The sequence below is a fragment of the Schistocerca gregaria genome, chromosome 3, assembly GCF_023897955.1.
Source record: "Schistocerca gregaria isolate iqSchGreg1 chromosome 3, iqSchGreg1.2, whole genome shotgun sequence".
Taxonomy (NCBI): Eukaryota; Metazoa; Arthropoda; class Insecta; order Orthoptera; family Acrididae; genus Schistocerca; species Schistocerca gregaria.
The window spans coordinates 328,663,108-328,790,212 of record NC_064922.1 but is presented as its reverse complement, the minus strand read 5'-3'; the positions used below and the strand labels follow the sequence as shown (position 1 = coordinate 328,790,212).

The 127,105-nt window shown below is 43.8% G+C and overlaps 1 protein-coding gene and 1 non-coding gene across 2 annotated transcripts; one reads left to right on the top strand and one right to left on the bottom strand.

The window, feature by feature from the left end:
- Nucleotides 1-57,803: 57,803 nt before the first annotated feature.
- LOC126354619 (uncharacterized) lies at nucleotides 57,804-107,517 on the bottom strand. The gene is made up of 4 exons (XM_050004383.1): nucleotides 107,367-107,517; nucleotides 96,918-97,197; nucleotides 71,409-71,511; nucleotides 57,804-59,485 (listed from the first exon to the last, which is right to left on the bottom strand). Exons 2-4 carry the CDS (start codon nucleotides 97,121-97,123, stop codon nucleotides 59,267-59,269), a joined length of 528 nt encoding a protein of 175 aa, XP_049860340.1. The 5' UTR covers nucleotides 97,124-97,197; nucleotides 107,367-107,517; the 3' UTR covers nucleotides 57,804-59,266.
- Nucleotides 107,518-119,616: 12,099 nt separating this feature from the next.
- Trnas-cga (transfer RNA serine (anticodon CGA)) lies at nucleotides 119,617-119,691 on the top strand. Its single transcript has one exon. It is a non-coding gene; the product is annotated as a tRNA-Ser (tRNA).
- Nucleotides 119,692-127,105: the final 7,414 nt, after the last annotated feature.

The window sequence follows — 127,105 nt, the reverse complement described above, 5'->3', positions numbered from 1 at the left end:
TTAATTGTTATGAATTATTGAACCTATTCAGCAGCCCAAACGTAAAACTGAAGATCGGATGGAAATGTTTACATAAGGTGTCTATCGTAATTTTGCTAAGTGCATGGAGCCGTATCTGTCAAACACAGTTCCACAAATATTCCTTTGGCGTGAAATACTACTATAAAACAAATTGCAATATTACTACCTACAGCTGAATCGGATAAGATTGCAGTACATACATAAAATCTAATACATTCTGATTTACACTGATCAGCCAGAACATTGTGACAACCCACCTACTATCGATATAAAACCGTCCAGACGATAGCATTATCTTGTTGAAAAATGCCACTGCCGTCGGCAAACATGATTGCCATGAGGGGGTGAACGTAGTCTGCAACCAGTGTATGATACTGCTTGGTCGTTATGGTCCCTTGCACGAGCTCCACTGGACCCATGGTTGCCCATGTGAATGTCCACCACAGCACAATGAAAGCCGCCGCCAGCTTGTCTCCGTTCCGCAGTGCAGGTATAAGGGAGCTGTTACCCTGGAAGACGACGAATTCGCACTCCCCCGTCGACATGAGGAAGAAGGTACAGGGTTCCATCAGATCAGGCAGCACTCTGCCACTGCCCCAACGACCAGTGCCGATGGTCACGTGCCCATTTCAGTCGTAGTTGCCGATGTCGTGGTGTTAACATTGCCAAAGCATGTGTCGTCGACAGTGGAGGCCCGTCGTTATGAGTGTTCGGTGCACTGTTTGTTGAGACACACTTGTTCTCTGCCCAGCATTAAAGTCTGATCTTAGTTCCAGCACAGTTCGCCGCTTGTCCCGTTTTACCAGTCTGCCCAGCCTACGACGTGCGACAACTGTAATGATAGGGAGTGACCGCCCAAACCCACCTCCCGCCACGTGTTGAAAACACTCACCACAGCACTCCTCAAACACCCGACAAGTCGCGCAGTTTCCGAAATGCTCGTGCCGAGCACCCGGGCCATCACAGTCAGCCATCTGTCAAATTCAGTTAGATCGTGCACCGTGCATGTGTCTGGCTAACAGTCATTTCGTCATCTTGCAAATAAACATATTAATGTACGAAAATTATCTAATTCCATCCCCATTTTTATTTTGTATACGTCATAGATAAACCTTTTATAGCTTTTTAGAAAGGTAACTGGAGTCTGGTGTGCTGGGGTGATATACCAGTACAGTTTTGAAGCACAATAAATGACACTCATGTAACGATGTACACTCCTGGAAATGGAAAAAAGAACACATTGACACCGGTGTGTCAGACCCACCATACTTGCTCCGGACAGTGCGAGAGGGCTGTACAAGCAATGATCACACGCACGGCACAGCGGACACACTAGGAACCGCGGTGTTGGCCGTCGAATGGCGCTAGCTGCGCAGCATTTGTGCACCGCCGCCGTCAGTGTCAGCCAGTTTGCCGTGGCATACGGATCTACATCGCAGTCTTTAACACTGGTAGCATGCCGCGACAGCGTCGACGTGAACCGTATGTGCAGTTGACGGACTTTGAGCGAGGGCGTATAGTGTGCATGCGGGAGGCCGGGTGGACGTACCGGCGAATTGCTCAACACGTGGGGCGTGAGGTCTCCACAGTACATCGATGTTGTCGCTAGTGTCGGCGGAAGGTGCACGTGCCCGTCGACCTGGGACCGGACCGCAGCGACGCACGGATGCACAACAAGAACGTAGGATCCTACGCAGTGCCGTAGGGGACCGCACCACCACTTCCCAGCAAATTTGGGACACTGTTGCTCCTGGTGTATCGGCGAGGACCATTCGCAACCGTCTCCATGAAGCTGGGCTACGGTCCCGCACACCGTTAGGCCGTCTTCCGCTCACGCCCCAACATCGTGCAGCCCGCCTCCAGTGGTGTCGCGACAGGCGTGAATGGAGGGACGAATGGAGACGTGTCGTCTTCAGCGATGAGAGTCACTTCTGCCTTGGTGCCAATGATGGTCGTATGCGTGTTTGGCGCCGTGCAGGTGAGCGCCACAATCAGGACTGCATACGACCGAGGCACACAGGGCCAACACCCGGCATCATGGTGTGGGGAGCGATCTCGTACACTGGCTGTACACCTCTGGTGATCGTCGAGGGGACACTGAATAGTGCACGGTACATCCAAACCGTCATCAAACCCATCGTTCTACCATTCCTAGACCGGCAAGGGAACTTGCTGTTCCAACAGGACAATGCACGTCCGCATGTATCCCGTGCCACCCAACGTGCTCTAGAAGGTGTAAGTCAACTACCCTGGCCAGCAAGATCTCCGGATCTGTCCCCCATTGAGCATGTTTGGGACTGGATGAAGCGTCGTCTCACGCGGTCTGCACGTCCAGCACGAACGCTGGTCCAACTGAGGCGCCAGGTGGAAATGGCATGGCAAGCCGTTCCACAGGACTACATCCAGCATCTCTACGATCGTCTCCATGGGAGAATAGCAGCCTGCATTGCTGCGAAAGGTGGATATACACTGTACTAGTGCCGACATTGTGCATGCTCTGTTGCCTGTGTCTATGTGCCTGTGGTTCTGTCAGTGTGATCATTTGACGTATATGACCCCAGGAATGTGTCAATAAAGTTTCCCCTTCCTGGGACAATGAATTCACGGTGTTCTTATTTCAATTTCTAGGAGTGTATTTGAGTGGCATGACGTTCCTTCATTAATATTTCACAGACGCGTTTGGAGCCTACTTTGGTCCTCACATTAAATACCTTTTGGCATTAATCGATCAATGTGCTGTCCCCTCTCTCAAACAGGAAAGTCAATACATTATCACTTTTCATAACACAGTCCACTCTATCACTGTAATTCAAGGTCTTTCCTGTTTTCTAATTAAAAATAACGTTTTAATCAAATCACCGCTCAGTCTCCGTTACTGCAGCATATACGAGCACTTATGACGCCTGGACCCTTCTTATACTTTCGACGGCTTGATTCTTCATGTCGATAGTTTTCTTTTCTTTTGTATTGGTGTTCTGTTGAATTTTAAGTTCTTGAATCTTTTCTCTTTTAACTCCTTTCTTGTGTGTTTTCTAATCTCTATCAATAATTTTGAAAAATTGATATCTCCTCTCAAATTTCGGTATTTGACTGCAACAATGTTGCTAAGACAATTAGCTGGATATTTCAGTGCTCTGCTTGTCTCTGCACGCTCAACCGATTTCACTGTCTCATCACTGAAACAGTCTTCTCCACGTAACACCTTCTGAATATCTTTACAAACAGAACTACCTTCTTTCCGCAAAATATTTACTCTTTTTCCACTATTAAATGACACGTCTCTTCCGTCTGTCTTCAAACATCCACGTCCGAACTTCAGCTAACTCACTTTCATTTGCTGCATCCCATCTTAACTAAATTTTCAGTTATGAAATTTCTCTTACCAGACTAATGCATTCTCTTTTAGATGAAATATACACCCTCCACAATCATACGCTTTTCATATTAGATGCATTGTGCTGACACCTACTGCCAGGTACTCCATATCGGTGACCTCAGTAGTCATTAGATATCGTGAGAAATCAGAATGGGGCGCACCGTGGAGCTCACGGACTTCGAACGTGGTCAGGTGATTGGGTGTCACTTGTGACATACGTCTGTACGCAAGATTTCCACACTCCCAAACATCCCTAGGTCCACTGTTTCCGACATGATAGTGATGTGGAAATGTGCAGGGACACGTACAGCTCAAAAGTGTACAGGCCGACCTCGTCTGTTGACTTACAGAGACCGCTGACTATTGAAGAAGGTCGTAAAGTGTAATGGGCAGACCTCTATCCAGATCATCACACAGGAACTCCAACTGCATCAGGATCTACTGCAAGTACTGTGACAGATAGGCGGGAGGTGAGAAAACTTGGATTTCACGATCGAGCTGCTCCTCATAAACCACACATCACGCCAGTAAATGCCGAACGACGTCTCACTTGGTGTGAGGAGCATAAAAATTGGATGATTGAAAAGTGGAAAAACGTTATGCGGAGTGACGAATCACGGTATACAATGTGGCGTTCCGATGGCAGGGTGTGGATTGGAGAATTACCGGTGAACGTCATCTGACAGCGTGTTTAGCGCCAACGGTAAAATTCGGTGAGGTCGTGTTTTTCATGGAGGGGGCTTGCACCCCTTGTTGTCTTGTTTGGCACTATCACAGCACAGGCCTACACTGATGTTTTAAGCACCTTTCTGCTTCCCACTGCTGAAGAGCCATTCGGGTACGGCGACTGCATCATTCAACACAATCGAACACTTGCTCATAATGCACGGCGTGTGGCGGAGTGGTTGCATGACAATAACATCCCTGTAATGAACTGCCCTGCACAGAGTTCTGACCTCAATCCTACAGAACACCTTTGAGATGTTTTGGAACGCCGACTTCATGCCAGGCCTCAACGACCAACATCGATACCTCTCCTTAGTGCAGCACTCCATGAGGAATGGGCTGCCATTCCCCAAGAAACATTCCAGCACCTGACCGAACGTATGCTTGCAAGAGTGGAAGCTGTCATGGAGGCTAAGAGTGGGCTAACACCATACTGAATTCCTGCATTACGTGTGGAGGGCGCCACGAACTTGTAAGTCATCTTCAGCCAGGTGTCGGGATACTTTTGATGAGGTAGTTTAGATAGCTTCAGAGCTACATGGAATATAGCAACATATTCAGAGAACACATTGAGTTTGTTAACATAAAAATAATTTTAAAAATTAATGATGTACATATTATATAAAATCATTGTTACATATTTTGTTTTATTATTGAAAATGTACTATGTTAGTTTGTGGTGGAGAAAATCTCCATCACATATGCATCTCAAATACTTAGAAGATACAATCATTCTTGTTAGAACTTCCGACAGCTACATTAATTTATTACAATCAGGTTTACACATTTGAATTAATTGCGGTTGCGCTTCCCCCCTCCCCTCCCTCCCGCACACACACGTATTTTTTTGTTCGCATCTTAGTGAGACTAGCTTGCAGTACTCATTTTCAATTCACTGGTCGCTCCAATGTATATAGACAATCGATGACGTAATAATGCTTCAGTTGTTCACGCTAGCGCTCGACAGCACAGCACACGAGTCATTAGCCACGCATCTATCTTTATTACTTCTCATCGCTGCATCTGGTACACTCTCCTCCCAGACAAACTACTCCATACGCTTCCAGCACTGACGTCTGTCGCTCTCAACAATCAGTAGCGTACTGTGTTGACCTGACAGTGTTAACTGCAGTGCTCGCTGGATAACTTTCACTGTCACAGCATTGCTACATCGATTTATTACGAGGGTTGTCAAATAAGAAACGCCCCAATTTTTTTTAAACCCATTAATATACAAAGGCAAACGTCCTTGTTGGTGCTTCACATTTGATGTTTGTTCTGTGCGGCGGTGAAGTTTCGAACCGTTCTGGCAGATGGTAGAGCCGTAGTACAGCGTCAAAATGGCGTCTACGTACAACTAACGTTACAAGCAGCGTGCTGTTATTTAATTCTCGTGTGCAGAAAAAGAAACCGTGGCGAACATCCATAAACGTTTGTGTATACATTGGTATGGTGAAGCTGCAGTTGATAGGAGTACAGTTGGGCGATAGGTAAAGAAAGTTACAGCCTCAGGGAATGCAGAAACAGAGCTCCATATCAGCCACGCTCGGGACTCCCTATCACAGCCACTGCTCCAGGCTTGCTGGATCGTGCGGATGCCATTATTCGTGTCGCTTAAAGGTTCTCTATATTTTGAAAACGACGAGAGTGTCAGTCATGCAATGAAAACATGGCTACGCCTACAGGACAAGAGCTTTTACCAGCATGGAATACATGCTCTTCCACAACGTTGGCGTAAGGCCATAGAACGTGATGGAGACTACGTAGAAAAATAGGACTCGGACAAGGCATGTAGATGTATATTGTCGCCAAATACTGACTCTTAACAATAAATATGTTCTGAGAAAAAAATGTGCGGCTTTACTTATTGAACAATCCTCGTACATAGCACATATAGGGAAAACTAATAAAATAATATGTCAGAAGTTCCTTTACAGACATCACTCCTGAAATACTAGTTACCCCGTATCTCTCGTTTGACTCTAGGTCATTCAGTTCATACACGTTTTCAATGGGTTTGTCAGAAATTATAAATGGAAATCTAGTGGATTCGAACGTGGTTACTTCCGAAGTGGTGGGTTGGATCAATGGCTTAGATATAAAGATCTAAACTGTATTTTAATGTGTCTGTGGTACTGTATTTTATGTGTTATTGTGATTGTTATGTATCTTACGCTAAATAAATAAAAACCATGTTTTTCTCAAACGATGCTAGTGGATTACTAGCTGGATGGTAGGCTAAAGTATGTAGTAACTTATGCCAAGAGCTGTTGTGGTTGGCGGGAGAGCCAACCCCGTATTTCTAAAGGAGGCCGAAATGCACGCGTCTCAGCTCACGCAGGCTGGCGTCAGGTCTGGAACATGACAAGGGAATTAGAATTGAGATAAACGGACGTAGCTGGTGGAATACTTAACTTTAATCCATTAATGACGAACGTCGCTCTTGACGATACATGGTTTACAATATCAATAGTACTGATATTGGCGAATTGCTAGGTCGTAGCAAATAACGTAGCTGAAGGCTATGCTAACTATCGTCTCGGCAAATGAGAGCGTAGAAATCAGTGAACCATCAGCAAAGTCGGCTGTACAACTGGGGCGAGTGCTAGGAAGTCTCTCTAGACCTGCCGTGTGGCGGCGCTCGGTCTGCAATCACTGATAGTGGCGACACGCGGGTCCGACATTTGCTAACGGACCGCGGCCGATTTAAAGGCTACCACCTAGCAAGTGTGGTGTCTGGCGGTGACACCACAAGAACTGCTAATTAATTTTTCCACTCTCTGGACAAAAACTGAGGACAATTACCCGATACTATGACTACTGATATACCAACGTCCTCTACATATTTGTACTCCTTCAGTGCAACTGTTTTGTCATTCACTCTAGTGACCCGGTATAATTTTGTAAACTTAGGAAATACATCAAATATAGCAAAAATATACCAGCCTCGTCCGATAGTTCGGGACAGCAGACCAAATAAATCCGTAGCTACTACCTCTAATACATCACATGCTAGAATGTTTTGCCTGTTCCCTTGGGCTCCTTTTTCACACTTTCACATTTTGACATCTGTCTCAAGTACTAATGTGCTGCTTCGTTCTTTTCCCAGTTTTATTGAAATTATGATTTCCCTCAACTTTTCTAAACATTTTCACATTCCAAAATAACCATGACTGATATCGCTGTGGTCAATTAATTTGTCAATGCCCTTCCCAGCCCAAGAAATTTTCTGATCTGAATCTTCCTAACCTTCTCCTTAATAGAATTTATTTGTGGATAAGCTGATGCCTTAGCGTTTTATTATATTCTTCATCCGCTTTAGCTTTTATTAGTTTCAAATGCTGATCTTCCTCTTGTAAGTGTTATAATCTCTTGCATATTTTCTTAATTTCAGCTTCCTGCATGATACCTTTGATGTACGTAACTTTGCATCTTCTCTTCATTTCCAATGTTTTATTGCTGTTTGGTGTCTATAGGCATTTTGGAATGTGTGTCTGGTACTACATTCTGCTCTCTTTCCACTCATTGCAGATGCGTTAAAGTTTTATGATCAGAAATGATTATTGTACGGTCTCCCATATATAATAAATAATGTTTTTCTCAGATCCCAAACAAATGCTAGAGCTTCCGTCTAGAAGGTACTGTAATTCTTTTCACATTTCGTCAATCTGTGGCTGGCAAAGCATTGTTTTTTGTTATTTTTCTCTCTCCTCCTGTATATCATGAAAAAGACGGAGTCCTATCCCAGCATCATTTGTGTCACAGACAAGACATAGATCTGGGCAGTGCAATATTTGAAAGTTGCCGAAAGTTTGTTTGATTACTTTAAATCTTTGTTGGCATTCAGGTGTCCATATCCAGATGGCTTTTTCCTTGTGCCGTTTTGCTACCTTTGGATCATCCAACACCTGATTAGGAAGGAATTTATGAAAGGATTCCCACAGCCACAGCAGTGATTTCAGTTGCTTTTTGTTCTTCAGAGGAAGTGTTTCTTTAATGACTAATTTCCTCTGGGTCCAGCTAAGTTCCTTTCTGTGATACGTAGCATCCTACAAGTTTGATCCTCTCCTTTAAAAATTTAGATTTTTCAGTTTTCAAAGTCAGCCCAATCAGTCCAATCCTAACGAGTGTGTTGAACAAATCGTCTTTTATCTGGCAGTGTTCTTTCCATTGTCCTGTAGTGGTCAACGGCTCATCTACACAAAATGTTAAATTCTAACTCACTTCCTAAAACGATCCAATGCTCTTATAAATATAGATACAGACACTCGGATTCCGTCTGGCACAACATTATACATCTACCATTTTCCACTGAAAAGAAATACCATACATTTTTTAATTTCTGTAGCCAGTGGCCCTGCCAGCAGACAGATGTTAAATTACAATTTGCGATTTATATAACTCCCTCGAATCTCTGAATGGCTTTTGGTGTATTCTCTGGCCTTTCGTTTCTGCTCTCTTTGATCTTGTTGATAATTTTAATATCTAACACTAATTATAAAGTTTCATCATGCACATTCACCCTAATCAATGTACTGTTGTAGGCGGAATTATCTCTCTCGGTCACACCCCACTGCTCTATTTTTCTGAGTTGTTCTTCCACAGTAGTTCTTTTGACTTAGGGTATTGGATATGGTACAATATAAAAGTGAACAGCATTGAGCACAGGGGTGCACTGAGAGAGTTACTAACAAAATCTTAAGCAGATTTTGCTGATCAGTCAAGAATCGTATGTACCTATGACGTATTCATGCAACTCTGTACTACAGCATTCTTTCTGTCCTGTCATTTCCTATAAACTCCTCATATTTCCATTCACAGTCTGTTTTGGTGTCATACTTTCTTAGCACATCCATTCCAAGTACAATACCTACATTAAGTTTAGGCACTAACAAAAAGTCCTGTTCAACTTTGAAGTTCCCACATTAATGGTAATGAAAACTTGTTTAGTTACTGGTTCAGTTAGTGTGCCGGTGGCACTTTCAGTCTCGACTTCAGATACTGACAACATATCTATGTTACTGCTTCTAGTAAGATGTTGAAAAACACCACTGAGGTGATTGTAACTGTACTGCCACTGTCTGCAAGAGCTGCTTTCTTTATTCCACTTAACTTAATCGCTATTACAGGCTGAAAACTATCATTGGTCTCTCTCTGTTGTTTTTATCTTTTCTTAATAACATTCTTCTACTTCTATACATGTACACATCGTTAACATTTCCCGCGTGGTGGTTTCTTCTTGTTTGTACAGCGGTTTCTTGATCACAAATTTGGGGACAAATTTAGTTCCTTTCAGTAGTGACTAAGCCCAGAAATTCCTTTTCCTTCATCTCTACTTATACTTTGTAATTCATGTAATTGTATTGTAGATAACGTGAGGGTGTCGTTCTCACCCAACTGAGTGTGTGGCAATTTGAAAATTCTTCACTCCTTCCACCTTGTGCAATTCTCCATTGGACCTATCACTCTTTTGTATTCTTTTTCTGCTGCATTCTTCAAACCATTGTGTCTTCCTTGCCTCATCTCTCCCTCCTATTCACTCAAATCCTCTTTCTTACATATGCCTTCTCCTTTCTTCTCTCTACCATCTTCATCTTCCTCCTATTCTGTTTCCTTTTCTCCCCTTTCGACCTTTGTCTCCTCTCCTTCCTCTTAACCAGCATCTCCTCTTTTTCCATTTACGTACTCTTCCTTATCTCTATCGTTGCCTTCCTTCCTTTGCTCATCATCCACTTCACCTGTCTCGCATTCGGGAATTTCTTTCTCCTCCCAGAACTCGTGACCTCTTTCCCATCATTCTTCTGCCTCTACATATTTGTCATTCCCTTCCAATTTGTTGACATATTCATCCTCTCCCCCTTTCCCTCATCACTAGGTTCTGCTTCTGTATCTTCTTCATGCTTGACTAACGATTGAATTAATGCCCTCTCTTCCTTTACTACAAATTTGGGTATTGTGGATTTTTTCTTACAATTACTTTCATTTATATCTTCCTTCAGCTCGAACTTCCCTTTCTCTAAGGTTGCGATCTGCATCAGCTCTGCCTCCCACACAATGTAGAATTTGTTTCCATGTCCATCGAATTCCACATGCTCCGCTTCCTGTTTTGTGTTTTCTTGAGTTATATAATACTGGATAATGTCAGTCGTGCCTTCCCCAGTGGATGTTTAAATTGCGTTATGGTGAGGTGTCACAGAGGTTTGGAAGTCGTCTGAAGGTGGTTCCACTCAGAATGTTCTTCAGCATGGATCCACCGACATTAAGTCATCCCGCAGTAGGCCAGAGGTAGTGTCTGGAAGTGAATCCACCCGCATATGATCCGGAGTAGCGTCCAGAAATGGATCCACCACAGTAGGAAGGGGAGGGTTGTAGGGAGTGTGTTCCCTCATGAGAATCTGTGACACAAAATTGGGTAATTAAAATAAGGGATGTCCAGAAAATCGCATGACTAGAAGTGCGTCAGTCTTGGATCTTTAGAGTGTAAGAGAGGACCTGATAGCTGCAACTGATCACCCTTCCATCTCAGCTGAGAGTTTAGTATCCTTTTCTGAATGGTATAACTAGGAGTATTGAGATACACACTTAACTACTATTTATTAACAGGATTAACCTACGTACAGCTTCTGAGAACGAATGTCCACACAGCTTTATAACAGGAATGTCGATCCTTTACAATGGCTGTCAGATGCATGCTAAAACGAAGCGCAAAGACGCTTAAGTGACGTGAAACAGGAATAAGTAACCACACAGTCCGAGGAGGCTAGAAGCTCGTAGGCAGTTCGCTGATGAGCAGCAAGGTGCTATTACAACAAGGTCCCACGGGGAACTTTGCTAGTGGACAGTTACCCGCAGATACAGCGAAGCTGTGTCCTGGGGAGCAGCTGACAGAGGTGCAGCGTCGTGTGGGGCACACAGCGAGTGCGAGATGACACCGCGGCCGGCAGCTGCAGGTGTTCGGTCCTTACCAGACTCGTCGTACCTGCTGTTGGTCGGTAGCAGCCCAGAGTGTAACTTGAATACTGATAACAAAACCAGAGGCTGTATTTGAATCTGATGTCATCTATTCTTTCTAACACATGCTACGAGTTTCGACACCACATGAAGTCATCTACAAGCCCCGACCGCAGCCTGCCATCTACAACCATTTTCATGTGCAATGAACAGAATCGTATGCAGCAGGCCCAAATTAATTGTTAATTTTGGCCAGCTGCACAGGATTCTGTTCATTGCACATGAAAACGGTTGTGGATGGCAGGTTGCGGTAGGGACCTGAAGATGGCCCCATGTGGTGCCGAAACTGGTATCATGTGTTAAAAAGAATAAACGACATTAGTTTCAAATACAGCCGCTGGGCCGGCCGTGGTGACCGAGCGGTTTTAGGCGCTTCAGTCCGGAACCGCTCTACTGTTACGGTCGCAGGTTCGAATCCTGCCTCGGGCATGGATGTGTGTGATGTCCTTAGGTTAGTTAGGTTTTAAGTAGTTCTAAGTTCTAGGGGACTGATGACCTCAGATGTTAAGTCCCATAGTGCTCAGAGCTATTTGAACCATATGAACAGCCGCTGGTTTTCTTATCATTATGCAAGTACTACGTGTCCGGCTGCTGTCCCACACTCCATGGTGGATTACATGCGAAGTATAACTGGGTTTCGATGAACAGAGCTCCAACCCAAGTATGTTTCCACGGCGGAGTACATGTGCGGAGTCATGTGCACATGTGAGCAGGTGGCTGCAACTATAACGCTGTATACCGCGACCTGGACACCACGCATCGTCGCAGCTGGCGCCCACGCACACTGTGGCGGCTTGACAGTACACAAATCACTAGCTCTTCGATGACAAACAACTTCCGAGGTGGGGCCGAGGCCCTACCTAGCCCTACACATAAGTGTCGTGGCTGAATAAGCAGGGGCACAGCCCTGAATACACTATAGAAAGTATCAAAATGGATTCCTCCAAAGTGCTAAATACCCTTCATCTACTATGAAGGAAGGCAAGACCAACCAACTGACGCTTTGGTTTGTGGTTATTATTATTAGAGAAAGGACGATTTGTAATGTAAAACAACAAGATGTGCAGGTGATTTAATTATTATTTTACGCAGTAAATCTTCCGAGTTCGTCACTGCGAGGCATGGTGTCAAGTAAAGGTCGGCTTATTCATAAAATGACATAAACATTCTTATTATAGTTTTGAGTTGCAGTCTCCCAAATAGAATTTCTACGATCGCCGGACAAGGAAACATCAGACTTCGATATTTCAAAGGTACAGGTTGCTGATCTGAAAGGACGCATATTACGATACAAGACCACTAATAAAATGATAGTTTATGGCCATTATGTTTCATCAATTGCCTTCGCGCTGATTACTGCGAACTGTTGCCACAAAAATACAAATCGTTCATAACAGAAGCGAATTAGGTTCGGTATACTGTCACTTTAAATAAAACACCGATACTTTTGGTGACTTGCTTTATCAGCTAAGTAACAGTACAGCGTCTGGAAGATTACGCCAAAACGTTCCTCTGCAAACTCTCACAGACAGAAGAAAATAATAATAGTAATTGAAAGTTTTTCTTTTGTTTTACAAATAAAAAGTATTTAAGATAGTGTCTCTTACCCCTATCACATGTATATAAATTAATTCTTTGCCGCTATTCGGCATATTTATTCCATACTGAGTTTTTCTTTCCATCTTACAAGATCTGTTATACAGGCCTAAGCTGTCTTTTCTCTGCCTTACTCAGTGTGGCAGTTAGAGAAATACTGAAAAAAAATCATCAAGAAAGCACTGAAAACTGTTTCAAAGATATACAGGGTGAGTCGCTATCGCCATCAAGAATAACACCGAAAGTATGATAGTAGCTGAAAAGTTTGTGGGACAAATGTTGCATGGGACAACGGGGGCCATAATATGACGTTGGTTTGATTGTTACTAGGTGGGGTCGCTTCAGAGGGAAGAAGTTCAACTTAGGTTTTTTTTTAATGGGATTCTATAGTTTGGTACTTATTTTCTGACAGCGGCTATCGAGACGAATCCAATGACATGTAACAGTAAGGTCTTTGAAGGTCAACGAAGGTGAAAAATGTGTCATGATCGTCCATTTACAGAAGGTGTTCGAAGTGATGACCATTGGTATCAATGCAGTGCTGCCGTCTTCTTATCATGGACTGAATGGTATTCCTTATCACAGCGACACTAATCGAAGCACATGCTCTGACAATTCCCTCTTTCATATCTTCAGGTGTAGTTGGAACGTCTATATGAACAATGTCTTTTGCGAATCCCCACAGGAAAAAATCCAGAGGCCTCAAGTCTAGCGAACTAGCCGCGTCCAATCCAACAATTTGGGAATTGTCTATGCAACTCATTTCTAGCCATCAGCGAAAAATGTACCGGACACCCATCGTGTTGATACCACATTCTGTTTCTTGTTCCTAAAGGTATTTCTTCCAATAACAGACCTAATGTTTCTTGCAGGAATGTGGTGTACTTCCTACCATTCAGATTTCCTTCGATGAAATAGGGGCCTATAATTCTGTCCTCCAGAATCCCACGCCATACATTCACCGACCACGGTTTTTGGTGTGCAACTTGCCGCAGCCAACATTAATTTTCAGTTGCCCAATAATGCATGTTATGCAAATTAACAATTCCATGGTTCGTGTTTGTAGCCTCGTCAGTAAATATAATCAAATTAATAAATGTGTCATCCCTCTGAATCTGAAGTTGAACGCATCGGCAGAATTCATTGTGACGAATACAATCCGTACCAGTTAACTCTTGGTGGAGACTGATATATTAAGGATGATATTTATGGCGATGCAGAACACGAACAACACTATTCTGGCTCATGCCAAGATTCCCTTGCGATTTGACGTGAACTAACACAAGAATCTCGAATCACAGTGGCAATAGTTCCAATTTCCTTTTCCTTGTTAGTAACTTTCCTTTTCCGGGTATGTTTCAAATGGCTCTGAGCACTATGGGACTTAACTTCTATGGTCATCAGTCCCCTAGAACTTAAAACTACTTATACCTAACTAACCTAAGGACAACACACAACACCCAGCCATCAGGAGGCAGAGAAAATCCCTGACCCCGCCGGGAATCGAACCCGGGAACCCGTGTATGTTTCCGTTGCGTTAAAGATCCAGTTGCTCTCAATTTATCATACACATATTTAAATGTACGACGTGTAGGTTGAGTACGTTGAGAATATCTTTCAGCGTATAAGTCTCTACCTCTCAATGAATTTCGTTGGCATTCTCCGTAAATGACCGTTCCACGTAGTGTTATGTTGCGAAACCGTCGAATGGTGTTTACATGTTACTGGCACGTCAGATGGATACGCCGTATTCGGCAAATATTTACTATTTTCACGATATACGAGAGAGAATTGTCAGAGCACTGCTATTTATGCTAATAAGAGTTCCCCCCCACAAGGTGCCCAAATAAAATGACTGATAAATTTAATATACGGGCCAATTAGTTGACTTCCTAAATACCCCTACATCTGAATACCGCTAAAGTATACTTGAATGACTACTTGCTGTCATTGCCAATAACAGACACATGGAATGTTGCCACCAAACCTGCTACTATTTCACCAAAATTCCTTGTTAAACAAATACTTTCGCCGAACCTGTAGGTGGCTATTCTCACGTCCGATCTTGCCTATGACAACTGACGTAGTTACTACAAGCACATATGCACATTCACAGGTAAAAATAAAAAAATCATTTTTATGTTTATACAAACATTTATATAGATAAGTTACTCCTCGGCTTTAATTGAAAGCCACGCGGGGTATCCAGCCACAGCCAGTCTTGGGCATCTTGCCATGGTTCGCGCGGCTCTCCCCTTCCCATCGGAGGTTCGAGTCCTCCCTCGGGCATGGGTGTGTGTGTTGTCCTTAGCGTAATCTAGTTTCAGTTAGATTCAGTAGTGTAAGCCTAGGGATCGATGACTTCAGCAGTTTGGTCTCATTGGAACTTACCACCAATGTTTGTGTATCGATGTAACTAGAATGATTTTCTTACGCAAAATTGCTGATGTTATAGCATTTTAACTTATCTTTCCTATGATGATGCGCATGTTAATGCAAGCGCTTCCGCTATTGAGAGGTATGCCTGCCATGGATCAAATCCGCCCGGCGAATAAACGACAAGGGATGTACCGTTCAGACTGGATGTGGCTGTTCTCCATGTCCCACTAAAAAGAAAATTGTGCTGCTTTTCATTTTCCGCCTCAGATACAAGCTATGCTAACATTTAGCTCACTTTGTCGCACTTGCACGCAGAATTTACTCTCTTTGCAGACAGGTTGAGTGCACTGCTTATTTCCTGGACAGATGAATAGGCGACTCAGGACCTTGGCTATTTGGTCTCCTTAAATACTTACTCACCATCTATATCACTTTCATTTATGGATACTTTTACATAATTGAATATTTTTCTATGTCCACCGATCGGTACAGACGTAGTATCACGAATGTAGGTCCCACGCGTGGCTTTTTTAGTTGTAGAATCATTTATGGTAAAGTTTTAGTGAAGGGTGTTCAATAATGAACATAATGAAAACAGTTAGACGTTGAAATTTAGCTTTTCATTTTGAAATAGAAAAATTTCTCTCCAGTAGTGAAAATAAATAAAAAGATTATTTAACACCAAGGACGACCACGTAGGAACATGTATACCTTAGCGAAGCTAAAACAGGATAGAGAGATTACACGAACCCGCTGTGCATCGTCAACAGGAAAAATTAGACGAAAGTCGAAAATAGCTGAAATTGTGCAGCGATAAAAACTAAGTCTTAATACATTACTGTAAAGTGAGTATTTATTACAACTGCCGTTCTGCGCTCCGTCTTCAATTTGTAGACTTGACTCACAAAAAAGAAAAAGATGTCCCATAGACTAATATTCTCGCACTTAGTAAAATGTCTCGTGATTATTTAGTGTGAGATGGCTACCACTCATCGCCGCATGAAAAAGGTTATACACTGAAGGAAAACAAATCTCAACACACAAAATAATAAACGGAAATGTATTTGTCTATGTAAAATACATACATGTTTAGCATTCCAACATCACACGTTAATGTAAGCGCGAGATATGCCAGTGAAATTCTGAAATGCTGGTATATTAAAGACCGGTGTAACCCCCAAAATGATGAATTTGAGCGTGCAAACGTTCTTGCCTTGTGCCCATTGCACTTAGGAGGGCAATGCAGGGAGCGTTAATGCTTGTTGTGGATGACGTTCCATACATATTCGATTAGAGGCAGATCTGGTGATCTAGCAGGCCAAGGCAACATGTCGACATTCTGTATGTTGAATTAAAACAATGGTATGTGGACGAGCGTTATCCTGTTGGAAAACACCCACTGGAATGCTGTTCGTAAATGGCAGCACAACAGGTCGAATCACCAGAATGATGTACAAATTTGCAGTTAGGGTACGTGGGATAACTACGAGAGTTCTCCTGCTATCATACGGAATAGCACCCTAGACTATAACTCTAGTCGTAGGTCCAGTGTGTCTAGCATGTACGAGGGTCACTCCAAAAGAAATGCACTCTATTTTTGCATGTGCGAAAGTTTTACAGTGTGTAGATACATCCTTCCCGCTTGTTTTCAAACTTAGTTCAACCTGTTCCAGTGAGTGGCGCCGTCACAACATGTCTTCAAGATGGCTCCTACACTTGACGTTCGTCAGAAGCAACGTGCTATCATAGAATTCCTGTGCTGTGAAAAAGAGACAATGGGAAACATCCACAAGAGTTTGAAAAAGGTGTATGGAGATGCTGCTGTCGATCGCAGTACAGTTAGTCAGTGGGCAAGCAGTTTACGTGATGAAAGCGGGCACGGCAATATTGAGGATTGTCCTCGCAGCGGCATGCCTCGTACTGCACACACTCCAGACAATGTGCAGAGAGTTAACGAATTGGTGACTGCTGACAGACGCATCACAATGAAAGAATTATCACGCTACGTTGGGATAGGGGGAGGAAGTGTTTGCAGAATACTGAAAGTGTAGGCGTTAAAAAAGGTTTGTGTCAGGTGGGTTCCCAGGATGTTGACAGTGGCTCACAAAGAAACAAGAAAAACGGTATACAGCGAACTTTTCGAACAGTACGAGAATGATGGAGATGACTTTCTTGGAAGACTTGTGACACGTGATGAAACATGGCTTCATCATTTTTCACCAGAGATGAAGAGGCAATGAATGGACTGGCATCATGCAAATTCACTCAAGAAAAAGAAATTCAAAACCACACCTTCTGCTGGAAAAGTTATGGCTACAGTGTACGGACTCTTGCTTGTGGACATCATGCCAAGTGAAGCCACCATAAATTCTGATGCATATGTGACGACACTGAAGAAACTTCAAGCTCGACTGACTCGTGTTCGACCACATCGGCAAAAGCAGGATGTTTTGCTGTTGCACGACAATGCACGGCCACATGTCAGTCAAAAAACCATGGAAGCGATCCCAAAACACGGATGGACAACACTGAAATTCCCGCCTTACAGTCCTGACCTGGCTCCATGTGACTATCATCTCTCTGAGAAACTGAAAGACTTTCTTCATGGAACAAGGATTGAAGATGATGACTCCCTTGTGCACGCTGCCAAACAGTGGCTCCAGGTTGGTCCAGAATTTTACCGTGCGGGTACACAGGCGCTGGTTCCAACTTGGCGTAATGCAGTTGAGAGGGATGGAAATTATGTGGAGAAATGAAAATATCGTTCCTAAAGGATGTGTCTACACACCGTAAAACTTTCAAACATGTAGAATAAAAGATGGATTTAAAAAATAGTGTCCATTTCTTTTGGAGTGACCCTCGTAGGTAGGTTGGTTGCAGGCCCTCTACAAATCTCCTTCTAACCAACACACGGCCTTCACAGGTACCGAGACGAGCAAGCTTTCATCATAAAAGACGACAGATCTCCATCCTGCCCTCCAATGAGCTCTCGCTTGACGCCACTGAAGCCGGAAATTGTGGTGGTATGTGTTTGAGTGGAATGCACTCTACAGAGCGTCTGTGTTGGAGCCGTCCTTGAAGTAATCGATTTGTAGCAGTTCGTCAACATTGGCACTGAAAAATTATTACGATGGTCTCTCCATTGGCAAAAGATTCCGAAATATTTCCCCATTCAGATCTCCGAGAGAGGCCTGCCAAACGGAAGATGACGTTGAGAAAAAGATTGAATAACCAACGAAAGCAGAACGTTCTAGAAGTAGGGCGTGGAATGTCAGAAGTCTGAACGTGGCAGGGAGGCTATAAAGTCTGGAAAGGGAAATGCAAAGGCTCAGTCTAGGTATAGTGGGAGTCAGTGAAGTTAAATGGAAAGAAGACAAGGATTTCTAGTCAGATGAGTGTACGGTAATATCGGCAGAGCTGAAAATGGTATAACGCGAGTAGGATTCTTTATAAATGGGAAGGTAGGGCGGAGAATGTGTTACTGTGTACAGTTCAGTGACTGGGTGTTCTCATCAGAATCGACAGTAAACCAACACTGACAACGATAGTTCAAAGATACACGCCGACATCGCAGACTGAAAATGAAGGAAGACACAAACGCATCACAGACATTGGCTGCGAGTGGGCTTTGATGTAAATCAATGGGGAAGGTTGAGAATTTGTGCCAGACTGTGTTTCGAACCCGGGTCTCCTGTTTACTAGACAGCTGCTCTGACCATTAAGCCATCCGGACACAGTGTTCTTCGCAACTTCACGGAATACCGTAGCAGGCCTCTCGCCTGACCCAGATTCTCAACTTATCCACACATTATAAATGTAGTTGCCCTTGCCCACTATCCTCATTACTCGCTTAAATTCGTCGATCCCCGTAAGAGTTGGAGCCTGGTATGCATCGGCACTGAAGAGATCATTGGCCATCTTATCCTTAATTGTATGTACGTAGTGTCTGTTCTTTCGGTCATGTCCGTAAGAACAGACACTAAGTGCACATAAGAATGGAAGACAGAGGAAGTATATGAGAATATTGAACGGATAGTTCAGTAAGTAAAAGGAGACAAAAGTCTAATATTCGTAGGGTACTGGAATGCGGTTGTACGAGAAGGAGTAGAAGAAAGGCTTACGGGAGAATATGAGCTTGGAACTAGGAATGAGAGAGGAGAAAGACTAATTGAGGTCTGTAATAAATTTCATCTAGTAAAAGTGAATACTCTATTCAAGGTTCACAAGAGGAGGAAGGATACTTGGAAAAGCCTGGGAGATACGAGAAGATTCCAGTCAAATTATATCATGGTCAGAAAGAGATTCCGAAATCAGATTCTGAATTGTAAGGAGTACGCATAGGCAGATAATGACTCAGATCACAATTTAGTAATGATGAAGAGTCGGCTGAAGTTTAATAGATTGGTCAGGAAGAATCAGTACGCAAAGAAAGCACTAAGAAGCACTAAGGAATGAAGAGACTCGCTGGAAGTTTTCTGGGGCTATGGCTGTAGCAGTAAGAAATAGCTCAATAGGCAATTCATATGAACAGGAATGAACATCACTGAAAATGGCAATCACATAAATTGGAAAGAAAACCATAGGTACAAGGAAAGTAACTGCGAAGAAACTATGGGTAACAGAAGAAATACTTCAGTTCAACGATGAAAGAAGGAAGTACAGGGAAATTCAGGAAAACTGAAATACAAGTAGCTGAGGAATGAAATAAATAGGAAATCGGGGAAACTAAGGCGAAATGTAAAGAAATTGAAAAAGAAATGATGTAGAAAAGTCAAAACAGCTTTCGGGGAAATTAAAAGCAAGGGTGGTAACATTAAGGGTACAATGGGTTAAATGCAGAGGAGAGACAGCGGATAGGTGGAAGGAGTACATTGAAGGCCTCTGTGATGAGAAAGATTTGATAGATGTGATAGAAGAGGAAACAGGAGTCGATATAGAAGAGATAGGGAATCCAGTATTAGAATCAGAATTTAAAAAAGTTTTGGAGGACTTAAGACCAAATAAGGTGAAATGGGTAGATAACATTCCATCAGAACTTCTGCAATTATTGGGGAAGTTGCTACAAAACTACTTTTCACGTTGCGTGTGAGTCTGGCGATATACCATCTGGCTTTCGGAAAATTATCATCCATACAATTCCGAAGATTGAAAGAGGTGACAAGTGCGTGAATTATCGCACAATCAGCTTAACAGCCCACGCATTCAAGTTGCTGACATGAATAATATACTGAAGAATGGAAAACAAAATTGAGGGTGTGTCAGACGACGATGAGCTTGGCTTTAGGAAAGGTAAAGGCACGAGAGAGGCAGTTCTGATGTTGTGGTTGATAATGGAAGCAAGACTAAAGAAAAATCAAGAGGCGTTCATAACATGTGGCGATCTGGCAAAAGAGTTCGACAATGTCAAATGACGCAAGATTTTCGAAATTCTGAGTATCAAACACAGGCCTTAATGTGAGGTAGACATTTCTGAGAATGTACGTTTGGAGCACAACGTTGTATGGTAGTGAAACAGGTACTGTGGGAAAACGAGAACAGAAGAGAATCGAAGCTTTTGAGATGTCGTGTTATAGATGTGTGTTGAAAATTAGGTGCACCGTTGAGGTGAGGCATTAGGAGGTTTTCTGTAGAATCGTCGAGGAAAGGAACGTATGTAAAATACTGACAAGAAGAAGGGACAGGATGATAGGACATGTGTTAAGACATCAGGGAATAACTAAAGGGAGCTATAGACGGCAAAAACCGTAGAGGAAGACAGAGATTGGAATACATGCAGCAAGTTATTGAGGACGTAGGTTGGAAGTGCTACTCTGAGATGAAGAGGTTGGCACAGGAGAGGAATCCGTGTTGGGCCGCATGAAACATCAAAATAGCCAGGAGGAAAAAAAAATCACGTCGCTTTCCGAACTCGGTCTTCTTGGGACCTTATATTCTTGTGACCACCGCTGCCACCAATCATACACAGTAGCTACATTCCTGCCAAGTTTTTCTGCAATATCGCAGAAGGACCGTCCAGTCTTTCGTTGCCCAATTACACGTTCCCGTTCAAACCAGTGAGGTGTTGAGAACGGCGTCTTTGTCGCTTTAAAGGCATTCTTGACTAACAACAGCTCACCAAGTCCAATCTCAAAGGTAACCAACGCTCATGAACGTTACAGCGTCTCTGTAAAGCAAACATGATTTGGATCCTTATAGTGGCGGTACTTAGCGCCACTCTTATACGATTGACACGAAATTTGAAGAAGATGCCATCTTACAGATGTAGAAACACGCCTACCAGCTTTCATTTTTGTTGCGCAACTCCTTCACGGCGTTGCAATTTGTAATTTCTTTTCATCAGTATATTATGTTCTTCTAGTGACTCTACAGTTTCCTTGGATTATCTTACACATACTGTCCTCATAATTGGTACCTACGATTACACATGTGTTCTGCAAAGTGCATGTACTCCTTAAAGTGCATGGCATGGTACATGACGTCTCAGGGCATGCTGTAGTTAGTCTAATACAGCCTCCACAGTTCCTACAGGGGCGACAGCTAGGTGTTGCAGCTTATTGTTAAATTCTTCACCTACTAGTCATTCCTTAAACTTTGTAAGTAGGTTTTTGCAGGATAATTGGCGTCTGTCTTTAGGTCTCTGGCAATTGAGAATTTTCGACATTTTCATGAGGCTTTCGTAAGTGAAACAAATCAGTAAAAATTTCTACCGCCCTCCTTTGTATACGTTCAATATCCCGTATTAGTCCTATCTGGTATCGATCCCACACGCTTGAGCAATATTCTAAGACGGACAGCCACGCGTAGTGACTGCGCGATTTGAGGCGCCATGTCACGGACTGCGTGGCCCATACCGCCTGAGGTTCGAGTCCCTCGGACATGGGCATGTGCGTTGTTCTTAGCATAAGGCAGTTTAAGTAGTGTGCAAGTCTAGGGACTGATTGACCTTAGCTGTTTGGTCCCTTAGGTATTCACACACGTTTGAACATTCTGAGACGGACAGGACCGGCCTTACGGGGAGGGGAGGAATCAACGGGGCAAAAGTCCCTGGTCCTGTGCCCCTGGGGACGCCTGGGCGTCTTGACAAATAGAAATCAAACGCAATTTTTAAAACCTGCCCTGTTATTTTGAGCAAAAACCTGGGCGCTCTGGAGGTCCTCACTGAACCTGCGGGGTTGTTTTTTTTTTTTTTAAAAAAAAAAAAAAAAGCTATTGACGCAAAGTACTACGGTTTTGCATCTAAGGCATGGTCAATACATCAGACACTGTACAGCAAAAAATATTATTGTGATATACAAATAATTGTTGTAATAATAATGGATATATTTTAATTTCTATTGATTGATACCGGGTTTTCCTGGACGTATAACAAATATTTTTCAATCGGAGTAAGGACAGTTTATTCTTTATCAAATAAGTTCATTTCTAGCCATTTAGAACCCTTATGTTGCCTAATATGTACGACTATGCACGTACGAATTTTAAACTTCACACCCATCGTCAAGTTTTGGTTTTGCATACTGATTGAGCAGTGGCGCTCGTTTTGAGAAGTTTAAGTTTTGTTTCACTAGTTTCATGCAAAAATAATATAAATATTTAAATAGTATTCATTAGTAAAATAATTAAGGGTCTTAAAACTAATTTTGTGTCGAACAGTTTTTGATTTACCCACTCTCAATATAAAAGTGTTAAAATACATAAAATTTTTAATTAAGAGGGTAGTGCTTTTTGAAGGATGAAAATAGAAGATTTTCGTGGTTTTTTCAAGGAATATAAAAAGTAATGCAAACTCTGATGTTATAATATTATTCCTTACATTTATGTCTGCAATTAACCATTTTTGTGTCAACATCGGACGCTTCCCGGAACAGCTGCACTAAGTGGAACGGCCCCTTGCAGCCGGGACATTGCTCACCGGAGAATATTCCAGATTGGACCTCTCACAAAATAATTATGTATAAATAATTTTCAATATATTTTCTATCAGCTTACTTAGAATAACTGAAAAATATGAAGTTCTGAGAAAATGGCGACGTATTGAAACAAATGTCGTGTTCTTTGTCCACAACATCGAGACAAAAGCTTGCACCGAAAACAGACTTGGGAGATATCGCAAAACGGCTGTGTACGTTGACAGCAAATTCATTCAGAATGCCCTTCAAATTCCCATCAAAATCATATGTACCGTTCCCAAGTTCTGTCACCCGCCATTTGTAAAACACATTTTCAAAAAAACACATTTAAAGTCTTGGATTACATTTTTTTCTTGTTAACTCTACCTCTAGACAGCGATTCATTGACCATAAAGCAGTCCCTCCAGATTCCAAAACAGGTCCTCCTCCGTCTTCGTGGCCATTGTGATCCTGCACACCTCTTTGTCAGCTTCTGTCATCCGCTGCTCTCCTCCATCTATACACTCTTCGTCCATCTTTGTGCAGTAGTTGTAACAGGCTGGCCCGATCTCAAGTTTGAGCAGGTTCGTAATTTCCGTTACGGCTTTTAGGCCGTCGTTGAAATTACACGTTGAATATTTCTCTCTCGCTGGAATTGTTTTCGGAGATAGTTTTTCATAAATCGCCTTGTAACTCGGTAACGAAGTTTCTGGCGAACTTGGGACGAAGACTACCAATAAAGTAGACATCCCCAGAAAACAGCCCGCATCTCGTGGTCGTGCGGTAGCGTTCTCGCTTCCCACGCCCGGGTTCCCGGGTTCGTGATGGCTGGGTGTTGTGTGATGTCCTTAAGGTTAGTTAGGTTTAACTAGTTCTAAGTTCTAGGGGACTGATGACCATAGATGATAAGTCCCATAGTGCTCAAAGCCATTTGAACTATTTTTTTAACCCAGAAAACATTTTCAGCACAAAAAAGATTTTTTGAAATTTTTAAAAATGGACTACCCCTTTAATTGACACTTACAACTTTTACATTTGGCACTTCCTTCTTTTCGTCGTTTCAAAACGATTTTCGCGTCCCTGAGGATTAGGAGAATGTTTACGTTTAGGTCATTTTAAAACGGTTTACACTTTGAGTTTTCGTTTTTTACGAAGTAGAAAGTTTTTATATCGTTGCATCACACTGTTTTATGAGTTTTGTTAGAATGGAAGCGAATGACACAAGCGGAAAAAAGTGTTACAGCACCTCACCAGGATATAAAAAACGAAAGCGTAAGGCTGGGAAAGACAGTGCTGCGAAAATGGAATAGCGATTGTTACCCATTGTGCCACACACGAAATCGGCAGTGTCGGGAGAGTCAGCAGGACGTGGAGGCGACGTTCAGGCTTCCTTAACTGATAGTGCACAGGATTAGGATTCTCAGAGTTACGGAGTTCCACTTACAACTGATTAAGATTGTTGTTATTGTAGAAGTGACTCCCGATGAATCCCAAACAGTGCTCAATATTTTTATACTGCGCTACTTCACCGTTGATGAAGAAAATCAGTACAGAATGAGGCAACGTTTTCTCGACTGTGTTGACTATGACGGGAAGACTGGTTAGTCAATCGTTATCACGGGCAGGTTTATGCCGAAGGAAACTATGTGACTGGTATCTATTAGGGAGATGGAGCACATACATTAAGCCGGCCTTGGTGGCTGAGCGGTTCTAGGCGCTACAGTCTGGAACAGCGCGACCGCTACGGTCGCAGGTTCGAATCCTGCCTCGGGCATGGATGTGTGTGATATCCTTAGGTTAGTTAGGTTTGAGTAGTTCTAAATTCTAGGAGGCTGATGACCTCAGAAGTTAAGTCCCATAGTGCTCAGAGCCATTTGAACATACATTAAAAGAAAATCGCTTGTTAACTTTTTCTTCTCCCGATGCTCATTCATTAATTCTTTGTGGAGTCCATACGGGTGAGAGTTGCACAGGTGTAGTCACTTTTTCCTGAATTGTTTGGAAAACACATAATTTCTTTCACTTTAGTCCCCAAAGATGGAAACCCTCAACAACAAAAAAAATTGGCTCGTCCCTTCTTGGTCTACCGGAAACTAAATGGTATGCACGGATAGATGCCGTGCGTCCATTTGCTAAGCATTTGCCCGGATTACAAAGGGCGGTTGAGCCTGCTTTTAACTTTAATTTGGCTAAGGAGGTACGTACTGAACTAAAGGGCATTCAGATGTATTTGAAATCATTTGAGTGTCTTTTTATTCCTTCAATATGTACAAATCATTAGGTGTAACAAACATATGTAACGTAGTGCTTCGAGCAAGGGAAGTCACAAAAGACGTTTAAAGTGCAATTAGCAACAGTCTAGTGGAATAATGAAACAAATTGAAAAATAGTTTGCTATTTGCGCAGAAAGTTGCTAGGTAGCAGAAAATATTGGAATATCACCTGACTTGACTGTACAATTCGTGGCACAGAGAAACAGGAAAGCAAAAGGAAATGCTTTGTAGATGACACACCAGAATAAGATTTAAACCTGAGCCCAGAGGACAATAGATACCAGTCGTAAATGTTTTCAGTGTTATTCTAGATACAGTTGTAGGAAACTTAACTAAAAGATGTGCTGCCGTAGACAACATGATGGGCTCATTTGGTTTCTTCTGAAACTACGTAAGCTTAGACATTCTGCACTATCAGAACTGGAGGAAAAAATGGCATCTTTCTACAGCGTAGACATTAATAAGCAGAATTTGGAAGAAGGAACTTTACACCTAAAAAGGGTTTATGCAGCTAATTTTGGGTATCGCCCATTTCGTCCTTTGCGGCTTCTCAATGCTTTTCACAAGTACAATTTTAATAATACAGGGTGTTTATAAATGAATATCGGGGTTTTAACGCTTTATAATATTTATTACATTAAACTTTACAGTTATAAATGACATGTCAAATGAAAGAGCAACTCAAACAGTTCTGTTTGGCACCAATCCGCAAGCGCACCGCGCGATGTTTCCGTCGCAATCCGTTGAACTTCGCTGTACCCAAGCGCTGGATAGGCCGCAAGGGGCCCAATGACAAGGCTTGCTTTGCATGGCCTCCACGTTCAGCCGACCTAACGCAATGCGATTGATTCCTTTGGGGCTTCATCAAGGATCGTGTGTACGTGTCTCTGCTACCAGCAGACCTCCCTGAATTAAGAAACCGGATTGAAGCAGCTGTTGCTACAATCACTGAGGACACAATTATCAACGTTTGGGAAGAACTCGGCTATAGATTTGATGTATGCCGTGTGACAAATGGTGCTCACATTGAACATTTAAAAGGTTCTTGGTAAAACTGCTTGAGTAACTCTTTCATTTGGCATGTCATTTATAACTGTAAGTTAAATATAATAAACATTAAAGAGCGTTAAAACCCCGATATTCATTTATAAACACCCTGTATATTACCAGACGTAATAATAGCTTTATTGACTTCCTGCATCTTGCCTGTTTCTGTTATCCAGGCAGAGAGGTCACTCAGCGTTCTCGCACGAGTTAAAACTACAATACGACAACTGCGGCTTTTTGGATTAGCTACGTTCGCCAAAGAGTCAGTTAGCCCACTCATTAGGTTATAGCGGGATTATGAAAGAGTTCGCATCGAAAAAAGCTAAAATGAGCAGAACTTTATGATAGTATACTATATAGTAGTATTTATATAATAATTAGTGAGTGTAGTGCGACAGAATTTTAAAATCTCGACTGTGAGCGCTGAAAGCATTGCGGGTTGCATAAAACCCACAGGGACAGCTGAATCACAATTTTTGTTGCATGCAGTATACCGTAGCGATTATCGTCGTTGACGGTTAAGCTACTGGTCCTAGTTGAAATCTGACTGCCATCAATTATTTGTTATTTAGTGCTCATCTTTCTGGGAGGTTTCGAAATTTCTTTTGTGTGGAATGTTTGCTTGTTGTGGAGTATTCAATGTCTGTATGAAAAGGAGCACTCTCTGTCCTGGAGTTCATTTCTGTTCTGGTTGTGCGTTGGTGTCTGTAATAAACGTGCTTTTATTCCAAAGAGTTGTACTTCACTGACAACGCTGATTTCGGATTTGGTCTTGCTTCTGGTTATGATGTAGCATAGTTCTGGAAAGACGCCGGATACTTGGAAACTTGTATATCACCATGGCTCCAATTAGGCAATGTAAAACTGTCGGCCGGCCATTGTGGCCGAAGGGTTCTGGGCGCTTCAGTCTGGAACGGCGCTGCTGCTACGGTCGCAGGTTCGAATCCTGCCTCGTGCATGGCTGTGTGTGATGTCAAATGGTTCAAATGGCTCTGAGCACTACGGGACTTAACATCTATGGTCATCAGTCCCCTAGAACTTAGAACTACTTAAACCTAACTAACCTAAGGGCAGCACACAACACCCAGCCATCACGAGGCAGAGAAAATCCCTGACCCCGCCGGGAATCGAACTCGGGAACCCGGGCGTAGGAAGCGAGAACGCTACCGCACGACCGCGAGATGCGGGCTGTGTGATGTCCTTACGTTAGTTAGGTTTAAGTAGTTCTAAGTTTAGGGGACTGGTGACCTCAGATGTTAAGTCCCATAATGCTTAGAGCCATTTGTACCATTTTTAAAAACTGTCACCTTGAATGGGAACCGCTTTTCCCGTTTCACTGGCGTAAACTTTCTCCAGAGCAGCAGGTCGTGCTTTGTGCACATAATTTCACTGCATTTCGGTACCGTGGTACCAGTGTGCCATGGAGACGGGATGGACAAACTGTGTTATTTTATTTTTCAGTGCAGATCACTCACTAATCCTGAAGTCCCTTATTTATCTTAGTGATATTATTTATGTTTTTCATTTTAGTTTTCTTCCCGAGGCTGGTTTTAGGTGTTGAATGGCTTGGAGTGTGTCGCCTGCTCAGGTGATAGACGAAGCTTTCATAGAAGCTGTCTGTGAATCCTCAAGCCAACTTATCTTCCAAGGAGGGCAAAGCAGGAAACAGAGGTTAAAGATGTGTACCGCTCTGCAGGTGTGATAGGCCATGGTAGGTAGGAAGTCCACCCCCACCCCCCTCTCCACCACATGCCGGATGGGAATTAGTCGCTGCTGTCGCCATGTTAGGCACTCGGAAGCAGGCGCTGGAGATGGGCAATTGACTTTAGTTTGCGCTCTGCAAATTTTGCTGACAACGAGGGTATTATACACGGAATATTTAGGTTGAATTACACCCTACTCTATTCCTCTTTAGTAAATATTAACAGTAAATAAGAGAGTGATTTTTTAAATTTACTTGCATAGGCAAATTGAGTAGGAACTACTTAATCAACCAGACGCCTTTGTCTTAAAGAAATGGCACGCTTTGAAGCCAGGCTTACTAATGATTTCTGCGTCTGCTAGTCGTCATTCGAGATTATTTAAGTGTGGAGTATAGAATTAAACGGAGTCTACTCGCATGTGAAATCATTTGTGCGGACAAGCACATCTACATGGTGAGTACACTGTATTCACGTTGTCTGCCGCGGACCTCGTGAACGCTGGGTGTACTGACAATAATTGTGGAGAAAGCGTGCTTGATCCGAATTCAGTCGAGATTGGCGAGCGTAGTAAACCGTATTACTCAGCGTGGGGCTTCAATAACTAGCACATGAATTTTTATTTTGATGGTGGTGGAGGGGGGGAATACGCTAATGAACTGGTTATTTAATTTTATTTACAGTAGATCTGGGATATGTGCATCTAAAAGTAAGTGCACTGTTAGGGACTGTGACAAAGTTGGGTTCTTTTCTCTGCTTGAGTAATGGCCTGTGTAAATTGCCAAATTTGGAGATAGCGTGCTTGATTAACGAGTGCCCACATTCCCATTATGCTGTTCCTTTCGTCTTCAAACCTTAAAACATTTGAAAGACATAAGCGAAGTAGTATTTGAGTACGTGCGAACGTTTAATTGACAGCACATCCTTTTCCCTCCCCTTGTGCAGAAGAACATTGCGTTTGAGACCAATCGTTTTATGGAGAAAGTGAATAAACCTACGGTTTCCCAGCAAAAGTGGGATTTGGTAAAATAATCGTCAATAGTTTACGATATACGTAGGAGACCAGTAGTTTTAGTAGACAAAAAATGAGAGAGTTATCTGTTTCTCCCCAAGAGTGACTTTTGTGTGTGTACGTTTTGATTGGAAAACCATACCTCACACCACTCCCGCCATTTTGTACCGCTTTGGCCACCATTATCGACATGGCAAGTCCAGTACACGTCATGGGCATGGAATAAGAGCGATGTGGACAATCCAATAATACAATGAGTGGCAGACTTTGCGTAACTTTCATTGATGTAAATTCACTTACACGTTATCCGTTGTGCTACTTAGCTTTTGAACAATTCGTAGTAATGAATTCACTTAGGTCCGGTATTTTCTGTTCCCAGGGTCCGCTCATTCAGGAAACCAGTGGACACCAGAACAGCAGGAAGGCCGCTGCACATCAGGCACCCATCAGTGTTTTCTGGAGATGCTGGTCAGGACCCGAGGAAATGGCTGAAAGGATTCGATGGACTCACCAAGCACAGCAAGGGGATGACTTAATGCGTAAGCCATATTTGCACTTTTACGTGTGTGTGTGTGTGGTTTACGGGCATTCAGCGAAGAGATTATCAGCGTTTACACTTTTATACTTTTTCATGAACAGCACAGCACAGCAGTGGTTCGTGAACAATAAAGAGAAGCTCGATGGGTGGAGGAAATTCCAGGTTATTGGTGACTATCAACACCAAGTCTGCTTAGCGGAAGAAGAATTGAAGAACAGAGCCCAACGTCATGAGAAAACGACGCAGTCTTACTAGCAGATTTTTTTGGCCCTATGCCATTTAGTGACTCCTAATATAGCAGATGTCAACAAAATCTCACATTTGATAAAAAGAGTCGCAAGAAGACATGTACTAGGCTCTTCTGGCAGAGGATGTCACTATGACACAGGAATTCATCATGTGTGCATCGAGGAAGGTGTAACAGAAAAAAGGATAGAACAAAAGAGGTCTGACCGACTTCCGAATGTGGTTCCGATGGCAGCTGTGGGTGAACGTCATGACCTCACCTCTCTCATGTTGCAGGCAGTCAAAGACGTCACATCGTGTAGACAATGCCATGAATGTCGACCCCATTCGTGAGTAGACAAGAGATAGCAGTCATGAATGTCGACACCCATGCATCAGGAAGTAACACTTAATGTTGAAGAAGAAGTGTATCTATCTGTAGCACCAACCTTCGACACCAGTTGAACGCTTCAGGAAGAATGCACTCGACCAAAAAGGTCGTTAGCTGCAGACGTCAAACGACAATCCTGCATCCGATCAACGCGGGCCCAACTAACTCCTCCCCTAATTATAATGCTCCGTAGGTGAATAGACATATGGAGAAGAGAAGATAACATGCTGACATGATTCCACTTAGGACGCCCATGACACACTGTACGCTTCTGCAGAGAAAGAAGACCAATTTTCGACGACTATAACCCCACCAGATGTTAACTACCACAACAGTTCTACTCACGTCATCAGCCGACCGCTGTGGAAGAGCAGTTCTAGGCGCTTCAGTCAGGAATCGCGCTGCTGTTGGGGGCGCAGGTTCGAATCCTGCCTCGGGCATGGATGTGTGTGATGTCCTTAGGTTAATTAGTGCTCAGAGCCATTTGAACCATTTGAACTCACGTCATCTAGCGACAGTAACTGTTAGGCCACACTGCATGCAATACGGATCGCAGCATTGCTTATTGCGAAAAGTAATGGATCTGTAACACTCCCTTGGGGTAGCCTGGGGTTATTTTTACGTCTGTTCTTCTTATGCATTGACCTCTATTCCCCTTATACATTGATCCCTCTTCCGAAATTTCCTTTCAGTTCCTTCACTGCTTCTTCCCAGTATAAGTTTAACAACTGGGCTGATAATGTGCCCTACACATTACTGAACGCGAACTGCAATTTCTTTGTCTTCCTCTTTTATTAATTCATTTTTATTTTTTGCATACCTTTTTATCTAAATGTAATTCACAACGCGTTTTTCGTACTTTTAACTCGATTTGCCCTGGGGCTCCAAACGTATTATTCCGCATATAACTGCCACAACGCTTCCCTAGGTCAACAATGGTTGAAGATATTCTGATTTTTCTTTATTCTTCTTTATATTACCAAACGCCTCATCAAAAGTCGAAACTGCTTCTCTGAAATGTTCTTCTTGTCAGAAATCGGAACCGTTTTATGATTATTACCTCTTCAAAGCTCGCTCAATACCGATTTATGTTTCTTCATTTTCACTAATCATTCAAATGAGATATTGTTTAATGGAAAGCTGGAATACTCAAGAATAATGGGAGAGTGAGCACAATCGCGAGACCGCTTTGAGTAGCACGCGTACAGAACCAGATACGCTGTTTGAGCTTCGCCGCCGTGGACAAAGGCAGAAGAGGGATCAATACACTCTGTAGTTGACGGTCGCCCAATTCGTTTGCGATTCGGGAGCGCTCTGCCTGTGCACGGGCAAACATTTTACCTCCTGCGAGAAGTAGGACAATGCGAGCCAGACTCCAGATATCACTATCGGGTGTTGTCTCTCAGAGGTATAACTTACGATCGTTCACCGTAGCTGTAACTGAAGCAATTTAAAGTTACTGACAGTAGCTTACACACTGGCCACTCCGGTGATCCCTTCAACACTGTAACAGCCTATCATCTGTTACACAGAGAACTTGGTATCGAAAAGATGGGCCGCCAGTTTTTCCAAAGTATGAGTAAACAAAAAAAATCTGTAAGATATTCTGATAAAAAATTTCCTATCTTCGTGCAGTTCTTGTAGTTCGTTATTATCGCAGTCACCTGTGGACCTAGATTAAGGTATAAAACGACGCACAAATTTACTGCTAGCAGATACCCTGTGGGACAGCCACTTCTTCAGGACGAGCAGTCCATGAGTTTTCGCTTTTACCTAGGCGTCAAGTCAGCTAATTCTTAATAGGTTTGGATTCACCTCTTCATCACTCTGAAAGGACCTGTGTGGAAGCTAAAACAGGGATGTTTGTCTAGCTGGAGAAGTTTGTCATTAAGTCAGGTACTATTCTCTCAGACTGTGACAAATGGCCGTCACCACATGAAACATTTTGTAACGTCGAGGGAATTCAGAGACGAGTCTGTTGTAATGACGAGGGAAATCAAGGAAGAGTCTGTTATTGGGTATTTGTTCCTGAAGCGACAGTATCTCCTGGTACTGGAAACTACACTCCTGGAAATGGAAAAAAGAACACATTGACACCGGTGTGTCAGACCCACCATACTTGCTCCGGACACTGCGAGAGGGCTGTACAAGCAATGATCACACGCACGGCACAGCGGACACACCAGGAACCGCGGTGTTGGCCGTCGAATGGCGCTAGCTGCGCAGCATTTGTGCACCGCCGCCGTCAGTGTCAGCCAGTTTGCCGTGGCATACGGAGCTCCATCGCAGTCTTTCACACTGGTAGCATGCCGCGACAGCGTGGACGTGAACCGTATGTGCAGTTGACGGACTTTGAGCGAGGGCGTATAGTGGGCATGCGGGAGGCCGGGTGGACGTACCGCCGAATTGCTCAACACGTGGGGCGTGAGGTCTCCACAGTACATCGATGTTGTCGCCAGTGGTCGGCGGAAGGTGCACGTACCCGTCGACCTGGGACCGGACCGCAGCGACACACAGATGCACGCCAAGACCGTAGGATCCTACGCAGTGTCGTAGGGGACCGCACCGCCACTTCCCAGCAAATTAGGGACACTGTTGCTCCTGGGGTATCGGCGAGGACCATTCGCAACCGTCTCCATGAAGCTGGGCTACGGTCCCGCACACCGTTAGGCCGTCTTCCGCTCACGCCCCAACATCGTGCAGCCCGCCTCCAGTGGTGTCGCGACAGGCGTGAATGGAGGGACGAATGGAGACGTGTCGTCTTCAGTGATGAGAGTCGCTTCTGCCTTGGTGCCAATGATGGTCGTATGCGTGTTTGGCGCCGTGCAGGTGAGCGCCACAATCAGGACTGCATACGACCGAGGCACACAGGTCCAACACTCGGCATCATGGTGTGGCGAGCGATCTCCTACACTGGCCGTACACCTCTGGTTATCGTCGAGGGGACACTGAATAGTGCACGGTACATCCAAACCGTCATCGAACCCATCGTTCTACCATTCCTAGACCGGCAAGGGAACTTGCTGTTCCAACAGGACAATGCACGTCCGCATGTATCCCGTGCCACCCAACGTGCTCTAGAAGGTGTAAGTCAACTACCCTGGCCAGCAAGATCTCCGGATCTGTCCCCCATTGAGCATGTTTGTGACTGGATGAAGCGTCGTCTCACGCGGTCTGCACGTCCAGCACAAACGCTGGTCCAACTGAGGCGCCAGGTGGAAATGGCATGGCAAGCCGTTCCACAGGACTACATCCAGCATCTCTACGATCGTCTCCACGGGAGAATAGCAGCCTGCATTGCTGCGAAAGGTGGATATACACTGTACTAGTGCCGACATTGTGCATGCTCTGTTGCCTGTGTCTATGTGCCTGTGGTTCTGTCAGTGTGATGATGTGATGTATCTGACCCCAGGAATGTGTCAATAAAGTTTCCCCTTCCTGGGACAATGAATTCACGGTGTTCTTATTTCAATTTCCAGGAGTGTAAGTGGAGAGAGAAGTCGAGCTAGCAAAACCTAATCTGTTTGCCATGTTTTCTGCAGTGGAAGCCAAGATATCTGTTATGACATGCTATCAGACTACTGTTCCTTCGACAACAACAGCAGCACAAATTCGTGAATTGGTTCCGATGTAGCTTTATTTTTTTTCTTTTTGGGTCATCAGTCTTCTGACTGGTTTAATGTGGCCCGCCACGAATTCCTCTGTTGTGCTAACCTCTTCGTCTCAGAGTAGCACTTGCAACCTACATCGTCAGTTATTTGTTGGATGTATTCCAATCTTTGTCTTCCCCTAAAGTTTTTGCCCTCTACAATGCCTCATCCTGTCCCTTCTCCTTATCAGTGTCTTCCACATATTCCTTACCTTGTAAGGGGTCAGGCAAATCCAAAACCTTCCATGAAAACCCTGAGATGATAGCAAATCCGGCAGTATGTCACACAGCTCCGAATAAATCCTGACATTAAATGAACCAAAGTAATAAGATCGACGAGTGAGCAAATGGAATACCACAGACTAACACAAGAACGCCTAAACGCATGTCATACCTTCCCACCGTGAGACACACACAGTTCCGAGGGGAGAAACGAGAACAGAAGCCGAGAGCAGACCCGTGTTAAGCTAGAAGGGCCTACTATAGAGGAAAAGGCACCCACATTACCAAGTAACCACCAGGACCACCCCCTAGCCCATGTTAAAAGTTAGAGCCCTCCAGAAGAACAGTATAGATCTTACGATAAAACTAAAAGGGCCACACCAGCTGCAAGTTTTAGAGTGAGACTTTTTCACGTCTCTGTTACGTTAGGACCACCCCCCCAGCCCATGTTAAAAGATAGAGCCCTCCAGAAGAACAGTATAGATCTTACAATAACGCTAAAAGGACCACACCAGGTGCAAGTTTTAGCGTGAGACTTTTTCGCGTCTCTGTTACGTTGCAAACTTTAAAAACATTGCCCCACCACGAAAAGTATAACGTTTCTCATTGGATAGACAGAATTTTTGTAGGCGGAGCTTAAGGTTAATATTGAGGCCCTGATTGGTCAGATGAAAACACAGCCAGATAGTTTTTTTTTAAACCAACTTCGGTAATTGTAGTAAGGAGAAGTTAGGAGAGGGTTGCTTCCGAGTCGGCGAGGTGCGTGGAGCTGTGCTGACCGACGCCCCCTTACACTGCCTAACCAACGACAAGGTAATGAATGCACGCGATGATGCATAACAGCGCATAATTCTTCACTCAGAAGTGCAGAAGTCTCATCTGTTACTCCCCCTTTTTGCGTAATACTAGTGTCGATCGTCAATTAAAGCTCATGGTATTCACATTTGCTACATAAGTTAAAATCTGAAACGCAATGATTTCTCAGTTATATAATTATTGAGAAGCAACATCAGCCACTGTAATTTACGACAAGTTAGATAAGTAATTAAAGATAATTGAGGGTCACTGTAGACCATTTTGATAGTTTTCTCTTTTGTGAAACTTAATTTAAACCTAGATTATAGATGTGATATGGTATAGGTCATCCTTCGGTCCATTGTAGAACTTGAAAACCCATTCAGGGAATATTCACTCACATTTTTGTTGAACGCAGTTGGTTTTTATCATCCTGTATTAAAACATTTCCTTTTATCAATAGTGCAATTTGTAAACAATGTTTTGTGAGTAGAATAAAATTTCCAATGGTAAACTTAACTGCTTTTTCGACGTTATTTTGTCAGCTAACTAAAAATAGGAAAGCGTTGAACCCCTTCCACTAAATTTAGTTAGTATTAAGATTCTTTTACAGGGAGTGCAGTGGAGCTGACGCTGAAATCATTAAGTATTTGGTTATATCATCGTTAGTCCCACTGAACACTTCTGAATTCTACATGTCATGTGTGGTCTGGTGTCTCCTTACCAGCAACAGGCCCAGGTTCAAACTAGTCAATTCCCTAAAAAACACGCCCAGAGCGTCGTTGAGCGAAAGTGGTAGGGAGACACGACTTAGAACAAACAGACACCAAGCAGAACCTCTCCGATTCTGCGCAGAACCTCCTCATTCCTTACCTTATCAGTCCACCTAATTTCCAACATTCGTCTGTAGCGCCACATCTCAAATGCTCATGTTCCGGTTTTCCCACAGTCCATGTTTCTCTAGCATACAATGCTGTATTCCTGACGTACGTTCGCAGAAATTTCTTCCTCAAATTAAGTCCCTTGTTTGATACTAGTAGACTTCTCTTGACGAGGAATGCCCTCTTTGCCATTGCTAGTCAGTTTTTGGTGTACTCCTTTCTCCGTCCGTCATTCTTAATTTTACTGCCTAGGTAGTAGAATTCCTTGACTTCACCTACTTCGCGACCACCAATTCTGATGTTAAGTTTCTCGCCGTTCTCATTTCTGCTACTTGTCATTACTCATGTAGCTTTTGCGGAATCACAGTCTAGTCCTCCACAGAATTCCTGTAGCTCTTGTCCCTGAAAGAACTAAATTCACGTGTACTTAAGGCTGGGGATTGTGACCGTAGCGAGATCGCGATGAAGGAGTTGTCTGTCGTTCGGGGACAGCTGAAAGATGTGTTGGCAGCTGTCGGTCGACCACATACAAGTATGGCTGTTGGGAGCTGTGTAGGCGATGGAGCGGAAGGGAAGTCTCCAGTTGCGAAGGCTCTGCGGAGATTGCCATCTGCTCGTTTTGCCGACGTGGTCCACAGAAAACCTCTGTTTGTCACCACGTCGTCATCTCTTACTCTCTGGCGGGACGTGCCTACATCTGAAATCAGTAGCGCTAGAAAGATTTTGTTTGTGGCTGATCGACGGAAGGTTAACCCTATACTTTTAACCAATAGGTTTGAAGTACTTCCTCCCGCTGAAAATAAGACAGAGCCAGCGAGTGTAGCCTCTCCTGCACTTACAGCGGTCTCTCCTTCATCGCGGTCGGGGCACTCACCTAGGGGAAAGAAGTGGCGGTTGGTGGCAGGCAGTTCTAAAGTTGGGCGAGTGGTGGCGCCTCTTAGGCCGCATTCTCAGTGGCACCGACAACAAAACACTCGTTCGACCTATACTTGAGTATTGCTCACCAGTGGGGGATCCGTATCAGGTCGGGTTGACAGAGGAGATACAGAAGATCCAAAGAAGAGCGGCGCGTTTCGTCACATGGTTATTTGGTAAGCGTGATAATGTTACGGAGATGTTAGCAAACTCCAGTGGCAGACTCTGCAAGAGAAGCGCTCTGCATCGCGGTGTGGCTTGCTGTCCAGGTTTCGAGAGGATACGTTTCTGGATGAGGAGATCACGAATGTAAAATAAAAGAGATTAGAGCGCGCATGGAGGCTTTCCGGCAGTCGTTCTTCCCGCGAGCCATACGCGACTGGAACAGGAAAGGGAGGTAATGACAGTGGGACGTAAAGTGCCCTCCGCCACACACCGTTGGGTGGCTTGCGGAGTATAAATGTAGATGTAGATGTAGAACTGTCGCCAGACGCCGATGCCAGAGGCATAACATCGGCTTGGTAATAGGGCGTCCGATCTCCTTCGTCAATTTGTGGCAAGGTCAAGGAAGTTGGGTTAAGTTAAAATGCCTTCTGTCAAGGAGATCAGAATCTATTTTAACCTCCGTGTGAGGTTAAGTTAAAATGACTTCTGTCAAGGAGATCAGAATCTATTTTAACCTCCGTGTGAGGGGTGGATGCCACGATGCCTATGTGCTTGGAGTCGAGTGTTACAATGCGGCTGTTGCTATCAAAAAGACGTCGAATGCATGTGAATGAACTACATCTGTCTCGAGAAGAACGTGGCGGGAACTATGCACTCTTTCCTCAGTTACTGGAATAACTGTACGGGCCTTTCTGGATACAGAAAATGTTCGACTGCTGTCCTGGCCAGCACATTCTCCAGATCTCTCACCAATTCCAAACGTCTGGTCAATGGTGGCCGAGCAACTGGCTCGTCACAATACGCCAGTCACTACTCTTGATGAACTGTGGTATCGTGTTGAAGCTTCATGGGGAGCTGTACCTGTACACGCCATCCAAGCTCTGTTTGACTCAATGCCCAGGCGTATCAAGGCCATTAATACGGCCAGAGGTGGTTGTTCTGGGTACTGATTTCTCAGGATCTAGGCACCCAAATTGTGTGAAAATGTAATCACATGTCAGTTCTAGTATAATATTATGTCCAATGAATACCCGTTTATCATGTGCATTTCTTCTTGGTGTAGCAATTGTAATGGCCAGTAGAGTAGTAGTTGAGAAGACAGAAGCACAGAAAATATAAAATGTAGACTGGTAATAGCAGGAAAACATTCCTGAAAAAGAAAATTTTTTGACACCGATTATAAATTTGAATACTGGGAAGTATTTCGTGGACAATAAACAGTCCTGTTAAGATAACAATGGATGCTTTCTAAATGTGGTGCTAAAAGAAGAAAGCCGAATATTAGATATGTAGATCGTATAACTAATGAAGAGGTACTGAATCAGACAGAGAAGAAAACGGAAATTATGGCACAACTTGTCTAAAATAAGAAGTTGGTTAATAGGACATATTATGAGGCATCAAGGAATCATCAGTTTGTTAATGGATGCAAAATTTTAGAGAATAAGGTAAGCATATTGATGAAGAGGCTTACACAGAATATACTACTGTATCAACACAGACTTCGGGTTGAAGGCCACAACAAAGAAATAGACGAATTGTATTCTTGTTAACGCAGTCCTGCAGCAGCTATTAGCACCTTCGATTAACCAGATATCCAGATTTTTTTTTTAATTTAGCAGCTCGTATGTATCACTTGTGTATACTTTCCCCTCATCGCAAACAATCGTATGTTTGGAAGAAAGTTCAAGAACCCGCGGATTCTAAAGACGGTGCACAGAACATTGTATTTGGTTTTTTGTTCCAAGCTGTTTCGCAAGGATGCGATCAGGGATGTACAGTCATTTGGTAAAAGAAACTGACTTATCAGAGGCTACATATCCTGCCCGTAAAGAATACTTTAGCGATGCTGTAAGGAAACATTGGCAATCTGGTGTTATTACATATCGCTGTAAATTATTCTAAATGTTGCAAATAAACAAAGTTTCTTAAGGCAAAATGAAGTATATATTACTTTTTAATATGTACCAATTATATCTTATGACATACCAGCAAATTGGTTTCTGTTTAAGCTATGTAGGTCTACATAGAACATTGTAAATGGTAATATGGTCCATGTCACTGCGCTTCTCATTTCACATGCTGTTTGAATGTCGTTTAAAACGTACATCGATCGATTTTAAAAAGCTATTGTTGGTTCCATATCTCATTAGATAAAGTTTCGCGTATTTACCGTATGACAAAATACGTGACAAAATACGTGACACTTCGCGAGCTAGCATCTACAAAAAAAAACTTTTCGATAACGTAAACCATTTACGAAATTTGATGCTGTTACAACCGCATGATTTACGATGAGCAGGGCGACCCGTAAGCGGCTACCGCGCGACCCGTCCGCCGACTTATCATGCAGTACTTTCAGAATGGTGGTAGCTATCGTTCTGCTCTCAACTTTACAAATCATTTCGATATGTTAGCTAAATTTCATACACAATAATGTGTTACCTAAAATGAACTGTACGCAAAGTGCTGAGGTCATCAGTCCCATCAGACACACTACTCAATCTAACTTAAACTACCTTCCACTAAGTACAAAACATACACACATACATACACACACACACACACACACACACACACACACACACACATGCTATAGGGAGGACTCGAACCTCCGACAGGGGTAGCCGCGCGAACCGTGGCAATACTCCTATGCCCCAAGACCACAAGGCTTCCCCGCGTGGCTGTAGTGGTTTACTCGAAAGTGATACAGCGAGTAACCATGACGAAAAATGAGAATAAATTCAGTCCTCCGTCGGGCGAAGATATCAGACTGTAAGATGCGAAGGAATCAAATTTTTTCGCCAAATAGTTTGGAGGTCATCACTCCCCTAGAACTTAGAACTACTTAAACCTAACTAACCTAAGGACATCACACACATCCATGCCCGAGGCAGCATTCGAACCTGCGATCGTAGCGGTCGCGCGGTTCCAGACTGAAGCGCCTAGAACAGCTCAGCCACCAATGGCCGGGCGCCGAACAGTTTCCTTGAAATGGGATGAAAACTGTTTCATAGCTGCCGCCACGTCCACGCCAGCGCTTCGGCTCAAGTTCCTATGGCCAGTGGTTGTGTTCCTGATGTCTCACTCAACGCTTTCCGTGATTGGAGGCGCGGACCTGGGCAAACCGCGACGCAGAGCCCAGCTATGGCGCGCCACTGATGGCGTTTCCATGGCAACCAACGCCCTGCTGCGCGGTTTTGACGCGCGGCAACCCTAATGGGAACCGGTCCGGGGATACAGCGTCACGGGAAGAAAACGAAGCTATGTACACTCGGTGTGAATCCCAGCAGGAATTGTCCTCCAGATGGGAGAGGTCATCCCAGGGGCAATTAAGGTCACAGGCTGCAGTGAGCTGCAGATCGCCGCTGATGTCAGCACCAACGGAGTTTGAAATAATTCTCAATTCTTCCCAGATACAGTGTGAAATATTGAAGACAGAGAGTCCCACTCGTGAGGTCTCTGCACAGTTGTCATTTGCAGCATAATTCCAAATCATCTGTGGATTCCTGGACCTATGCCACACAGCAGAGACTTGTTAAATCGCCCTGGATAGACAGGTGTGCACTGTATCCAGGAAATGAGCACTAGGGTGGAAAAGTACGTGTTACGTGCACATGTGCTTTCTTTTATACTAGGTGAAACACTGAGACTTCCAGTAGAAAAATCAGCACGAGGTACACAAATCACGTTAACAGATTGGAAAAGTACGAAAACCGAAATCATAAAGCGCATATGTCTCGTAAAAAACAGTCGACCCCTCATCATGGCAGCAACCGGGAGTTGCTTGGAACTCGAAGCAGAGAGTAGGAAAGTTTTCGCCAACACATGGAAGACATACTAGGAAGATATACTCTCTGTGAGGAGAAGGGGCAGGAGAAGGAGGAAGAAGGGAACAAGTGTTAATAGCGACATCGAGAAATATTAGGACTATGGAGGTCCAAAATGAATATGGTTGCAAACTTACGAGGGCCGTTTAGTAGGTAATACAACTATATTTTTCTGAAAGCAGATTAGTTTTATTCATAATTCTAGTGCACCTTATTGTTTCCTACTTATTTGGAAACAAAACCCTATTTTTCAACATAATTTCCGTTCAATGCGACGGCCTTATGCCATATTACTGTGAGGGTCTGGTTGCCCACGTGGTACTATTCTCCACTGGTCGACGTCGCGGCCAAGGTCTCGCTGCATCAGTAACGTTCCCATCATCCATGTACGACTTCCCATGGAGTGCATCCTTCATTGGGCCAAACTGAAGTCAGAAGTTGCGAGATCCGGGCTGTAGATTGGATGAGTTAGAACATTCCAATGAAGTTTTGTGAGCTCTTCTCGAGTGTGCAGACTTGTGTGAGGCCACGCGTCATAACACGCGATCTAGTGTTGCATGCCATTCTCACTGGAGAGAGGTCTTACGAAGTAAGAGTGATTTCAGGTGTGCCGCAGGGGAGTGTCGTAGGACCGTTGCTCGGAAGTTCACTGAGGCTATATGCGGATGCGGATGATGCTGTAGTATATCGAGAGGGTGTAACAATGAAAAATTGTACTGAAATGCAGGAGGATCTGCAACGAATTGACGCATGGTGCAGGGAATGGCAATTGAATCTCAATGTAGACACGTGTAATTTGCTGCGAAAACATAGAAAGAAAGATCCTTTATCATTTGGCTACAATATAGCAGGTCAGCAACTGGAAACAGTTAATTCCACAAATTATCTGGGAGTAGGCATTAGGAGTGATTTAAAATGGAATGACCCTATAAAATTAATCGCCGGTAAGGCAGATGGCAGACTGAGATTCATTGGAAGACTCCTAAGGAAATGCAATCCGAAAACAAAGGAAGTAGGTTACAGTACGCTTGTTCGCCCTCTGCTTGAATACTGTTGACCGGTGTGGGATCAGTACCAGATAGGGTTCATAGAAGAGATAGAGAAGATCCAACAGAGAGCAGCGCGCTTCGTTACAGGATCATTCAGTAATCGCGAAACCGGTACGGAGATGGCAGATAAATTCCAGTGGAAGACTTTGCAAGAGAGACGCTCAGTAGCTCGGTACGGGCTTTTGTTGAAGTTTCGAAGGAGTCAAGCAGTATATTGCTCCCTCCTACACATATCTCGCGAAGGATAAAGTCAGAGATTAGAGCCAAGACAGAGGCATACCGACAATCTTTCTTTCCACGAACAATAAGAGACTGGAATAGAAGGGAGAACGGATAGAGGTACTTAAGGTACCCTCCGCCACACACCATCAGGTGGCTTGCGGAGTATAGATGCAGATATAGATGTACAAGTTCGTTTCCATTTTTGTGCCGACGAGCACTCTGAAGTCGTTTCTTCAATTTCCTGAGGGTAGGGCAATATACTTCAGGGCTGATCGTTGCACCACGTGGGAGGATACAAAACAGAAGATCCTCTTCAGAGTCCCATGACCTTACCGGTTGAGAGCGCAGCTTTGAACGTTTCCTTCGGAGGAGAGGTGTTGTGGCGCAACTCCATGGATTGCTGTTTTGTTTCCGGTTCGAAATCTTGTACCCATGTTTCATCGCCTGTGACGAAGTTCCAAGAAACATCGTCAGGCTCAGCCTCGTAAAGAGCAAGCAGTTCCACACAGATAGTCCTTCGTAGCTTTTTATGGGCTTCTGTTTTGGCAAGGAACCCGCTGGGCACATGCCTTTGTGTACACCAAGTGATGTACGATTGTGTCAGCACTACCAACAGAGACGTCGAGTTGAGCAGCAAGGTATTTGATTGTGGTCCGTCGATCACCTCGAATGAGTGTCCACAGGTTCCAACATTACAGGAGTCACAGCTGTGTGCGGCCGGGCAGCAAGCGGGAGTTCGAATAGGTTTCTCTTGCATAAATCATCCAATTTTTCTGAAACTGTAATTTTATCATACATCACATCCTCCGATTTCTGTCCAATTTTCTTATAGTGTAAGTTTAAAAGTGTTCATATCGTTTTGCTAATTTGGCAGCTCATCATGCCTGACAAAGATTTTTCTCTGTTCCAACACCAGTCCTAAACAAGCAAGGACGCTCAACTCCCTCTCGACTCTGTTAAAGAGATTAATCAACGGAAACGCAACAAAGCGATATTGTCGTAAACATTCGGACTACGCCATGCATCCCACGCCGACTACATCAACACGAAAGCTTGAATCCTCCTCTAAATTAATGTTTTAGCTGACAGTAAGAATATAGCAATTGTAATTTCGTGCTGGGGCGAATTCTGAGCCTAATAACAGGAAATTTCGGAAATTACAGAGCCAGCTTGACGCAAAAGAGGGGACACAGTTTTCGACCACATCAGAATGAAGAGTACCATTACTCTGTGTGCTAAATCGGTGGTACGTTCGAGTTGGAACTTCGAATTATTCGCTTTTGTGCCCTCAACACTTGTGAAAAATTTGCTGATAAGACACAGTGCGTACAGTTTATTCAGCAGTTTTGCGGGCTTTACCAATTTCTTGATTGCTTTTTTGAGAATTTCTGTTAATTACAATTGTGGATGCTGGTCAAGTGTTTGTTTTCGTTAGTCAAATTGTTCAAATGGCTCTGAGCACTATGGGGCTTAACATCTGACATCAGTCCCCTATAACTTAGAACTACTTAAACCTAACTAACCTAAGGAAAATCACACACATCCATGCCCCAGGCAGGATTCGAACCTGTGACCGTAGCGGTCGTGCGGTTCGTGACTGAAGCGCCTAGAACCACTCGGTCACAGCGGCCGACGCATGAGTTAGTCGCCTGTATATATTTGTGGTCTGAGGAATAGTTGGGATACATCAGCACTCAGTACAAAAGTTTTACTGTGTGACCCTCACTGCAATTGTAATGAGACTCAGACATAAATTTATAGACATTAATACTTTGTTTTAAGGACGCTTCGTGAATGGCTTCATTGTTAATACTAGTTCAGGTTCACAACAGTTAACAGTGCTTTTGAATTTGCTTAAATAAACTTTCATTTTTATTACAAACTATTATCCTTAAATACGGAAATTTATAGTAGCGTACCATTTCTTTATTATATTTTGTGCCCTTGCAGAACATTGGGGGTCGCTGATTTACAACTGAACTGTAATCGGTGGATGCAGCGACTCTGTAGGCAATATAGAGACATAGGCAATCGTTTTGTTACTCTCCCGTTCAGCCACATTCAAGGGAAGCTTAATTTGTTAATATCAGTCCTAATGTTTGCACCGCATAAGAAAACTTAATCGAGATATAACAAATTGTGGTTAAAGCCGAAAGACGTTATCCGGGTCTAGATCAATAGGTTCCAAGTAAGGTAATGAAAGACGGCAAAGACCCGCATTAATGTAACCTTACCATTTGGAGAATGTTGCGGAAGGAGAGACTATTGCACTTTCCCTATGGAAGTGACTGCAGAGAAACAGACAGAGAAAAGTTAATAGAAAATCGTGCATATGTAAGCAGCGACATTTATGGATCCTATAGTAATTTGCACAGTCAGAGCTTTGTCAAACATATATAAGAAAGTGCTCATACATAAAATCGTGGACTGGTACAAACCTTCCATTCATTTTCTCGTGTATAAGTCTGGTACTAAAAGTTAAGATATCAAACAGAAAGCAGAAATGCAAAAAAACCGTGTTAAAAATGTATTCAACCATGAGGATACCACTGTATCAATGTTTAACATTTAAATGAATTAAACAATTAACACTACGTAAAATGAACAACGCACCAGACCCTGATGGTATTCCAGTTAGATTTCAAATGGAATACACCGCGGAATTAGCTCTTTTTATAGCTGGTACTTATCTGGAACTCCTGTGCAATAAACAGCCCAGTATGACTAAAAAATTGCAGGTGACTCCTGCTCACAAAAAGAATAAAAGTTCGGATACGCAGAAAATCAAGACCAACATCACTGACATTCGTCTGTTGGAGGATCCTAGAGCTCATTATAAGCTCAAACGTTATGACCTTCTTGGAGGAAATCAAGTTTCTCTCAATAATTTAGCACGGATCCACGGAAAACTACTCATATTAAAACCAATCTGCTTCCTACACGATATATTGCAGCTAATAGATGCAAGTGAAGTGGTAAATAAATTCTGTCTTCCTAGGTTTCTGAAAGGTGTTCGGCACTGAACCACATCATTGGAAACTATCAGCTACAGATCATACATAGCATCTTCGCAAATGTCGTTGTTGTGGTCTTCACAACAAGATTTGCGAAAATGCTATGTACGATCTGTAACTGATAGTTTCCAATGATGTGCTTCAGTGTCGAACACCTTTCCGAAACCTAGGAAGACAGAATTTATTTACCACTTCACTTGCATAGCATCTTCGCAAATAGTTTGCCATTTTTATGAACATTTGACTAATAGGGCTAAGAGTATGAATTACTGGACTTGACAGATCAGGTCAGCAGCACTACAAGGTTATTCTCTCGTATTATTGTTCTCTGCAAAAAACGTATGGAGCCCAAAAACAGAATTTGGGAAATTATCCTCAGCGGATAGCTCAGAACGTTTCTCTCCAGAATCAACACCCAGTAATCTGTATATAGTATACACTGGCCCATCCTACTTGTCAGTTGGCGTCAGTGCTAGTAATGTCCGCAGCTCGTGGTCTTGCAGTAGCGTTCTGGCTTCCCGCGCAAGAGGTCCCGGGTTCGATTCCCGGCGGGGTCAGGGATTTTCTCTGTATCGTGATGACTGGGTGTTGTGTGTTCTCCATCATCATTGACTTGCAAGTCGCCGAAGTGGCATCAACTAAAAAGGATTTGCAACACGGCGGCGGAACTTCTCCTCATGGGGCCTCCCGGCCAACAAAGCCATACGATCATTTCATTTCAGTGCTGGTAATGTGTTCCCGCCGTGGCAGAACATGTACAAAACTGAAAAAACCTCAGAGCGACACAGGGAGTGACTATGTGTGATACCAGAGAGCAGTCTGTGGTTGAACAAGGAAGTGGCAACAACTTGGAGCGAGAGCTAGCTCGTGTGGGCAGCAGCGGCAGGACGAGATTTTGCATGTGGCCGTGGATGGTGAGTAGTCTGGTCTTGTTTACGTCCTGGAATGGGTGACAAGTAGCTGTTGGCTGCTGGAAGCCAGTGATAGCGGCCGCATGTGTACGGAGGTCGAGGTGACTGCTATCGTCCTTCCCATGACTTGGTAGCTGAAGGGGACGGACGATCCGCAGGAAGACATCGAGGAAACACAGTAAGTGGGGAGGCAAGATGGGACCAGATGTATAGAGAAAGTGGCAAATTTGAGTGACCAGCAGAGGAGGCAGCGTGATGGAGTCTGGACCTAAGCTAGCAAGCGACTTATAACAAAACGAGGCATAGGTTCCTGTTCAAGGGAAGCAGACGGTGGCTGTTGTCTACACCATAGAAGGTCATGTAGACGAGTCAACCCGAGGCAGTGAGGGGAGCTAACGTTGCTAATTGTGCGCTACACAGCTGAGGCTGGCGGCGATCTGAGAAGTAGCGCCTGCGCACTGGCAGTCGCAAATTGAGCACAGTTGTCATTGACGTCGTTTCTACTACGAGAACATAATTTATCGTCGTTTTTTCGCGCCGCAGAGTGGGCAAACGCAAAAACAGCAGGCCGGGGTAAAGCCGCCTCAGCAAAGGGCCCATCAGTGTGGTTCAGCTCAGTGAACTCACAGATCGACCACAGAAGCAGACGATCGTACATCTGTCCCTCTTCTGTACATCCAGCACAAAGGTACAGGATGTACAGCACTGTACGACCAGATAGCAGACTGCTGTAAGCACGAAATCGGCGTCGAGCCCATCGACTCACACATCATCTACATCTACATCCATACTCCGCAAGCCACCTGACAGTGTGTAGTGGAGGGTACCTTGAGTACCTCTATCGGTTCTCCCTTCTATTCCAGTCTCGTATTGTTCGTAGAAAGAAGGATTGACGGTATGCCTCTGTGTAGGCTCTAATCTCTCTGCTTTTATCCTCATGGTCTCTTCGCGACATACACGTAGGAGGGAGCAATATACTGCTTGACTCGTCGGTGAAGGCATGTTCTCGAAACTTCAACAAAAGCCAGAACCGAGCTATTGAGCGTTTCTCCTGCAGAGTCTTCCACTGGAGTTTATCTATCATCTCCGTAACGCTTTCGCGATTACTAAACGAACCTGTAACGAAGCGCGCTACTCTCCGTTGAATCTACTCTATCTCTTCTATCAAATCTATCTGGTACGGATTCCACACTGCTGAACAGTATTCAAGCAGTGGGCGAACAAGCGTACTGTAACCTACTTCCTTTGTTTTCGGATAGCATTTCCTTAGGATTCTTCCAATGAATCTGAGTCTGGCATCTGCTTTACCGACGATCAACTTTATATAATCATTCAATTTTAAATCACTCCTAATGCGTACTTCCAGATAATTTATGGAATTAATTACTAGCAGTTGCTGACCTCCTATATCGTAGCTAAATGATAAGGGATCTTTATTTCTATGTATTCGCAGCACGTTACACTTGTCTACATTGAGATTCAATTGCCATTCCGTGCACCATGCGTCAATTCGCCATAGATCCTCCTGCATTTCAGTACAATTTTCCATTGTTACAACCTCTCATTATACCACAGCATCATCCGCAAATAGCTTCAGTGGACTTCTGATGTAATCCACAAGGTCGTTTATGTACACTCCTGGAAATTGAAATAAGAACACCGTGAATTCATTGTCCCAGGAAGGGGAAACTTTATTGACACATTCCTGGGGTCAGATACATCACATGATCACACTGACAGAACCACAGGCACATAGACACAGGCAACAGAGCATGCACAATGTCGGCACTAGTACAGTGTATATCCACCTTTCGCGGCAATGCAGGCTACTATTCTCCCATGGAGACGATCGTAGAGATGCTGGATGTAGTCCTGTGGAACGGCTTGCTATGCCATTTCCACCTGGCGCCTCAGTTGGACCAGCGTTCGTGCTGGACGTGCAGACCGCGTGAGACGACGCTTCATCCAGTCCCAAACATGCTCAATGGGGGACAGATCCGGAGATCTTGCTGGCCAGGGTAGTTGACTTACACCTTCTAGAGCACGTTGGGTGGCACGGGATACATGCGGACGTGCATTGTCCTGTTGGAACAGCAAGTTCCCTTGCCGGTCTAGGAATAGTAGAACGATGGGTTCGATGACGGTTTGGATGTACCGTGCACTATTCAGTGTCCCCTCGACGATCACCAGAGGTGTACGGCCAGTGTAGGAGATCGCTCCCCACACCATGATGCCGGGTGTTGGCCCTGTGTGCCTCGGTCGTATACAGTCCTGATTGTGGCGCTCACCTGCACGGCGCCAAACACGCATACGACCATCATTGGCACCAAGACAGAAGCGACTCTCATCGCTGAAGACGACACGTCTCCATTCGTCCCTCCATTCACGCCTGTCACGACACCACTGGAGGCGGGCTGCACGATGTTGGGGCGTGAGCGGAAGACGGCCTAACGGTGTGCGGGACCGTAGCCCAGCTTCATGGAGACGGTTGCGAATGGTCCTCGCCGATACCCCAGGAGCAACAGTGTCCCTAATTTGCTGGGAAGTGGCGGTGCGGTCCCCTACGACACTGCGTAGGATCCTACGGTCTTGGCGTGCATCTGTGTGTCGCTGCGGTCCGGTCCCAGGTCGACGGGTACGTGCACCTTCCGCCGACCACTGGCGACAACATCGATGTACTGTGGAGACCTCACGCGCCACGTGTTGAGCAATTCGGCGGTACGTCCACCCGGCCTCCCGCATGCCCACTATACGCCCTCGCTCAAAGTCCGTCAACTGCACATACGGTTCACGTCCACGCTGTCGCGGCATGCTACCAGTGTTAAAGACTGCGATGGAGCTCCGTATGCCACGGCAAACTGGCTGACACTGACGGCGGCGGTGTACAAATGCTGCGCAGCTAGCGCCATTCGACGGCCAACACCGCGGTTCCTGGTGTGTCCGCTGTGCCGTGCGTGTGATCATTGCTTGTACAGCCCTCTCGCAGTGTCCGGAGCAAGTATGGTGGGTCTGACACACCGGTGTCAATGTGTTCTTTTTTCCATTTCCAGGAGTGTATATTGTGAATAGCAACGATCCTACGACACTCCCCTGCGGCACACCTGAAATCATTCTTACTTCGGAAGATTTCTTTCCATTGAGAATGATAGACCTGATGGCAGCGAATATCGGCAAACAAGGGGCTCTTAACGGCACTATAACTACCCACACCGTCGCCGTGTCCCTGATGAAGAAGCCACAGCAGCGAAGGAAGCCCACCAAGGCTCTCCTCAGGAGGCTGCCCTTGCTTCTCGAGGAAGCAACGGTCCAGAAAGGACTACGAAGAGCTCAAGCCGCGCAACAGGACGAACAAGAAGAAGCCATCCGTTTTTATCGTCGACCCACAAGCGGCAGACGGCCCTGACTGCATCTTTGAGGTTCACCTCGTTCAAATGGCTCTAAGAACGATGGGGCTTAACTTCTGAGGTCATCAGTCCGGAACTGTTGTTATTGTTGTGGTCTTCAGTCCTGAGACTGGTTTGATGCAGCTCTCCATGTTAGTCTATCCTGTGCAAGCTTTTTCACCTCCCAGTACTTACTGCAACCTACATCCTTCTGAATCTGCTTAATGTTTTCATCTCTTGGTCACCCTCTACGATTTTTACCCTCCACGCTGCCATCCAATACTAAATTGGTGATCCCTTGATGCCTCAGAACATGTCCTGTCAACCTATCCCTTCTTCTAGTCAAGTTGTGCCACAAATTTCTCTTCTCTCCAATTCTGTTCAATACCTCCACATTAGTTATGTGATCTACCCATCTAATCTTCAGCATTCTTCTGTAGCACCACATTTCAAAAGCTTCTATTCTCTTCTTGTCCAAACTATTTATCGTCCATGTTTCACTTCCATACATGGATACACTCCATACAAATACTTTCAGAAATGACTTCCTGACACTTAAATCTATACTGGATGTTAACAAATTTCTCTTCTTCAGAAACGCTTTCCTTGCGATTGCCAGTCTACATTTTATATCCTCTCTACTTCGACCATCATCAGTTATTTTGCTCCCCAAATAGCAAAACTCCTTTACTACTTTAAGTGTCTCATTTTCTAATCTAATACCCTCAGCATCTCCTGACTTAATTCGACTACAATCCATTATCCTCGTTTTGCTTTTGTTGATGTTCATCTTATATCCTCGTTTCAAGACGCTATCCATTCCGTTCAACTGCTCTTCCAAGTCCTTTGCTGTCTCTGACAGAATTACAACCTCAAAGTTTTTATTTCTTCTCCATGGATTTTAATTCCTACTCCGAATTTTTCTTTTGTTTCCTTTACTGCTTGCTCAATATACAGTTTGAATAACATCGGGGAGAGGCTGCAACCCTGTCTTACTCCGTTCCCAACCACTGCTTCCCTTTCATGTCCCTCGACTCTTATAACTACCATCTGGTTTCTGTACAAATTGTAAATAGTCTTTCACTCCCTGTATTTTACCCCTGCCACCTATAGAATTTGAAACAAAGTATTCCAGTCAACATTGTCAAAAGCTTTCTCTAAGTCTACAAATGTTAGAAAAGTGCCGGCTGGAGTGGCTGTGCGGTTGTAGGCGCTACGGTCTGGAATCGAGCGACCGCTACGGTCGCAGGTTCGAATCCTGCTTCGGACGTGGATGTGTGTGATGTCCTTAGGTTAGTTAGGTTTAATTAGTTCTAAGTTCCAGGCGACTGACGACCTCAGAAGTTAAGTCACATAGTGCTCAGAGCCATCTGAACTATTTTTTGATAGAAAAGTAGGTTTTCCTTTCCTTAATCTTTCTTCTAACATAAGGCATAAGGTCAGTATTGCCTCACGTGCTCCAACATTTCTACGGAATCCAAACTGTTCTTCCCCGAGGTCGACTTCTACCAGTTTTTCCATTCGTATGTAAAGATTTCGCGTTACTATTTTGCAGCTGTGACTTATTAAACTCATAGTTCGGTAATTTTCATATCTATCAGCACCTGCTTTCTTTGGGATTTGAATTTTTATATACTTCTTGAAGTCTGAGGGTATTTCGCCTGTCTGATACATCTTGCTCACCAGACGGTAGAGTTTTGTCATGACTGGCTCTCCCAAGGCTGTCAGTAGTTCTAATGGAATGTTATCTACTCCCGGGGCCTTGTTTCGACTTAGGTCTTTCAGTGCTCTGTCAAACTCTTCACGCAGTATCATATCTCCCATTTTATTTTCATCTACATCTTCTTCCATTTTGTCCTCAAGTACATCGCCCTTGTACAGACCCTCTATATACTCCTTCCTCCTTTCTGCTTTCCCTCCTTTGCTTAGAACTGGATTTCCATCTGAGCTCTTGATATTCATACAAGTGGTTCTCTTTTCTCCAAAGGTCTCTTTAATTTTCCTGTAGCTAGCATCTATCTTACCCCTAGTGAGATAAGCCTCTACATCCTTACATTTGTCCTCTAGCCATCCCTGCTTAGCAGTTTTGCACTTACTGCCGATGTCATTTTTGAGACGTTTGTATTCCTTTTTGCCTGTTTCATTTACTGCTTTATATTTCCTCCTTTCATCAATTAAATTCAATATTTCTTCTGTTACCCAAGGATTTCTGCCAGGCCTCGTCTTAGAACTACTTAAACCTAAGTAACCTAAGGACATCACACACATCCATGTCCGAGGCAGGATTCGAACCTGCGACCGTAGCGGTCGCGCGGTCCCAGACTGAAGCGCCTAGAACCACTCGGCCACAGCGGCCGACTAGCCCCAGTTCTTCTGGTGTCATGTTGAAGTCCATATGGCTGCGATGCTGCGAGGTGGGTCCAACGCTCAGGGGAGCATGACAGTCGCACCTGCGGTAGAGGCAGAGAGGAAACGGCAACGTGCGTCCGCTGTGTAGTACCATACGTAGCCTACTGGCGAGGCTTCACGACCAGTAGCCAGACCCTAGGTGAAGTGACGATACCAGCCGCAGGGGTGCACCACCGTCCGACAAAACTGAAGACGACTCCGCTAAACGAAGATCCACCGGCAGCTCCCGCTACCAGCAGGTGGCTAGAAATACCCCTCAATGTCGCAAACGGGAGGACGGGAGCAGCTGCCCGATCCTAGGAAGACGCAGCAGCAGACGACGGACGACATGAGAGCCGCAATGCTTGACGTAGTTGCTGAGGTAACTGCGGCCCTCAAAACAGTTAAGAGATATATGGCAGAAGTCCTTGCTGCAGAGAAGGAGGAGGGTTGCCGCCAACCGTGGCAGCTGCTTGCAGAACTCGCTCCCGACCTCCGAGCGGAAGTAGGCGTGCCGGCGCCACGGAAGGAGAACAACGGCGCTGCCAAACAGGCGACCGTCCCCCCAGCAAAAGCAGAAATGCGAGAAGCCGCCTGCGCGCCCTTTGACAAGAAGAAGGAAGCAGACGAACAGGCGAAAGATTAGCAGCTTCTGCCTCCCACTGAAGAGGCTCTCGCAGGCAATAGTTAACATCGACGACTCTCACCAAACGGGTGGGCAACGCAGTAGATTTTTTATTATTATTTATCGTATGACGATACAAATACATAATTTTAAGAGTATACATTGTAAGAAATGACAAGCAAAACACATGCACAGAATCAAATGTTCAAAGTACACTACTGGCCATTACAATTGCTACCCCAAGAAGAAATGCAGTTGATAAACGGGTATTCATTTGACAAATATATTATACTAGAACTTACATGTGATTACATTATCATGCAATTTGCGTGCATAGTACCCAGAACAACCACCTCTGGCCGTCGTTATAACGGCCTTGATACGCCTGGGCATTGAGTCAAACAGAGCTTGGATGGCATGAACAGGTACAGCTGCCTTTGCAGCTTCAGCACGATACTACAGTTCATCAAGAGTAGTGACTGGCGTATTGTGACGTGCCAGTTGATTGGCCACCATTGACCAGACGTTTCCAGTTGATGAGAGATCTGGAGAATGTGCTGGCCAGGGCAGCAGTCGAACATTTTCTATATCCAGAAAGGCCCGTACAGGACCTGCAACATGCGCTCGTGCATTATCCTGCTGAAATGTAGGGTTTCGCAGGGATCAATGAAGGGTAGAGCCACGGGTCGTAACACATCTGAAATGTAACGTCCACTGTTCAAAGTGCCGTCAATGCGAACAAGAGCTGACCGAGACGTGTAACCAAAGGCACCCCAAACCATCACACCGGGTGATACGCCAGTATGGCGGTGACGAATACACGCTTCCAGTGTGCATTCACCACGAAGTCGCCAAACACGGAAGCGACGATCATGATGCTGTAAGCAGAACCTGAATTCATCCGAAAAAGTGACAGTTTTCTCATTCGTGCACCCAGGTTCGTCGTCGAGTACACCATCGCAGGCGCTGCTGTCTGTGATGCAGCGTCAAGGGTAACCGCAGCCACGGTCTCCGAGCTGATAGTCCATGCTGCTGTAAACGTCGTCGAACAGTTCGTGCAGATGGTTGTTATCTTGCACATGTCCCCATCTGTTGACTCAGGGATCGAGACGTCCGTTACAGTCATGCGGATAAGATCCCTGCCATCTCGAGTGCTAGTGATACGAGGCCGTTGGGACCCAGCACGGCGTTCCGCATTATCCTCCTGAACCCACCGATTCCATATTCTGCTAACAGTCATTGGATCTCGACCAACGCAAGCAGCAATGTCGAGATACGATTAACCGCAATCGCGATAATCCGACCTTTATCAAAGTTGGAAACTTGATGGTACGCATTGCTCCTCCTTACACGGATCATCACAACAACATTTCACCAGGCAACGCCGGTCAACTGCTGTTTGTGTATGAGAAATCGGTTGGAAACTTTCCTCATGTCAGCACGTTGTAGGTGACGCTACCGGCGGCAACTTTGTGTGAATGCTCTGAAAAGCTAATCATTTGCGTATCACAGCATCTTCTTCCTGTCGGTTAAATTTAGCGTCTGTAGCACGTCATCTTAGTGGTGTAGCAATTTTAATGGCCAGTACTATATTATGCTAAATTATCTATATATTACAAAAGTTCTTGTATTTCTAAGTCCAATCTGTTGATCCAGTTGAGCTCTTCAGTTGATGCATGGTGGATGTCATTTATTGATCCCCTGAAGGCTCGTTTCGAGCATTCACCAACAATGTGATTAATTGTTTGCAGGGCAGCTCCACAGTCACAGTCTGAAGATTGGGCAAGGTTACTGGCGTCCGTGACATACCCTGCTTCACACGTGCCTCCTGGTTGGTGCTAAATGAGTAACAACGACAGGATGAGACCAAACTGCCCGAAAAGGACTCGCGGTCATAGAATGCAGAGCAAACGCAGTAGATGTAGCAGCCAGACGTTCCTACTGGCAATGAAGGCTGCTGTGCTCGAGACTTCGTGACGATTGGGGAGCTACTATGGCCTGCAGCTGAAAGAAGACGACGCTGGAGGACGAAGCTGCAGCCAACTTGGGTCTGCTGCTGCTGCGCCAAATCACTGACATAGCACTGCAGAGGGCTCCCACAGCAGCGTATTTCACTGTAGCACAGATTCATTTATGAAGAGCGGATGACTATGACAATGGTATCGAACTACATGATACCGACTAGTGACTTAGCCTACCCTTGCGTGGTCTGTCGCAGATATCAAGAATTCCGCTACTGCTCTTACTACCCTCCAAGACAGTCGTGGAGGTTTTTTTCCCCTGGCGCTTGCCATGGCACTTTCTCCCGTCTGCCCTTAAACTCGCTATTCTTCAAACGTTTTTCTCCACTTTCTAAATTGCGATGGGCCCGCTTCAGTGGGTAATCGTAGCCAGACGTAAGGACAACATCTCAGTTCCACATTCTCTGGTGCCTGTATTCAAAAAACTAACAAATGCAGAGGTGACATTTGAACTTCTATGATGGTCACCATACTAGTGCGTTCTTGGAGGTGTCCAACTCTTTTGAAGAGACTCAAGTAGAGGTGGACTGTTGTGTCTGGCCTCGAAAGACGGTTCACAAGCAGAGAGGCATAACTGTTGTGCTCGGCGGAGATACATGTGAGCAGACGACTGCGTCTGACAGCGTACCAGCTTTAGCTGTGCCAGTTGTTGCATTGTCATAGAGGCGGCGCCGATGTAAGGCGTACTGTTGTTATCTGAAATAGGTCTGAGAAGGAGAAGGTACTAGGCGAATAGGACCCAGTACCTTATTTTACTGCTACATAAACTGCCATGTTTTTGACTTTCAGATCCGATGTATTTGGTCCCTTCGCCAACGCTGGGTACGCTGCTCCAACTATCTATTTATAATTTAATTTTCTGTTTATAGTTTAGCGGAATTTCTATTAGTTTCGGGCGTTTGTGCGTTTTTTGTAGTTTGTTTATTGTGGATTTTCTGTTCTAAGCTAGAGTACTGCAATATTAATGGTTTTGTTATTCCTTTTATCTTGAATAGTTATTACTGCTAGTGTTGTCTATTGTTTTGCACCCTCCTTATTATTGTAAAGTTACATTTATTTGAGGGGTAAGAATTTTCCAGTATTGTCATGTTATGTTAGACAAGATTGTGTTTTAATTTTTCTCGTGTGCTCTGACTTGCTGAGTTATGTTGCTGATAAATGCGTCTAAAACATCTTAAGTATTTACGCCAACATATCCCCCCAGTCACTTCCCACTACCACGTTTCCTGTGTTACAAAGTACTTGTTGTCAGGAGTGTAGCCTTTCACGGAGGTGTAACGTCGACGATAAACACACAGGGAGAAGAGAACAGAAGCTTTTGAAATGTGCTATGACAGAATAACGCTAAGGATTATTTCGGTAGACCTGAAAACTAATGAGAAGGTGCTGAATGGAATTAAGGAAGAAATATATGTCACAACTTGATTAAAAGAAGGGATCAGTTGATAGGGAACATCCTGAAGAATCAACTGATCGTCACTTTGGCAATGGAGAGAAGTGTGCTGGGTAAATACCGTAGAGGGACAATTACAGCAAGCTGACTCAAATACACCTCCGGAAAAGAAAAAAGAAGTGTGCTGGGTAAATACCGTAGAGGGACAATTACAGCAAGCTGACTCAAATACACCTCCGGAAAAGAAAAATTAGCACACTGTTTTACAGATTTCCAATTCACTCAACATTTATTGTTGCAACAGTGCATGTGGAGTACATGAAATGATTACATTTACATATCAATAGCACAAGTGGTTCTGAGGTACCAGGTATCGACCCAAGATGAAACGCCCATATTAGTATGTGTCGTAGCCTCCAAGGGCGGCAGTGTAGGCACTGAGTCTGACATCCACTCAATTGTATAGATGGCAAATACTGCCCTGGGATACATTATGCCACGCCTGCCTGACCTGTTCACGTAGTTTTGTAAGAGTTGTTGGTGCAGGCACTGAGTCTGACATCCACTCAATTGTACAGATGGCGAATGCTGCCCTGGGTTACATTATGCCAGCCTGAAATTTAACAACTTCGCTAGTATGAAGCCATCGCAAAACTGCACGAGGTTAAAATAAAGCAGGATTTCCACTTTTTTTGTTGTTATTGATCTGGTAAATCTAATAAAACATGCCCCAGACGTGTATCTACAGTAGTTTTCCAGAACATCCAGAGAAGCAAAGAAGTAAATTCGTAAAATTTTTAATTTATTAACTACTTGGCCCAATTTATCGCACGCGAGACCATAAAGCCTGGGGTGGGGCCAGTGTATGTTCGACTTTACGAGACAGCGGTCGCCAGGTCTACGTCGTAAGCGCAAACTACCATCACTTGCGTGCAGGCAAAATCAACTTTCATTGATGAAGGTCATTGCGCGCCATTCCACCTTCCAAGTGATCCTCTGACGGCACCAGTCGTGCCGTGCATGTCGATGCTTTAGCATGAGTGGAAGACGGGCAGGAGGTGTGCGTGCCCGTCGTCCCACTGCTAATAACTTGTACGCAACAGTTCGTGTTGACATGCCTGGGCTCACAAGTCCTCTTACTGTGCTATGTTAGCTGTACGATCTGCCACTGCTGACCTTACAATATGATGATCCTGGAGTGCGTCTGTACTGCGTGGAACGTTCAGAACATCGTCTGCAGGTGTGAGAATGTGTACGTTATCACCGATACCAGGATCGCTGCACAACTGTCGCAGCAGGTCTAACTTCTGTGGAAATTCTCCAGAAGGACCTCCTTGCTTCTCTGACGGCCACAATTTGATCTCTTTCATACACACTAAGCTAGCTGTCGGAAGCACCAGTGTATCACCGCAGCATGACTGCCTGCCTGCTCCACACTTTTGGACCACACTGAGCCTTCTGGCTGGGTGCATTCCCTACTAAAGGGCAGACACAGATAGCATTCCGGCTGCTATGCCACTACGCTATCTGTTGGCGGACGACGTTGAAATCATTATCAGTACTTCTACTATCTCCCGAGTGCCATGTACCGTCATCGGATCTAAATCGATGTCGTCTTTCGCAGTGTACCACTTTTTTCCGGCAGTATAGAGACAGGTTGAATTAGTTGTGCAGAGATGAAGAGATAAGAGGAGCATAAAACCAGTCTTCGGATTGATAACGGCAACAAAAACAAGAGAATATTTGGATTGTGTTGTGTAATGTAACACTCAAGTCCGGAGAAAGGAAACTTGTCCTATGTAAATATTACTGTAACAACATTAACCCATTTCTTCCCAGTCTTGAGTAAACACGACCCGAAATTTTCAGTAATTTATTTTTCTCACCAAGTTTTAGACTAATTGTGAAATATAAAAGGCAGGCATGATGAGTTTTGTATAATAAGTAGATTTTGAGTGCATTTTGGGAAAACAAAGAAATGGGTTAACTGAAGTGGACTGCACTCTGTCAAGTTTCTCTCATCTTCTGATGTGCTATTGGTTGCATCTGCAGAGTGATGACGATACTAAAGCTTTGCGAAAATTCTGTGAGAGTATCAGAAGTTCACTGGAGCTGAAAAAAATGAAAAATCAAAAATAAAACGAACAAAATGCAATTAGAGGAAGAAGGCAGAATTCAAATGAAACTACTTGGCATTTGGAAATTGCAAATAAATTTAATATCCAACTGAGCGTTGGAGAGTCTATTTACAGTGATGTATAAATATAGAATCTGTTGTGCAGCTTTACTTTAGCGTGTGGATGGAACAGATTCCGTAAGGACACAAGAACCTAATTCAGATACATTAGAATAAGAGGTACAGCTTAAGTTCTTTCCATGCTGATGAGATTAGCTCTATTAACAGCTGTAGTTTCACAGACAGAACAGCCGTTGACAATCAGCGGTTAAGGGGGGTAGGACGTCAAACGGGTCGACTTGGAGCTGGAGAGGCCCCACAGGACATTTTAATTTCTACTGTCTATACTTTTACAAATAAATTCATAAAACTTTAACAGCATGACCAGGAAGGACTCAGGATTCATACCGATAGCATTGGAAGCTCAAAAACATAACAAAACACTTTTTTACATGTGAAATTTCATCATTTTTTTTCACTTACTACTGGCTGCAATTGTTGCTATAGGTACACTTTTCTTTCAAAGTAAGAGAGATTCTTCGATGACTTCGGCACAGCACACAAACCATAGTTACAGGTGTATCAAACTCTAAAAGTTATTGAATTTATGAAAAAATGAATGAACTGCTACATTTTAAACTTCATGTTTAGAAAAAAAACTCAAGTTTTATAGTTAATTATCTCTATTTTTTCCACAGTTTTGAATAGATTTGGAAAATTCTAGAGTTTCATACACTTGTAACTACTGTTTGTATGCTATGAAAAATTCATCGAAGAATCTCTCTTACTTAGGAAGAAAAGTGTACCTATAGCAACAAATGCAGCCAGTAATAAGTGAAAAAATGATGAAATTTCAATTTTTTTAAACAAAAGGTATTTTGCTACGTTTTTGAACTTCCACTGCGATGAGTGTGAGTCCTCAATCCTTCCTGGTCATGGTGACAAAATTTTATGAATTTATTTGTAAAAGTATAGACAGTAGAAATTAATATGTCCTGTGGTGACTCTCCTGCTCCAAGTTGGCTCGTTTGACGTCCTACCCCCCCTTAAAGTACATGCAAGTAGATGTCCAGGGTGATGGTGATGTAATCTCTGCTTCACCGGGTCTCTGCAGCTAAAATTTAGCGCAAAGCGGTGACGTTAATTTCATATGCGCTCAGCAGCTCCGACTATGAGAATTGTGGTGTGAACATCACGAAAAGAGCCCATTCACTAGACACACAACGACATTGTAATTCGTCGTTTGTTTTTGAATAGTCCCTGGATGTTTAGTAGAGATTTAGAAGCAGTGAGTAGCTAATGGAATCTTGGTGGCAGAGTACAGCGGAGGGATACTGATAACTGGCACCACCACATAGCATTTGGCCAAGCATGGCGACTGCTTCAGTGAAGTCAGAATGGTTCTCTGGTTCGGCAGCACTGGACTGGGCTGTCCGGAGGTGGTCAGAAGTACGGCTGGAAGTGGACGTCCTGGAAGACGGTGACGGGCCCGGAGCGGGGGTGCAGGGCGGTGGCGAGGCAGCGGTAGAGGCCGACGTCGAGCGGCGAGGCGCGGTCCACCAGCAGCGCTGAGCCGCCGGGCAGCGGCCGCGGCCACAGGTGGCCCTGGCTGTGGATGCGGCTCGAGCTGCCCGACCTGTCCACTCGGGTCCACACCACGTTCTGCAACACGCGTTACGTCCAATATGAAATACACGCATCAAAAAAGTTTTTATCACCCCAGTTCCCAGAACTCCTGAAGATAGACGTTGACTGTGGATATTATATCACAGACACAGTCTACATCTACATATACGTTTATACTCCGCAAGCCACCCAACGGTGTGTGGCGGAGGGCACTTTACGAGCCACTGTCATTACCTCCCATTCCGCTTACAGTCACGTATGGTTCGCGGGATGAACGACTGCCAGAAAGCCTCCGTGCGCGCTCTGATCTCTCTAATTTTACATTCGTGATCTCCTCGGGAGGTATAAGCAGGGGGAAGTTATATATTCGATACCTCATCCAGAAACGCACCCTCTCGAAACCTGGCAAGCAAGCTACACCGCGATGCAGAGCGCCTCTCTTACAGAGTCTGCCACCCGATAGTCCATTTGACTATTCACTAAACCCTCCCAAAGATGCAAACAACGATGCATGAGCGGCGCTTATGAGACGGAGGGGGTCCGACAGCCGATCAGTTCCAGTCGTTCCACCAGGAAGGACGTACACGGCTCTTGTTGTTTGTAGTTCAACCTTGCCTATACGGTCAGTACCGCGGCTCTATCACGTCCGTATTGTTACTTCGTACCAGGAAGTGCTCTCAACAAGGGAATTGTCCAGGCGTCTCGGAGTGAACCAAAGCGTTGTTGTTCGGACATCGAGGAGATACAGAGAGACGAACTGTCGATGACATGCCTCTCTCAGGCCGCCCAAGAGCTACTACTGCAATGGATGACCGCTACCTACGGATTATGGCTCGGAGGAACCCTGACAGCAACGCCACCATGTTGAATAATGCTGCCGGCCGGTGTGGCCGTGAGGTTCTCGGCGCTTCAGTTTGGAACCGCGTGAAAGCTACGGTCGCAGGTTCGAATCCTGCCTCGGGCATGGATGTATGTGATGTTCTTAGGTTAGTTAGGTTTAAGTAGTTCTAGGTTCTAGGGGACTGATGACCACAGATGTTAAGCCCCATAGTGCTCAGAGCCATTTGAACCAACCATTTGAATAATGCTTTTCGTGCAACCACAGGACGTCGTTCAAAAATTGCTCTGAACACTATACACTTAACTTCTGAGGTCATCAGTCTCCTAGAACTTAGAACTAATTAAACCTAACCAACCCAAGGACATCACACACATCCATGCCCGAGGAAGGATTCGAACCTGCGACCGTAGCGGTCGCTCGGCTCCAGACTGTACCGCCTAGAACCGCACAGCCATTCCGGCCGGCCAGGACGTCGTGTTACAACTCAAACTGTGCGCAATAGGCTGCATGATGTGCAACTTCACTCCCGACGTCGATGGCGAGGTCCATCTTTGCAACCACGACACCATGCAACGCGGTACAGATGGGCCCAACAACATGTCGAATGGACCGCTTCACCGATGAGTGTCACACATGCCTTCAACCAGACAATCGTCGGAGACGTGTTTGGAGGCAACCTCGTCAGTCTGAGCGCTTTAGACACACTGTCCAGCGACTGAAGCAAGGTGGAGGTTCCCTGATGTTTTGGGGTGGCCTTATGTGGGGCTGAAGTACACCACAGGTTGTCACGGAAGTCACCGTAACAGCTGAACGACACGTCAATGACACCCTCCACCCGATAGTGTAACCATATCGGCAGCATATTGGCGAGGTATTAAAAACCTAGAAACCCGCCTTGATTGCGAACAAAGCACCTAGTGGTGTTAAGTGTTAACCCAGGTTACGGCGTAGATAACTACACCTTCTTCAGAACAACAATAAAACCTACAAGTGCCTAAGAAGACCTTTGTCAGTGATTAAAAGAACACGATAGCTATACATTTATAAACGAAAAAGAAAAGGAAAAAAACAAACAGTAGATATGTACAAAGTCAAAACCACTACTTAACTTAATGGTGTACGCTCCGCCGGGAATCGAACCCGGGAAGTTTAGGAGCAGACGCGGGAAAGACACACACACACACACACACACACACACACACACACACACACACACACACACACACACATTTTTATAATACTTATAGATTATCTACGTCGTTCATTATATGCGGCAAAGAACTGCACTGCAAATGATAGGACAAGGATCGAGCATTAACAAGTAATGGATCGGCGCCCCGTGTACTAGATGAAGGGCTCAACCTATTGCAAAGGTCGGAGCATCGTTATGCTAGACCTCACTCTTTGACATTTCCCTGCAAATATTGCACGTGGCGGCGAATGTCGCGCGAATTAATGGCAACACTGCTGTGTCTGGGCTCAAGTTGGCCGGAATTTTCACCTGCCTCGAGATGACTCAGTGTTTGTGTTGTCCTCATCATTTCATCATCATTCATGAAAGTGGCGAGGCTGGACTGAGCAAAGGTTGGGAATTTGTACGGGCGCTGATAACTGCGCAGTTGAGCGTCCCACAAACCAACAAACCAAACATCATCATCAACCTCCTAAACCACTGGCCCGATTTCATTTAAACTTGTTACACATTTCCCTTACTGTCTGCACCAGCAGAAGCGCTAACTACAGAAACGTTTATCGATACCTCGTCCTGAGCCCCGAGAGAGTACGGACATGCTTGCAAGTGGGTATTCCATTTTCAGTGTTTAGAGTTATACACACTGGTGGCCGAAACGTTATGACTACTGCTCACCGCGTAATTGAATGCCCCATGATAGCATTGAGGGCACGTGACGCGCTAAGAAAAATATAAACGAGTAAGCGGAGCAGAGACGAATGGGGGAATCATCCCAGTGACAATAAAGAGCGGAAATGGGGAAATCCACTGACACTGCGACTTTGACAAAGGGTAGATTGTTTTGCTCGCCTGGAGACGAGCATAGAGGAAAGGCCGAAGCAGACTGGTTGTTGTGTGCCGCTCAGTGAGCTTCTGTGGAAAGTTGTAGAAGGTCGGTGAATCACGAGAAGGCGACTAGATGGTGGACGAACATGCCTCGTCACAGAACGTAGAGTTCGGAGGCTTGCCTGATCTGTAAAGCAGCATTAGCAGCGTTGTGACGACAGAGTACAGTGCTGACGTAAGAGTCACAAGTGTTATGGTCATACCGTTCAGTGCAAACTGTTGACTCTGGGACTTCGCAACAGATGACCCCTGCGTGTTTTCTTGTCGACCCAACGACACTGACAATTATAACTACAATTGGCATGGCATCACTGAGACTGGGCCGTGTATCAATGGAAACGTGTTACCTGATGAGATGGATTAGGGTCGTTGTTACACGACGTTGATAGTTGTTTCTAGATACGCCGTCATTCGAGCGAATGGCTGCTGCACAGCCCCACGGACGCAGTCCTTTGGAGGCGGTGTTAATCTATTGAAGACACTCACCTCGGTTTCCTCGAGACCATTGGTTGTAATCAACTACTACTGTGGATTACGTGACATTATTATAGACCATCTGCGTCTCCTCGTATTTGATGTCTTCCCCGACGGCGACGCTATTTTGCAGCAGATAACACATGTTTCAAGTTCCGAAACGTACTGCAGTGATTTGACGAATATGTTAATGAATTCACGTTGTTGTCATGCCCACCGGACTCGCCTGATCTGAACGCAATGAAACACATTTGAGACGCTTTCTGGCGTGTCCACAAAGCACCGGCCCGTAATTTACGGGTGTTGCGTGACCTATCGTAGACATCTGGTGTAACATATCTCCGTAAGCTTACCAAGGAATTTTCAAATCCATGCTACGGAGTATAGTCGCTGCATTGTGTTCCAAAGATTGATGCCATTAAGTATAAGAGGCGTTTAAAAATAAACGAGCCGGAGGTATAATTACCTGTATGTTAGAAGTATTGACCCTGGCTGTCGAGACACTTATCCCACTGTGACACAAGGCGGTGAATGGCTGTCTCACAGAAACCCCGGGGCTACGATGTTAACTAGTTCGCGCGTACAGCTAGACATCGTCGTCCGCGGTGAATCATTTGCCCCTGAGAGCCTTTTTAAGGGGACCAAAAATGGCGTAATCACAGGGAGAGAGGTCCGGACTGTATGTAGGGTGGCCGAGAACCTCCCATTTGAATTTCTGCAGGAGTGACGCGACTGTGTTGGCCGTATGATGCTTTCCACTGTCGTGGATCAGAATCGCCCCACTGGTGAGATTGCCTGGTCGTTTTGATTGGATGGCTTGGCGAAGGGTGGTCAAGGTTTGCGACTAACGCTGGGCATTCAGTGTTGCCCTTGCTGCAGGAAGTGAATCAGAAGAGGGCCATCTTGGTCAGCATAACCTTTCCTGCACTCGTGTGGATAGCCTTGGTTTTTTTTTTTTGGGGGGGGGGGGGGGGGGTGACTCTGGATGCTTCCACTGTCGTTTTGATTCTGGTTCAAAGTGATGACACCATGACATTTCCGGCCACCACTCTTGCCAGGAACGCATTCCCTTCGCGAGCAAGACAGTGGGCCACTCGACGTGCTTCCTAGTGTGGTTGAAGACTGTGGGGCACGCATTGGGCACACACTTTGCGCATATCCAATCGTTCCTTCATGATGGTGTGAACACTTCCGACGCTAAATCCGACGAAGGCGGCTATGGCTTTCACTGTCACTCGGCGGTCCTGGCTAATGAGTTCATCCACACGCTTGACGATGTCATCGGTAATGCAGTGTGGTGCTACAGACCGTTCATCATCGGCTAACGACACCCGTCCTTCCCTGATGTGCTTGTACCACGCCTTGACCCTTGCCAGGGAAATGCAGTGTTCGCCTTACTCTTGCGACATTCGTCGATGAATGTCTATTCCTCCTACTCCTTCCGCTCTCATAAAACGAACAACACCTCTTTGCTCTTCTGTTGGCGCCTCCATGTCACTGTTTGCAATGCGACTGGCACCGTTGGACGATTGATGCATGCTCTGTATAGTCACGTGACTTGCACGCGTGCCCTCTAGCGACGGGCTGTGAACTTCCACGCTCTGGTCGGAACCACACCTCGTTACACACGCCACGATTTTACCCTCCTGACATCGGTTTGCACACTCCAGACTCCGGCTCTTTTCTTTTTGAACGCCCCTTATAGATAGTCGTAATGTTATGCCTCGTCTATGTACGAGGGTGATCAAAAATTAACGGGAATTTTTTTTTAATTTCGCGAGCTTCAAACATCCGATTTTCAGAATTCTTTTTTATCTTGTTGGCACGCATGTTCCTGATGTATGCTTGCATTTTCAGCCGTTTTTTGTGTATTGTTGACAGTCGAAAAGTTCATACTTGTTTTCGAGTGCTCAGAGAGATTTTACTTTCGATAAAGATGCATCAAAGAATTTGGAGAAAGATGTATCAAAGAATTTGCGTTAAATAAAGTGCAGCAGTGCATTCGAAATGTTGACTGTCGCTTCTGGCGAATCTGCTATGAGTAAGACAAGAGTTTACGAGTGGTGTAAACGTTTCAGAGAGGGTCGAGAAAACTTCGAAGACGACGACCGTCTTGAGCGCCCCAACACATCCATTACTGACGCCAATGTGGAAGAAGTAAAGAAAATGGTCCTCGAAAATCACCATCTGAGAGGTTGCTTGCGATTACATCATAACCTTTAGCTTATTCCAAGCAATTTTTCAGGTGTTTTGACATGAAACGTGTAGCAGCGAAATTTGTTCCGAAACTGTTGAATTTCGATCGAAACAAATGTGGCATAGACATCACTCGGGAAACGCTTAATGAGGTCGATAACGATCCAGAACTTCTAAAGATGGTTATAACAGGTGACGAAACACGGGTAGATGGGTATGACGTCGACCCACTGGAAACTCCCTGAAGAGCCAAGACCGAAAAAATTCGAGAAGTTCGATCGCATGTGAAGGATCTCCTCAGTATTTTCTTCGATTACAATGCATTTTGCATCATGAGTTCCTGCCTGAGTAGGCTCAATAAGGAATACTACCTGGGAGTTATGAGCCGTTTGCGTGGAGCAATGCGAAGAAAACGTCCAGAATTGTTGCAACACTACTCGTAGAAATTGCATCCTAATAATGTTCTCGCCCACATTTCAATTCTTATTCGTGATTTTTTGGCAAAAAACAATACCGTTACGTTACCTCAGCCACCGTATTCGTCGTGCATGACCCCCTGAAACTTCTTTTAATTCCCGAGGTTAAAAAGAATCATGAAAGGACGTCGTTTTAGCACCATTGATGGGATAAAAACAGAATCGCTGAAGGAACTGAAGATCAAAACAAGAGGGAGTTCCAGAAGGGCTTCCACGATTGGAAAAGACGCTGGTACAAGAGTATTAAATCTAAGGGGGATTATTCTGAATGGGACAAAGCTGATGTTGATGAATAAATAAATATTCTTTAAGAAAAACAAGAATTCCCTTTAGTTTTTGATCACACCTCGTATGTTCAATTTATAGTTATTTTTACGTTGTTTATTGAAAACTGGTGATTCGGAAGGGTATTAAGTGCTCACTTTTTTTGCAGTGTTTGGTGAAGCATTGAACCATTAAAAGAAATGTGAACAGTAAACTGTTTGACCACGTTCAATGTGTAGATCATTATTGATGAAATTTGTCAAAGCATAAGAACACAGATCACAGATCAGAGTGATATCCATAGGAATTCAAAGAGTTTCGTATGTTTTGCTTAGTGATATCACCTCTGCGTGTTTCAAAACGTTAACATGAAAGATGTACGTTTACATCTACATCTACATCCATACTCCGCAAGCCACCTGACGGTATGTGGCGGAGGGTACCCTGAGTACCTTTATCGGTTCTCCCTTCTATTCCAGTCTCGTATTGTTCGTGGAAAGAAGGATTGTCGGTATGCTTCTGTGTGGGCTCTAATCTCTCTGATTTTATCCTCATGGTCTCTTCGCGAGATAAACGTAGGAGGGAGCAATATACTGCTTGACTCTTCGGTGAAGGTATGTTCTCTAAACTTTAACAAAAGCCCCTACCGAGCTACTGAGCGTCTCTCCTGCAGAGTCTTCCACTGGAGTTTATCTATCATCTCCGTAACGCTTTCGCGATTACTAAATGATCCTGTAACGAAGCGCGCTGCTCTCCGTTGGATCTTCTCTATCTCTTCTATCAACCCTATCTGGTACGGATCCCACACTGCTGAGCAGTATTCAAGCAGTGGTCGAACAAGCGTACTGTAACCTACTTCCTTTGTTTTCGGATTGCATTTCCTTAGGATTATTTGAGTACATCTTTCGTTAGAGTATATTCTATCAATTAGGTACGGCATTTTATCATTTTTATTTGCCATCTTCATAATTTTCTACGCGAACCACTGTCTATACGTAGTGATCTGTAGAGTATGTGTTCTATTTTATCCTAACTTTCCATATGTAATTAGCAGCTTCTGTTTCATGGACACTCTCTGCCTTGCTTTAAATCCATTCTGTTAGTTTGGCTTTGGGATAAGGCGAATTTTCTGCTGTCCCCGAGCTTAGAAACTGAGGGCTGAACTGTTGGAATGCTCAGGACGACAGCAGAGGGGAGGACTGAAGAACGAGGAGAAAAAATGGTGTCAGATGACCCTATCCCTCTCTCTCTTGTTGTACGTGATTTGGAGCGCGTAAGTGGAACGATCTTTCCCGTCGAATTCATGAGCGAGTGTTTCCTTTGGTTGGTGGAAGTTTGCGGTAAAAACATCGACATCTTGCTAGAAAATCTGTCAATGAAAACGGGCGAACAAGGGATCTGTAGAGCGAAGCTAGCCGATTGGACCGCTATACTGATCCCAGAAGCTAGGTCGTTGACTGGCTGGAATGTGCGTCAAAAAAGTGTGTCCTTCTAACGTGTTGAGGAACGGAAGGTCGGCAGTGGAGACGCGAAGAGCTGCAGTTTCGATGCGCTGGAGATGCTGCACCACGAGGCAATAGCGTTGAGACGCAATGCAACTGCTTGCTGGAAATTGTTACTTACGTCCCGATTACAGCATGTTAGTAGTCAAATTTCTGTGTACTAAATTCTTTCTGAATTGCTGAAATCTTTGCCACAAGTGCCTTAAGCTAAATTCTTCACACCGCCCTGTTTTAGGTTGACAAATTTGTTCGTTTCCTCGTTTCAATAAGAGAGATAACGTCAGTTTTTCTCTCGCTCTGCCCTTGTCCTGTGCAGGTCGTTTAACGAATTTGTAAATTTATCAACGACGCGAATCTCTCTGAATCAGTAAGAGTCTCAGTCTTTCTTGTTCTTTTCCTTACGCAACACTTTTCTGTTGCACCTTGTTGGATCACGCACAAGCTTGCAAAATCCTTTCTTTTGTTCCCATAGAGGTACCCCGTATGGCGACCACTTTGCCTGCTAAGTTACTGTCAGGTCTTAATTTCGTGAGGAAGAGTACCATTTAAGAACATTGACTGATACGCAATTCAAATTTCCGTCATGTAAAAGCAACCGGTTAATACATCCAAAGGTTTGAATTCCGTGTTTTACTTCAAGCCTCCCATATCATTTTCATATGCATCAGACAATACATTAAAAAATACATGAGGTACGGCTAAACGGTGCATTTGTCTCCAAAGGGTGATACTGTGAGGATTCTGTCCGTTACATTAGGTCAAAGAAATTGTTTTGAATGTTTTAAGTGCAGAAATTCATTGTACACTCATGCTCATAAATTAAAGGTAATGCTGATACATGGTGAAACAACGCTCTGGTGGGCGGTATGCGGGTTTAAATCACCTCGTGGTATGACCATGCGGTGCATTTGACCTGCGGTCGTCGCACGGTGGCACTGGCACCAGTCCACATATGCAGAGGTGTATTGGTGCATGTCAATGTAAGGTGCACCGAGTAAGTGTGCAGACATTTTCAGACGTGCTAACGGAGACTGTGTGTTGAAAATGGTTCAAAGAACACATATTGATGACGTTAAGTGGGGTAGAATACTAGGGCGACTGGAGGCTGGTCAAACACAGCAGGTCGTAGCACGGGCCCTCCGTGTACCACAAAGTGTGATCTCAAAATCATAACAACGATTCCAGCAGACGGAAACTTGTCCAGGCGCTAAAGTACGGGACGTCCACAGTGTACAACGCCACAAGAAGACCGATATCTCACGATCAGTGCCCGAAGACGGCCACGAAGTACTGCAGGTTGCCTTTCTCGGGACCTTTCCGCAGCCACTGGAACACTTGTCTCCAGACACGCAGTCTACAGACGACTGAACAGACATGATTTATTGGCTAGGTGCATTTACTGACCCCTGGTCACAGGAGAGCCCGTAAAGCCTGGTGTCCAGAACACAGTACATGGTCATTGGAACAGTGGTCCCAGGTTATGTTCACGGAGGAGTCCAGGTATAGTCTGAACAGTGAGGCTCGCCGGGTTTTCATCTGGCGTGAATCAAAAACAAGACACCGACCCCTTAATGTCCTTGAAAGGGACCTATATGGAGGTCGTGATTTGATGGTGTGGGGTGGGATTGTGATTGGTGCTCGTACAAATGGTTCAAATGGCTCTGAGCACTATGGGACTTAACTTCTGAGGTCATCAGTCCTCTAGAACTTAGAACTACTTAAATCTAACTAACCTAAGGACAACACACACATCCATGCTCGAGGCAGGATTCGAACCTGCGACCGTAGCGGTCGCGCGGTTCCAGACTGTAGCGCCTAGAACCGCTCAGCCACCCCAGCCGGTGCTCCTACACCCCTGCATGTCTTTGACAGAGGAACTGTAACAGGCCAGGTGTATCGGGACGTCATTTTGCACCACTGTGTCCGCCTTTTCAGGGGTGCAGTGTGTCCCACTTTCCTCCTGATGGATGATAGCGCACGACCCACCGAGTTGCCATCGTGGAGGAGTATCTTGAAACAGAAGATATCACGCGAATGGAGTAGCCTGCCTGTTCTCCAGACCTAAACCCCGTCGAGCACGTCTGGGATGCTCTCGGTCGACTTATCGCTGCACGTCTTCAAATCCCTTCGACACTTCAGGAGCTCCGACAGGCACTGGTGCAAGAATGGGAGGCTATACCCAAGCAGCTGCTAGACCACCTGATCCAGAGCATACCAACCCGGTGAGCGGCCTGTGTACGTGTGCAAGGTGATCATATCCCATATTGATGTTGGAGTACATGCGCAGGAAATAGTGGCGTTTTGTAGCACATGTGTTTCGGGTCGGTTTTCTCAACTTGTCACCAATACCGTGGACATACAGATCTGTGTCGTGTGTGTTCCCTATGTGCCTATGCTATTAGCGCCAGTTTTGTGTGGTGCCGCGTTGTGTGGCATGACATTCTGCTATTGTCCTTATTGCAGTGTGTGTTGCCTGTCATCCAGTCACCCTCTCCGCGTGGAAGACTGTAGGTGTCTCTAAACTGTAATTCTTGATTCGCTTCTAAAACATCTTTCTCCTCTTAGAGACACTCATTCTTACGGTTATGTTGTTGAAATCACTCTAGCAGTTTACTGGGGCAGGGAGTATGCAGCAAACTTGGTTGGTAGTCCCTGTTAGTGCCATCAGCTGTCGTCGTCCCGGGGCCGACGAATACTAAAAGGATCCTTAACGTCACTGTGAAGCGACAGCGAACACTTAGTCTCTGACAGAAGTTGTTCCCTATGACGTGATCTACATCTACATCTACATCCATACTCCGCAAGCCACCTGACGGTGTGTGGCGGAGGGTAATCTGTCACCCTAGACCTTTGTCGCAAAGACTGTGAAACGCCGAGTATAGATCGCTGGAAGCAGGGAATGCCGTCCCGCTTTCCTTTTTTTAGAATTTTCAAAATGGTATTTAAAATGGAAAATTTTTTGTAGCACAGAAATCTATGGTCCACTGTGCAAGAGTTAACTACCTAAATTAACCATGGTGCAGGCCAGTCATAATTGTTACTGACCTAATACAGGATTTTTGTTAATGTACGAGGGTTGGAATTTTAACAGTGGCAACTACTTACTTACAGCTCGTACAAAATAGATACGTTTTTTCAAAGTTTTACTAACCTTCAAAGTAGTCGCCAGCATTGTGTATAACCTGGTGTCATCGATGTGGAAGTCGTAGGATACTCTTAGCAGTGCCAATTCGAGCGGCGCGGTCTATTGCCCGACGAATTTGTAGCAGTTCTGAAGCGAACGTCGTGAAGTGTTTCCTTCAGTTTAGAAATCGGGTTGAACTCACGAGAGCTTAAACCAGGGGAGTGCAGTAGGTGGTGCAGCACTTAGCAGTCTCATCTGTCAAACAACTCAGTAATAACTTGCACTGTATGTGCTTGAGTATTGCCCTGCAAAATGATGGTCATGATGGTCAGGTCCTGCAGAAAGTGTCATCACTTCTGTCTCTTAGATATTCGTAAGTTGTGTTCCAAAAATGAAGAGCATAGAAACAGAAGTGATGACACTTTCTGCAGGACCTAACCATCATTTTGCAGGAGAATGCTCAAGCACGTGCAGTACAAGCTATTACTGACTTATTTGCCGACCGAAGTGGCCAAGCAGTTGTAGGCGCTACTGTCTGGAACCGCGCGACCGCTATGGTCTCAGATTCGAATCCGTACTCGGGCATGGATGTTTGTGATGTCCTTGGGTTTGTTAGGTTTAAGTAATTCTAAGTCCTGGGGGACTGATGACCTTAGAAGTTAAGTCCCATAGTGCTCAGAGCCTTTTTTTTTTGCACTTTAATTAAGCACTGTGTGGCCAATGCACTTATGGTGTACGACAGCATCATCAGTGGATGTGGTAGAAGAGCAATAGTAACTAGTGATTAAGTGTATTACTGACACACCTTTGCCTATTTCCAACCAACAATACGGGTTAAGGTCACTGGTTTATCGTCAGGCCACTCCACACTACCAAACATAAAATCGCAGTCGGCACCTAACAAACTTTTAATTAAGATTTTTCGTGATATTAAACTGATCCCTGTAAAAGTTACCTACAGCTGAATACATAAGCAATTAAGTAACCAGTCAGGAAAGCACTCACCGAGAGCAGCGGTACTGGGAACAGGCAGTGCAGCTCCGCGGCGCCCCCAGGCAGCGCCCGCCAGCCACCGTTTCCCATCCGCACGCGTGACTTGGCTGCCCACCTGCACACACAAACCACATTTGCCACCTCAGAAAAGATTCAAGGGGACGCGTTCTCTCTGCGTTCTACATTCACACGACTGCACCTAATAGCTTTCCACAGCCTGTGCTACATCACTCCGCAGTCGTTCTCGATTCCGTTGTTGCGATCTGTACCTGTTGTGATGATACAGCTTAGAACAATATAAAATGTAGACAGGAGGGAAATAAAGACATTAGCTGCCAGCGGGAATTGAATTGTAGCAATCTGGAAAGTTGAAAATTTGTGCCAGGCAAGGTTTCTAACCTTACTAGGCAGATGCGCTGACCAGTATGCCATCTGGACATAGTGGTCACCACAGCCACAAGGACTGTCCTAGCGGTCCTCCAGTCAGACCCAAATTCTCAAACTATACGACACAATACTGATGGAGTGTCCCTGATCATTAGCCTCATTACACATGGCATCTCACCGATCCACATACGAGTTAGAGCTTGGTGTGCATCTGCACTGAAGGGATCACCGGCCATCATTATACATGTGATGACTGTTCTTTCGGACACTTAAATAATTTAGACTGTAATTAAAATCTTCTGGGTTATTAGGTCGCGTCATATTTCTACTAAAATGGTCGACATTCTGAACTGTGGACACCACGACATCCTGTGGAAGATCCCAGCAGAGGGGTCGAAACGTCGATCATTGTAGTCGAAACATGACGCGGCCTAATAACCCAGAAGATTTTAATTACAGTGACAACGGCCACGAAAGCCTGAAGAATTACATAATTTAGGCGGTGACAGCCAATGATCCCTTCAGTGCAGATGCACACCAAGCGCAAACTCTTAAGGAAGTCGCGCGAGATGTCTTGAGTATTGAGGCTAATGAGCAGGGGCACTGCATCAGTAATGTGAGGTAAAAATTGGGAGTTTGAGTCTGACGGGAGGCGTGCTAGCGTAGTTGTGTGGCTGTCGTGAGCACTGTGTCTGGGTGGTGTAGTCGTCAGCGCATCTGCCTACTAAGCAGGCGACCCAGGTTCAAATCACAGACTGGCACAAATTTTCAACTTACCTCATTGATCTAAATAATTGCACACTGGCAGTTACTGTCTTTAATTCCTTTGCGTCTCGATTCATGTATAACATGTCCAAAAGAAAAGACACAACATATATAAAAAGTGCAGCTCCTCAGTGAATTTAACTAGTGCGTGTTTGTATAGGCATGAGAGTACAAAGAACAGATACACATATCTAACATGTGGTGTTAAAACACTATACTCATAGAAAGCACTCTGTAATTTGGTAAAGGAAAACCATATAATAGACAGTACATGAAACAGAGCTAACATGATCATGAAAACTGTTTCTTCACTGGTATTGTATTAAATAGAGAAAACAATTAAGAGTAGAAAGGACACCAAAAATCCTGTATACTAAAATACGGCGTAAAAGTCTCTCGAGAATCTTTTTAATTAGTAACATGCTGCCTGTATGTGATGAAGATGTACAGAATGTTTCAAAATCTTTTCGATAAGCGTCTAGGGGTGGTAGATCACGTCATGGTGGCGTACAACTTTTGTTAGACACTTCCCAGATTCCCAGCGGCACTGCAGTGTAGGCATCATTTACAATGATTAAGAAGCTTATTCGGAAAGTAAGGTCCGATCGATCGCGAAATGGAAAACGCGGTGAAAATCCGATGAAGATGCGCATAGATGTATTAGACAGTCTCTCTAGTATTCCCCTGGATCGCTCTTTTCAGTTCTGAGGCCACAGAGAGGACGTAAATATGGCTAGAACAAAAGTATGCCGGCCGAAGTGGCCGAGCGGTTCTAGGCGCTTCAGTCTGGAACCGCGCGACCACTACCGTCGCAGGTTCGAATCCTGCCTCGGGTATGGATGTGTGTGATGTCCTTAGGTTAGTTAGGTTTCAGTAGTTCTAAGTTCTAGGGGACTGATGACCTCAGATGTTAAGTCACTTAGTGCTCGGAGCCGTTTTTGAACGAATGACAGTATGAAGTATGAAGACCTGTGAGAGATTTCGCCTGATTTCATGCACCCCTTGTAGCGTAGCTCACGTGCAGTTCCTCCTTTTGACAATTCCTGTCCGTACTCTGCAGGGGCAGTGCGGACACTGCTGTAGCGTTTTGGATGGGAAGTGTTCGATCACCACTGTACAGCCCGGAATTGACTCCCACTGATTTTCATCTCTGCTCACATGACTCGCTGGCTACGAAGACAACACTCTTGCTCAGACAACAAGTTACCAGGTCAGCGTAGAGAAGTGGCGGTAAGCACAGGCGGCTGCCTTCTATGAGGATGTTATTGGAAAGTTGGTACAGTGCTCCAAATGGCGGAGCGGTTACTATCTAGAGAAGTAGCCGGAAGCTGTAGAAGACGGTTGCAAAACAAAACGTGTTTGATTTTCATTGCCGTTTCCGTTTCGCGACCGATCGGACCTTACTTTCCGAACAACCATCGTAGCTGTGCCCCTGAGAGACGGAAGGTTCAGGCACTCTGCAACGTTCGTGTGCAGTGTGTGTTGCCTATCATCCAGTCGCCGCCTCCTCGTGAAAGACTGTAGGCGTCTCTAAACTGAAATTCTTGATTCGCTTCTAAAATATCTTTCTCCGCTTAAAGACACTCATTCTTACGGTTCTGTAGCAGTTTACTGGTGTAAGGAATATGCAGCAGACTTGGTTGATGGTCCCTGCTAGTGTCGACAAACGTCGTCGTCCAGAGGCCGACGAATACTAAAAGGATTCTTAACGTCACTGTGAAGCGACAGCGAACATTTAGTCTCTGGCAGAAGTTGTTCCCTATGACGTGATCTGTCACCCAGACCTTCGTCGCAAAGACTTTGAAACACGCAGTATAAATCGCTGCAAGCGGGGAATGCCGTCCCGCCTTCCTTTTTTAGAAATTTCAAAATGATATTTAAAATGGAAAAACTTTCCAGCACAGAAATCTTTGTTCCGCTGTGGAACAGCTAACTACTTGAATTAAGCATAGTGCACGCCAGTCAAAATTGTTACTGACCTAATGCAAGATTTTTGTTAATGTATAAGGGGCAGTCAAGTGAAAAACAAATACCAGCCACAATGGGACCATGGAATGGTTTCATTCACAAGTAATCACCATACACGTTAAGACATTTATCCGATTGGGAGACGAGACGATCCGTTCGTGTTTAGCAGAACGCGGTCGGCCACTGACAGTTCGCCTGTCAGTGTGGCCGAGCGGTTCTAGGCGCTTCAGTCTGGAACCGCGCGACCGCTACGATCGCAGGTTCGAATCCTGCCTCGGGCATGGATGTGTGTGATGTCCTTAGGTTAGTCACGTTTAAATAGTTCTAAGTTCTAGGGGACTGATGGCCTCAGATGTTAAGCCCCATAGTGCTAAGAGCCATTTGAACCGCTGACAGTTCCACAACCACACCCCCTCTTGCACTTCGTCTGATTGAAACCGACTTCCACGCATGTCGTTATTCAGGTGGCCAAAGACGTTAAAATCACACGTTGAAATATCTGGGCTGTACGGAGGTTGTTCCAGTGTTTCCCAACTAAATCACTGAAGCGTAGCCTTCGTCCGATTGGCAGTGTGGGAGCGGCCGTTATCGTCCAACAGGGTGCTTCCTCTGCTCGTCGAGCGTGGAACCACAATCAATGCGTAGCGCTTCAAAGCACTTTGCAGAAACTGCGACACGCCGTGAAGTGAAAATGACCAGGAATGCTATTGGACGGAATCGTCCCTAGCACGATAACGCCCGCCCCAACACCCTCAATCGTACGAAGGCTACGCATCGTTTGTTGGGAAACACTGCAACATCCTCAGTACAGCCCGGATCTTTCATCGTGTGATTTTCACATCTCTGTCGACCTGAAGAAAGACATGCATTGAAGTCGGTTTCAGTCGGACGAGGAAGGACAAGAGTGTGTGTGATTGTGGATCCATCAGTGGCCGACAGCTTTCTAGGAAACAGGAACGGATCGTCCCGCCTCCCAGTGGGGCAAATGTCTTAACGCGTGTGGTGACTGCTTTTGAATGGAACCATTCCATGGTCCCGTTGTGTCGCATATTCTGTTTTCACTTGACTGCCCCTCATACCTGACATAATGGACGAGCGTATTACGCTATTAAAATTGAATATTGGAGCTGTACAGAGAAGACGGACTGTACTAACACCAGGTTGGAAAATTTTCATTAGATAAAGACTTATGTGATCGGGACGTTGATGCGAATAAAATGGAATTAAGAAGCAATATCGCTAATGTTAACTTGCATAAAGTTCGTTACTTAATATGAAACAGAGAGAGTATTTACCACGATTCTACTATTGCGTTCACTGTCTTAAGACAATTGAGCTGCATATATTTCTTGGTTAGTGCACTGTGTTACGTGTGCCGATTTACTGGAGAAGTGTATTGTCATAGTGATTTGAGAGAAGGTGTATTAAAGGTATTGGAGAAAACGTCTCTAGAGTATTACTGTAGAATAATGATAATGGCAGTTTTGGTTCAAATGGTTCTGAGCACTATGGGACTTAACTGCTATGGTCTAGTTAAACCTAACTAACCTAAGGACATCACACTCATCCATGCTCGAGGCAGGATTCGAACCTGCGACCGTAGCGGTCGCGCGGTTCCAGACTGTAGCGCCTAGAACCGCTCGGCCACTCGGGCCGGCGAATGGCAGTTTTCAACAGTTTTTCCATTAATAGTGCAGTTTACAGTAACAACGAGGTTTTTAAAGAAAAATGCTAGATGAGTAGTATATTTTCACTTTCTTGTATTGATGTCATTTCTTAATCATTATAATTAATAATATACAGGAAATCTATTGAATAATAAAGACGCGTTTCATTCAAATGTGGCACCTACGTCAAATATTTTATAACACATTTACTAACATGGTATATAGCTGTGAGACATAGATACCATTTAGAACACAAACACAACTATATAATGTTGGAGTCAAAGACACTATCATTAAGTTGTTAAATTATTTATCTGATTTAAGCACATTCATTCTGCGAAGTAATTACAGCGATGATCTTCGGTAAGAAAATCGTATACCGTCTGATAGTTGAATATGATGAAGTAAGATAATGATGAAAGGTGAACTATTTTCTGAAATATATTAGCCAAAGGAACCATTAAAAATAAGTTTAAAAGATCCAGGAACATAGTTTTGCAATAATGACTAGTTAACAGGCCTGTATCTGCCCACTATTCGCTTTACTGCACCAGTGTTCACTGGAAGACATACTATCACATTCTTGGAAGATATCCTACTTGATCTCCCTGTCAATTGGTGGTTCCAGTACGTTGGGGCCCCAGCTGACTTCGCACATCTTGTTCGTGAGCGACTGTGTCGGATAGTCCTGGAAGGTGGGTAGGAAGAAGAGGTAACGTTTCGTCATCAGCTCGCTTTCTTGACCTAGCCGCACTTGATTCCTTCTTGTGGTGTCATGTGAAAATTCTTTTACACAAGTAACTATCCGAGTCTGAAGGAAGTCTCTTGGTAAAAATTCTCGCAGCCTGTGGCATTGTTCGACCAACAACAGTATTTTGAAAAGAGTAGACAGAATTTTGTACGACAATATTGTGTGTGCTTCGAAGTTGCGGAACGCCACTTTTAGCAACAGCTGTGAATGTAGCACAATATCGAATTTGTCTATCAAAATCTGAAGGTGGCAGGGGTAAAATACAGGGAGCGAAAGGCTATTTACAGTTTGTACAGAAACCAGAAGACAGTTATAGGAGTCGAAGGGCATGAAAGGGAAGCAGTGCTTTGGAAGGGAGTGAGACAGGGTTGTAGCCTATCCTCGATGTTATTCAGTCTGTATATTGAGCAAGCAGTAAAGGAAACAAAAGAAAAATTCGGCGTAGGAATTAAAATCCATGGAGAAGAAATAAAAACTTGAGAGATTTATACCAAATAAATTAACAAACGACGTACCTGATCCTCCTTGATACACAAAACGGGTCAGAACACTGTTGCAGAAACAACGAAACAAACATGCCAAATTCAAACAGACGCAAAATCCCTAAGATTGGCTATCTTTTACAGAAGCTCGAAATTTAGCGCGGACTTCAATGCGAGATGCAACAGTTTCCACAACGAAACTTCGTCTCGAAACCTTGCAGAAAATCCAAAGCGATTCTGGTCGTATGTGAAGTATGTTAGCGACAAGAAACAATCGATGCCTTCTCTGCGCATTAGCAATGGAGATACTATCGAAGTTACTAAAAACAGCCTTCCGAAGTGCCTTCACAAATGAAGACGAAGAAGACGAAGTAAATATTCCAGTATTTGAATCGAGAACAGCTGTCAACATGAGTAACGTAGAAGTAAATATCCTCGGAGTAGTCAAGCAACTTAAATCACTTAATAAAAGCAAGTCTTCTGGTCCAGACTGTATACTAATTAGGTTCCTTTCGGAGTACGCTGATGCATAAGCTCCATACTTAACAATCACATACAACCTTCCGCTCGACGAAAGATCAGTACCTAGACTGGAATGTTACACAGGTCACACCATTATTCAGGGAAGGTAGTAGGAGTAATCCACTAAATTACAGGCCCATATCGTTAACGTCGATATGCAACAGGATTTTAGAACATATATTGTGTTCGAACGTAATGATTTACCTCGAAGAAAAACGGTCTATTGACACACAGTCAACATGGGTTTAGAAAACATCGTTCCTGTGAAACACAACTAGCTCTTTATCCACATGAAGTGCTGAGTGCTATTGACAAGAGATTTCAGATCGATTCCGTGTTTCTGGATTTTCGAAAGGCTTTTGACACTGTACCACACAAGCGGCTCGTATTGAAATTACGTGCTTATGGAATATCGTTTCAGTTATGTGATTGGATCTGTGATTTCCTGTCAGAGAGGTCACAGTTCGTTGTAATTGACGAAAAGTCATCGAGTAAAACAGAAGTGATTTTTGGCGCTCCCCAATGTAATTTTATAGGCCCTTTGCTGTTCCTTATCTATATAAACGATTTGGGAGAGAATTTGAGCAGCTGTCTTCGGTTGTTTGCAGGTGACGCTGTCGTTTACCGACAAATAAACTCATCAGATGATCAAAACAAACTGCAAAACGATTTAGAAGAAATATCGGAATGGTGCGAAAAGTGGCAGTTGACCTTAAATAACGAAAAGTATGAGGTCATCCACATGAGTGCTAAAAGGAACGCGTTAAAATTCGGTTACACGATAAATCAGTCTAATCCAAAAGCCGTAAATTCAACTAAATGCCAAGGTATTACGATTACGAACAATTTAAATCGGAAGGAACACATAGAAAATGTTGTGGGGAAGGCTAACCAAAGACTGCGTTTCATTGGCAGGACATTTAGAAAATGTAACAGACCTACTAAGGAGACTGCCTACACTACGCCTGTCCGTCCTCTTTTAGAATACTGTTGCGCGGTGTGGGATCCTTACCAGATAGGACTGACGGAGTACATCGAAAAAGTTCAAAGAAAGGCAGCAAGTTTTGTATTATCGCGAAATATGGGAGAGAGTGCCACAGAAATGATACAGGATTTGGGATGGTCATCATTAAAAGAAAGGCGTTTTCGTTGCGACGGAATCTTCTCACGAAATTCTAATCACCAACTTTCTCCTCCGAATGCGAAAATATTTTGTTGGCACCGACTTACATAGGGAGGAACGATCACATGAAATAAGGGAAATCAGAGCTTGTACGGAAAGATATAGGTGTTCATTCTTCCCGCGTGCTATACGAGGTTGGAATAATAGAGAATTGTGAAGGTGGTTCGATGAACCCACTGCCATGCACTTAAATTTGATTTGCAGAGTATCCATGTAGATGCAGAAGAGAACAGAAGCTTTCGAAATGTGGTGCTACAGAATAGTGCTGAAGATTAGATGGGTAGATCACATAACTAATGAAGAAGTATTGAACAGAATTGGGGAGAAGAGAAATTTGTGGCACAACTTGACTAGAAGAAGGGGTCGGTTGGTAGGAAATGTTCTGAGGCATCAAGATATCACCAATTTAGTATTAAAGGACAGCGTGGAGGTTAAAAATCGTAGAGGGAGACCAAGAAATTAATACACTAAGCAGATTCAGAAGGTTGTAGGTTGCAGTAGGTACTGGGAGATGAAAAAGCTTGCACAGGACAGAGTAGCATGGAGAGCGGCATCAAAAGGTCTGTGGAGTGAAGACCATAACAACAACAAGGAATATATTACAGAAATGTATCTTCTTTGATTTTTATCATATTTGGCAATCCGAGATGGAGTCCAATCTCACCAGGACGGAAATTATTGCCGCCAAATGCTAAATTAACCATTGCAAATATTTTGAGATCCCTGATAGAAGATTGATATGTGTGTCTGACACGAAGGACTCACACTACAGGTGTACGAGTAGCGCAACTCTTGCATGTATCATATGGCACTAGGTGTTGTTACGTTGCTTCAGAGCACCTACAGAAGGCAACCACGTTGTTTCTATACTCTAAGATGAGAAAAACGACTCATCACGAAAGAATTATCCGAATGGCATAAAAATCATTAGACGTGAGGTAGATACACAGACAAACAAATAATTAAAGTTTCATAATAACTGGATGATTTATTCAAGAGTAATACACTCCTGGAAATTGAAATAAGAACACCGTGAATTCATTGTCCCAGGAAGGGGAAACTTTATTGACACATTCCTGGGGTCAGACACATCACATGATCACACTGACAGAACCACAGGCACATAGACACAGGCAACAGAGCATGCACAATGTCGGCACTAGTACAGTGTATATCCACCTTTCGCAGCAATGCAGGCTGCTATTCTCCCATGGAGATGATCGTAGAGATGCTGGATGTAGTCCTGTGGAACGGCTTAGCATGCCATTTCCACCTGTCGCCTCAGTTGGACCAGCGTTCGTGCTTGACGTGCAGACCGCGTGAGATGACGCTTCATCCAGTCCCAAACATGCTCAATGGGGGACAGATCCGGAGATCTTGCTGGTCAGGGTAGTTGACTTACACCTTCTAGAGCACGTTGGGTGGCACGGGATACATGCGGACGTGCATTGTCCTGTTGGAACAGCAAGTTCCCTTGCCGGTCTAGGAATGGTAGAACGATGGGTTCGATGACGGTTTGGATGTACCGTGCACTATTCAGTGTCCCCTCGACGATCACCAGAGGTGTACGGCCAGTGTAGGAGATGCCGGGTGTTGGCCCTGTGTGCCTCGGTCGTATGCAGTCCTCATTGTGGCGCTCACCTGCACGGCGCCAAACACGCATACGACCATCATTGGCACCAAGGCAGAAGCGACTCTCATCGCTCAAGACGACACGTCTCCATTCGTCCCTCCATTCACGCCTGTCGCGACACCACTGGAGGCAGGCTGCACGATGTCGGGGCGTGAGCGGAAGACGGCCTAACGGTGTGCGGGACCGTAGCCCAGCTTCATGGAGACGGTTGCGAATGGTCCTCGCCGATACCCCAGGAGCAACAGTGTCCCTAATTTGCTGGGAAGTGGCGGTGCGGTCCCCTACGGCACTGCGTAGGATCCTCCGGTCTTGGCGTGCATCCGTGCGTCGCTGCGGTCCGGTCCCTGGTCGACGGGCACGTGCACCTTCCGCCGACCACTGGCGACAACATCGATGTACTGTGGAGACCTCACGCCCCACGTGTTGAGCAATTCGGCGGTATGTCCACCCGGCCTCCCGCATGCCCACTATACGCCCTCGCTCAAAGTCCGTCAAGTGCACATACGGTTTACGTCCACGCTGTCGCGGCATGCTACCAGTCTTAAAGACTGCGATGGAGCTCCGTATGCCAAGGCAAACTGGCTGACACTGACGGCGGCGGTGCACAAATGCTGCGCAGCTAGCGCCATTCGACGGCCAACACCGCGGTTCCTGGTGTGTCCGCTGTGCCGTGCGTGTGATCATTGCTTGTACAGCCCTCTCGCAGTGTCTGGAGCAAGTATGGTGGGTCTGACACACCGGTGTCAATGTGTTCTTTTTTCCATTTCCAGGAGTGTAGCTTCACAAACTCAGTAAGTCAATAATGCGTTGGTCTATCTGTGGCCATTAGGCAAGCTGTTATTCGGCTTGGCATTCATTGGCAGAGTTGCTGGATGTCATTTTGAGGGATATCGTGCCAAGTTCTGTCCAATTGGCGCTTTAGAACGTCAAAATCCCGAGCTGGTTGGAGAGCCCTGCCCATAATGCTCCAAACGTTTTCAGTTGGGGGAGATCCGGTGACCTTGCTGCCCCAGGTAGAATTGGGCAAACACGAAGACAAGCAGTAGAAACTCTCGTCGTGTGCAGATGGGCATCGTCTTCCTGACATGTAAGCCCAGGAAGGCTTGCCATGAAGGGCGACAAAACGGGACGTAGAATATCGACGACGTACTGCTGTGCCGGGGACAACGACCAAAGACATCCTGCTATGAGATGAAATGGTAGCCCAGACCATCACACTTGGTTGTCGAGTCGTATGGCTGGCGATAGTCAGGTGGCTATCTCACTGCCGGCTGGGGTTTCTCCATGCACGACTTCAGTGATCATTGGGGCTCACAAGTGAACCCTCCATACTGAAAATCACGGATTTTGATGAGTTTTAAATATGTTGTAGAGACACTTACCGTGAGTACCTGGCTATCTGGTTTTTTAGCGACGGGCCTTGGTTTTTGAGAAAATCGATTTTGAAGCTCATTGCGCGCTTTGTATACCCGCAACAATACAAATGTTCCGAACAAGTCAGCGTAGCGCAGCGGTAAAGGCTCACGGCTACTGTGCTAGACGTACCGTGTTCGAATCCTGCTCCCACAAAGTTTTTTTGTGTATGCAAGAACTGTCCGGAAAATTTAGTCCTAACGTTCAAAAACGAGTAGACGAATTAACTGGGAAATACAGACATGTAGTCGTGCACAAAATCAGATAAGTTCACGAAACTGGCGTACAAAGAATTTCTGCGTTCTGTAATTCTTCCGTGCGTGGGTCAGAAATTTTTTTTCTACACTATCGATTCGTGGGGAGGGCAAACCGATTAAACTTTATACGATCATCTATTTACTGATGAAAGGAAAGCGAGCACCTGCACCTTAAAAGTGGTTCCACTAAAGGGCACTCCTTATTGCCAGACCTGCAATGTTTATTTTTACCTATAGGTGAAAATCTTCACGAAAATTATTCAAAATGCTCCCGACTTGATGGAAGACAACAGAGAGATCGCTTCTAGGGAAGATTCGATAAAATTACATTCGCTAATCCTACATCAATTCAGCGCACCTAATTTTGAATGCATGATTAGATACGTATGTTTAGCATCAAAATTAGCGGATGAAAGAGAAATCCTTTTGAATGCAAAAGAATTGTGTTCGCCGCTATCGCTCATGAAGAAACCATGCGCCTGCAGGACGATTGCTTTCATAAAAAGCGCGTCGTGCTGCCAAAATCTGTGCTTCGATTGTTCCTATGATAAGTTGGTTGGTTTTCGGGGGTTGAAGGGACCAGACTACTATAAGTATCACTCACAATATTGTTCTGGCACATCAAGCGATGTGGACGATAAAAAATAAGATTTTTCAATATTGTATGGCAGAAAAAATTTATAATTGAATATATCTTTATAATTTCGCATACCTTACACTGTTTGTTGATATACTTTGAAATAAAATTGAAAAATTCGGTCAGTTTTGAAAAAAAAAGTACACCAACAGGATCCGAACACTGTACCTCCAGCGCGGTAGCCGTGAACCTTTAACGCTGCGCTACGCTGACTTGAGAGGAATATTTGTCATGTTACAGATATACAAAGCACTTCAAAATCGTTTTTCTTAAAAACCAAGGCCCGTCGCTAAAAACCCGGATAGCCAGGTACTCAGGGTAAATGCCACTACAACATATTTGAAGCACATCAAAATCTGTGATTTACAATGTGGAGCGTCCCCTTGTCAGTTCGAAGCGGGACTCATCAATGACGGTAATTCTACTCCAGCCAATGAGATTCCAGGCCGATGACGTTTTTGGAGACGCCCCGGACAACGGTGGCATACCCTTACAGAACAGAGGTACGTCGACGATATTCTACGCCTCGTTTCGTTGCCCTTCATGGCAGGTCATCTTGGGCGTACATTTCAGCAAGATAATGCTCCTCACATGATGATGATAAGATCCCATACTCCGAGGAGCGTAGGGGACGATGCGGGAGACCCGCACCGCCGTACTAGGCAAGATCCTAGTGAAGGTGGTTTGTCATTGCCTTCCTCCGACCGTAATGGGGATGAATGATGATGATGAGGATGACACAACACCCAGTCATCTCGAGGCAGGAAAAAATCCCTTACCCGCCAGGAATCGAACCCGGGACCCCGTGCGCGTGAAGCGAGAACGTTACCTCAAGACCACGGGCTGCTGACTGCTCTGTTGAATAGTAAAGTTGCTGGATCCCTCCCCAATCGAGAATATTTGGAGTACTATGGGCAGAGCCCTCCATCAACTTGCAGTGTCACAGGTCGATTTTACTTTGCAATGGTTACAACATCAATGGTCTGGATTTACCGTGTAATGTGTACCTGATCCGGACGAGGTTCAAATGGCTCTGAGCACTATGGGACTTAACTTCTAAGGTCATCAGTCCCTAGAACTTAGAACTACTAAAACCTAACTAACCTAAGGACATGACACACATATCCATGCCCGAAGCAGGGTTCTAACATGCAACCGTAGCGGTCGCGCGGTTCCAGACCGTAGCGCCTAGAACCGCTCGGCCACCCCGACCGGCTATTGATCCGGACGAGTATCGTGTGCCACGGACATCAAAACATTACGGAACTTGTTATGACAAACGTGCACCAGCCTTCAGGAGATTCATCAAGTGATGAATTTCGGTAGGTTTCACTACTTAGAAACTTAATAACAGAATACTGTTCAAATTGTCAGTGTAGTGGCCTTTTTACACTGCACCTGTGCCAGTACTGTTGTATCTGCTGTTGCGCTGGTTAAAGGAACAAACACCTTGTATGACGGTAGTCACATAAATGGACATTTCGAGAAAGGGATAGGAGGTTTTTGTTGTGCGACTTGTGAATTATAAATTATTTCAAAACTGTGTACGCGTGCGCGATGTTCAAATGGTTCAAATGGCTCTGAGCACTACGGGACTTAACTTCTGAGGTCATCAGTCCCCTAGAACTTAGAACTACTTAAACCTAACTAACTTAAGGACATCACTCACATCCATGCCCGAGGCAGGATTCGAACCTGCGACCGTAGCGGTCGCGCGGTTCCAGACTGTAGCGCCTAGAACCGCTAGGCCGCCCCGGCCGGCCGTGCGCGATGTATAAGAGAGAATTAAAAAATTACATAACACCACCAAAAATCACAAACAGCGATGTGATATAAAAATAAAAGAACATTCTTTTTATCTGTGTGATAAAAAAGAACATGAGCAGAGACTATTGCTTCACTGAAAGTTCTCCTGTTTTTGTTTCGTCTAGCGGTAGTGCTCTCTGATAATTAACGTAAGTTTCATCTGTATTTTTGGAAAATAATAGAAATTGTTCTTAGAAAGTGTGATTTATTGACTTTGTTGTCACCTCTCATGATCGCAATCGTTAATTCTCATTAACCAAGTTTTTACATGACTTTATAGTGCAAGGAGCTCATCTCCCCTAGCAGGATTTTATCGGCCATTGCGCTGACGATTCATGTTATTATATGTAAAAGCGAGAGACTTCTCAATTTTGATCTTTCATTAATTTCGAAGTTAAAGACAGTAGTGATAGATTTCATTTGCCAAAATTCACAGCACTGAATGAGTTCTACATCTACATCTACATCTACATTTACACTCCACAAGCCACCCAACGGTGTGTGGCGGAGGGCACTTTACGTGCCACTGTCATTACCTCTCTTTCGTGTTCCAGTCTCGTATGGTTCGCGGGAAGAACGACTGTCTGAAAGCCTCCGTGCGCGCTCTAATCTCTCTAATTTTACTTTCGTGATCTCCTCGGGAGTTATAAGTAGGGGGAAGCAATATATTCGATACCTCATCCAGAAACGCACCCTCTCGAAACCTGGCGAGCAAGCTACACCGCGATGCAGAGCGCCTCTCTTGCAGAGTTTGTTAAACATCTCCGTAACGCTATCACGGTTACCAAATAACCCTGTGACGAAACGCGCCGCTCTTCTTTGGATCTTCTCTATCTCCTCCGTCAACCCGATCAGTATGTTTTGAATTTGGCCGCCTAACGGCAGATGAGATTCTCTCCAGTTTTACCTTGCAAACAATGAACAAAAAATATTGAAAATATTTTCATTCAATAAGTTCCACAATATCTGAGTAATCTTTATGTAGTTTGGTACATAAATAACCAGTAGCGCCTGAGACCCATATTAATAATTACAGTTTGCGTAAGAATACGCATATTTTCCTTTCTACATAGCAGCGCTCACGCAAACTATTTATTAGAAGGCGGTGAGTCGCGCGTTGTGTTTAAAAAAATATTGTATCGTACGTACGTAGTGGCAGCCGATGTCCGTACGAGTGTTATCGCGGTATAAGTTAATTAAAAGTCTCATGCTAGCCCACAATATTTAAAGCCACCCCAACCAAAATCATATATATGCCGTCATCAAGTGCCCACACCCACACACATATACAGCTATACCGTGATACCTGACATATGTTTCACTTGTTCAACTTAACATCCTTGAGTAAAAGAAACACAAAATTCAACCTAGAAATTCTGACAAACAGGCTTCGGTTATCACTTTCCAATAGTGACATCAGCTATCTGTCTCAACATCGTCTTGAAATGCGTCTGAATACGCACACAATTTCGATACGTTTGTCAGCAATATTTTAAACTGCAGTGACGCTATAGCTGCCTACTGTACTTCCAAAGACAAAGGTATTCTTTTCAGAATGTCTTGCGTTTCCGGGCAACGGTGTTATTAGATACGCGGCTTTCAGCGTGCTTCCTGGGCTGAAAAGCCAATTTCCTAGCTCCTTTTCAATGTTATCCGGCTGAGTAAGAGATTGGAAAAACCGCATTCAATTTCCCTTCTATTCGGCGTCACGTGCGGAAAGCGGATTTCGTTTCACGTGAATGCAGTATTTCTACGAGGACTGTCGCTGTTAAATGTTTCATTAAATTGGTGAATCGACGAAAATGGAGTTTACACCATCGTATCAACGTTTTTAATAAAAATCATTGACGGTGTGACAATACAGTTGTCCATTAAGTGTTTACTTACATGAAACGAACGATACGAACATTTGAAAGGACAGTCTTACGACGTTGTGGTTTGTGGATGAATAGTTGGAAGTCAGTGCTATTTAGTGTAGTTCAGGTAAACAAAATTTGGACTACATTGGTTTTGATTCATAAAATAGATAACATTGAGCAACTCTTTTTTTTTTTTACATTTTCACATGAGCAAGATACCAGGAATCTTTCAGCATTTCCAAAAAATTGAAAACTGTTTGCGATAATACCGTTAAAGTTAAAAATCAAAAGAATACCTTTCAGTTATTTCCTCGATTATTCGTAGCTTCATTATTTTAGTTAATATTACGGAAGTAAAAGATTTGCCACTTTTTATCAGAACAGTTAGCAGGCTGTTTTGCTAGTTGAATTTTAAACACAGTTGAACACTATAACGAGTTCAACAGTATCGAACCCTAGAAGGCGACACACGTTACTTTTCTGTTTAAGGCACCACATGCTACAAGTAAGCGTAGTAGCTGGCAATTATTTTGTCTTCAAAAATCAAATTAATTCCTAGAGAATTTGCCTAAAATTGGCTTCAGCTACTAACATGCAGCAATGTTCCACAGTCCAAAATCCAATGGCTGTTTCCGAAGAAAATACATAATTTAAAACGTAAAATATTTTTGTTTCTAACATCTAACCGATTTATGTATGGTACAAAAACATTCAATAATCGTTTCAGAAGATTTTAAGTACCCCACTATTGATTTAGAAAATCTTAACTCGATAAATGGCAGACGAAGGAAAACTCCTTGCGACAAAATTACAAAAATTGTCTCTGAAAATTACCTGCAACAAATGGTCATGAATGATTTGTTGGCAACAAATAGATCCGACCTCTTCCCTGATTTCCACATGCAAACTGGGACAGTGATCAGTATACAGTACATTTGCTGCAATAGTAGGCACCAAGGAACAAGGGACTAGAAATGGAAGCAGAAAGTCTCCATTTTCAGGAAACTTACGGAAAATATCTTTCACCAAGTAAGGAAAATTAGATATCTTGTTCCTTTACCTACAGTGGAAAAGAAAAGTGAAGAGAAAACTTGAGCTCTACCCAGAAAAATATTTTCACAGGATGGGTCTACCAATGTAACAGTTTTGAGAACAAACAAAGAAAAGTTATTGTTGGAGGAGTACGGAGTGGGATGGAAAGTGGAAAGGCTTGCCCTTAATGAACAGAGCGAAATAAATCTACGTTCTAGCAGCATTTGCTATAACACTCATGTTAGCTCCAGAGAGATTGCGAATACTTCTAGAATAAATCAGTCTAGCCATTTTCACATTTTACTCACAAACAGATTCCTTTTGCATCATGCGTCATTTCAGCGTGAACTTTGATCGTCGGATGACGAAAAACGCGAGGAATTCTGTCATTCGGTTCTAATGCGAAACTGAGACAAAAAGATGTTCTTGAAAGAATTCTCTTTACCAATACGGAATAGATCACCGACCATACGTATGTCAAAATAAGTAATTACTTAAATAAAAATCTTTTTAATGTAACACGTTTTTAAAACGTATTAAAAAGTACAAAATAGTTTCTCCTCGCCCCATACTGATGCCTAATCCCATGTAGATAGTACTGAAAATTAGTACAAGTGAATTTTTAATAGCTATGAAATTACCTGTAGAATTTAAAACGAAAACCGTGGGGCCGTGCATCATGTAATAGTAAGGCGGTGAAGTACTGACGAATCAATTATGTACTGCATGCACCCCACGTTTTTTGTTCTAAATTTTGCAAGTATTTTCGTAGCTATTAAAAGTAAATAAGCACAAATATTTAAGGACTATCTATATTGGGTTAGGAATCTGTATGGAGCTAGGAGAAATTATTTTATACTTTCTAGTTCATTTTAAAAAAGTGTTACATTAAAAAGTTTATTTAAATTATTATTTTCCGCTTTTTACTTCTATGTGTGTCAAATTTTCCAGTCTATTTCACACATTTATCTTGAAGGTGTAAATTAGAGTGAATCGAGTCCACACGGGGCCTTACCGACTACCGTTTTTACCAAGAAGCACTCGCAAGCGAGTGGTAAAAGGGAGAAATAGCAGTGGTACACAGAGCACCCTCCGCCACACACCAGACAAGAAGGCAGGTTAATATTGCACTGCCGTCGATTTCTGAGCTATAATGAAAGCTAAAGTGTTGAACAAACTACTTTCCGTCACACACCAGACAAGAAAGCCAGTTAATACTGCATTGCCATTCAGTTCTGAGCTGCGTGGAAAGTTTTCAAGTCCGTAGCTCAACACAAAGTTAGTTTAAAATGAATTGAAAAATTTGTCTGAACAGCCAGATAAGAAAGCGACCTAATAAAAACGTGTTAAAATATGTATTACTTGGCTGTTGAATATTCGCATTGGTCGAGGGAATTTGAACATCGGAGGCAGTAATGAAAACGATTATTGAGGGTTCGTCTCAAACATAGTTCAAATGGCTCTGAGCACTAAGGGACTTAACATCTGAGGTCATCAGTCCCCTATAACTTAGAATTACTTAAGCCTAACTAACCTAAGGACATCACACACATCCATGCCCGAGGCAGGATTCGAACCTGCGACCGTAGCAGTCGCGCGGTTCCGGACTGAAGTGCCTAGAACCGCTCGGCCACCGCGGCCGGTCAAGATGCTTTGTATGGACAGGAAGTATCTCAGTAGTGGTCACATAGTTGACCTCAGAAACATTAATTAGGGTAAATTAATTTACTATAAACTTGTAACATTGGCAGAAAAATCCGCAAAGAGTCATGAGAGGCTATAAGTGTTGGCAGTTAAAATGAACAGACGCAATCGTTACACACATTAAAAAGAAGACGATATCGTGGTTCATTAACCAAAATACTACTATAATTATCCCTCGTAAAGGTAGCTTAAGAATTGTCAATGTCACACTCCATTAATAATGGGCAAAAGTTAATTGAATGAAATAACTGGAACCACATAATCTAGTACCCTTAAGATCCTGGGCATATTGCAAGGATTTCCTAGAAGCCAAACTGCTTAATTACAAATATTGTGAAGAAGTACTAGCTTGAGGCGTAAGCCAACAGTATGTACCTAACTGCTTCCATGAGACATTCAGCAAAGACACTTTCTGTAAGGATCAAAAGAGTAAAATGCAGATCATGACATAAAAGAGAAATAAATGGTGTATAAGAACTCATAATTAGTGAATAATATATGTCATTAGAAAATGTTTCACACCCTTTTTAATACGTGCACTTCGTTAAAACAGATGTAAGACAAGGATGTAGCCTTTCGCCCCTACTGTTCAATCTGTACATCGAGGAAGCAGTGATGGAAATGATAGAAATGTTCAAGTGTGGAATTAAAATTCAAGGCAGTTCGTCGCAAACTAAATTTAAGAGTCAAAACATTATGACCCATGTGGGATGGATTTTAGTCATTGGTAGGTTTGCACAGGTATGTACACCAGATGTCTTTGCACTAGGCACAGATCACGCAATTTCCCGTAAATTAAGGGGCGGTGGTTTGTGGCCGCGTAGCCGGCGACCAATAGCGTCCCAGAAGTGTTTCATTGAGTTCACATGAGACGAATCTGGTGACGAAGGCAATAACGTGAGTATTACAATGATGCTCCTTAGACCACTCTACACGATTCTGACCTTGTGACAAGGATGATTACCCGCTTGAATATTCCATCGCCGTCAGGAAGACAGCAAGTATGAAAACTCATTTTATTAAGGTTTGAGGTTCCTCTTTTCGTTCTTCCGTGTTTGCGATTTAAAAACTGGTTTATTTTGGAAACCAGCCTGATCAAACACACACACACACACACACACACACACCGCCAATTTTTCATCTTCTGTGGGTTGAATTTTTTATTTCTGTAAAGTATAATATCACATTTGTAATAATTTAACTACTGTAGGCCTAAGAAATACAATATTTGCAATTTGGTTAGTTTTGCTTTGGACACTCACCTTAAAATTACATCGCTAATTGAACAGTATACAGTACGAAGTAAATAGCAAATGTTGTATTTCTTTGGCCCACAGTAGTTAAACTATTGCAAATGTGATAAAATACTTTACAGAAAAAAAATTAATCCACAGAAGATGACACATTGGCGTCGAAACATGTCTGGGGAAATAGTAAAAGAAAATTATTTGTGTTTGCATAAGGCTGAATTTCCTAAATAACCCAGTTTATCAAGTATGAAATGATGCAGGTAATCCTCAACAATGTTCGCGATTACCACCACATGTCCCACGGAAGTCAAAGCGAATGTCCACTGTAGCGTAATACTACCCTCCTCGGCCTGCATCTCTGGCGCGGAGCGTATTTAGAAGTGTCGTTCGCCTCAGTGACGGCGTATTCAGACACGACCATCGACCTGGTCTCATGAGAATCAGCAGTCATCCGCCTAGGACACAGGTTCTTGTTTATTCGCTGTCCGGTCACGGTGCTCGAGTGCCCACCGCAGTTGTAAATGACGGAAGTCGTAGAGGCAACATGGGCACAAGTACGTGTCCTCTGCTACGGAGCACTACTATCTTCTACGATGTGCACTGAAGGTTTTTTGTTCCGAAACACTTGTGACTGGATCACCACAGTACGAGGGTCGTTCAATAAGTAATGTAAAACATTTTTTTCTCGGCCATTTTTAGTTGAAAAAGGGCGGGATTTGTAATGGGACATCGTTAATTATTCCTGCTTCAGCTCCTACAGCTTCATGAACTGCCGACAGGTTGCGGCGCTGTACATAGCCTTCAAAATGGCGTCTGTAACGCAGGTGCGTTCCAAGCAGAGAGCTGTCATTGAGTTTCTTTCGGCGGAAAACCAGAGCATCGCAGATATTCATAGGCGCTTGCGGAACGTCTATGGAGACCTAGCAGTGAACCGTTGGGGGATGTGTCTCTCGTCATCGCAACAAGGTCGCCCAGACCTGTCCGATTTCCCGCTTGCCTGCCGCCCGCACACAGCTATGACTCCCGCAATGTGGGAACGTGCAGACACTCTCATTCGAGGTGATCGACGGATCACAATCAAACACCTCGCTGCACAACTGGATGTCTCTGTTGCTAATACTGACGCATTCGTCCACCAGCTGGGCCGGCCGCAGTGGGCGAGCGGTTCTAGGCGCTTCTGTCTGGCACCGCGCGACCGGTACGGCCGCAGGTTTGAATCCTGCCTCGGGCATGGATGTGTGCGATGTCCTTAGGTTAGTTAGGTTTAAGTAGTTCTAAGTTCTAGGGGATTGATGACCTCAGATGTTAAGTCCCATGGTGCGCAGAGCCATTTGAACCATTTTTTTTTTCACCAGCTGGGATTCTCAAAGTTGTGTCACTGCTGGGTTTCTCACCGTCTAACAGAAGACCATCAACACAGCAAAGGTCGATCTGTACGGAATTGCTTGCGCGTTACGAGACTGATCGTGACAATGTTTTGTCGAACATCGTCACAGACGATGAAACATGGTTCATCCCTTGGAACCGGACACAAAACGGCCATCCATGAAGTGGCCACATCACCTCTCCTTCGAAGAAAAAATTCAAAGCCGCGCCTCAGCCGGTAAAGTAACGGCAACTGTCTTCTGGGACTCTGAAGGAGCTATTATGTTTGCTATCCTCCCTCATGGTGCGTCGATCAACTTTGAAGTGTATAGTGCTAACCCCAGGAAATTGGAAAAACGATGACAGCTTGTAGCAAAAAGAGAAGGGAATAATATGGTGTATTGGAATCCTGAACAAAACCAACTTGCTTTCGGAAAAAAGTGTTGGATTAGTTACTTAACGCCGCTCCTGTTCTATCGTCTGATTTGCCACCGCTCGCCGCCTGTAGTGCTTAACAGAGTGGGCGAACCTCGGACCTCCCACTTTTGTGGTGAGACTTGGACGTTCAGCAACATGTCTAATCGTGGTTTCATCGTCCTTCAACCATAGTCCATAGATGCTCACGACAGTAGCACGTGAACAGGATCAGCTTCTCTGTTTCCGAGATGCTCGTTACCAGGATCCGGGCTATAAGATATCGCCGTTCATCAAAGTCGCTTATATCAGTATATTTCCGAATTTGGCGCCATTAACGTCACTGAATTTATTCCCCACTGAAGTATGCTATATTTACAAACTTCCCTTACCACGTCACGTGCCCACAATCCCACTAGCAAGCAACCAACGTCGTGATCGGTACTGGTCGTTACGTCTTGTCTCATCAGTGTAGATATAAATTCTTTTATCAAATAGGGCGAGCAGCGTTATTAGATTGCTCGTTGTTGATGCTGGTGGTTTGGTGTTCACAAAGTAGCTCACACACATACCGTAATGGTTTAGCCCAGCCTAGCCCGCATTTTTAGCGTTCTCAGCTATGAGAAACGTACTTTCTTCACAAAATCTTTAATGTCCCTCTGACAGCTGTTAATTAAAAATTCACCACAGCCTTAACAAAAATTGGTAGGCCTGTTTTTACAGCCACGGGAAACCAGTCTATAGAAGGCTGTTGATGTACTTTCCGGGATGTGAGGTCGTGGTCCAAGAACTTTTCTGCTCCTTACGTTTCGTCCAGGACTGCGCTGGACTTCCTCAGAGGCGCTGCTCCGCTGAGTCGGCAAGACCTCACATCCCGGAAAGTATATCAACAGCCATGTCACCCGGTCGTCAAAGCCTTCATTCTACAATCATTCTATAGAAGCCAAAAATAATTAGGCTGCTATGTTACGACACGAGCCGTTTTAAATAAAGAAGACTAGTCAAAGAACTCGCATTTTCGTCACGATGTATACTAATCAGTGCAACTCCCTGCCCTGATATACTATGTGACCAAAAGTATCCGGACACCTGGCTGAAAATGACTTGCAGGTTTGATTTACAAGTTCGTGGCGCCCTCTGTCTGTAATGCTGGAATTCAATATGGTGTTGACCCACCGTTAGCTTTGATTACTGCTTCCACACTCGCAGGCGTACTGTACGTTCAGTCAGGAGCTGGAAGGTCTGCTGGGGAATGGCAGCCCATTCTTCACGGAGTGCTGCACTGAGGAGAGGTTAGCCCTGGCACGAAGTCGGCGTTTCAAAACATCCCAAAGGTGTTCTACAGGATTCAGGTCAGAATTCTGTGCAGGGCAGTCTATTACAGGGATGTTATTGTCTTGTAACCACTGTGCCACAGGCCGTGCACTATGAAGAGGTGCTCGATCGTGTTGAAAGGTGCAGTCGCCATCCCTGAATTGCTCTTCAACAGTGGGAAGCAAGAAGGTGCTTAAAACATTAATGTTGGCCAGTGCTGTGATAGTGCCACTCAAAACAACAAGGAGTGAAAGCCATGAAAAACACGAAGAGACCGTAACACCACTGCCTGCGTATGTTTATGTTGGCACTACACACGCTGGCAGATAACGATCACCGGGCATTCGACATACCCACATACTGACGTCGGGTCGCCACGTTGTGTACCGTGACTCGTCACTCCACACAACGTTTTTCCACTGTTCAATCGTCCAATGTTTACGCTCCTTACACCAAACGAGGCGTCGTTTGGCATTTACTGGCGTGATTTGTGGCTTATGAGCAGCCACTCGACCATGAAATCCAAGTTTTCTCACCTCCCGCCTAACTGTCATAGTACTTGCAGTGGATCCGGATGCAGTTTGGAATTCCTGTGTGATGGTCGAGATAGATGTCTGCCTACTACACATTACGGCCCTCTTCAACTGTCGACGGTCTCTGTCAGTCAACAGACGAGGTCGGCCTGTACGCTTTTGTGCTGTACGTGTCCCTTTACGTTTCCACTTCACTATCACATCGGAAAAAGTGGACCTAGGGATGTTTAGGAGTGTGGAAATCTCGCGTACCTACATATGACACAAGTGACACCCAAGCACCTAACCACATTAGAAGTCCGTGAGCACCGCGGAGAGCCCCATTCTGCTTTCTCACGATGTCTAATGACTACTGAGGTCACTGACATGGAGTACCTAGCCGCAGGTGACAGCCCGAAGCACCGAATATGAGAAACGTATTTTTTGGGGGGTGTCCGGATACTTTTGATCATATAGTGTATATACCCCTCGTTACATCATACACTGACATAACATTATGTGTGATGCAACGCGTATATAAATGCAGATATTTCTATTGGTAACTGAGAACAGTGTACTGAACAAAACTGATCACCATTTACGGCATTTGTGCCGATGGTACTGTTATGGTACTGTTATCGACGACTGTGCCGCTAAAGCGGAGTTATTGAACGAAGTTTTCCGAAATTCCTTCACCAGGGAAGACGAATGGAATATTCCAGAATTTGAAACACGAACATCTGCTAGCATGAGTTTCTTAGAAGTAGATACCTTAGGGGTTGCGAAGCAACTCAAATCGCTTGATACGAGCAAGTCTTCAGCTCCAGATTGTATACCGATTAGGTTCCTTTCAGATTACGCTGATACTATAGCTCCCTACTTAGCACTCATATACAACCGCTCGCTCACCGATAGATCTGTACCTACAGATTGGAAAATTGCGCAGGTCGCACCAGTGTTCAAGAAGGGTAGTAGGAGTAATCCATTTAACTACAGTCCTATATCATTGACGTCGGTTTGCAGTAGGGTTTTGGAGCATATACTGTATTCAAACATTATGAATCACCTCGAAGGGAACGATCTATTGACACGTAATCAGCATGGCTTCAGAAAACATCGCTCTTGTGCAAAGCAGCTAGCTCTTTATTCGCACGAAGTAATGGCCGCTATCGACAGGGGATCTCAAGTTGATTCCGTATTTCTAGATTTCCGGAAAGCTTTTGACACCGTTCCTCACAAGCGACTTCTAATCAAGCTGCGGAGCTACGGGGTATCGTCTCAGTTGTGCGACTGGATTCGTGATTTCCTGTCAGGAAGGTCGCAGTTCGTAGTAATAGACGGCAAATCATCGAGTAAAACTGAAGTGATATCAGGTGTTCCCCAGGGAAGCGTCCTGGGACCTCTACTGTTCTTGATCTATATAAATGACCTGGGTGACAATCTGAGCAGTTCTCTTAGACTGTTCGCAGATGATGCCGTAATTTACCGTCTAGTAAGGTCATCCGAAGATCAGTATCAGTTGCAAAGCGACTTAGAAAAGATTGCTGTATGGTATGTCAGGTGGCAGTTGACGCTAAATAACGAAAAGTGTGAGATGATCCACATGAGTTCCAAAAGAAATCCGTTGGAATTCGATTACTCGATAAATAGTACAATTCTCAAGGCTGTCAATTCAACTAAGTACCTGGGTGTTAAAATTACGAACAACTTCAGTTGGAAGGACCACATAGATAATATTGTCGGGAAGGCGAGCCCAAGGTTGCGTTTCATTGGCAGGACACTTAGAAGATGCAACAAGTCCACTAAAGAGACAGCTTACACTACACTCGTTCGTCCTCTGTTAGAATATTTCTGCGCGGTGTGGGATCCTTACCAGGTGGGATTGACGGAGGACATCGAAAGGGTGCAGAAAAGGGCAGCTCGTTTTGTATTATCACGTTATAGGGGAGAGAGTGTGGCAGATATGATACACGAGTTGGGATGGAAGTCATTACAGCATAGACGTTTTTCGTCGCGGCGAGACCTTTTTACGAAATTTCAGTCACCAACTTTCTCTTCCGAATGCGAAAATATTTTGTTGAGCCCAACCTACATAGGAAGGAATGATCATCAAAATAAAATAAGAGAAATCAGAGCTCGAACAGAAAGGTTTAGGTGTTCGTTTTTCCCGCTCGCTGTTCGGGAGTGGAATAGTAGAGAGATAGTATGATTGTGGTTCGATGAACCCTCTGCCAAGCACTTAAATGTGAATTGCAGAGTAGTCATGTAGATGTAGATGTAGATGTAGATTTGCAGAATAATAACTATAGCCATTACAAATCGAATGTTTTTAGTTGGGTTGTACCTCCAAGCACATGTGGCAAATGTGACGCGTTTGTGGGAAGACTGTTTGACGCAGAGAAACAACAGCTAAACACTTATGTATGTACATTAAGAAATTACCGAACGAAGAGTAACAAATTATTTTTTGTTTAGCCTACGTTATTTCACTAGTGTCCTTACGAAGCGTCCACTACTAACGTGAGGCTGGAGCGACCCCTGAACCGGTACTGGTATAATGAGCTACTTCTGACTTGACTGAAGGCTTGTGGCTGACTGACCTGTCAGGGCGACTGGTGACGATTCTGTTGTGGCTCGTCGGCAGGCAGTCGCGCCGGGACCAAGCAGCGTCGCGGCAGCGGTCGTAGCGGCCACCGGCGTCGTCGTAAGAATACGCGGCGTCGTCGTAAGTGTAGCCGGCGCGGTCACCGTCGTAGCGTGCGAAGGCGGGCGCCGCCAGCAGAGCCAGCAGCAGCAGCAGCCGCATGGTGTCGTGGGCAACTACCGGTGGGGGCGTTGCTCTGGATCCTTCGCTGACCGAAGTATCGACGGACCTCGCCACTGAAACACGTACACGTATTTGGTGTCGACTGCATATCTAGTATCAGAAAAAAAAACGATGAATTTACGCCAGAATGGAACTGCCTCCACTGCGCCCTGATAACCGAACGGAAAATGTTATAGATAATTGGAGACAGTGAAGCAGGCAATATATAACAATAATCATCTTGGGGTTGAAACTCTTTTCTTCCGTGTTTGCTGTAACATACCTACGTTTTTTTGGATACGGTCCGCCTTTAGTAAAACACAGCTTCGTTTTTTTTAACCCAAACATGTTTCACTTCTGTCGCAGCATCTTCAGTGGGCCTTTATTTTTCATCTGTTAAAGATAAGGAGTGTTCTTTGCTGTATGTATAAATGTCACTATTAGTTTTTAAATCTTAATTACATATATTTGAAAAAACACATAAATTATGAATTCATACCTTTTTACCACATGGTGTGGTTTTTCTGATGTGTTGTGTTTCTACAGTGGCCGTTTTGTTCCACAGTTAGTCATCTGCAACCGCTTATACCTTAAAGTAGATAAATTGCTTAAGCCAAAATTACGATTTGAAAACTTGTTATTTCTTTGCCTGAAATTATTTAATTCTATGTGTGTGTGTGTGTGTCTATTTACATAATGTTTTCTTTGTATTCATCTTCATCACTGTCAAACACTATATATTGTGTTGCCACTGTCACTATTTCACTGTTTACCAGCTGTAAAAACAATCATGGCTGGCAGTGGAACAATTGAAGGTGTAAAAACAAGATGGCTGACAGTGGAACAGTTGAAGCTGTTCCTGGCGGTTCTTCTGAATCTTGCAGAGGTGTCTGATATATATGCTGACAGTGGCAATACAATATTTAGTGTTTGACAGCGATGAAGATGAATAAAAAGAAAACATTATGTAAATAGACAAACACACACATAGAATTAAATAATATCAATCCTAGAAATAACAAGTTTTCAAATCGTAATTTTGGCTTAAGCAATTTATCTACTCTAAGGTATAAGCGATTGCAGATGACTGTGGAACAAAACGGTCACTGTGGAAACACAACACATCAGAAAAACCACACCATGTGCTAAAAGGTATGAATTCATAATTTATGTGTTTTATTTTCAAATATATGTAATTACGATTTAAAAACTAATAGCGACATGTATACAACCAGCAAAGAACACACTTTATCTTTAACAGATGAAAAATAAAAGCTCATTGAAGATGCTGCTGCCGACCGAAGTGGCCGTGCGGTTCTAGAGGCTGCAGTCTGGAACCGTGAGACCGCTACGGTCGCAGGTTCGAATCCTGCCTCGGGCATGGATGTGTGTGATGTCCTTAGGTTAGTTAGGTTTAATTAGTTCTAAGTTCTAGGGGACTAATGACCTCTGAAGTTGAGTCCCATAGTGCTCAGAGCCAAGATGCTGCAACTGCAGTGAAACATATTTGGATTAAAGAACAAAATTGTGTTTTGATAAAGGTGGACCCTATCCAAATAAATATAGAACAAGTGTGCTGTCTATTCAAAGTTGTGCCTCCGTATCAGTGTGCCAAGTAAAACACGTAACACAGATAGAGAAATAAAACATAAATAAATACGAATTCAAATTACATACATTTTCTAAAGTGAGTTTTTCAGATAGTAGCGGAATGTGCGCTAAACTGAAACTTCAGGACACACTGAAACTGTGCGCCTAACCTGCACTCTGCCAGAAGCTTATTTCTCATTGAAAGAATGGTTCAGTGGATATGAGCTCTCAATGAACCACCGCCGGCCGCGGTGGTCTCGCGGTTCTAGGCGCGCAGTCCGGAACCGTGCGACTGCTACGGTCGCAGGTTCGAATCCTGCCTCGGGCATGGATGTGTGTGATGTCCTTAGGTTAGTTAGGTTTAAGTAGTTCTAAGTTCTAGGGGACTAATGACCACAGCAGTTGAGTCCCATAGTGCTCAGAGCCATTTGAACCATTTTTTTCAATGAACCACCATAAATCTTCATTTTTGCCAGTACCTTTTCTGATTTCCACAGTTGCGGAAACTCTACTGCATATTGCCCAGAAATGGCTTAGACACAACCTAGAGGATTGTTTCCAGAATAGTCTTTCACTGCGCAGCGGAGCCGCTGTTTTGAAGCTCCATTAAAAATGCAGCAATCAATCAACAAACTACATCAGCAGAACATCAATACGGATCATTAAGAAGATCGCGGCACTTCCTTCCAGTATCCTTGTTCAGCTGGACGAGTGTTACTCTACTGTCGATATCGACATAGACTTCGTCAAGGTGTTACGCTGAACGTTTCCGTCTGCCTTTAAATGTGGAGTAAAACAAATATCAGAATCTGCATTTTTCTAAAACATTCATTTAACATTCCAACATTAAAAAAGCAAAAGTTCGTTATTGAAACCAACAGTACAGCGATGAAATCTGTATTCACGCTCTTAAGCTCCAGCTTCTCGAATCTCTTTGTGTTTATACAGGTTGCCTTCAAACTACGCTTCGAGAATCTGTTATCTCTTCATTATGAAAATTTGGAGATGAGGGAGTTATTCCCGTAAGAAGAACGGCAGTTCAGTTAAAGTACTTATCTGATGCTTTTCCGCGTTATAATAACTATAACATGTTTCCACAGAGCACTGTGACAAGCGTCTTTAGTAAAGCACAGAAGATCCATCGAGACAGAAACCGAGCTGCAGTTCGAAAATCTTCTAATGGATCAAATGGCTCTGAGAACTATGTGACTTAACATCTAAGGTCATCAGTCCCCTAGAACTTAGAACTACTTAAACCTAACGTCCATGCCCGAGGCAGGATTCGAACCTGCGACCGCAGCAGTCGCGCCGTTCCGGACTGAAGAGCCTAGAACCGCTCGATCACAACGGCCGGCCGAAAATATTCCTCCTGCTCCAAAGATACCTGATTTTCCAATACGTTGACTACTCCAAGTCCTGCAACAGCAAAACCGTACATCGGTAGCTGATCTCTTAAAGGGAAGAGTTCATATAAGAACTACTGAGATATGTACAGAAAATTTAGTTGAAGTCTTATCTGATCAGCGATAAACGCCAAATTAAAGAATAATCAATAAAAATTTTCCGTTTTTCCAGCAAAAAGTATTCCGAACGCTGCGGAGAACTTCGAAATTATTAGTGACTTTTATTCGGAAAAATTCTGCCTGCTGCTCACCCAGTAACAAAAAAACAACTGAATGAATTATGTAGTGATTATACGAGTGGATTATACTATTGCATGCTACTAAACGACGTCAAACTTAGCAGTTAAACGTAAAACCTAAAGAAAAAAAATTAGTTATATATATATGTCATGTTTATTAGAATATATATTAAAAATGTTGAATGTAATAATGCATGTATTTAAGACAAACTTTCAAAACTTCAAATGTGCCTCATTTTCCATTTCGATCACCAATGTTGGGTAGAGGAACTGAATACAACCTCTGCTGAAGGACGCCGCGGGAGAACGCTCGTTTCGCTTCAACGGCGCGACAAATCGGACATCGGCAGTTCAAGGAATGAAGCCCCTTTCTTTAGTATCTTACGTGCGGAAGTGACCAAGTAACCTGAAAAGGGCTCGTGGATACAAATCTTTCCTGACGTTCGTGTGTTAGAAACGTCTTCTTTTTTTCTGCAGGTAATGTGTTTCGAACTTGATGGCAAATAGCATAGACAGTTGAACGATTACAAGTGAAAAGCAATACACAGTTGTCCTCTGGCAAAAAGTCTGATATTCTGTCGGAGATCTTCCTATGCTGTTTAGCATTTTGGGTGCGTTGCGTGTGAGACTCGAAAAATCATTGATTGTTCACGCAATAAGCCATTTATTCATGATAATATGTAGTTATTTCAATTATAATCAGATATCGAACATTAAAAACTGGAATATTTTCACTTTGGCTCGGTGGCTAAAGGGTTAACTCAAAGTTCACAAATCAAAATGTAGATCACAAGATTTGTCTCATCAATCGCTGGTTTCACCTTTCGAACGATTTGTGTGAGTTAAAAATACCAAATTGTACCATGATTTTGAAATCTACTTTAAGCTGCAGGTCCCATTATAGCTGAAAGGACAAGTCAGTTGAACCGGAACGGCCATGCCTAGTAACAATCTGTTATAGAATACATTTCTTATATTTCCGTCAATGATGACAGAGCTTTTTGGTCTTTAGACTAGGGGTTTTGGTCAGCGATGAACATCTTCAGATCTGTAGCAAAACACGGCACAATCAAATACAGCCAGTGGACAGTCTACATGTCAAAACAATCAAATATGCCATAGTGAAAAGTTTATTTTCGTAGATTTGGAAACATGTACTTAAAATATGACGAGAAATGCCTGTTTTTCAACATGTCTTAGTATAATGAAGGCATAGTGGCATCGTCAAGAAATATACACAAAATCAGCGTGACTTCGTAGCACTTATTTAAAATATGGTGTAAACTAGGCCACAGTGGCAACAGAGTCATCCTATTAACAGCGCTACTGTTCATACCAAAGTGTCTTGCAATGACACATTGCCTTTTTCCTTTTTAATTTAACTTTATTCGTGTTATAATTTGTTACATTTTATCACTATAGCAACTTATACACCTTAGGAGCTCACCATTGATTTCACCTATTGTATTTTTCATTTTATTGCATTTTGTACAACTATAAAATTAAAGAATATTGGTAAACTTAAGGTATCGACATGTATGAGGACACTTTCTAAAACAGGTATTTCTCGTCATATTTTAAGCGAATGTTTCCACATCTATAGGAATAATACTTTTCATTACTGTATATTTTATTGTTTTGAAATGTTAACTGTCCACTAGTTGTATTTGATTTTCCCATGTTTTGCTGCAGATCTGAAGATCGTCATCGCTGACCGAAACCGGAAGTCTAAGGAACAAAATTTATTGTGATTACTGACAGAAACAAAAGAAATTTATTCTACGCTTCCTCGATCACTGTTTCAATCAGAGACTGTATTACAGCGTGTGAAACATACTGTTGTGTTGTGTTCAATCCTACCTTCTGTTTGAGAATAGCTTCAGTTAATTACTCATTAAAAGTGCTCGTGATAATTTGCATTACTTGCGGTTTTTTCTGCAGTGTAATTACTATTATCAAAATGATAGCGGAAATTACCTGATCGTTGCATTTTCTTAATGTCCACTGATACCAGCTGTATTTCACTTCAAGTCCACAAAACACGGGGACTCTTCAGTCGTCTTTGTGTTTCCCCTTAACACAGCAGTCCGTGTTTCCAAAAGGGCAGTTTTCAATTCGTTGTATGTGATTATTTTGCTCGTATACATTTTAATTATAAATGGCATATTTCTGTTCTTGTGTTCGAGATGCACTTGCACAGTATCGTCAGTAAATCTGAAGCACTGCTTTGCCTAAATGAAGCAAAATGCGACAGGAGTAAATAGAAACAAACAAGGACCATTCGCCAGTTACTTTCCCTTACCGCTACGGTTATCAAAAATAGCTAAAAGGCCGAAAAACAATGGTACATTGCCGAAAAACAATGGTACATTGATATCCAAAGGAAGATGACATCAGCAGTTTTCACTTTTTAGACTACATCCGGCTACAATGCAAGTGAGTTGCCCGAGTGCACAGACTGTTACTTGCTGAAAACTTTTCAGGATATTTAAACTTCTGGTGATACCATCTTTTATTTTTAGAACAACATTATCTTTAGCAGTGTTATAGATTTGTCGGCGACAATTGCGTACTCTGTAAGTATTAATGGTTTGATCACGTATGTCTATGTGGCCTTACACCTTGTACTAGTGTCTGGCAAGGTCTGTCCACCAAGGGTGTCATACCACGTCCGGGTAGCACAAATCGCCAATTCAGTCACCTATTTGGCAGGAAGTTTCGCAAAGTTTACCTATATCAATGTCGAACAGCATCGAAGACTTCGGCAGCGTCACCGTCTACAACAAGGTCCGCTCGGGCCCTAAAACAAGTATCAATAGTGCACAAGATAACACGATCGCTAAAAAAATTCCATATAATTCCGTTCAAGTAAAGTTACGATAAACTTAATATTTTCGATTCGAAACTCCGGCCACACAATGCTTTTTCCTCATTGGTCCATCTGGTTCTTAACATTGTCTCCCGTGCTATATTTCAACCCCCAGAGTCTCGTTCATGTAACCGGCCAATCAGTCAGACTCACTGGTTTGTTGTCTTACGGCTATTTCAGTCGCAGCTGCGAAACTAGAGATTTAGAGACGTATAATGAAATTAAATTATGGAAATACATGAAAATTCTGTTTTATTTCTGTATAGTTGTGATTAAGAAACTTTTTCATGGTTGTTCCATTCACTACAAGTCGGTAAAAGAAATCTTCATGTGATTTGCAATTACTGCCAATGTTTTCTATCTAACAGTATCGAAATACTGTTGTAATAACTTTAATTTGATATGACATCAATTGCTACAAAAAATAATCACATTTGAAGGTGAAAGTGTGTATAATGTGCTTTCACGAGCTCTGTGCTGTTCTGTAGTAGCAGATGATAAGCACAAAGCGATTAGCTTTAATTCAATGTAATTTCTTCAATCGAGAGCCCACGGACTAGCTTACTGTGGGATTGAATCGTCGTCAGTTCCAAGCAATTCCTTGGAAGTTTTGATCCTTAGCGTGGTGGTAGCGTATATTTTACTGACGTAAGGTGGCTCAGTCGCTGCCAGATGTTAAAAACATTTCATAGCATAATTAATGAAAACAAATCGTTCATGATATCAAAAGCAAAATCTGTGCCAGAACTTGACGATGCCAACTGGGTGTCAGATTTAGCAATTTTAGTAGACTTGACTAATCATTTAGGGTGACTTAAAGAGGCGTCTTCAAGAAAGAAGTTTAGGACGGGTGGTAGGTACAGAGCATCGAGTGGCATTATACTGAGTGCACTATCCGAAAATTACCTCGAGCAATTAAACAGAGAACCGACTCATGGAGATAACATCTTGGACCTACTGATAACAAACAGACCCGAACTTTTCGACTCTGTAAGTGCAGAACAGGGAATCAGTCATCATAAGGCCGTTGCAGCATCCCTGAATATGGAAGTTAATAGGAATATAAAAAAAGGGAGGAAGGCTTATCTGTTTATCAAGACTAAAAGAAGGCAGATTTCAGACTACCTAACAAATCAAAACGAAAATTTCTGTTCCGACACTGACAATGTTGAGTGTTTATGGAAAAAGTTCAAGGCAATCGTAAAATATGTTTTAGACAGGTACGTGCCGAGTAAAACTGTGAGGGACGGGAAAAACCCACCGTGGTTCAACAACAAAGTTAGGAAACTACGGCGGAAGCAAAGAGAGCTTCACTCCAAGTGTAAACGCAGCCAAAACCTCTCAGACAAACAGAAGCTAAACGATGTCAAAGTTAGCGTAAGGAGAGCTATGTGTGAAGCGTTCAGTGAATTCGAAAGTAAAATTCTATGTACCGACTTGACAGAAAATCCTAAGAAGTTCTGGTCTTACGTTAAATCAGTAAGTGGCTCGAAACAGCATATCCAGACACTCCGGGATGGTGGTGGCATTGAAACAGAGGATGACACGCGTACAGCTGAAATACTAAACACCTTTTTCCAAAGCTGTTTCACAGAGGAAGACCGCACTGCAGTTCCTTCTCTAAATCCTCGCACAAACGAAAAAATGGCTGACATCGAAATAAGTGTCCAAGAAATAGAAAAGCAACTGGAATCACTCAACAGAGGAAAGTCCACTGGACCTGACGGGATACCAATTCGATTCTACACAGAGTGCGCGAAAGAACTTGCCACTCTTTTAACAGCCGTGTACCTCAAGTCTCTAGAGGAACGGAAGGTTCCAAATGATTGTTAAAGAACACGGGTAGTCCCAGTCTTCAAGAAGGGTCGTCGAGCAGATGCACAAAACTATAGACCTATATCTCTGACGTTGATCTGTTGTAGAATTTTAGAACATGTTTTTTGCTCGCGTATCATGTCGTTTTTGGAAACACAGAATCTACTCTGTAGGAATCAACATGGATTCCGGAAACAGCGATCGTGTGAGACCCAACTCGCTTTATTTGTTCATGAGACCCAGAAAATATTATATACAGGCTCCCAGGTAGATGCCATTTTCCTTGACTTCAGGAAGGCGTTCGATACAGTTCCGCACTGTCGCCTGATAAACAAAGTAAGAACCTACGGAATATCAGACCAGCTGTGTGGCTGGATTGAAGAGTTTTTAGCAAACAGAACACGGCATGTTGTTATCAATGGAGAGACGTCTACAGACGTTAAAGTAACCTCTGGCGTGCTACAGGGGAGTGTTATGGGACCATTACTTTTCACAATATATATAAATGATCTAGTAGATAGTGTCGGAAGTTCCATGCGGCTTTTCGCGGGTGATGCTGTAGTATACAGAGAAGTTGCAGCATTAGAAAATTATACCGAAATGCAGGAAGATCTGCGGCGGATAGGCACTTGGTGCATGGAGTGGCAACTGATCCTTAACATAGATAAATGTAATGTATTGCGAATACATAGAAGGTAGGATCCTTTATTGTATGATTATATGATAGCGGAACAAACACTGGTAACAGTTACTTCTGTAAAATATCTCGGAGTATGCGTGCGGAACGATTTGAAGTGGAATGATCATATAAAATTAATTGTTCGTAAGGCGGGTACCAGGTTGAGATTCATTGGGAAAGTCCTTAGAAAATGTAGTCCATCAACAAAGGAGGTGGCTTACAAAACACTCGTTCGACCTATACTTGAGTATTGCTCATCAGTGTGGGATCCGTACCAGATCGGGTTGACCGAGGAGATAGAGAAGATTCAAAGTAGAGCGGCGCGTGTCGTCACAGGGTTATTTGGTAACCGTCATAGCGTTACGGAGATGTTTAGCAAACTCAAGTGGCAGACTCTGCAAGAGAGGCGCTCTGCATCGCAGTGTAGCTTGCTGTCCAGGTTTCGAGAGGGTGCGTTTCTGGATGAGGTATCGAATATATTGCTTCCCCCTACTTATGCCTCCCGAGGAGATCACGAATGTAAAATTAGAGAGATTCGAGCGCGCACGGAGACTTTCCGGCAGTCATTCTTCCCGCGAACCATACGCGACTGGAACGGGAAAGGGAGGTAATGACAGTGGCACGTAAAGTGCCCTCCACCACACACAGTTGGGTGGCTTGCGGAGTATAAATGTAGATGTAGAAAGAAAGATGCTTATCAGTAACACGTTTTAAACAATAAACAGTTTCCAAATGAAGCTGAAATTATGGCGAACCCAAGTAGAAAGAAACTTTTTTTTTCATTTCAATAGTTTGGCCAAATATAATCCAAAAGACGGGATGAAATAAACAACTAAACTTTTCGATTTGATGCAACAACTGAACATCTAATTCAGAGTTTTCGAAAAAATTACCAAAATTTTTGTGTTTATGAGACGCCTTTTACAAACAGTATAGATACGTTGCCAGAGATTCATAGATGGAATGCATAGTTGAAGCCTGACATCCAAGTAAAAGGAAAATTTGATCGTGTATCTTCGTTGGACCTTTACGAATCATACCTGCCCAGAGACAAATATCCCTTTCTACAAAGTCATGCGTTATATTTGTAACCTTTACTTGGAAGCCGGGAGAGCGGTGTGCTGACCACATACCTCTCCATTTCCGCATCCGGTGACGCCTGTGGGCTGAGGATGATACGGCGGCCGGTCGGTACCGTTGGGCCTTCATGGCCTGTTCAGAGTTTTTTTTGGAAGTATGTGCGTTTGCGAACAGATATTTGCAGAGTAAGGCATACAAAGAGTAAAAAATGAACCAAAATCTCAGATTGACACTTGAGAACACCCTGGGAAGGGCAACCACTTCGATCGAACCTGCTATTGATGCATTAATCTCACAAATTATAAAATTATGAATGAAATGTCATACAGAAAACTTCAAATTAATTCCATTTATCTTTTTTAGCATAAAGGATCGTAAATTAATAAATTGTAAATTACTTACATGTATACCCACGACCACCCTTACTGTTAGTGTTAAGTACTCGTATATTACGTGCGGCCCAAAAATGCTCTTCTTTTTCAAAAGTGGCTGAGGGAGGCTAAAATGTTGGACAACCCTGGTCTACAGCCTTCTAGTTAATCAGAAGTGTGAAGATCATTCTGAGTACCTTGCGATCGTGGTTTCCGGAATTCACGCTGATATCTGTTACATAAGCCGAGGAGCAGCGTCGCCTTCTGTAACGAGGGACTCGGGGTCCAGAGAGCCTGGCGCCAACGTACCCCAGCGGCGAAGAGCGGTCGTTGGCTGGTGGCGCCGTAGACCCAGCTGCAACTGCGGCCGCGCCGCGCCGTGCCGCTTCTTATTGGTGGCGAGGGAGGGGGGAGGCTGGCCACGGACGCACACTTCGACGACCTCCTGGGCTAAAAGCCTTCGCGTGTACAGCACTGGCTTATTGCTCTGTACCCTTACAAAGGCTAGTGCTTTTGACGAGTGTCCCAGAAAATAGGGAATAAATCGCGTAGAAATGGAGGTATCCGAGCGCGACAAAAAAGGAAATCCGCGTACCTCTGAGCCAGAGTACACGCCGGCGAGGACAGATTCGAGGAAGAGGGGCGGTCATGACGCTCCGGCAATTGGGAATGCCGCTGTTTTCAGAAAGCCATCGATTGAGGTGAAGCGGCGAGTGCAACACATCACTCAGGTTTTGCAGCAGCGGAGTTCAGAGGTTCGTACTTCCTTCCTGTTCGTGCGTCTGTTTCATAAATAACTCTGGCTGCTAATTCGGACTGACTTTTCGAAAGTTACGGATGCGGTAGCTGACCGAGGAAGAATGGGCAGAGGTTTGGCGTCTTTCAGTCTCCACGTACTAACAGGAAACTGACTGACTCATCATCGTCCTGCCCAAATCGCTAAGGATACAAACTTGATATTTGGAGACGGTGTTGATCTTATACCCTGGGCTCCGTTTAAGATGGGATTTTTCGAAATTCCACCCATAGGGTGATGAAATAGGGTACGAAAGGTTATTTGAAAATATGAAGCAATTAAGGCGCTCAGTCCGGAACCGCGCAACTGCTACGGTCACAGGTTCGCATCCTGCCTCGGGCATGGATGTGTGTGACGTCCTTAGGTTAGTTAGGTATAAGTAGTCCTAAGTTCTAGGGGACTGATGACCACAGATGTTAAGTCCCATAGTGCTCAGAGCCATTTGAACCAATTAAGGCAATTTTGGAGCTAGACTTAGGAAAGTTGATATTTGGTTTCTCGGTAGGAAACAAGTAAATACGTGTTTCGGATCCTTGGAAATTTATCTCCTATGGAGGTGAAATAGTGGGTGACTTTTTTAAAAATAAATAATTATTAAAGAACCACTAAAGAATTTACTAAGCTACACCTATGAAAATTAGTATTTGACTTCACGGTTAGAAATAAAAAATACCTGCTTCAGTGTTTTTGGAAATTCAGCCCTTAAGGGGGTGAAACGGGACCTGACTGATTCACTGACTCGTGGTCGCCCAGGCTCAATAGCTAAGGGTAGAAACTTAAAATTTGCAGAGGATGTTGATCTTATACTGTAGGCATTATTTAGTAATGGATTTTTCGAAATTCCTCCCCTAGTAGGAGATGAAAGTCTTTTTGAAAATATGTCGTTAGTAAGACAAATTTGAAGCTACTTGTAGAATTACGAAAATTGGTATTTGGTTTCTCAGTCAAAAATTTAAAAAATATGTGCTTCAGCATTTTTGAAAATTCAATAACTAAGGGGTAAAATAATCGGTTAAATTTTTTGAAAACAGATGATTGTTAACGTACTACTAAAGCATTTTTATAGCTGCATGTGTGAAAACTCGTATTTGACTTCACCCTTATAAATGAAAAAATACGTGTTTCAGTGTTTTTGGAAATTAAACCAACAAGGGGGTTAACATTTTTATGGAAATTTTTCGTTCTAATAAAACCTTTATAAAGCTAAATCTATGAAAATGTTATTTGACTCTAAAGAAATACGTGTCAAAGTACAAAAGTTTCTACGGAAATATCACCAAATGAACTCAAAAGATTAACGGAGACTTCTGACTAGCTACCACAATCGCTTTCTGGTCAGAAGTGGATTCGGAAAAGACCATACTTCTGTCGGCTTAATTAACGCGAAAAATTTAGAAGATTTGGCAATTTTTGAATAACATAAAAATTCTATTAAAGAAATAAAAATTCGATTAAAGAAGCACAAAAAACCTGTGCAGACCATACAGTATACGCGAAGGAAGCAGTGGGCGCTAAGCTCGTCTATCATAAAGGCCAACACCACGCTGGCGTGCAACCAGTAATTAGAAGAACCCCCTGGTTTCGAACATTTCAAGCGAGCGGCAAGCCGAACCCCAGGTACGAAGGCGCACCACCATAGACCAACACCTTCCCACTTATGTCTTATAAGCATCAAAGATATTCCTATCTGCAACTGTCAGAAGAAAGCTGCTGTTTACCTACAGTTTTTCAAAGAAGAGCAAAACTTCTTACTGCAAAACCTCGTGAAATTAAATGTGACCCTTGCAACAAGTGCTCCTGTTTTACCTTGTCACGGATATTCTCAAATATACAAAGCGCTCTTTTTGTTTTGTGCGGGACTGTAACGTAAGTATATGAAATTTAAGGCTATATTGTGTTTGTATCAGCGCTCTAAAGTGCATGCTTCCCAATCTCTGTTGAGATCTCTTGCTTATATTCTATTTTGTCTATGGCTGATATGTCAAGATTTCTTAGGTATAAGTATTGAACGTATGTAGTAACTGTTAAATAATTTAAAATCATTGTTCAAGCTAAGCTCACTGACAAAAAATTAGTCACTCCAGTGCGCACGCACAGATAGCGCAGCGATCGAGTTATGTGCTCAACCGCGCGCTCACTGCCTCTACCTGGTCACAAGGAATTAGCCGTCAGTGTGACATTTATGTTCAAGCGGAGGTGGCAGAGTGCCAAAAAGGGGTAATCGTGTTTGGTCGTGCCGATGGCCACACGGTGAGTGAAGTTGCTGGATTGGTTGATGTTTCGCGGCGGACTGTTCAATGTATCTACAAGCAGTGGTGTAACACACGTGACCTACGAAATACGACTTTTGAATTGTGGTCGCAAAAAGATCCCGACTGAAAGGGACCGGAGAAGCGTTTCACAGCTTGTGAATCAAAATCGATTCCAAACCCGACAGGAATTGCTACAGGCAATGATTGAAGGTCTATCCCAACCTGTCAGCGAGAGAACATTGGGACGGGAACTGCATGCAATGAACATGTGTAGTCGGTCACCTCGCAAGAGACCATTGCTCACACAGGCGCATAAAGCAGCGAGTCTTCAATGGACTAGAAACCATCGAACGTGGACAGTAGCTGATTTGTGAAACGTAATGTAGCCTGAAGAATCACGTTTTTGCCTATATTCAAATGATGCAAGTCGTCGAGTGCACCGAAGACCAAATGGAGCATTTTATCCCGAATGTGTGCAAGATCAGGTGCAAGTCGGAAGTGGGTTTGTGGTGCTTTGGGGAGTGTTTTTCTTATCATGAATTGAGCCCTCTCCCTGAGATGACCACTCACGTGAACCACCGTGTTTACTTAAACATTCTGAATGATCATGTGTGCCTTTCAGTCAGCAACTGCACGATGAGTATGCTATTGGTACCCTTATTTTTCAAGACGACAACAACAAAATTCATCGGACTGGAATAATATGTGACTGGTTTCTCTGAACACTCATCGACCCTAATACATTTCGATTGACCTGCAAAATCACCTGACCTGAACCCCATAGAAAATCCGTGGGACATGTTGAAAGAGTGGGTAAAACGCCGGCCTCAGTATCCCCGCAGTCTGATGGAACTGCTTGATCAGATCCTCCAGCGAGTGGCTTAACTTGGCATCGACTTACCTGGACAACCTTGTGGTCTCACTCCATAACAGAATCCAGGCTGTTATAAAGTCCAGGCCGGACTTACAGGGTATTAAATGATGTCCGTAATGACTTCTCAAGGTGTGTCAAATTTTTTGGTCAGTGAGCTTATTTACACAGTGATTTCTCTCTACGTATGATTCTGTATCTATAATTGGCACCATGGCTCAATAAAACCAAGTCTAAAAATAAGAAGTTCCTTCCCAACTGTTCTCTACTCCAAACTTATGCTCCGTTTGTAATGAGTTCGTATTCGATTCAACGTTAAGCCCTCAGATGACGTAATAGCCATGGGTCAAATATGGGTTTCTATTCAATCTGAGATATTGTTCCGTTACTAATAGTCGCGAAAACGGTGGGGGAAACAAAACAAAAATTACTGCGCACCCAGTACTGAGAAATGCACCATATTGTTAAGAAGTAATCATCCGAAAGTTTGCGATTGTCCAGTAGACTGACGAGTACGTCGAAAAATTGCAGATATTACACTCCTGGAAATGGAAAAAAGAACACATTGACACCGGTGTGTCAGACCCACCATACTTGCTCCGGACACTGCGAGAGGGCTGTACAAGCAATGATCACACGCACGGCACAGCGGACACACCAGGAACCGCGGTGTTGGCCGTCGAATGGCGCTAACTGCGCAGCATTTGTGCACCGCCGCCGTCAGTGCCAGCCAGTTTGCCGTGGCATACGGAGCTCCATCGCAGTCTTTAACACTGGTAGCATGCCGTGACAGCGTGGACGTGAACCGTATGTGCAGTTGACGGACTTTGAGCGAGGGCGTATAGTGGGCATGCGGGAGGCCGGGTGGACGTACCGCCGAATTGCTCAACACGTGGGGCGTGAGGTCTCCACAGTACATCGATGTTGTCGCCAGTGGTCGGCGGAAGGTGCACGTGCCCGTCGACCTGCGACCGGACCGCAGCGACGCACGGATGCACGCCAAGACCGTAGGATCCTACGCAGTGCCGTAGGGGACCGCACCGCCACTTCCCAGCAAATTAGGGACACTGTTGCTCCTGGGGTATCGGCGAGGACCATTCGCAACCGTCTCCATGAAGGTGGGCTACGGTCCCGCACATCGTTAGGCCGTCTTCCGCTCACGCCCCAACATCGTGCAGCCCGCCTCCAGTGGTGTCGCGACAGGCGTGAATGGAGGGACGAATGGAGACGTGTCGTCTTCAGCGATGAGAGTCGCTTCTGCCTTGGTGCCAATGATGGTCGTATGCGTGTTTGGCGCCGTGCAGGTGAGCGCCACAATCAGGACTGCATACGACCGAGGCACACAGGGCCAACACCCGGCATCATGGCGTGGGGAGCGATCTCCTACACTGGCCATACACCTCTGGTGATCGTCGAGGGGACACTGAATAGTGCACGGTACATCCAAACCGTCATCGAACCCATCGTTCTACCATTCCTAGACCGGCAAGGGAACTTGCTGTTCCAACAGGACAATGCACGTTCGCATGTATCCCGTGCCACCCAACGTGCTCTAGAAGGTGTAAGTCAACTACCCTGGCCAGCAAGATCTCCGGATCTGTCCCCCATTGAGCATGTTTGGGACAGGATGAAGCGTCGTCTCACGCGGTCTGCACGTCCAGCACGAACGCTGGTCCAACTGAGGCGCCAGGTGGAAATGGCATGGCAAGCCGTTCCACAGGACTACATCCAGCATCTCTACGATCGTCTCCACGGGAGAATAGCAGCCTGCATAGCTGCGAAAGGTGGATATACACTGTACTAGTGCCGACATTGTGCATGCTCTGTTGCCTGTGTCTATGTGCCTGTGGTTCTGTCAGTGTGATCATGTGATGTATCTGACCCCAGGAATGTGTCAATAAAGTTCCCCCTTCCTGGGACAATGAATTCACGGTGTTCTTATTTCAATTTCCAGGAGTGTAGTTTGTAGGGAATGTGTGAATCTGCAGCAGAAATTTCGCTCTAATAAAACTACGCAGCAGATTATCACTTTGTGCCTTTGGAGCAAATCAACTGAATTTTCTGGACTCTCCCCTCTGCTAGTCTCAAAGCTCGATTGGAGGACTGAAATTTCGAGTGGGGGTCGAATAGTGCTACGACGTTTGAGCCAATACCGCTTAAGAATAGCAACTGATCGCCTTCCCCAAGGGAAAGAGGTCAGCTTTACCTATGATCTTTATCGCTTCATCCAGAAGCTTGGTTGAAGATCTCAGTGCTTTACTGGACATGGTCCTTTAGGAGGAATTACGCTGTTGACTTCCTCCTATCTCTGAACTGATTTTCCAGCCAGTTACAAGCGGAATTTAACTCCGAACCATGGAGTAACTTGGAATTTTCACATTACCATTTTTTCTAGGGGTTAAAGAAGAGATTAATAAGATAAATATCCTACGACTGACTGGGATCAGATCCCAGGCGTTTGGATTTGTAGTCTGTCACTGGACTGCAGAACTACTGAGCCACACAGAGATCAAATGGTTCAAATGGCTCTGAGCACTGTGGGACTTACACTATGAGGTCACCAGTACCCCAGAACTTAGAACTACTTAAACCTAACTAACCTAGGGACATCATACACATCCATGCCAGAGGCAGGATTCGAACCTGCGACCGTAGCGGTCGCGGTTCCGAACTTTAGCGCCTAGAACCGCTCGGCCACTCCGGCCGGCCACACAGAGATCATAAGAACACGAAAGTAGTAATTCCCCTATAGACGAGCCGCTGTGATTAATACTCCGGAAAGATATCCGGGAGGAGTAAGGTTCAAATCCTCGCCCAACCTCTCCGGAGTTCGATGATTTCCTTAAAGCGTACCACAGCAATTCTTAAATAGTTCCGTCAAAAAGCCCGCTAATGCTCTTAGTCAAGCAGTATGTTAACCACTAACATCTCAGAGTTTGCGTTTAAGATCACACAGGAAACGTTTCAATGGGGACAGAACAATATGTTAGAAACTTTTATTGAATATGCCTCCCGCAGTAGCGCCAGGGCAATCACGTTCGACATAAACCCGCGAAAAAACACAATGATTACGGGAAACTAAATTATTTTCCGGCTTGTTGGCCTCGTTCGTCCCCTTATTCTTCGCTCATGTATTAGAGAAATTGCCTGTTAAAGCTCTCTTGTATGGTCTTCGTACATCTCTTCTTCCAGTGAATTTGCTACTGAAATCCTTTACCACGATTCTTTTCCCACCCACACGGTCTACACGTTCCTTCCATTTTTTCTATTTTCCTTCATTTTTTCGTTTAGGTTACAATTCCTAAATCTTGCCTTATGTACTCATTTCTTTTACGATTTTCTTTTGTGCATCATTCCACTTATCTTAGATACCTCATTTCATGAGTCTGCATTCTGCTTTCTTGGTGTGTTGTTGTTGCCCATGCTTCACTTCCACAAGCAAGAGTTAGTACTGCTGTGGTTTTGTAAAACTTCATCTGTTTTTTTCCTGGCTTTGTTTTGCAACCTTTTTACCATCGTTCCGCATTAAATTTTGGTCTACTTCATAGATATATTTCTACGTGATGTCGCATCCTAGATAATTAAAATGTTTCTTCCTTCAAGATTTTATTTTTCAAGACTATTTTGGTCTTACCGGTTGCATGCCCCGAAATTCCGTTACTATCGTTTTATCTACGGGCAATGTTAGGTTGTAATATGAGACAATCTGCTGCAATTTATAGACCCCCATGAAGATCATCTTCATTCTCTGCAAACAAAGTTATGTCATCTGCACATACATTACATTTAGTCTAGTGTCACGATCGGCACAAACTCCTTCTATACTCAATGTTTTCCATTTTCTTATCGCTTCATCTGTGTTTGTATTGAAGAGTGTCGCAGAAATACAAAATCCCTTTGTTTGTATTCATTGTGTTTGTGATGATATTTCCTATGTCTATCACAATTTCGGTTTTTGTGGATATACAGCCTGTTACTGTCAGAAGTGCTATTTAAGAGTTTGCCAGAATCCAATTATGTTTTATTTTACCGTTTTGCCATTTCTGTACTTAGTATATGTATCTATTTTGAGACGTGTGCATTTTAAACTAACAGATGTTATGTTTTCATCCAGCTGATGATGGTTGAAACAACCGAAACCAGTTGAATAAATACAATTTATACATTTTATTGGTAAACAAAAAAATGCTCTTTTACGAATGTGAAAAGAATTTGGTGGAAAAATTTGGAATAGAGGTGCTGATGATATGGAGCAGTACGAATACTATTTCGGTACAAAAGAATTACTAAGTAACTAGTCGTTGCATACAACATATCCTACTGCTTCACGAACCTGAACTGCACCATTACGCCCGGAGAAGTTTCATCCTGCTAGAACATATCGGTGGCAGCCGACGAGTAGGTTTCTACATACGTGATCTTTGGCTCCGCAGAAAGACATCCATCTTCTCCTGCTGACATCCGGGATACGTTTCACAGTTAATACACCAACCTTTGAAATAAGAGTGTCGGTGGAGAGGTGATGAATTAAATCTAGGTACTTACCCGTAAGTACAGAATCAGCACACGACTTCCTTACAGTCTTATAACAACAGGAGTCATACATGGTGTAATCAGTTACATGAGGCAAAAGTTGAACAAGCAAGGGAAACTGTCCTGTCGAAAAGAATGCAAAAATACTTCAGCATGTTGCACACAAAAAGTCTTGTAAGCTCTCGTAAGTGAGATGACTAGGATTCAAACTCGCTGCAGGCCAGACAGTTTTTTTTTCCAAGGTTTCCCAAAATCACTTGAGGCGAGTGTCGAAATTGTTTCCCAAATAAGGCCATTATCCACAAAATTATGTGCTCTGTCTCTAGTAACATTGATGGGATGTTAAAATACGATATATATTCATTTACAACAAAGTTACAGTGACCAAGTAACATGTGGAAACTCATCAAATAGGCAGAGCTCAGAATGGAAGCAAATTTTTTTCTCACTTACAAATATCCTGGACTTTTAGATTAAATATTTCATGTTCAGTAACGTAACGATGAAATTGTCACCATAAGAATTCCCCTAAGTGACAAAAACTGAATGAGCTAGCGCCTTGATTGAGATATGGCTTTTTTTTATGATTTTACGCAGTTGATAAACAATTTATTTTAGTTTTCTTCAGATGTCTTACCTTATACTTCTGTCATGTCTAATGATTTTGCAGAGATTTGGTGTCAGAATATCGACCCTATTTACTCTAGTTATACAAGTTCGAAGGCTCCACGGAATTCTTTGCGGCTCCACGGAATGCTTTGCAATCATTTTCAATGGAAACAAAACGCCGTACGTTTACTGTAGTAGGTAAGTCGTCTGCTTCCGTTTCCATTCTTTCATATATGTCCTACCTTCAATTCGGTAACGACAATGGGTTTAAAGATCTCCAGATACTACCGATACTCGAGTTAGAAGATCATAAATTCGCTTTCACACAGAAGATGACGTGCTGTGAAAATTTTAACGAGAAGAGCATTCTTATAAGTCGATGGAATTGACGACATACACACACAAAAGAAATGAGGTAGAATCCTTGCTCTCATCCTCTTTCGCTTTTCCCGTTCTCTCCCCCTCCCCTCAGTCAACTGACGGACTGCCCTCGATAGAAAGAGCGCAGAAAGGCAAGTATTCGCGCTATGGCAAGAAAAATTCGCAGCCACTGAAGCCGAGCAAGCGTGCTCTCTGCCTATTTGGCGCCGGGAGCCATCAGCAAAACGCTGCCGAAAGTGGACTTGCTGTAGAGATCGCACCACCGTTCACAAAAACGCCGCACTCCGCCGGCTGCTGACTTTCCGTGCCGACGGCCGTGATAGGATGGCGGTTTTGCACTCCGTTAACGGCAGTCTCGAAGGATGTGTCCCACATACAGGCTCCGCGTGACGCAAGGAACATTCCAGTATGGACACAGCGGTCCAGAAACAATGTAACTGATTGTAAACTGTGTGGCCCCCTGCAGTTTCCGAAATTTTCTGAACAAACTTTTTTAGACTCTGATCACGGGAGCTTAGAAAGTGCAAGTGATAAATCGTGCAGAGTCTGTATGCGTCACTGCGTAGCATCTGAGCAAAGCAGTGGTTCCCAACATTCCTGAGAACGTCACCACGGACAGTAATAAGGGGTCAGCTAGTAGCCACACCCCCTCCCCCAACAGCATCAACATGTTGAAGATCCCAGCAGAGGCATCGTAACGTCGATTGTTTGAAGAAACATGGTGCAGCCTAACAGTCCTTGAGAGTCAACATTAGCACCGAACTAAAAATTAAAAGTAATATTCTTTGAACACTTCTTTTTAAAATGAGGAACGATAAATGACATTTGGTTTTTGTAGGTACTTTATTAAATCACGAACTAGTGAGACAACAGGTACTACTTATTTCTAACAAACTTATTTACAGAATTTAAAATCAGTCCTGTTAATACGTGCGTATTCCACTTAGTGTATGTACATCACTTGATTGCTCCTTACTTCTGAAATGGTGGAGATTAGGAGACTTCAAGCTGCTAATGCTTTTTATCTGACCACTCCCTCTAATAATAATACTGTGTGGGCTCTGCAGCAATGTAGTACCATTACATACATACTGTTCTATTTTGCTAACAGCCAGCCGGAGTAACCGAGCGATTCTAGGCGTTTCAGTCTGGAACCGCGCGACCGTTACGGTCGCAGGTTCGAATCCTGCCTCAGGCATGGATGTGTGTGAGTCCTTAGGTTAGTTAGGTTTAAGTAGTTCTAAGTTCTAGGGGACTGATGACCTCAGAAGTTAAGTCCCATAGTGCTCAGAGCCTTTTTTTTTCTTTTGCTAACAGCTTGTTTATTTTTGCGAAGTGAATAATAAAGCAATTTCTGGTCTACTACGGGAACTATCTACAAGTCGTAGAAGGCTTTTTAATAGAGTATTTAAGGCTATGTGATATATACATCTCAATCTTACCGTCACAGATGCGTGGTACGAAGTACGTAAATAGTGGATGGATTACTTGAGGAATATGCACCAGCTGTAACCTGCACCAAATTGTGGCACACGTTCATGCTAGTATTTGAAAACAACCTATTTATTGGTAACTTCTGTAGCCAGTATTACAGTCCTATAAAATAGAGATAATAGTAACTACGTAAAATAAATTAATTTCAGTTACCGAAATGCAGTTGAATCCTTTTGTTTCTTACTCTTCAGAAAATGCACTTTACCACTCCCGGAGTAATGAGCTATGTTGGGAACTACTAGGGCACAATATTTTCTTCCCCTGCAGTCAGTGATTTTCTACTGAAAATACGTAATGGACGTTCAAATGGCTCTGAGCACTATGCGACTTAACATCTGAGTCATTAGTCCCCTAGAACATAGAACTACTTAAACCTAACTAACCTAAGGACGTCACAAACATCCATGCCCGAGGCAGGATTCGAACCTGCTACCGTAGCAGTCGCGCGGTTCCGGACTGCGCGCGTAGAACCACGAGACCACCGCGGCGGGCCGTAATGGACGTCTTTAAAACGAAGCAAGCTTTATCTACAGACGCGGCGTACAAAACATACTTGAAAATGAAAGGTGTTTGTAGTAAATCATTCGTTGCCAAGCGACTTCCCAGATATCCGAACGAACTAAATTGAGTTCCATCTGATTTTCATTTTTAATCTCTTTTCGTGCATTGTTAACACGAACGATATATGCTGATTTTTACTCCCAGTCAAACTTTCCATCACATCATTTCGAGCCGGCCGCGGTGGTCTCGCGGTTCTAGGCGCGCAGTCCGGAACCGTGCGACTGCTACGGTCGCAGGTTCGAATCCTGCCTCGGGCATGGATGTGTGTGATGTCCTTAGGTTAGTTAGGTTTAAGTAGTTCTAAGTTCTAGGGGACTGATGACCACGGCAGTGGAGTCCCATAGTACTCAGAGCCATTTGAACCACATCATTTCGAGTTCTAACACGTCATTCCCAGCTACTGCTGACAAAGATTTGATAGTTAACGTCTCTTCGCGTTTACTCAACAGTGATGATATGTGCATGGTTCAGCCGCAGTCTGTATAGAACTTTTCGTCACGTTATTTGTAATTAAAACGTGCGTATATCTCGCTATTGGTTAAAGGAACCGATATTTAACGTCTGTGCGCTGCTAGAAAACAATGGTGATATGTGCCTGGTTCGAATCCCGTTACAGCAAAACTTTTACGCCTTGCCGTTTAAGGCTCAAACATTTCGCTATTTGTGAAAAAAATCAATAACTAGCATTTCATAATGTTTAGTTAACCATTCGAATCCCCGCCCAACAGAAAACTTTTACGTCGCCTCATTTCGAGTTTTAACGTGCGCACACTCTGTTACTTGTGAAGAAACCGTATCTGACATCTTTTGTGGCTAGTTAACAAGGACTTTGTTTACTGGATAGCAATCCCCACCCCGTACAACAATTTTCGTCTTGTAATTTCAAGTCCAGACTTGCTGATACAGGCCAAAAATTAGAAGTACAGCTGTAGGTACCGGGCGTGAGTCGTGCTTCGGTAGCTCAGTTGGTAGAGCACTTGCCCGCGAAAGGCAAAGGTCCCGAGTTCGAATCTCGGTCGGGCGCACAGTTGTAATCTGCCAGGAAGATTCATATCAGCGCACACTCCGCTGCAGAGTGAAAATCTCATTCTAGATATTTCTCGTCTCTTTACGAATAGTCAGCAATGACGATCGGTGCTGTGTTTGAGTCTCGGTCAGGACTGAAAACTTTGCTTTGTCAGCATTTACTACAGGTGCTGGATTTGAAGCCACATCCAGAATGAAACAGTCGTCGTGCCATTTAAATGTCAAACACGTACACAACTAGCTTCTCATTAACGCCTTACACAATTAATGTTACGTCGTGCTAAATAACAAGGGTGACAGGTGACTTTTAAACTGCACTTAGATCCGCGTGCCATTATGCATCCAGTAAATTACTAATGATCCGCTGTTGATGTTGAGGTTTCCACAGATCGCTTGACGATGTTACTCGCGGTTTTTTTCTAACTTGTTAGTTCTGGTATTTCAGTTTCAATTTTAGGTTGCAAGTTTCAACTTCTTACGACATAATTTAAAGATACTGAATTGTCTTCTAAGATCTGCAGTGAGGGAACGACGTACCTTCGTTCTTTGGATGTTCAGCTGACATCCTCTTTACAGAGAAGAAGACAACAGTGAGAAAAGTTTGCATTCATCAGCTCGTTGAATCACACGCTTCTGTGACGAGCTTCAACTTACAGAATTACCTGTCATTATCAAAAGCATAAACATTTGATTATGACTGCAGGAAACGAAACTGCAGTCAAATTTATCCCAAACTGAAACATTAGTACATGCTTGGAGCTTTGTTACAGGTACCTTACGTGCTCGAAGCTATATTAAACCGAAATAGTAAAAGAAATTCTTCTGCTGTTATTTATATAAACAGTACTAGGGAAGTTTTGTAACACTGTTTTATTTATTTATTTTTTTCGGAGTAATATCCGCCACATTGAATACGCCTCTCCATCCTCCAAAATCAACTCCCTAAACGAGTTTCTGTAGGGAGTAAGACACACTCGTTGTTTCAGGCCCTCAGGAGATCCTCTTGAAATCTGCACTCCTTTCAGTTTCATTTTTACGGGTGGGAACAGTGCAAAGTCACAAGGAGCGGGGTCTGGGCTGTAACGAGGGTGCACGGGAAGTATCAGTCCTGTACCCCGCACGTATTCAGAGCACGCTATGGCGCGGTGAGCTGGAGCGCTGTCGTCATGGAGGAACCAAGTGTCCATTCTTGACTTCAGTCGCAGGTTCTTCACAGACTGGATGACTTTGGGCAGGCACTGCTCAGTGAATCACTTAGCTGGAACTGCCTTCTGTGTGCCCAAAACAACACGCTCCACAGTTCCACTCGATTTGAAGAAACAGACATCACTTTCTTCTTTACTGATCGGGATTTTCTGACAGCTACGGGTCTGTCGCCATCTTCAAAGACCTGATCTTTGTTCTGAGTCACAGTCGGCACGACATAATAGTACAGCCAAATCTCGTGACCTGTCACGATATTCATATACTGAGATTGCCCGTTAGAAAACTTTTTTAACATCTCCCAACACCAAGTCACACGTCGTATCATCTACTCTTCCATCAGTCTATGCGGCATCCAGAGACTAATAAGTTTCTTTACTTGCGAATGATCATGCAAAACCGAACGAATTGCTAGTGTATTTAGCCCTAAGGTATCCTCTATCTGCTTACAGGTCGCTCGCCTGTCTTCGTCGAGCATTTTCCCCACAGCACAACGTTTTCCTCCGTAACTGATGATGTGGCCTTCCCGTCCTCCATAGTGAAATTTCCTCTTTGGGATTCTCTGTACCAGCTAAATACACTTTTACGATGTGGACACACATCACCGACTGCAAAAGTCATTTCTTAAATGCATTAGTCTATGTTGAAACCACGCGCGAAGTTGTACCGCAAAAGTGCCCGAATCTCACTTCGTGACCATTCTTGCATAGGAAGAAGGGAAGATACATAAGATACTTCATTACCCAGTTGATGAGCACTATCGGGCGATCAAAAAGTCAGTATAAATTTGAAAATTTAATAAACCGCGGAATAATGTAGATAGAAAGGTAAAAATTGACACACGTGCTTGGAATTAAAAAAAAAAAACTAGGTTCGCAAAATGTCCCACAGATGGCGCTAGACAGCAAAACGTCAGTGACTGCGCCTGACAATCGTGTATAAAAGGAGCTGTAATGAGAGAATCAGATGCGCCAGCTGTCGCAGCATGTTGACGTTACCTGAAAAGGCGCTTTTAGTGAAGCTGTATTATCAGAATGGGGAATGTGCTAGTTCAGCGTTGCGATCCTATCGCCGTAGGAAGGGGATGCGAACGGGTAAAGGTCCGTTGACAAATGCAGCTCTGGCGAGAATGATTTCCAAGTTCGAAGCCACGGGTTGCTTAGACGATAGACCCCGTAGTGGCCGACCGAGCACAAGGCGTAATGCTGCTGTCTCAGTTAAGGAAGAAATGGAGACTGTAGCAGGTTCGTCTATGCACGGGGAAGTCAGCGCTCGTGCATTCGCGCGTCGCACCGGCATTCCATACACTACTGTTTGGTTGGCAATGAGGCGTACCCTCCGATGCTATCCGTACAAAATCCATCGGCATCAGGAACTATTACCTGGCGAATTAGTGAAGCGGAGGGCATTTGCGGTGTGGGCGTTTCAAAAGATGGCGGAAGATGACGATTGGCTAAGTAACGTGTTGTGGACCGATGAAGCTCATTTCACGCTCCGAGGGTCAGTCAACGCCCACAACTGCGCAATTTGGGCTACCGAAAATCCTAGAACTGTCGTGTAAACTCCATTGCACGACGAGAAAGTCACGGTATGGGTGGATTTACCACATCTACCGTTATCGGGCCTTTTTTCTTCGAGGAAATGCGTGTTTCTGGTTTTGTAACTGCTACCGTGACGGGTGAGAGGTACGCCGATATGTTACGGAATCGCATCATCCCCAGTCTGGCTGATAAACACCTGCTGGAACGTACGATCTTTATGCAGGATGGCGCTCCACCCCATATTGCTAGACGCGTGAAAGATCTCTTGCGCGCGTCGTTTGGTGATGATCGTGTGCTCAGCCACCACTTTCGTCATGCTTGGCCTTCCAGGTCCCCAGACCTCAGTCCGTGCGATTATTGGCTCTGGGGTTACCTGAAGTCGCAAGTGTATCGTGATCGACCGACATCTCTAGGGATACTGAAAGACAACATCCGACGCCAATGTCTCACCTTAACTCCGGACATGCTTTACAGTGCTGTTCGCAACATTATTCCTCGACTACAGCTATTGTGAAGGAATGGTGGTGGACATATTGAGCATTTCCTGTAAAGAACATCATCTTTGCTTTGTCTTACTTTGTATTTTTGTATTTTTTTTTTTTTTTTTTTTGGTTCTAATAAAACCCCATGTCATTCCAAGCATGCGTGTCAATTTGTACCTTTCTATCTACATTATTCCGTGATATATTCAGTTTTAAAATATATACTGACTTTTTGATCACCCAGTACTTATCAAGCGAACGATGATTAACTGGTGGATGGAAAACCTTTTAGAGAACAACAATGCAACGAATTACCATAAACTTTTAAATTCCAGATGTCTTTTCAGAATCCCCTTCTGACGAAAGAAGGTTTTACTAACGATTACTGAATGATTTATGCTGCACCGTTGTGGATATTAGTTTTATCATATACTATGGCAGTAGTAACATTTTTGAAATATCATTTAATATAATAACTTTGAGTTTACAAGTTTTAAGTAGTGTCTCATCTCTAATGGCATGTTTCCTTATGTTTGCAGTTTTTTAGTATCACATTTGAACTGACTGGCTGACAGGGGTGGATTCGCCAGTGGTCCCTTAAGGCAACCATTTTGCAGAGGCAAACGACTGTTCAGAAAAGAGGACCTGCAAGAGTGTTGTGTTATGCGTTTTCTGCAAATCAGGCGGAACGCAACTCAGGTCTTTCGGATATTTCTGAGTACGGTAATACCATTGCGACGATGTTTGCAGAATTTTTTAACTGCTTCCTTATGTATGGTCAGGTATTTGATGAACATAAAAGTGAAGTCACACTGACGGGACCGAATATTTCTGCAGCATAAAAAATTTTGTAATTTAATTAGAATGCAAAATAACCTGTCCTAATGGAACTATCATTTCTCTGCCATATACCAAAACCACACTTGTATGTTTTCGCTTTATATTAAGAACTTTTTTTAATGATCGTTGCAAACGCCTGTTGAGTTAAAAGAGTGCTGCTGTCCATAATAACGGATTTAAGATACATCTTGCAGTCGTGGCTTTGGTTTATGACTGTGAACTAATAGCTCCATCAGGACAGGTTACTCTGTGATCATGACATTCGGAACCTTACACGACTTACTGTAGTGCAATCAGATTACAAATGCTTCATAAACGTAGGGTTTCAGAATAACTGTAAATTGTTGCTTAACAGATATGAATATGGGCGACATGAAAAATAGCAATCAACAGATAGAAAATATAACCTTTTTTGTGTGAATATGTCCAATTTTGATAAAGCATTTATTCCTTGAACACTTTTATTTATCGGTACGCAATGTGCTTCAACGAATGACTACCTTCTAAACAATGAACATCATCATGTAATTGTAATCAGACTTATAACTCCAACATAACTTTTTGACACGTTCGTCCATACTTCTGAGTATCTTATTCCCTCTATTAATAGATTGCTAAGCAACAGTGCTGCAATCAACACTAAACCTGCGAGTGAACTTATAATGGATAAGAATATTGCCGGGCCACCAAAGCCAGAGATGACACAGCGCCTTATTTAGCGAAAGACGCAGGCGGTTTGCAATGACGTTGCGTTTTGACAAATACCTCACGATCACTCAGCGGAATTTGAAACGTATTTCAAGTAATCAGTTAACTACAGTGCGATACTGTACGCGTGCCTTAAGCAGTCCTGTGAATTTAAAATTAGTTTGACAGATAGTTTAGAACTATACATCTCACAGAAATCGGAGTTACTAGGTACGGTGCACGCAGATGGCCGATTTGAAGTAACTATCTCGACATTTGTTTGATGTAGCATACGGACAGGTATAGGGCAAATTAAAGTAAAAATTCATTATTTTTGTTGCTTTATTGAGTAAATTTGTGCTTTAAGAATAACATCTCGATGTTTAATTTTCTAAATGTGCGTTCGAAGTATGTGGAAAAATGTTATTTCGGCAACTCCCGTCTGCCACAAATCCCTTTCCCCCTACTGTCGTCCACACATTCCACACACTAAACATTTTTGTTGAACTAATTTCTTTGCCACTTAATCGAAAATAAAAGCAGACTTTTTTTGGGTTGTGACGAAGAAAGTGGCTGTTCAGTTATCTGTGGCTGTTCATCTTTATACAGAAGTATTTATCATGAATGGAATGAGAGATACAAACTGATTTCCATTTTAGTTAGCAGCTATTTTCTTGTTCTGCTCAAAATAGATTGTAAGAATCTTCCAACATTCGAAAGTCGGGAAAATATTGAATTTTGCATGTAAAGAGCAAGTAAAGTTCACATAAGAATATCACCAACGTTGATCCTACACGTGAAGAGTAAAATATGTGAAGAGATTGATAATGTGGACGAAGCCAAAGATGAATTTAGTAGTGGATTTAGGTTTATTGATTTAGAAATTCTTGCCCATATGGTGAATGCATTTCTGCAGCCTTGTGTTCGGAAGCCAGGTCGATGGGCTAAGATCATGGCAACCACTGCCCTCCGACCTTCACGAGTCGGCAAAATAATGTTAACACACATTAGAAGCCGTCGTATTGTTGTTGTTGTTGCCTTGAGTCCGAAGACTGGTTTGAAGCAGCTCTCCAAGCTAGTGTATCTTGTTGAAGCCTGTTCATCTCTGCGCAATAACTACAATTTCTTTGAGTCTGATTACTGTAGTCAAGCTTTTGGTCTTCCCCTACAATTTTTATACTACACATTTTCTGCGTTACGAAGTTAGCGATTCCCTAATGTCTCAAGATGTGTCCTATTGACCAACCCCGTTCTTTAGTTATGTTGTGTAACGAATTTTTTTCTCATTTCGATTCTATACTTCATGATTAGTTATTCGAAGTACTCATCTATTCTTCAACATTCTACAATAGCAACACATTCAAAAGTTTCTGTTCTCTTCTTGTCTGGACTGTTCATCGTTCACGTACAACGCTACACTCCATATATCTTCAGCAAAGCCTTCCTACTCTCAAATCTAATTCGATGTTAATAAATTTCTGCTTTTCAGAAATGCTTTTCTTGTTATTGTCAATTTGGATTATATAGCCCCTCTACTTCAGCCATGTCAGTTATTTCGCTCCGCAAATAGCAGAACTCATTTGCGACTTTTAGGATCCTACTCCATCATCCATCGACTGATTTAATTCGACTACATTTCATCACTCTTGTTTTACTTACGTTCACATTCATCTCGTAAACTCTTTCAAGAGACTGTCCATTCCTTTCAGCTGCTCTTCCAAGTCTTTTCCATCTCTGACAGAATAAAAATATCGTCAGCAAAACTTAGAGTTTTTATTTCTTCTCTCTGAACCTTATTTCCTTCTCCAAATTTCTCCTAGTTTTCGTTTAATTACTGTCAATGTGCACAATGAATAACAGCAGGGACACACTATTGACCCATCTCTCCCATGCCCTTCAACTCCTATAATAATTGCAGTCTGGTTCCTGTATAAATTGCAGGCTTCATACTTCAGAGTAAATTCTAGTCAAATGCTTTCTCTAAATGTACATATGCAGTATGTGTACACTTGCCTCTCTTCAAACAGTCTTCTAAGATATATTGCAGAGTCAGAACACCCTCGCATGTACCTAAATTTCTCCAGAATCGAAAACGATTGTGATCAGTTTTGGCTGTTACCAAATTCTCGTGTAATTGTATCAATATTTTGCAATCATTACGCTTTAAACTGATGGTTTGGCAATATTTGCACCTGTTACTACCTACCTACTTTGAAGTTGGAATTATTATATTCAACAAACAATGAAAAATCCAGGCTGGAATGTAACAATATAAGGACAAGGATAGTTGCTACTCACCATAAATCAGAGATAGTGAGGCGCAGAAGCGCACAACAAAAGGACTGTCGGAAAGTTAGCTTTGGCCAACAAGGCCTTTGTCAAAAATAGACAACATACACACAAGCACACAATCACGCAAACCCAACTGACACACATACATGACCACAGTCTCTGCCAGTTGGAGCCAACTGCGAGCTGCAGGCCATTATGGAAGAGGCAACACTGTGGGGTAAGGAGGAGGCTGTGACAGTGAGGGGGAGGGACAGCAGGGTAGTGGTGGGGGGGGGGGCGATGAAGTGCTGCTGGGAGCGTGCAGCGGGAGATAGAGAGTGGGGCAGCTAGGTGCAGTCGGAAGGCTAGACAGAGTACGAGGGAGACGG

What these genes read in the sequence shown, in the direction of transcription:
- LOC126354619 (XM_050004383.1), bottom strand. Translation starts at nt 97,123, where the DNA reads ATGCGGCTGCTGCTGCTGCTGGCTCTGCTGGCGGCGCCCGCCTTCGCA. An exon ending in GTCACCAGTCGCCCTGACAG is followed by an intron (nt 71,512 to 96,917) that starts GTCAGTCAGCCA and finishes TTGTGTGTGCAG; the next exon opens with GTGGGCAGCCAAGTCACGCG. An exon ending in TCCCAGTACCGCTGCTCTCG is followed by an intron (nt 59,486 to 71,408) that starts GTGAGTGCTTTC and finishes CGCGTGTTGCAG; the next exon opens with AACGTGGTGTGGACCCGAGT.